Source organism: Cuculus canorus, chromosome 16 (genome assembly GCF_017976375.1).
Source record: "Cuculus canorus isolate bCucCan1 chromosome 16, bCucCan1.pri, whole genome shotgun sequence".
Lineage (NCBI taxonomy): Eukaryota > Metazoa > Chordata > Aves > Cuculiformes > Cuculidae > Cuculus > Cuculus canorus.
Window position 1 is genome coordinate 13334532 of NC_071416.1, and position 121327 is coordinate 13455858.

Sequence of the window (121327 nt, forward strand, 5' to 3'; positions counted from 1 at the left end):
TACCAGCAGAAGGCTCAGGGCTTCCCTCCTGGACATGTGCATAGTTTCCTGCTTACTCTTTGAAACTAAGTTGGTTGTGTCTGTGCAAGGCCAGCGCCGGTCACCCACAGCAAGTCCAGTTTCCTGGCAAGGCATCTAGGAGGCATACCAATCGGTGTGGTCCATTGTGGTCCAAAATAGGATTTGGAACCCTTGGCAATAGTGATGTATGTGGATTTGTTTTGGATGAGTAAATACAGTTTTCACTGGACAAGAATTTGTAGTTATGTTTGCAATTCCCAGCTGCTCAGAGGGATGGGAGTGGTGCACTCTCTACTTACTTTGTGCCTTTTCTGACTGCAACTCCCTCCCAAATCTGTTACCGTTGTTGTACGACTACACAAAGGCAAAATCCTGGATGGAGAATAGTTAGGAAATGGGGGGGAATCTTTGTCCACAATAATCACTGCAGAAAATACCATTAAGTTTCCTTGAAGGGTAGATAGCTTTTTGCTTGTCTTTATCATTGGTGGATTTTGAATGACCTGAGAATATACAAAACTACCCTAAAGGTCATCCAGATTACTACTGCTGTTCGCATTGCAAAGCCAGAAGCCCACGGTGTTATAAACGCTACATAATGAAAAGCAGGTAAAGCAAATGGGGAAATGCATGTGCATCTGTGCAGGCAACAGTGGGAACTTCCATGCAGGCAGTAGACACAGCAACTGGAAAATGCTTTGAAAACCTTTCCAAGTTGTTAGTGCAACAGTGACCGTGGGAAGCATCTGGGAGCAGGCTTTTGTTCTCAAGACTATAACCATGTTGCTGACTCCACAAGCCCTTGACCTCAATTAGTTGTGTTTATTACTTGGAATCCAGTGGGGATGAAGTCAATTGCCTCTTTCTTTCTCTTCTTCCTTCCCATGTTTCTTGCCTGCTGTATGACAGAGCCGAAACTTGCCTAAGGCACCAATTCCGTCCAGTCCTTGATGGGTTTTGCCCAGACAGCATCCTTGGGGGAGCTGCAGAAAAGGCAGAGGAACCCTTTGGGCTCTGTAGAGCCACAGCCAAGAGAGGGGCCTCCTACATTGGAAATGTCCCGCTGGACAGGCTGCACGTTGGCTTTGCTAGTGGCCTGCTAGAAGCCTCCAGTAAGAAGCTTCATGGGTCTCCTTCTCATTAATTTTGAAAGTGATGGAAGACATTTGTGCACTATGTCCTAGTCACATAAGCTCAGCAGGGATAATAACTCAGTCACCGTCTATAAAATATGTTGTCAACCCCAAGTGGTTTCAAGCCATTAGAACACTAGTACACCATGGTCTGCATCCGCTGGAACAGGGTCTATGCTGTATTGTCAAGCTCTGGAAGTCAATAACCTTTGTGTTATTGCTCAGGCAAAGTAATTGCCTGTGTTTCTACATCAGAACAGACCTCAGTGCTTCAGGGACTGCTTGTTGGAAAGACAATGCAGAAGGATGTCAATCCGTGTTATATAAACTGTAGAGAAAGAGCCTCAGACTTTGATCAAGCACAAAGCAGCTGGTTGATGAGCGTGCAGCAGGTATTGTTCTGAGATCTATTTTTTTTGTTACATCAGGTGTTAGGTAACACTAATTTTCAATGAGCCAACAAAAAGTTCCCTCCCAGTTCTCTTTCAGTTAAAGACCACTGGCTTCGCTTAAATTTTCTGACCCTTTTCTTGGGTTTACTGATGCAAATGGTTATCACTGGATTTATCTTTAACCTTTATGGTCAGGAGTGGGGAGACTTGGTCTGAGTGGTCTGTGCTGTGACAGGGAAGAGGGCAGCAGGTGAAAGGAGATGGGAAAACGACTGAACTACGCCTCCTTTCCATCGTTTGTAAATCAGGACTACGTCTGGCTCTCTGTAGCAATGAGAGATTGTGAAAATACTGATTTATGTCAGAAAAAAAAGAACATAAAATCAACTAGAACTTCCTTCTGTCACAAATAAGTTGCATTCTTTCATTTCCTTCCTGCAGGTGGCTTGGGCAAATGGCAGTCTGAGATGTTGGATCCACACTAGTTACCAAAAAGCAATTAATAAGAGCAGTGAGGAGCACTGATTTCTGTTATATAAAATAGCGCAGTACCACCTCCCATCTTTCTACTGGGAAGCTGAATTTCCATTTCAGTTTTTGCTTATAAATTCTGTGTCTAGGGTGTTTTGTCAATAGATACCTTCCCCTCAACTCCCTCCTTGCTGTCATTGTTAGTAACAAATTTATGTTGTGTTCTGTTTCAGGTTGTTCAACCAATTTTGAAACAAAACTGAGCACCGTTAACTGTTGTTCTCAGAATAAACCAACAACTGTTTATCAATGTGGGAATAATAATAATGTTTGTGGTTCCCAGTCTTTAAATACTTGGATTGGAAATGACAATGTTTTAATTGAAAATAATGGTAATTATCTCTCTGCAAAGGTGTTCTGTTGCTGCACTCGGTATCTTCTTTAAAACTAGCTATGAACAGAAGTCAACATAAGCAACAATAAACTAAAAATTCATTTTCCTAGAGATTGTTGCACTGCATCTGTTGTGTGGGAAATGACAACTCTGATTTATTTTCTTTTTGTTTGGGATTTCAAAATGGTTTGGGGATGGAAAACTTCAAACCAATACCATCAGGAAAAATCAACTGCTTCTATTTAGCTAAATTTGAAATGTTATATGATAATTTGAGTGGTTTAAAAGCAATGTGTGTGTATATATACGTATGCACACCTTGAGACCAATATTAATATGCAAACAAGGCACTTGCTGTATCGAAATGAGAAGGGAACATCAACATAAATCTTCACACTTTCCTACTGAAAAATGCCAAATGTCGCATGTTGTCAAACTGTGGGCAACATACTAAGTTGGGAATGGTTGAGTTGAGCACAGCCTGAGCCCAAGGGAACAGTGTTTCCTCCTGGAACCAGGACTCAGCACCGCTCACACCTGCCTTATGCAGGGACCATGGGCAGGGGTTTGGTGAGATCTCTTGTGCGTTTTGGTTTGTTGGCCCAGAGTAGGTTTAAACTTCAATTATTAAAATGTATTCTCAGTCCTTCCCTGGGAAGTAAAGTACCATTACAGGGCTGGGAAAGGATATTTTTAGATTGTATTTTGTACTTATTTCTCCCTTTTTTATTGCTTATGATAAGTAATGCCACCCTCCTGCATTGCTGCAGAGTCGAAGGGGAGACACCTGCCCCAGCTCTTCCCATCCAGCGGGGACAGGCACAGCACCTCCTGGGGAGGAGCCACCGAGCAGGAGCTCTACAGAGCACACCACTGGGAGCAAGAACCAAATGCTCATTTTAGACACTTCCGACCTGGATTTGTGGCCAGAGGAAGCAGGCGGGAGCTTGGAAGGTGAGGTGGCACCCCACATCTGGACTCAGGGAGGGACACCTGCTCTCAGGGTGGGGTCCAACTCCATGAAGACATATAATGCCTTCTCAAATCTTTGTCACCTTAATCTATTGAAATTATTCCCTTATGAGCTAGTTCCTGATGTCCTTATTAACCAAGGATTAATTAATTAATAATTAAGCAGCCCAGGCTACTTATTCATTCAACTTGTTAATTAAGTACAGGAAGCTAATGAGGCAGCTTGTTAATTGAGTTGTTGGGGGAAGGTGAGGACAGGGATGAGCATCTCTGCCTAGTTTCTGCAGCAGAGCTGGGAATGTGGCTCCTCGTGGGGCCATTGGTCATAGGGGCTTTCTGAGTTGGGTCGTGCAGTTGCTGCTAGTGAGAAGACTTATTCTTGTTTATTCCTCTTGTCATCCCAAAGCGACCTGCCAGGAGGAGCCTCCAGGACGTGCAGGTCAGTATTTCAGTGCTTGACACAGGGCTAAGCTGTGTAAGCACTGGGACAGGACCAGTGTGACCATTCAATGAAGATGAGGAGGATGACTTAGAGGTGTGTGACGTGACAGGCAGCAGCGGCCTCCTGCTTTATTACAGCATTAATGAGATTCTCAGATAGGAATTTTCCTCCTTGAAATGACTTTTGCCTGAGACCAGAAAGATCTACAGCTTACAGACAACCAGAACAAGAGACAAACAGCAGTCTTCTGCTTTGCCGGAGCATTTGCAACAAGCAAGAGCCATATATCTCTTTCTGGTAAGTTAGAGCTACCCGTGGTCTGCCCCACCTCTGCTCCTTCTTCTGTTTGGAGGATCAGGCCAGGTCTCATTAGAGGCTGGAGCCACTGAGCTGTGCTCCTGCGTCCCCTGGGAGCTGCGAGGACAAGATCTTTCAATGTTAAGGCTTTCTGAGATAACCCCGTGCAAACATCTTGCTGCTCATCAGCATCAGGTAGTCGGGAGTGAAACAGTAATTTCAGGATGCTTTCTCTGAGAAGTTTGCTGATGGGCCATTTTCTGCTGCCAGCAAGACGCTAACGTCATTGGGTTTGTTCCACTGCTAATGCCATTCCCCAGGTGAGCTGAAAATAAAACCATTTCTAATCACTTCTGAAAGTTTCTGAAAAGAACTCAGGGAGGGAGAGAGCTAATGAGGAAAACACACAGCTTTAGAAGGAGAAGCACATTCCCTGAAGTCAACAGCCTAAAAAAAATTTGTTTTGAATATTCATTTCTACTGAGATTTTTCTATCGCTATAATTAATTTGTCACAAATACACTGACAAAGCATTTCTTGTGGAGGGATGAGGGCTACAGGCAGAGGCTTACTTTAGTCTTTTTGAAGGAAAATAACTAGCTGTCCAATAACTTTAAACTCTTAAAGCTTTACTGGTCTGATCCTTCTTTCATTAAAGAATGCTACTTGGCTTTGAAGACAGCAAAAGCTATTGAAATAATGTCATATGGATTTATTTTTGGTTAATTCAATCCCTTTCTGGTATATTGGAATATTAGCTATGGACACTTTGACAGGAACTGGATTTTTGTTTTCTTTTGATGGAGTGGGAAGAGAACAAAACCTTTAAAACATCCACAGAGTCACTCAGGGCTCAGTTGTGCTGGTTTTCCCTTTCCTTTCGTAGTAACATCAGGGTCCTTGGGATGCTTACCCGAGGTAAAAGATTCCTGACAGCAGCCAAATAGCAAATCGATGCCCAATGTCTCAAATGACTGACACATAATGACATCTGCCTCGTTCGATCAGATCACTGCTCCCTGCCAGGCAGGTTTGCACCGCCAGCCATGGTCACTTTGGGGAATAAGTCTTCAAGGTTTCCTCCCTTGTCTTTCCACCTCCAAAGTAATTGCTGCATGACTCATGGACAGGGCATCCTTACAGGAGACTGACTCAAATCAGCAGGAATATTTTTTTTTCATGGGAGAAGGATCAGACCTGATTCTGTAACCATTACTCACCTCAAGTAGTTCTCTTTCAGTAAGCAAGCCCTCACTGACGTGAATAATGGTGGCAGATTCTGGCCCTGAGTTATTACATGAAACCATCTCAGGCTCAGGAGAAAGCTACGTGACTCAGATCTAGTTTTAAAAATAAAAGTTTTAAATCCCAAGTTCTAATGTGCCATTTGGCTCCTGCTGAAGTTGGTCTAAAAACACTGTGCTGAATAATAAAAAAGATCAAGCTTTTGATGTGAAGTTGCATGTTCAAGCATAAAATCCAGCCTTCACGATGAAGCTTAGCCTGGCTTATTTCACTCAGGCAAAGACTCTAAACAAGAACCTTACACTGTTTCTCACTTAGAGGAAATGTCTGTGCATTAAAAAAAAAGAAGTTTTGACAGATAAGTAATTAGGAAACATCTGGCCAAACCAACAGCCACAGAAGCGATTCCAATCAAAGGTGGTTCATTGGAAGCTTTTCATCTCGACTCCAACAGAAATGGCAAACTTAGCCCTGAAAAAAAAAAATAAAATTCCAGCTTTCTGATGAAGTGTTAAAAAGTCAGACAGCAAAAAGTGCGTATGCATCCACCCAGCACAAGAGGCTAAATGGAGGAGGAGAGAAACTACTGGGCTGTGCACACAGAGGTGTGTGCCAAGGGCCCAGAGGCAGGGCCAGCATTTCGACACTGTCACAGTGTTTTTGATCGAATTCCCAGCAGCTGCAGGGCTCCAAGAATGACACGTTACTGCAAAGGCAGTGTTGGATGGTGCTGTGAGTGCTTGCAAGCCCTCGGGGTCTGCTGCTCCGCGTACCCCTACCTATGGGCACCCCTGGGCAGGGGAAGCTGTGCAGTGCTTCGTGGCTGGTTTCCACGAGCCAGCTGTGAGGTTACAGCCTTGACAGCCCTTGCCTCATTCCACCTTTGGGAAGGCTTTCATGCGCTCCTTAAGTGGTGATTTTTTTCTCATGGAGTTTCGGTTGTTTCGGCTCCAGCTTAAAATGATCCTCCAGGCTTCTTAAAATTTCAAGCAAGTTTTGGTTTAGTTTTTGAGCAAAGTTTTTAATGTATTTTTTATTCAGCCTGGCAGGTTTACATGTGCTCAGCCTCCACGGCCCTTCCTTCGCGGCGTTCATACAAGGTATCTCAGCAGTGGTGGACAGAACAGCCACCTCTGTGCTTTACAAGAACTGGGAATTGAAGCCTGGTGTTGGTGGGCGCTGTTGCTTCTTTAAACCACCCATTTTCATATTTTTACTACACCAGATTAAAAGAGCAGAGCAAAACTTGCTGCATCTCAGTGCTCGGCATCCAGCTGCAGACCCGAGCTCTGCCAAGCAGAGCAGGAGGGGCCGCAGGGCCCCAGAGGTGGGATGGGAGTGGGTGAGCACTGGCTGTGTGTCCCCCCTTGCTTCCCTGCCCAGGAAAGGAGGAGGAGGAAGGACAGGATTGGTCCTCCAGCGCAGCAGCCATTTTAAGCTTTTTCTTGCACAGCTGGAAATCATTGCGATAGCATCAGCTGCCAAGGAGAGTTATGAGATTTGGCAGGATTCAGAGGGAAAGAGGTAGCGGCTAAATCATTTGTGAACAGTAAGTGCTTCAAAGACACAGCACGGGGCCCTTGCTGACCAGCGGGTGCCAACATGAGTCCCACCGCCGTGTGCTTTGCACAGCTGGGGCCATCCAGCCCCACGGTGGGATGGAGCAGGAGCCAGCGCTGGCCCCACGACAGCGCTTGGGAGGGTACCCACAGCTCTTGAGTTGCTCCTGTAGCTCGTTGCCCCACCAGCATGTCCCCAGGCACAGACATTCCTTACAACTGGAAGGGATTTATTATTGAGTAAGGAAATACGTGCTCTGCAACCCCACTGCAAAAAAAACCCAAACTTCATAAAGCAAGAACAGGAAGTGTACAATATATTCCTTTCCAAATTAATTGCTATGATTTTGATTAAAAAACATTATCATATAAATATTTGATTAAGAATGCGATTAAATCTTTCTTGCTCATGAACTGTGACAACTTTAAAGTCTAACCTTTTATAGCTTGGCACCACATCATTATTTTGCTCATTAGCTATGTTTAATAATTCGATCTCATAATATGCTTTGCCATTTGGAACCTGCCTCTGTATGCCAAGTTCAAATCGATGCTGTTAGTTATTTGTGCCACTGCAGATAATTAAACAAAAATTAGAAGCAATTTAACCTTGCAGTCTGGCTTCAGGAAGACGAGCATCAGAGAAAGGGAGCGGATCACAGAGCACAAGTCAACAGAGGTTCTTCTGCCATTGGCCTTTTGGTGCAAAGCCGGTTGGGAGCAGCGTCGGGCAGTGGAGATGTCTACTGGGGAGGAGGGGAGGCTCCAGTCGTTCAGAAAGTCTCTTCCCACCCTGTAAAGCTGCTGGGCATTGAAAGCAGAGTGGGCAAACTTGCTGTGGACTATTATAAATGGCCCAACAGAGTAAAATGGTGAGCAGCTGGGTCTTTGGTGTGCAGGGAAGGGAAGCAGAGCAGCTCCAGCTGAGGCTAACAAGGAGTAACCACTGATATACATCTCCTGGGACGTATATCCTGGGGAGAAAGGGTGCTGCTTTCTTGCCCTGGCTCCTTCTGCTTTTGGATGGCATGGTGCACGGTGGGCTCCTCCTGCCCCTCAGCAGGATCAGGCCCTTGCATGCTATCTAGAGGTAGAAGGATGCTGCTGTCTCACCCAGCTCGCTCCAAACAGCCAGAGCCGACTTTCCTAATTTAAACCGCACACAAAAGCTTGCCTTACATGGTCACTGATGCTATTTTTAGGTTTGCCAATTAATCCAACTCCGTTTGAGCTGGATTAGAAATCACATACCCCCTTAATTATATGTGTATAAACTCCAGACTGGCAGCTGTTTTGACATTCTCAGCTGGGAAATTTGCCCTAAACAGCCACTCCCCTCCCTGGGCTGCGGCAGGATCGCGGGCTTGGGACTGCCTGCCTTCATGCCCATCTGCTGTGATGGCACCGCGCCTGCTCCCGGCACGCTTGGATGCCTGCCCCGGGACACAGGTGCCAGGCAGCGATGAGCTGAGATGGGCAGCCTTCCTCTTTCTTCTTTCTCCTTTTTTTGCTTTCATTCTTTTTTATTGTTTTCCTTCTCCCTGCAGGAAAAATCTCTCCTGTCTCCTCCAGACCTTTTCTTTCCACTGAAGACACCCGTCAGGAAGAAGGGGCCTCCATCAACGCTTTTGTGCCGTGGTCTCTGTCGGGGGCTGTGGGAAGCGCTGGTCCCGCAGGATTGGCGATGGAGTGGCTCCTGGCACTGCAGGGCACCGAGCCCCCGTGCAGGGCTGCCTGCCTGGCACAGCTCACGCCACAGCCTGCAGCGGCAGCTCATGCGGGGCTGCTACAGCTAACGCGGGTGGCTGTGCCGAGGGGCTGCTATGCACTCCCCAACCATGCAGAGGCACGCGGGAAGCGCTGAGGCCACAGGTGACCCCCACAGCCACTGCTCTGGGTACCTGAAGGGTGGGAAGATGCCTCTCTCCCAGTGAGGGTTCCTCTCTGGGGAAAAGGAAACCCACATGAGGAGCTGCTTTTTTGTTTTTGTGTGGGTGGGAGAGATTTTAAAGACGAAGATCCGTAGCATCACCCATTTCTAACACTGCCAGTGCCACTGAATGTTGGGTTTCTGGTGAGAGCCTGCTGTGACCTAAAGCAAAGAGAAAGAGCCAATTTCAGAGAAAGCTCAGTGGGAACTCTCCCTGGGATGAGGTCGTATCCAGCCCAGACAGAAGCAGGAGCTGTGCTCAGTCACTGAGGACCACCCCACAGCACCTCCAAAGGCCCCGTGTGTGTCAGGCAGAGGCAGGACAGGGTGGTCAGACCCTGTGTTGCAAAGTCCCAGGTCCCACCCTGAGGAGACGTGCCCCATGCAGCTGCTAGAGCACCGCTGCTAAATGTGGCTCCCAGCCCCTGGCAGCTGGAGAAGGTTTGCGGCTGAGCCATACCTGAGCAGTGAGCTAATTCCTCAGCAGCACTGGGTCAGCATCAGTCACCGCACGTCTCTGGCATCCCCCACAGGAGGGTCCCTGCCTCTCCTGTTCCAACTCCCCATGGGTTTAATGCCTGGTGGTCACCACATTTCTTCTTTTCTGGTAGCAGTTTGATTTCAATAAACACTTCTAGTTTTAGTTACAGTGCAATATTACATGCTTTCTTTTTTAGTGAGCTGCGAAGTTGAGCTCCAGGATGCTTCCTTCCTCTCACTTTATGGCAGTAGCAGTAGCACGTGACGGTCCTGTGTCCTTTGCCTGATGGCTTCACTGCACCTCTTGGAACTCTATTAATTTTGTACTCCTTGAATCAGCTCTCCAGGCTACCTCTGAGTACCCCTCCCAATGCACCCCAGCATTGTTTCCATCAGGAGCCTGGCATCCTGTCCCTGGCAGAGATGGTGATTCCCCTGCCGTGGGCAGTGGCTGTGCAGTGCGGGTGCTCATAGCCCCCAGGCTCACCTCCCTGCCCTACCCAACTGCCCACACCCCTGCAGCCACGCACTCTGGCTGGCAGGCAGCTAACGCATTGCTTTGCAGCAGAAAAAAACACCCCTTTTTACAACCTGAGTCACTCCGCATCCTCCATTGAAGTCTGGCACGCTCCGTCTCATGGGACAGCTCACTGACCACGTGCGGGCATCCAAATTTTCCATTGAAGCTGCAGCCATATACATTTACTCATCGTATTTTCCACTGTCCACTGGAGAAAAAATGTTAGGGTTACAACTGCCTGTGCCACTTTTGGAGAGGGAGAGGTTTCGTGCTGCATCAGTGCATCCAGCCGTTGCCTTCAAGCAAAGACTTTCCTGCTGCACGAAGATCCTCCTGCTCCAGAGCTGCCTCAAGGGATGGTTTATGAAGCCCTGGGCTGTGGAGAGTGATGAGGGAGGGAATGAGCTCATTTGTCTTCAGCTGCTTAAGACAGAGAAGCCCAGTCAGCAGTGACATCCCAGAGGTTCCAGAGGAGCCCCGGGCCACCCTGGGGCCCTGGCATGAGGCAAAGTGTGAAGTGCATGCTGCTGCCACAGCTCTTATTTCTTGGTGTAGGACTGAGAGAGGAAAAGAAATGTGAGAATTTCCCAGGCTTTACTGCTGCTGGTCAGACCAGCAGTACCCTGGCAGACCGTCAATCCCACCCGTGACTTTACAGAGCTGTTTGGAAAGAAACATGTGTGTCTGGCAGGGGTTGGGAAGGGAAAAGTGGAGGTACCTGCTTTTATGGGCTTTGGAAGCTTGTAAAAACTTTGGTGGAGTTCTGGGGGAACACTTTGAGTCCATCCTGGTCTGACCCACTTGGCTCCAGGGTGTAGAGGCTGCCTCCTCCCTCTGAAGCTCTGCTTTTTTGGTGGTCACGACGCTTTATTGCCCTCGAAGTCTATCAGAGCAAATGGGAGATGGTTACCAGAGCCCATGATAGTGGTGCAATAAGCCGAAACTCCTTGCTGTGAGTCACGCTGCCAGCGCAAGCCACTGGGTGGTGGAGCAAGTGAGAGCAGGGGCGTTTTGTATGTGACAGCAGATATCGCAGAGTGACTCACACGGTAGCAATTCTGCCCATCGTCACCTGGTTGCTGTTGAGTGAGGACATATCCACAGTGCATTCCTGAGGCTTTGCATGCCACCCTCCCCATGTACCCCCTCCAGCATCACACTGAAACCATCACCCAGAGACGGTTGTCAGATATCACTGTGGATCAGCCCAGGGCATGAGCTGGGTCCTCCTGTAGTAAAGTAGCTCTGTCAGCATCCAGAGAGCCAAGCCAGGGGGTGACAAACCAGAGTCTGAAATCTTCCTGTCCCTGTGGTCCCTGGGCCTCCTGGTAGCTGCCCTCCAACGTGCCACCAGTGCCACCTGCGGTGTGCTTTCTGCACTGAAATCCTGACTGGTTTGAGCAATCACTGGGGTGCCTGTAGACCAGGCTCAGGACAAAGTAGGTCTCCTGGCTCCTGACGAGCACTGACAGGTGACACCAGTCATGGAAAAGGCATTTATGCAGGTAAAAAGGCAATTGCTCATTCCTGGTCCGTGTTGAAGCTTCTGCTGTCATGAGCATTTCTGGGCATTTTTTTTCCAACAACTTATAGCAATGTCTGCAAACATGTAGCTTTGCACGCAACTGGCATTCCCTGGGCTGCAGAAGGCACAGAGGTGATCCTTGATATTTAGGACCCAAAAGGACTATCATTTGAATGTTTCTGAATTCAGAACTAATTAACAAAAGGAAGATGTTTTGTCCTGCCAGTTGACCCTGGATACCTGTGCACCTTTGCAGCCACATTTTTGAGCAAGAGACCCACCTCCTCACCATGGTGGCTGTTGCCACCAGGAGACAACTGCGGCAGCAGGAGCAGGAGGTCTGCAGCCCCAGGGAGCCCCTTCCAGGAGCCTTGCTAGCCCTGGGGCTGGCACAGCTCGTGCAACCACAGCTGTGGCTCAGGGCCTTGACATCCCTAAATGCACAACAGGGGCACAGAGAATAGACTTCTAAAAGTCCTTTTTGCCTTCTCTCCAGCCTCTGCATTGATTAGCTGCTGTGAGGCGGTATCCAGACACAAACCGTGAGCCTCAGACTTGCCCCTCCGTGGTGCTTCTGCGCTGTGTGTTCCCCAGCCAGGATGCAAAGGTGGAGACAGGGGAGGGTGCATGGGGACCTCCTTCTTGCACGCTGTCCCTGGCCACTCTCTGCTAAGACTAATGAGAAAAACCAAGCAGGGAAAGCAAACTTGTAGATGTCTGCAGTGGGAACTGAAGAGAGACCTGCTGACTACGTCTCTGCATGCTGACCAGCACCAACCAGTCCCAATCACGGCTGCCCACTGGGAGAGAGGGGCTGGAATGCTGCTCACAGCATCCAGCCCCCTCTCATCTGCTGCCAGCATAGTGAAGAACTTTCCCCCCACCAGAGAGACGAGACAGGCCCTGTCAGCCCACCCTGATGCCTTGAGTTCCTGCAATAGCCAGAGGGAACTGCAATTAACGTCTGCTGCAATTTCTTCATTATCATAATGACAGTGCTCAGCAAAATATACGGGAGACATTGACGGTGACGCCCAGATGCTGGAACCATACGATGCCACATGGAAAATCATGGCATAGTATAAAAACTGGGCTTTTATATGGTACAGCTGCCTTTGCATAATGCCCTTGTAATTTATCAGTGTACAGCATCTGGTTCTTTGCTGTCATTCTCTGACTTTCAGACAACCATAATCTCAAGTGTCTTAATAATAACACAGACCTGCCAGACAGGGTAGGAGGAAGGATGGAAAGGGGGTGGGGAGAAAAATTGCTCCTTTTGTGCTGTTCAGCCCAAATTAGAGGGGAATACCAGAAAAAGACTAAGTCTGGTGGTGACTGGGAGTGCTTGAGGGATGGGAAGGGACATTGGAGGAGGGGCTGGGGCTGCACAGCAGGTCCTGGAGGACCCTGCCTGAGGGGGCACATTGCAGAAGCTGTGGCTTAGGTATCCAGACTTGGAAGAACTTTCAGGCATCTGCTCTTTCTGGTGTGGATTTCTCTTTGTTGGTTTAATGAAAACCATTTTGACCAAGCCAGGAATTTGAGTGTGTGCACAGCAGCGGTGCAGGGCCTGGTCCCAGACTCCAGCATGGCATGGGGTGGCACCACGGCAGAGCTCTGTGGGGCTCAGCTCCAGGTCTTGCATTGTCTGTTCTGGAAAAAAAAATGCTAAAGCGGTTCGAGGCAGGAGCTTTGCCTTCGGAGTTCTGCAACCACACTGCTGGGTGGCTGCAAAGCTGTGCCAGCACAAAGCCACCCACCCGCTGCTCCAGAAGGCCCTCCAACACAGAAGCATTCTTGTGGCACATCCCTTCCCATCGCAGGCGCTCGTGAGGGTGCCCGACCCGTGACTCCTACAGCAGTTTTGGGCTTTCCAAGGGTGGGTACCCCAGATTTGGTGTGCTGGGGGCATGAAGTGCCAAACACTTAAAGTCTATTCCAAGACTGGGAGCGTGAAGTCTTTGCCTGGCTGACACCATCGCCCCATCATAGAATCATAGAATAGTAAGGGTTGGAAGGGACCTTAAAGACCATCAAGTTCCAACCTCCCTGCCATGTCCCAGGGCATCTCCTGTCAAAACCGGGGGAAATTGCTGGGGTGTTGACTGAGCCCTGAGCGTGATCTGAACCTGCAGAGAGGACCTGCAGGCGTGGGGACAAATCTATGCCCTGGTGACATAGGTGTAAGCCCACGGGCTGGGTCACACTTGCTGTGGGATGAACGAGGGGCACCTGACTGGTGTCCGGTGCAGGTGGGTGCTGTAGGTCCCCAGCATCCCCTGGCACAGCGATGCCCCAGAGCCACCCCCGGGATATGGGGACCTGGGGTGCTGGATGTGGGGACCCGGGGGGTGGCAGGCTGCCTGCTGCCACCACGAGATGGCGAGCGAAGGAGCCTCTTTGCAGGCTGTCCGGAAAAGTGCTTCGCTCTCAGCTACACGGGATGTCTCAGCGTGATTGTCTGTAGCGAGGGATGAGAGGAGTATGAGGAGTAGTATGGGGACATCCCTGGCCAGGCTGGATAAGAATAAGGATGTTTGAAATGATCTGAGCAGAATTTGGGAGGACATGGCAGATATCAGGAAAAAAAAAATAAATATCACAAAATGTGTCATCGGGCACTGTCAGAGGCTGCCCAGGGAGGGGGTGCAGTCCCCATCCCAGGAAGGATTTAAAGGATGGGTAGACGAGGTGCTCAGGGACATGGTTTAGTGGCAGATGGGAATGGTTGGACTCAATGATCCAAAAGGTCTTTTCCAACCTGGTGATTCTACGATCCTATGATCTCATGGCCATTCATATGCACTGACTGTCCTCTTCTCTGCAACATCCAGATCTCCAAGGGAAAGGCTGCCTCCCTGGTTCCCCTCTCCATCCCCATTACTGCAGGGATAACCCATTGCTTCTGCACTTCCCCAGCAGCCGGGAGGAGCAGAGCCAGGGCAGCAGAGGGTTAACGGCAGTGCTCTTAGTGCTGATGGGGGCACCTGGAGGGTGGGAAGGCCCTACAAGAAGAGGCAGAGGGGCAGGAGTCCTGCTTGGAGGTGCTGGCTGGGGAGCAGCAGAAAAGCCCTTTTCTGGGTGTGATGGAAGAAGGCAACATGTGGCTGCATGAAGGCAAATGGTGAGCGTTGGGGACTGGCTCTGCTGTGGGGTGGGGAGGCTCTGGGTGAGCCCTGCTGCATGCCAATGATGAGCTGTAGAGCTGAAGATTTGCTCAGCTGATGCTTTCCTCTGAATTTACTAGATTTTTGTGGCTATCTCCTGTCCCACACTCTGGGTGCTCTGCTCCAGTGTGTGCACCTGAGTACCACCCTTCGCTGGGCTTCTCCTGGTGCTTGCTTGGGGGCTTTGACCTGGAGAAGGGCTTTGCCCTTCCCTAAGCCAGTCTGTCCTCTGGGATGTGGGGTGGGAGTGGTTCTTCCCTGCCCCAGTTTGCAGAAGGGACAGTCAAGCTATTTCCCCTGGATATTTCTGCAGGAGTATCTTCCTATGGAAATTAGCTCACGCCTTCACTGGGAAAGACGTCTGCAGGAACAGAAAGGGCCTTTTATTAAATACGTGCATGCACAGAATTTGTATGTGAGCTGTCTAAACGCTTCCCTAGTGCTGCTGCTGAGGATGGGTGTTTACACGAGTGCCATTTAGAAGTGAGACTTGGTCTGGCTGCTGTGAAAGGGCAAGGAGCGTGCTCAGCACTGTGACCTCCAGAACTGAATCCTGGCAATGCAGTGCACAATGGGCATAAGAGTCCTCTTATCTTTCTATATCACAGCAATTACTTTACTACTCTATTGAGACAAATGAGGGTGGTCATGACAGCTGTTTTGTAATGGGAATTGGTAATCTAATCCGCATACAGCTAGCACTCCTCCAGTAGTGCTTTGAACTGCAGACCTGTTTGAGCAGTTACGATTTGTGGCAGACCAGAGTATCCTGATTATTTGGGTTTTCTTTAATTTTTGGTGCACAGAAACTTCTGGCTACTTTGTCCTTTTAAGATAGGAGGTGAGAAGACAGATGGGTTACTTTGTCCTGTTCTCCCTGTTTGTATATTAAGAGATAAGTACCGTATTACGTTAACAATCAGACAATACGTGATAAACTTGGATCTATTGATTCTAGCTTGCACGGAAGCTTTGACTTGGGAGAATGCCTGGTTGTGGGGAGCTCTCTGGCTGGAATGAGTGCAGATGCTGCCAGCCTTATCATACTATCAAAGGTGAAGTTTGTCCAGGCTTGCTCTAAACTCTTTGGCAGGTATCCAGACATGAGGTGCCTTTCTACTGGGTCATTTTAGGTTACTGGGGTTAAACATTGATTGTAGTGAGGGGCTCCATGCATGGGCAAGGCACAGTAGCTTAGTGGTAATGGTAGCTGAGACACACACACTGGCCCGCTGGTCCTCAGCATGTGTGCTAGGGTGGTTTAGCCTCCTATGAAAGAGGTTTAGAGTAATGCAATGTGTGGCCTGGGACTGCAGCTCAGCTGAGGGAGGGCAACCCAAGTCCTGGAAGCATGCTCCCTCCTAAACCAGTTCATGCTTATATAGTCATCTGGGGACTTTTTGCACCATTAACGTTGAACTTCCTCCAGTGGTTACCTGAAACACTCTCTGAAACAAGATGTACTTTTAAAACAAACAAAACATCCTGTTATGGAACCCTGAAATCTTGCTTTCTTTCATGCAGCACTGAGATTAAGTGACCCGAGACAGCCTGCCTTGCTGGGTGGACAGCCAGCCTTGTGTGAAGGGACTTAGTGCTGTTGATGCTTGATGAGGTCTGTGTCAAACCCACCCAATGGCTGATGTTAGCGGGGATCCTGTGTAGGAGGGAGAAGCCTGGCTCTCAAGGATGCCCTTAGGACAAGGGAGCTGGTCTGGGCAGAGAGGGAGGCATCCTATGGGCAACGAAGCATGGAGTAACTGGGAGATATGGACCAGCCAGTGAGGCAGCTGATGTGCTTAATCTCACTGTCCTGATCTGAGCCCTGAACCACTGGCCAGCATCATCGAGTGATTTTGGTCTCTGCTGGAAGCTTGCATCTGCCTTTAGCCTTCCTGAAATCCTGCATGCTCTCGTGCATCACCAAGCATACCTGTGGCAGTGGTGTCCAAGTATTTGTGTCAGGTCCTGTCTGGGGCTGCCCTCCACACACTTTGTACTATCCCTGCGCCCATTGGTGACAACCCTGGGAAGGATGCAGTGGGGTAGGAATTATTTCCCGATGCATTTAAAGTGTAGAGACCAATACAAACTTGTGGGCTCTGATTAGATTTCATTTCTTCCCAAGAACCAAACCGTGCTTACAGCTCCCTGCCCTCTGCTAACGACAGCCCGAGCCACCCAGTGGCCCTGCCTGGTCCCTTCTCCTCTGCTCCCTCCAAGCCCAGACCACCGCAAAAATCAACTGGGTTTGCTTCTGTATGAGTGGCAACCCATGAGCATGAGCCTGGTGGCCTGGGATGCTGCAAGGCTTTGGTTTTCCAGCTTCCCTGTAGCTGGTCTGGCAGCACTCTCTTTGAAAAGTGAAGACCCCCAGGCCAGCACGATCCCTGTGACTTCTGCCAAACTGGCACAGTTTGCCCTGATAGCTTGCTGAGAAGCCTGAGTACACATGAAGTCGATATGTCCATTGGTTTACTTAAAGTGGTGTGTGTACTGCCCTCTGAAAACACTGTGTTTACCCTGGTGGCTGTAGTGCTAGGTTCGTACGTTCAGGTGAAATGTTCCTGGACCAAAGTACAGCCAATACAGCCGGCTGCAAGCAGAAATTCAACACGGTGGAGAACAAACACGTTACGCCAGCGGGTGAGCTGGAGCTGCATTCCTGAGTGTTTTTGCCTGGTGTGGGTGTCCCTGGGAGAGATAAGTTGATGGGGGAGCTGCCAATTCTCTTAATTAAAACAAATGTGTAGTTAAGCTTTGAGTTTCAGTGTTAATCAATAGACAGGTATAAATGCACTTCTTTTAGAGCTGCCCCTTTCCTGTACCTGTTAGTTGTAATTTTGTGGTAAATCACTCTTAACATTCCTCTCCTTTTACACTGATTCACTTCATCTTTATGGAAGTGTTGGGTGAGAGGGACCTTGGGAGGGCTCTAGCTTGGTTTCTGAGCTGTTACCAGGGCTGGTTTGGGTCAGCTGTGTCTTGGCCTGAAAACCCTGAAGGACAGAGAATCTTTGGCCTCTAAGCCACACTGCATTGCACCAATCCCCCAGGAGCAACTTTCACGATGTTCAACCTGAACTTCCTCAGCTGCAGTGGCCCCTTGGCATGTCCCCAGCATTGCAGAATGTGAGGTTCTGCTCTTCCATTCTTGCCAGCTCCCCCTGACTGTTTTTTAGCTTTGGAGTTGTTGGAGTGAGGCAGCCTGGTAGGTCTGGGGATTGCCAGCAAAGATCGTCCAACACTGAGTGCCCTTGTTCTCTCTGCTGGCCTGGGTCAGGCTTGAGGTCTGCTCAGTCCCTCCTTCATGGGTAGGAGACTGCAGATGTCCTACGGCTCGGAAATGAAACCTGCCCAGAGAGGAAATGCCTTCCTGGTGACCAGCTGGGAAACCTGAATTTTTCTGTCCCTTTTTAAAACATTTATCTTTTAAATGCAGCTTACCCTCTTGTTTTCAGCTGAGGCCAGAATGGTGAACTCAGCTGGGAAATGGGGTTTGGATCTGAACTCTGTGAGCTCTGGAGGGGTGGTGGAGTCTTATCTCTCTTCATTCTCTCTTGGCAACATCTATTTATGTGGCTGCACAAGCTGCTGAAACAGTTACTTCACCCTCGCCTTTTGTTTTGTTTCATTGGAAACCAATATTTTGGCCCTGTCAAAGCTTGAATTCTTTTGTGGCATCTTTAATCCAGGTCCGATGGCTTGGTTAGGTCCCAGAGGTAGAAACCTAAGTAGAAATAATAAAAGAAACTGGGGGGAGGGGGAAACCATGAAGTCTCAGCAATTTGGCAGAAATCCTCTAGAATTTATTTGTAACATGGCTCATGAGACTTCATGAATCTCTGTTTAAAAAGGAGAGAGATAGTTCCAAAGCCTCTTGTGGCGTGGTAGATCATTAAGATTTTGGGTTTCAGTGCACATCTGATGAGGGTTAGCCCATCCTGCGGGTTGGGAATGTTCTTTTCTTCTATAGTTTACCTCCTAGCTGGTGGCAGCAGCATGGGACAGTTTTGATGGGTTGTTGTTTCCATCCACCTGTAAGGCTGGGGACGTCACTGGTGGTGCCCGTGAGCTGGCTTCTGGTGCCCCCGTGGCTCTTGCCTCTGTATTTAAGGTATCAGCATCTTCACGCTTGCACAGAATCAGTCTGAAGGGAGGCTGCTTCCCCAGGGGCGATGGCCTCAGTTTATGTCTGAAGATCCACCTCCTGCTGGGTCTCCCACCCACCCCTTTGCCTCAGAGGAGGTCTCTGGGTGCCACGTTCCTCCCAGCAGCACTGTCTCACCCGTTTTGACTGTAAGTTCTTTACACCAGGAGGTTTTGTTGGAGACAGGAGGTTATTGTCCTCTTTGTGCCTGAGCGTGCGGTTATTTCACCCAACCACAGCAATATTTCTGCTGTAGCTGAGCAGCCTTTGCCCAAGTCTGTGTTTGCATGGGAGCCTGGAGGAGAATTTCACTTACTGCCTTATCAGCCTTATCTGCTTCTCCCCTGAAGCCAGAGCAGTGACAAGTGTTTTCTTCTCATTTATCTGTGTACTGCCTTAGCAATTGGCCAGAAGAGATGGAGAATACTGTGGATATCTAAACAAATCACTTTCTTCCGTTGCACATTAGTTGGTCCAGGAATAAATTTTACCACATTGCTTATTAGCCTGGGTAAGGCACTGCTGCTCCATTTGCAAATCTCAGACCTGAATCTAAGCAGAACCTCTTGGAAAGCTTTTATCTAGGTTTTGATTTCTAGCAAAGATAGGCATTATCGGCACAAAATAAACTTCTTTTGCCATGTAACCTCTATGATGTTACACATGGGAGACCGTGACAGGACTGCCAAAACAGAGCCAGGCAAAGGCCCAGTCTGCGTGTGCTTCTCAGGGTTGGGCTCTGCCAACAGCAGTGTCTGGCTCCACTGAACCAAACTGCTGCGTGGTCCTGCTGAGCTGCTCAAAACTGCCTTTGAAGGTGCCTCGTTCCTCATCACTGCTCTGCTGTCTCCCCGAAGCGCCCTGCATGCTCCCAGCCCTCATCCCACCCAACAAGTGTTCATCTTTTCCTTCCTTCTCCCAACCATGCATAGACGGAGCCCCAGGAGACACCATGCCCTACCATCGCACAACAGTTTCTCTTCCTTTTCTTCCTCATATTCCTCTTTCTTCTCCCTTCCCACTGGTGCTAAGGGGCTGGGGGAGTGTAACCCTCACCCCAAGGGGACCCACATCACATCTTCGCCACTGCTGTTTTGTGTTTAGCAGTAGTGACACAGGAAAACTAAATAATACATTACAAGAGCCGACCTCACTGTGCAGATCATTTTGCTGGCTGTGTAAAGTTATTCAGTTTGCATGTTGCCATTAGGTCAGGAAAGTTCCATTTACCTTAAATAATTAATCAAGATCAATTAAACACTGGGCAATTGTGAAGAACAGCAACAGGTAGAATGACCCTGTTTTCTTCTCCTTCTTCACCCTGCTTAGACAATCCATAGCAATAGCACAGCTCACAGACCTTGGGCAGCGGGAGAGTAACTTACATTTATGTTGTGTGATGACAGCTCTATCCCGAAGGTTTGACCTAATTGCTATATCTCGTCTTGACTTCTGTCTGGGAGTTATTGTTGCTGTCATAGTGGCAAACACAGCTGATGAAAACATCCTGTGGTTCCATTAAAATATTAGCATGGTGAGTGGGCTCTGTTATGCAAGTGCAAATAAATATTTCTGTATTTCCAATTTTTTTTTTTGCTGGCGACCATATTATCAGATGCATCATCAAAACAAATACTTGTCAGAACTCCTAGAGGATATTTCCCAAAGAAGAAATTTCTTGGAAATATTTTGTATAATCAATTTCATTAATTTCTGTCAGCATTTTAATTATTGAGGAGTGAGTTTCTGGCAAAGTTGGATGAGGCGGCAACACAGCAGACTAGAAAGCAGGATATAAAGCATCTGCCATAATAGGGAATTGAAGTGTCTCTTATGTAGAAGGACTCTACAGAGGCTGAGAAATCTTCGGCCACTTCAGCTGATCTTGGAGCTTGCTTGATGGAAACTTGCAGTAGCTCACATAGTTTCTTGGGATCTTTATTGCATAAATAAGATCATTCAACTTAGTATCAGCCAACAGAGAAACTAGCAGAAGGGAGCACTGTATCTCCCAGTAGCCTAGCATTAGACAAACAGTTTGGAGGTGGGGGCAGCAGAGACGATGCAGGATATTCCTGGAAGGAGCTAATTTTCTTTGCTCCTGCTGAGTTACAAAACTTGTTTTCCAGTTCTGAGAATCATCAGCACAAAAGGACCATAAAGAGTTTTAAGAGGACTTTCTTTGGCTCACTTTTTAGGAAGGACTTTGGGGTGAACTGGCAAGTGCCTGCTGCTTCCTGGCTGGTCTCCTCCCAGAGCAGGGGAAGGATTAGGTGAGGTGGCTGTGCTTGCAGTCCTCTTAGCTGGTATAAGAATTACTTCAGTAGGATAATCTCTCTCTGACCTTAACTTCCAGAAGGAAGAACAGCAAGTCCTTGAGCCATGCAGACTCCAAGAGTAACACAAATTTCCAGGATACTTCAGTATGGGCTCTTCTCTTTGTTCCTTTGGAATAAGAGTCTCCCAAAATGAAAAGACAAATAGTTTCTTGCTCAAAAGAGTGTTCTCAGAGATGAACAGACTGAAAATGAATTACTGCTCTCAAATGATCTCTTCTCCAAGTATTCACTCTCAAGGAGCCTATCTGCTTATGGTCTGTTGTGATAGCTTTGCTTATTCTTTGTCCTCAGACATAGTATTTTTATATGGATACCTCTCTAGATAATACCTTAGAAAAAAACATTCTGCACAGTGGTAACTCACTGATTTTTTTTTTTTTTTTTTTTGTTTCTGATGGAGAAACTGAAGAGATTGTTTGTCTGCAATTCCTAGAGATCAGCATGCTAATGAAGTAGTCAATGAACTTTGGGTTCGGTGTTGCAATGTCCTGTGAGCTGTAGTACTTATCTGGACTACCTCTCAGAGGACCCATGTCTTGTCTGTTCCACCGGGAGGTTTGTAGAGTAGTCCATAAATCCTCAGTAATACACACAATAGACTGTTTTAATTTATAATCTGCTCCAAGACATGATACACTACTAGCTAGCTGTGGATCTGGCTGGGGTCCCTGCTGAACCGACAACCTGTGCGCAATGTACCCTGAATATCTCTACAGATAAATGTGGTTCCCCTTTGGTCTAAATCTCCCTACCTGGCAGCAAAGCACAATGGTCTAATATGCCCAAGGCCTGGAAATATTTATGCTGCAAGGACTTCTGGGTTAATGTGTGCCTGCTGCTTTAAGTTCCTGTGTTGTGTACACTGTGCAACAGCAACTGTCAGGCGCCTGATTTTGATAGTGTTAATTTTGAGAGGTATCCAGTTCTGCACACGGGCAGGCTGCAAACCTGTTAACAACATCATTTCCAGCCACTAAAATCATTACTCACTTTGTTTGGAGGGGTTGCATTCCTTCTTTTAGATGATTTTGAATTTTAGCAATATAGGGAGTACTTAGCACTATAATCAGATTTTTGGTGGTGAACACTGGCAGCTGCAGGAGCCTTGGGTGCCTGCAAAGAGTTAACTTGTACCACTGGTTGCACGACAGCCCCCAGCTGTCTGTGCCTTCCTCTCCAGCCCCTCTGTCTGTTATTTCATCAAAGCAACATGCATGGTTTTAATTTTCCATGACTTGCTTATGAAATATGATCTCTGCTGTAATAAAGAAATGATTTGGTTTGTAATGGATACATAAGAAATCAATTTCCTATTTTTAAATTAGGTGGGATTAACAATGAAGCAAACAATAAGCAGAGCAATGGGGAGAGAAGGATGGGAGGAAGACACAGCAGCCCTCACACAGGGCTGACTGTACTTGGATGTGTTGCACTGCGTTTGTTAATGCTTCACTCAGGCAGTCGCAGCTGTAGTGTTTCTTCAAATGTATATTCATTTTCTCCTTGAAAATCATGATGATGGGGCAGTTGCTAAAGATTCATGACTTTCCTTCTGCCTAGCAGTGACATTTAAGTTGCAGCATGGTTTCTGTTCAAATTCATGGTTCAAAAACACCCAACACCATCATAAATATCCAGGGAACAGGTGACCTCCTTGGCCTTCCTGCTGCCTGCAACAGGGACAGCATCCTGCAAACATGCTCACCTGGACCAGCAAGCTGGGAGCTGCGCTCCAGCAACTGGAGCAGAAATGGCTTCTTGCTTCTGCTTTCTAAGGGTATAGCTCTATGGGAAAGAGTTCCTTGTTTGGAAGGATATCGCTGCAGTGTGACAGCCTGCAGGGAGTTTTCTAGCTGTCAGGGCAGTTACCTTCCTCCTGCGGCACTGAACAGTGCTGCCTGGGGACCCCAGGCCAGACAGTTGTCAGCAGTCCCACAGTCCTGCACTAGATGAATCGGTACAGTTGCCTTCCTGGCGGCTTTATGTGCTGTATGCCTGCAAAAACAAAGAAGGCATTTTTCCAGTCCCTACCATAGTAAATATTCCCAGCACCTGGTAATCTTCTGCTGGTGTCCCATGTGCTCTGCTTGCATTGGCAGAGCTATTCTTCCAGTGAGGTCTGCTGGAGAGGTCCAAGAGACAGCGGGATTAGCCTTTACCCTCTCGAGATGCCCTGTGTGTTTTGTCCCCGAGCTCTCCTGGGGAATTCACCTCCTGTGTCGCACAAAGCGGGTGCAGTGCTCGCTTGGCGTGTGTTGGGTGTCTGGTGCAGGCCGTGTGCTGCACAGGCACTGGTTTCATTCCAGGACACAGTTCCTTGAAGTTACAGGCGTCTCTGAAGGCAGATTGCCCTTTAGACCTTGGACTGCAGACAGTTGATATAGGTTCCCCTGCCAAGCCGCACCGAGCATTGCCAGCGTGTTTTTGTGTCATTAACAGATGTGCTGTTACTGTGTTTTGCTATGCACACACACGGCGCGCGCTCTGCTGTACAGGGATCGCTGGGATCGCAGTGTCCCTGGAGCCATCTGACTTGGAGGGCTTTGGAGGTGGGGAGCTGTGCGTTGGTGGTGCTGGGGATAACAAGCCTGTCTGAGTCTGTCCCCCTCAGCAAGTCACTGAACTGCAGTCTGGACTTGCTAGAGCTGCTCTTCTGATGCCAACATCTCCTCCTGGCCCAGCTCCACGCTTGTGCTAAGTGGCTTTGGAGCTGCCCCAGGGGTCTGTCACGGGTTGGAATTAGAGTTGCATTTGGCTGGCTGGTCTGTCTTTCCTTCCTGGATGCTCTTGCTTTTTTTAGCTTATCTCAGTTCTGCATGGCTTTGTGAGTTCCTGCTGAAGTCTCTAACAAGATTTGTATGGTGGCTTCTTTTTCCTCCAAGCAATCATAATTTGGCCAGAAATAAGTGTCTGCAAAAATCTTTTTAAAGTCTCTCCTTCATGTAGGTTTCAGCAGCCTTTTTGAGAGACAAGCCATAAAAAATGATGGGACTTCTGGAAATGGTTGGTGGGACTTCTAGGACTGGGCAGAAGTCCAGACAATTTCTTGTAATCTTCTCCAGATAGATCTGTTATTGCTGGAGCAGGTACCAGATGCATTATCGCTACTAATCTCCTTCAAGGGTGGAGGGGTGTCTGAGTACAGATAACTATGATGAAATACGGCCAGATTTCTGTCTTTACAGAACAAAGACCAGGAAAACTCCCCAGAATCCGAGGCCTGCTTCTATTTACTTGTGTCAGAAGGATATTGTTTTTCTATTCTAAGACCACCAGTCAACCTACAGTTCTTAAACAGCTTCCCCCTCCCTTTCCCAACTGCTGTCCTGATTAAATTTATAGCAGCGATTTTTCTACTGGCTACCTCTGGAGTTTCAAGAAACTGCTGGTAGTATCTCAAACTGAAAGGCAAAACCAGACCAAGTGTACAAAAACAAACTTCAGCAAAAAACAGAGATTCTTCTTGTCACTGCTGAAGCCAGCAGGACCTCTGCCATCCAGCTCCTCTGTCACTGCCATGTGGCTCTTTGTGACCTTGCTGTTGAGCAGTGAGGTGGAAGGAAAATTCAGGCACACTTACCTCAGCCTGGTCATACTCGAACAAGCTATAGGAAAAGGAACACAGGAATCAAATTTGTCAATGAGAGTAAATGCATGCACTGCCACCTCCAGAAGGTTTGCTTGGGTTTCGCCACCCTTCTCGCTTCTGCCGACAGGAATAACTCCTGGTAGAGTTGTACCACTCTAGGCTTAGCAGTGCACAAGTCACGCAAAGTCCTAATGCTGTTGCAGCATTGCTCTATACTGATAGCAATGTTGTTTGCCCTATGGGATGGAATTTATCTCCATGCCCCTTGCAAGTAAGGTTCTGTTGGCTTCTGAGCCAGCTGAAGTGTCATCTTGTAGCATTTAGTTTTCACTCTTTCCAACCTTGGTTAAATTTACAGCTGCTATTCATAGCTGCTTTCAGGATCTGGAGCTCCAAAACACCATGGGAAGTTTCTCATCTGTTCAGGAAGACACAGATAAATATAGTGATGGCTTCCGGTGGGTAAAATGAGGTTTTGTTGTGCTCTTCACATTCATAGCTGAGATGGCATCCGTATGTACATGCTGTTGCTGTGCCAGCCACCACCATGGTGACGGGGCCTTCCTCGGATTTCACTGATGAGGTAGGGAAGCAGGGACGAGACAGAAGAGTTCAGACTATTCATTTAACTCGTTTAAAGCCTCCAAGACTATACAAACAAGAGTAAGATCTGTTAACTGTGTGCCTAGAAGCTTTTATCTATGGCGGATGAGCTTAGTTTGTTCTGGAGAACAGCTGTTTATCAGGATAAAATTTCTGGGAAGGGCCATTCCTTGGCCATCTCAACCTGGGAAAGAGCATTTTGATATCTTGCAAGAAAGAGAACAAAAACTAGTAACTTGCTTTACGAACCAAAAACCAACACTATCCAGCAGCTTTACAAAGGGTTTGTTTTTTTTAGCTGAATAAAGGGCCTTGAAGCTGCATAAAAACAGCACAAAAAACTGAGATATGTTCCTCTGGGAGGTTTGGAACAGATGTTTTCTCTTTTCCAATGGCCAGTATCTGACATTTCCGAAGAAGATACAAAGACTATTTCTGGGATGTGTGTTAGAAAAAAAATTCTGCTAGCAGCTTATCAGCTTGAACTAAAGCTGAAGTCAAATAATCTCAGAATAAACATCTGGTCACACTTACCCTGGAGAAGAGCCATGGCAAGGCCAATGGAGCCAGTGTAAGGAGGAGCAGAATGAATACTGAGGTCACTAATATCCCTGGTGGTAATGAAGGCAGCATTAAGCCCTTCATGCTGGGTAGGAACATCTCAGGGGTCTTCTACATAGCCTCTTACAACAAAGACAGCATAACAATGTTTGTGCTTGCAACAATTAGATATAGACTGAATTTTGCATATTAATAGATGTGGATTTCTGTGATTTGCTCACAAAATCCTCCTCTGTTAAAGTTTTCAGCCAAAAGTTATATCTGTGATGGCTGCAGAATGCCATAAAGGCATGCAATAGCAATTTGGTTTTTCCTTCATTCTCTCCGTTTTCCACCTCGCCGTTTTGTGTAAAGATTCACAGATGTCACAGGATGTGTTTTGGAATCTCAGTGACTGGTGTTTGCCAGCACCCGTTTGACAAATGTGCCCTTTTGTATCACTGAGGTTAAACCGCTGCCAGAAATGTCCTCCACAATCAACAATAATGATTACTAATTTGGAATTTAGAGCACTCTGCTTTGCCATTCATAAGCAGTGTTTCAGTAGTCTTCCAGCCAGGTACATCTCTAGTTACGGTAATTGTCTTTCAGTTAGGGAGCTAATTGACTATACTGCAGCAAGTATGGAATAAATCATGTTACTATGGTAGCCAAGGTTTTTGGAAAACAGTATTTCCCAGAGCACAAATGCCATTTCCCTGAATTTTACTTCTTTTCCTGAAAATAGCCATATTATCATAGAATTATGAGAGGTTTGAAGCTGTGTTTCACTTTTTTTCCCCCAACAAGATATCTGCAGCAAGCTGGTTGTTGCTTTTCAGTTTTATTTATTTGGTTTAACCTTCACCATGTTGACAGAATATAGGTGTGGATGCCTTATGCACTCAACCTAATTACTAACGAGATTGACATCTGAGAAAGGGATTTGAAGGAACAAGACGAAACACAGTCAAAATTTGACCTTGAAATGTTAGAAATTAATCCAAAGGATGGCATCAGGATTGGGGACTTTTCAACCTGGGCAAAGACTGGACCAAGGTCTGGGTCTGAGCTCTATGGATTTATCTGTGCAAATAGGAGTACTTGGCCATGAAGCCAGGCTTTTTGCCACGGTAGATAAAGGTAATTTAGAAGGATTGGAATAACTTTAAGAGAGTTGAGCACAGTCTCCTTGGATGTGATGCATCCATCATTGTGTTGTCTTATTTGGTGAATCATGGTATAAACAAGATACCAGAGACCACATCCTCAATAGCATTAACGGTTAAACTGTGATTTGATTTTGTCTTCTTTTCAGCTGACGGTACATCCATGAGTGTTTTAACAAAGTATTTTTTTTACTTGCTTCCCAGAATACTGAGTGCATTTCATAACACAGCTGTTGCAAATGTTACGGCTCCATACACTTCATGTGTTAGTCTTTCTTGCACTTCCCTTCTCTGAATCACATTTAATAAGCCAAGTTTTATATTTCTCTACTAATTTGTTGAAATTTATTGCATTTGTTGCTTTCCCCTTTCTTTCTTTTGAAAATCAGGGGAACTTCCAAATTTCAATTTAAAAGCACTTTGTTCTAATTCATCTTGTTTTTATGGAGCATAGTATTTGTTGGAGGGGGAGAAGTTGAGATCATAATCTGGCACGGTTGACTAAGTTTCTAAATTTTAAACTGCAGCCTTCTCTCTTTTTAAACATTTTCTCTGCCAATACTAAACATTTTGATCATTCAAAATGTAAATTGTGCTCCCCATAGATGCTGATGGGTTGAGGATATATTTACATACAAAGGAGTTGCTGAATGACTCACACAAAAAGTTATTTTCTTGTTCTCAACCTTAACAGCACAGCAGGTTTTTTCCCCCTTGTTTTCTGTAGTTTCCAGAATGATTTGCATGCCCATCAGTCTCCGAGCAGTGTTTGAAAAGGTGCATGTGGTTAAAGTGTGCGGAGCGCGAGATCTCCAAATATTTTGCCAGAAGTGCTTGTGATAGCCTCTTTCCATGAGTTATGTCATGTCACATGGAAAGAATACCTAGAGGAAAGAATACCTGAGGGCAGCAGCTGCCAAGAGAAGGAAAGTCTGTCAACCTCTTGGCTTGAGGAGGAGAATGCAAGGGCTCAATCAGAATATGAAACCCAGTGGTCTGGGCAGGGTTATGAAGTTCTCAAGGCAGTTAGCACCTTACAATACCAACCTGGCTAACCGGGTGTGTGCTACAAGATCATGGTTGTTTTGGCCCGCAGTGATGGTCCCTATCTGCTCATTAAGCAGCATTTTATGGTGCTAGTATCAGTTGGTGCTTCCATGTCCATATGTTTGCAGGGCTTGGGCCTTTGGCACAGATTTCCTTTGCATGAAGGACAAGTTGTTTCTTCCATAGTATACAGGATATTGAGCCTGGTTGTGTTTGAGAAGGCAGAACAGCACACTGGAGCTGCTCAGAACATTTCAGAAAGCCTCAAGCTTCTATACATCTCCTTGGCAACGTTTCAAAACATACTTGGAACATATTTGCACTGCTCAGGACTAGGATCCTCTCATGAGGCCCATAAGAAACGCAGACTGTAACTGGCCATAACTCTCTGATATTAGTATGACAGATTTTCTTAGATATCTTCGTTCTTCCTTAGACTTATCCAAGTACTAGGTCCAATACTGTCATATCAGTTTGGCAATGGCCCAAGCCTTTCACCAACTATTTATGGGATTACTTTATAAATAACTTTATTTTATACACGTGATATTAGTCCTTTAATCTGAGGAGTGCATATGCTAGTCTCTCTTGGCTCACTTCCTCTGACTTATTTGCTATCTTCCATCTTGATTTTTCTTTTAATTTGGAACCTGCTCAAGAGTACACAGGCTAAAGATAACCCTATAGGAAACCTGCATCTGTGCAGATGTGGGCTTTGACCAGCAAGCAGGTCAGCTGATGATCATCTCCATGGAGGCTGCACTGCTCTCCTGCTTTCATCACAGCTTTCTATTGTCTATTTTTTGCGTGATCTACCTATTGACTTATGCTGTATTATTCACTGCAGAATTGGTAATGTTTGTGTTATGTCCCAAACATGGAGTCAGAAGGTGTTTGGAAGCGTTTCAGACTGTGAGCTCTCCTAGCAAACTTCAAAGGGCATCTGTTGACCAGCCCTGGTACTGTTTGTTTTGCAAGGAAGTGGGGTCTATAAAAAGGCTTATTACACAATGTAAGTGATTTTCTCTTTGCTAAGCAAATATTTGCAATATATTTTGGGAGATCAAGCATTCAAAGTGAAAAAGCCAGGGAAGTGGGAAGCATGTAAAGGACACCCTTAATAAGGAGATCATGGGATGGTTTTATTATCTTGGATCTAGAAGGAAGCCCACACAGCCTCCTACTCCTATTTTTGTTGAGCTCTAAGGCTTTAGGCATTTCAACAAGTCCTGAAAACTCTTCTCAAACTGTCTTTACTTCAACAGTTTCTGTAGTTATTCTTGCAAAAGCAAAGATACTGTGGAATAGAGACAAATTCTATGGCTTCAGCAAATGAGTGAGGTCCTAATATGAAGCTTTCCTAGAAGGCAGTTTATTTTATAAAGGCCTGAAGTAACTAACAGTGTCCAATTATGGAGAAAACATCACTAGCTGAATGACTGCTTGCATCTGATAACTTGAGTAAAAGTTGCAAAGATCGTAAGTGGCTTAAACTAGTTGACTTGGGAGCAGCAGATCCATGCTAGTCAACATTTAACTTCCATAGGTGAATATTTCTGTGTTGTGGTATTGACAGAGAGCCCAATTTGTATGCATGTAGTCTATAAACAGTGAGAATACTGGAGATGAGGTTATATTTTATATAAACATTTATTTCAATAGCTTAAAGAACAAGTCATTCAAAACATCTGGAAATCACAGGAACGTGAGGCACATATAATAGGAATATCTTAAATATGCACTAGTAATACAAACTCATCTTTCACTCTGATAAAAGTTATAACTTCATTTTTCTAAAAAATATTTAAGCCATTAAATATATCTAGGTAATACATATATACAGCATCTAAATTTCTTCTTTCCTCTAGAGTCTGTCACTCTAGAGGTTTGTGTGATAGAAACAATGTTCTGTGCCTTGAAGGCTGATTTGGATTGCATATGCAGAACTAAGCAAGTAACTTAGATCATAGCTACATGTGCACATAAGTGACAGATGAGGGTTTTGAAGACCACGTGCACCCATATTCCCACAGCTGTTCGCCTATTCACAACAACTGATGTAGTTATAAATCACTAGGTCTATCTATATTCTAACTAGACTTAAGACCTACTTTCATTATAACCTCCTGCCCATCAGAGTGCTGTTATGCTTCCAGTGATTACTTGGTAAAATGTTTGTCCCGTCTTAGTATGTGTGGACTGATAAATAATCAGCTACAACTGTTTTATCCTCATCTCTAAAGCAAGTGTTTCCCTTTCTATTTCATAGGGAAGGTCAGCATTAACTTGCATTTCAAAGTATTGTTTAATGTCTTCTACCTCTTTTTCCCAGAACTCTTTGGAGATATCAAACAGTTCAGTCAAGTTGACATCTTCTAAACCCTTCAAGTTCAAAGCAGTGTCAGTGGGGATGTAGCCTATGGCAGTTGGTTTGGCAGAGGCTTTCCCTTCAATTCTGTTAAACATCCACTCCAGCACACGGGAGTTCTCTCCATAGCCAGGCCACAGGAATTTCCCTTGGCTGTCCTTCCGGAACCAGTTAACATGAAAGATCTTTGGTAGATTTGCAGCTGGACGATGTGCCATGCTGAGCCAGTGGGCCAAGTATTTGCCAAAGTTGTAACCAAAGAAAGGTCTCATGGCAAATGGATCATGCATAATGATTTTCCCTGTTCAAAATACAAATGGAGACTGTAAGATAATTGCACATTTATTCTAAAGCACAGAGATTCAGATCCTCCTAGGATTTAGTACTTGTGGTCCCTTAACTGCTCTTCTGCATCTGAACAAAATAGCTTTAAGAAATAAGACAAGCATTTTCCCTGATGTTCAAAAAATGTACACATTAACTTTTTTAATCGGTGGAAATTAAATTTCTTAACTCTCGGGTCAGGCAGCCTAAAGGAAGATTCTCAAAAGCTGGTTTTCATCATTCGTGTACATTGAGCTCTGTCTGGAGAGGAAATTTAAGTTTATTTGTCCTAGGCTGTAACAAAGACTCGAAATTGAGGCTTCTGGCAACCCCATGCCTGCACCATCTACAGGATTATTTTGCTTAATTTGACTTTTACAGAGAATTTGGCTTTTACTTCCAATACAAATATTTTCAGTTGTGCAAATGCACAGGTTGCAAAATGAGCTGCCAAGACTGAAATGTGAAAGAGCAGGGGGGAGGACAGAGCAGGCAGTCCAGAGAGGATTGCTTTTAATACAGGTAGGCAGATTAGATTTTGATTTACCTTTGTGCTCAGCAGCTGCTGTTGCTTCGGATCTCATAGCTGCTCCTATAAATACTCCATGCTGCCAGTTAAAGGCCTCATATACAAGAGGCACACCTGTAAAGAACAAAATTGCTTCAAAGGTCCAGAAACATTCTTATAACAGGTTTTGCTACCTGAGATACTGCCCTATGGATGTTGCTGTTCAGTGTATTCTATTTTCTTTCCCGTTTTTTTCAGTCAGTTCATTTCCTGCCTTCTCACAGCAAAGTTTATATGAATGTTTTCCAAACTGGCTACTGATTACTGAACACATCCATGTTTCGTTGCTTGGTGAGAAATATCTGCAACCTCAGAATCCCCTGCAGGTTTTACTGGAAATAGAATCTGGTCTTGTGGTCACATTGGCCTCAGAACCAGCACTACTTCTGTTTGTGCTCCAGCTTTAGGTGACCTTTAATTGATCAATAAATTTTACTCCCTTTGCTGTAAACTGCCTATAGCTGGTTCATTTCTCTAACCATTTCCTACCTGAACTAGTTAGGCAGCAAGCAAATTGAGATAAGTACAGCAATTTGCAATGTGTCTACATATTACCCAGGTTGGTGGGTCCTGGTCTTTCTCCAGCCCTTTATTATGACTGTCTGTTTCGTGTTAGCCTCTAACAATTCAGGCACTTCAATCTCAGTGGCTGGAAGCCTCTGTGTGTCCAAGGCTAACACGGAGCAGCTAGGCGAACATGGTTGTTACCTGCTTTTGCAGCTGTGAAAGCAAACCCTGTGTCTATACCCAGTTATCTTTCAACTGTTCTATGGTCAGCACTTCAGCTGCTGCATCTCTTACCAGCAGGTCTGCGGCCTCCAAAGATTATCCCTTCAATAGGCACACCTTCGGGTGATTCCCATGCAGGGTCCATGATGGGGCACTGGCTGGCTGGGGTGCAGAATCGTGAGTTGGGATGAGCACAGGGTTCCCCTGTTCAGAATACAAGAAAAAGGTTATAGTAGCGGGATTAACTTGAATTCAGCAGAGGAGGCCAAGACAGACTGTGGAGTGAGTTAGGTTACCGTCATCTGGGGTCCAATCCTTGTTCTTCCATGAAGTCACTGTTACTCCTGATGCTAATGGCTCATCAATGCCTTCCCAATAGACACCACCATCACTGGTTTCTGCTACGTTGGTAAAGATGGTGTTCTTGAATATGGTTTTAATAGCATTGGGGTTTGTTTTGACTGAGGTTCCAGGGGCGACACCAAAAAAGCCATTTTCTGGATTGATTGCCCTTAAGTTGCCTGGAAGTTAAATGACAAAATATAAGTAAATCAAACAGTTTTAATTCTATCCAGAATTTTGTAGTGTGTCCTGCTCCAAAAAGCATCTTGTACTAGATAGTGAAAGAACACAATCTCAGTTCCGTACCTTGTTCATCAAATTTCATCCAGGCAATATCATCACCCACACACTCGATTTTCCACCCTGGCAGGCTTGGGTTCATCATGGCCAAGTTAGTTTTTCCACATGCACTAGGGAATGCTGCAGCAAAATACTTCTTTTCACCTTCTGGATTGGTAATGCCCAGTATCTATTGAAAAATTAATGCAACTGTTAAACACAGCCTTTTTTCTTTCACATTTCATTTTGAAGATTGTCTCTCAGCAAGTGGTAATGATAAAATATTTAATTATGCAAATTTCTTCCTACAGAAGAAGCACTACATAATATATTTGACAAATAACTCCGACTGTATTTTATTCATCAAAAAGTCTACTCTTGCCCTTAAATATCTGTAAGGAGTTTGTATCTTTTTAAAATGTCAGTTATGTGTGTAACTCAAATACCTATTTTTATTTTGCTGATTAGTGATCCACACGCTTGTTTAAAGATGTGTTTCTCAGCTGAGATGGAAGAAAACCAGGCAATATTTTTGGTTGCATGACTGGAACAGAGTGAAAGCACTTAATGTATGCACTTAATGCGGCTCTCACAGTAGATATTTTCTCTGGTCTCTTATGCAGTTTGAAATTCTTTTTTCAGTGGTATTTAATGGCAGTAGAACATTTTAAATGACAGCAGAAAGTAAAAGCAGGAAGGTTACAGAGCAGAACTCATTTAGAAAATGTAATATTTACAGACTTGAATGCATAGATGTCTTTATAAATATGAAAGACTGTTTTCTAAACTTGTATTAATCCTTTCCTTTTAGACTCGTAGGGGCAGTGTGGATGTTCAGTGATGTCAGGCTCTGCTCAAAGTACTTGGGTCTGCCTAAAAGTAGCCACTGTCAAAAGTTCCAAATCTTTCTTGGTTTTTGATTTTACAGGTACTATTTTAAAAAGCTTGGTACTATTTTAAAACGTTTGGTAGTTAACCTTGCAACCGGTTTCCTATATCTCTTAAGACTGCTGCGTGATAAATTCATACCTACTGTTACGGACTACCCATATGAGACTAATTTCATTGATACCAAGGTGTGATGTATTTATGTTGAGCTAATTTAGGGTTTAATGTCTGTTCAAACACACATGATTTAATAGCTCTTACCAGCATGTGCTCAGCCAGCCAGCCTTCCTCTTTGGCGATTCTACTGGCAATTCTGAGAGCAAAGCATTTTTTCCCCAGTAAAGAGTTTCCTCCATAACCACTGCCAAACGAAATTATCTCTCTGCGATCCGGGAGATGAGCAATCAGCGTTAACTCTGGGTTGCATGGCCAGTTGTTGATTAATGGTTCTGCGGAACAGAATGTTGTACTCATGAATGCAGCAATATCCATGCTGGATCACACTGTTTCATCATCATCGAGCCTCTGATGGCAACCCATACCAGATGCTTCAAAGGAAAAACCCCTGATAAGTACTAGGGATAATAATCTCCTTTCCATGGAACTCTCATTGAACTTGATTCCTTTAATTGTGCTCTGAACCTACTGCTGTTACACAAACCACCCTGGTCTTCTATGGTGAAAATGCCTCCAGTGTGCTGGAATATATGGTCAGTTCTAAAACAAGCCCCACGGAATTTCTAGGGGTGACAGTTTTAAATGTCTTACCTTTCAGAGGTAGAGGACATCCAACTGAGTGAAGGCATTTTACAAATTCCCCGTTGTTCAGGGCGTTCAAAGCAGCTGCTCCCATTCGTGTCATGATCCTCATGCTGGCCACTACGTATGGAGAATCTGTCAGCTCAATCCCAGTCTTGGCCAAAGGAGACCCGATAGGCCCCATGCTGAAGGGGATGACATACATTGTACGTCCTGTAAAAACAGGGAGTAGCAAGATGTGGCAAAGAGCAAAACAAGGAACTTTTGGGACATACTTTATTAACATGGAGGTTGTTTCACGTTCTTTTAAAAGCCATTTGTCTTGCAAGTGTTTCTGATGAAGTTTAAAGATCTGTAGTTTTCTGTTTGTCTCATTAAATAGCAAAAAGTTTTATCTTAAGTGCTGAGAGCAGCTGTTCAAGCGGTCTAACCAGGGCTAAAGGTGGGCAGAGGCCAAGTTCTCTGTTGGTGTAAATTGCTGAAATTATTGCTGGGGATGGGATTCCTCCATTCTCACCTCACTTCTTATTTGCTGTTTAGTTGTTCTGTGTCTTCCTGAAAAAAATCACCCACATTTTCCTACCTTACTTTGCCTCTCTTTATGAAGAGAAGAATAATGGAAAGAAACTGAGGACTAGCCTTGTGCAGGCATTTGGGTTTATGGTAAAAATCCAGATGAAACCAACCAAGTAAGGGTATAACCAGGGATATAAACCTAAACCTTCAGCTAAAATCTTTCTTCAAAGTTTACAGTAACTAGTTGCAGTGTATCTGTAATTCTAGAAGTTCAATGTCAACTGTCCTTTCCTTGCCCACCTTGCATGCAGCCTGGGAACCTGGTATTGAAGGCTTTCTCAAAATCTTCTTCCGACATCCAGCGACCCAGGTGGCTTGTTCCAGTTTTAGGGATTGGAGTGGTATCTCTCTGTTCTTGAGTGATGATGACAGTTTTGCTCTCAATTCTTGCCACATCTCTTGGATCAGTAAGAGCCAGCCAGCTGCATTTCACCAAAAATCAGGAAATTAGACTTTAATTATCAATATAGTACTTTTTACTCTTCTTTGGGACTGGTTTAGCACAAAGTGGTACAATGCTTCAGGAGACCAAAGCTAGAGTGACAGAGTCATTATACGAGACTATCTCAAAAATCAGTCAAATACATTCTCTCGTACAAATTGTTCCAAGACTTTCCAGTACAAATAGTAAATTGTAAGGCCTAGGAAATTCTGGTTACGTGTCAATACTCTTTTGCCCCTTATCTCTATTTTCTCTGTTCCTAACTTTCAGGGACAAGTTAATCTCTTTTAATTGTCATTCTCATCAGCGTGAAGCTGTTTTGCATGGGGACCACATAATGATGCCTCAAGCGAAGTGAATGCCAAGCAAGTACTTTAAGTGTTGGTGTAAGTGCCTGTGGGATCAGAATCCAGCTTAGTGGATTGGCATAGTTCTTTCACTGAGAGGCATCACAAAAGAAATACTAAGTATAAGCATGATCATAAAAAGTGGAGTTTATTACAGGGGATTCTTTTTTCCCCTCTGAAGAATGTTTACCACCTATTTACAATAGAGAGGATTGTTTTACATTTTCACCTCCATGCATAGAAATTTTCCACGAGTATAAAAATGTTCTAGTTGGGCTGTCATAACCATCATCACTACACTAAGCATATAATTAACAATGAATAATTTATCTGGTGAATCTTGCCCTTTTCTCTCCCAAATAGTCTGCAAACAGATTGCCAAATTCCTGCACTCAGTTACTCAAAAGTCTTTGCAGATTTATTCCATGAAGATCTCTTGGTTGACATGTAATTCCTGAGTATGTACTTGTTGTTAATATTCTCCTTTCATGTTGGGTTAGTTGGGAGAGATGATGAAATATTTGAAAAAAACTATTTGCTGAATACATTACAGTCAAAGCTCATCGGCACGATATGAATAATGCCTGTACTGAATAATATTTGAACACCCACAGAGCTATTTGAATGCCACAAAAAAAAAAGTATTTGATGAATAAACTGTCTAAAATAGAAAAATACTTCAAAGGACATATTTGCTAAGTAGTATTTAGCCATTGCTAATGATTAGTTACATAAGTCTCATGACACTATTTCAGTTCCCTGGTGTATCTAACTGATAGAGACAATGTACAGTTGATAGTCCAGTTGAATAATATGCTTTATGTTAATTTTTAGAGGAAAAAAAGTTTTCTTTTCCCGAGTGTTTCACCTATATAAGCTACAGCACCAAAATGTTCATGAAAAGCAAATATTGAAAGCTTGTAAGCAGTTTTAAAAGTAAACAGGATAGAAAATGCACATTGCAATTCTGAGATGATACTTTACTTCCTTTGGACTACTCACCAGTTCTCATACTTGCTCAGCTTCTTGATCATGCCTTGTTCTACCATGATGTCCAGAATTTTTTTGTTTTCTTCTTCTGAGCCATCGCAGATATGAATGCTGTCAGGCTGGCACAGCTTGGCATTACTTTCAATGAAATCCCTCACTTCTGGAGGCAGGCTCTGCAAATCCCCCTGGACAACCTTGGGCATGACATTTACCTCTGCTTTCAACTGTGGAGGCATTATTGAACCTGTAGTGGATCTTGCTGGTGGTTTTGAAACACTGATCACAATCTAAAATCAAATATATATTGAGTGTTAGCATACTGTGACATTTTAACCACCGTTGATAAGCCTTCCTAACAACGCAAAATGCAAAGGTAGGATTTGTAATGGACTTAATCCTGTACTTCTGCTTTAAAATAAATATAGAGAATTTGGATCATTGATAATTTCAAACTAGAAAAAATAAGAGGCTGTTCTACTTACCGTCCTTATAAGACTGAGTTGAATGTCAGAGAGGATTTCGCTGTCCCTTTTAGATGATCCGGCTTCACTTGCTTTGGAGGACTCTTGCGATCACTGATTTCCAAGGAGGCATTCTCCTTCCTTAAATATTCTTCATAGTAGCGTCCAACCCACTAGGTGATGTGAGAGAGGCTTGCCCTTTACGTCACCACTGGATGCGTCTTGGGACGATTCCACTGACACTGTCATCATGCAGAGTTGTCAACAAAGCAGCCCTGACCAGGTAATCATTTAACAGGTTTGATTAATGAATGCTGAAAGTGGCGATTCTTAGCTTCTGGGTTTGCTGTTTTGAAGCGGTAACAAAGTTTAGCAGTTTAACCAAACTTTGATCCAATTTGGCTTTGAAACCAAAAGCGTCATTACTTCTCGGTGTGTGGGAAAGGTTGAGTACAAAGAGTATCTGGATCTGGGAACACAGGGGTCCTCCAGGCAAAGCGCAGTTGGCACATTTGGTAGGCAGATGCTTGCTAGTTGGCTGTGAAGTGAAGGCTCATCCAAGGTATATTTACCCACCTTGGGAACATTGCCTGATCGGGGGATAAAGTTCAACAGTGAGCACTGACAGGGCTGAATAACCACCATATGCGCCTGCCTGGAGGCCTTATTTTTGTCCATGCAGTTCTAAAAAAAACAAGTGGTGTAAATCTAGATGTTGGGTTTCCGTCAGAGCTGGAGAGAAATTTTTTGCTTATGGCTTGCTTTAGGCTCTTGCAAAGTGAACAATTATTTTCTATCACAACAAGCTCAGAAGAGGCAGATCAGTAACTGCCCCAGTAATTAATCCCTTCCTTCAAATGTTATGTTTTATTTTGAGACCCCTATGGGAGACATAAAATATTAACCCATCTTTAAATTAGTACTCAAAGAAAAGGCCCCAAACTGCGCAGGAATGTAGCTGCGTGCTTTTTTTTATGTCCAAAGTACACTACAGGCACATGTACATAGATGTGCTCATATCTATTTGTGGTGGCAGTTTATGATATGAACAGTCACTACTGTTCTTATAATTCTGAGGGTGAGAGTGTGACTTCAGACTTCTTGAGATCTTGCCTCTAACTGTTCTTGCCCGTCTTTCAGCCTTTTATCTTCCCCTACTCCATTTTACACCACGAGGCCCATAAAGAAAGGCTGATCTTCATGTCCATTTGTCCATTCAGACTGGGTGTGTGAAGACTGAAGTGTCTCAGTCAAAACTGTAGAAATAACCCTACCACCATTTCATCTCACTTCACGTACACCTAGTGGCAGCAAAGCACCTGCAGCCTTGATGAGGAGATGCTTTCATGTCAAACTGTCATTTCTTATATTGATGAGGCTTTCGCTATGCATGAAAAATATTGTCAACGGTGTTTGCAAAACAGGAAATCTGGAAATCCCAGCTAAGTTTCAGGGAGTCCTTTAACAAAATTGATGCAAGTATCCTACATAAAGGATGCTCACAGCTTGCCACATGCTCAAGTTCACGGAGTCAATGAAATACATCCAGCAGGGCTTTCGCCAAGGCAGACAGCAAAGACTTGCAAGCCCTCAACAGCCAGGTCTGGCAGAGCAGCATGGATCAGGATTGCCTTCCTGCCCTGCATGTCTAAAATACCTCCGAGCTGAATCTCACACTGCAGGAACGCTTCCCCTGAGACTGTCCCCTCTATCTCTCCTGCAAAGCTTTTTATTATGCTTTGTAAACGCAAAGGGAAGAAAATAGTGAAGTAAGAAGGGCTGTCCTTGATACACTGCAAGGCCAAACATTCTCGAAAAGGAAAACAAAAATCTGGTAGGATAAGAGGTGCTAAAGATTGCTCCAGACAGGGCTCTGCTGTAAGCCAAGGTAAAATCGAAGACAACTTAATAATGATAGGAGTATTGTTTTCCTTTGGAGTCTGTGTACTGTGTAGCTGATGGAGCTGATCATAAATATTTTGGCCAACTGTTTACCTTTTGAAACATACCATTAAGTATGTAATTAAAAATAAAGTGGCACAATCTTCAGTAATACTAAGCAGACCCCTATTTTTCAGAGAAGTACAAAAATATTGAGTCCTTCCTGCTGGCCAGATAAGTCATCATACACAGAAATAACTGAGATTAAACCAGCAATGCTTCAGTTGTCAGGAAAACAATAGAGTGGACTAGAAAATCATCGTATTGTAGCACAAGTAAAATCACAATAAAAGCTTAAAATTGACAGTGTAAGACAGCAGAATTAGTACTAGTGTTGCTTCGGGTTTGAGTGGAGGAAAAAAATCCCCAAACCCGGAGCATTAGTTTCTGCCAATTAAATTATAGTCAGGCAGGTGTTGTGCAAGTTTTCTCACACTGCAATCCTAACCTCCCACAATCTTGCTATACAAACTGTGGGCTTCTCTTGAGAAGACACTAAATATGCCAAATTGGTGGCACTGTGTTATGAACATATGTCCATTAAAAATCACATTAAGGATTCCAAATGTTTTTCATTTGTGATGGCAGCAGGGCTTGAGTGCAGATGTCCACTGGGAATTCTAGGCACTTAAGCATCAAATTACTTGTATTTAGGTAACACCTCCCGTCAGAGGATCTCAAAGCATATCACAAACACACAATAAGCCTTAAGCCACTGTATAAAACACATATTATTTGGTGCAATGAAATAACTGGAGCATATGCAAGTTGGGGCCAAGATGCTTTTTTTTTTTAAGCATCTTCTCATTTAGAGATTCAACTTTTACATACCTGACAACACATTGAAAGTTTAATCTGAAGGTACTGAATTCTCGTAATTCCCGGTGACATCCACAAGCACTCCATCCTCCTTCCCCTGCCCATCAAAGGGCTCAGTTCAATGCTACTGAGGTGTTTGCTCCAAACCAGTGTGCGCTGCTGTCTGCCGTGTGTCCATCTGCCCCTGGATTCAGTGTGCTGGAAGATGTCACTGGTGTGAAACCCAGGAGGTGGTATGGGGGCAATATAAAGTAGTCTTTTTAAATAAGTCTTGAATGTAAAGTTTATTTTTCATTTAAATGAGAAGTCTTTTTTAGTAGTAACTGTTATAATACTCGTCTAATAGCTGATATGGTTTCTTTGGATTGAACTTTTTTTGGCATTTTTCTCTGTGCTTCTTGACACTTGAATGTGATGCTCATCAGGTGTCTTCTTGGAAGCTGTCAAATTATTTAAATCAGTGTGAATCTGACATTTTGAGATGATAATGTTCAACAAGTGCTTTGAAAGGAGTGCTTTCAGGATGTTTGCTTTGATGGACACTATTCAGGCTGTACAAATTAGAGGGTTTGGGCACTTTGACTTTTACTGACTTACTGGAACTATACGCAATAAATGTAGAGGTGCTTAGATGCTCAGAAAGAAGTATCATAAGAAAGCTTAACTCATTACTACAATGCGAGGTGCAGCAAAGCACTCTCAATGAGATCTGAAAGTTGTTAATATCACATAATACTACTCAGAAATTCTACTCCCCTCCCATTCCTAATTATCCTACATATTGTCATCTCCGAAGCATTTGTCACTTAGGGGTTTTTGTTACAAAATTGTAGCTCTTTTTTTAAAGATTCTCTGATCTATTCTAGTAACAGAAGAAGATTGCTTCTTGATTGTTATTTTTGCTGCGAGATTCTGCTCAGCTGCTATGGAACGTCCTGTAGTTGCTGCTGGTCTGGATGCTGCACAAGCCCAGACCCAATGCAGCCCTTGCAAGCGTAAAGCTCACAGACACCAGGGCAGGGGCTGCTCCTTCAGTTTCTAGAAGAAAATGTGAACCGTGCAAATTGCCCGCAGTTGCAAAAGAGTCTGTGACTGAGCCAAGTGTTTATTCCAAACCCTGCACAGCCCTGTGGGATATTTCCGCCTCAGAGCCCTTTTTCTTACAGGCAGTTCTTTGGCACTGACCCAGCTGCAGGAGGTCTGGGGGCTCTGACTGCACGTGCTGCACACTCCTCTCCTCGTGCGCCACACCAACCATGAGACTGAGGCTCTGGGGCCAGGCAGAGCAGGTAGCAGCAAACTGGGAGCACAGTTCTTCCCTTCTTACCTCCCTCTCTCCAACCCTAAATGATGCAGTGTTTGTCTTGGGCGGAGTGTAAGGTAGAACATCTGTGGATCAGCCAGGGTGGTGTGACTTTTTTGCCTGTCTGCAAAGTTAAGTGGCTTGTTCTAATGGCAAAGGAGTGAGAAAGGGGGGAAATACTTATCATAATTAGGCTGCACTTTCATTAGACGGTCCAGCATGTTCATCTTGGCAACAGACATGCTAAAATTTCTTAAAAGAAATGGAAGTAAACCTTAGCGGTCAGGAACAGACGCTAGTGCGTGTTTATGGTCCCTGATGAAAGTCACCAACCTTCGTGCTTAGTTCAGAATCAGCTCGAGTGATGAATCCTAGGCTGTATTTTAAGGAAAGTCCTGGCTGTGCCAGAGCCCACGCCAAGGCTGACATTATACCACCGGCAGACTGGTTTCTTGCTTGTTATTCTTCTGCTTTGGCACAGAAACTATTTGCTGCCTTTTTCTTTTATTTTCATAAGCTTGCTTTTACAGGCTCTGGGGAGGTGAGAGTCTCCCTTCTGTTTTCTCTTGTAAGGAATAAAATCTTGTCTAGGTAGTGGTACTGTGGTACTGTGGCACATCCGCACAGTGCCTGAGTAGGGTGCTGAGGCTTTAATTCCCTCCTGTCGCACTGCTGACCCTTCTCAGCAACACAAGACGCTTAATCTGGGCTCGGATTTCACGCCTGAATCTCAGGTGGGAGACAGCACCCCAGATGCAGAGCAACAAGTGGCTCCCATTAACAGAGTGTGCTCGCTTAGTGGTTCTGAGCATCATGTTGTTCACTCTTCACCCTTCTCTCTCAGCAGCTCATTAGTTCTGGAGATGTGATCGATTCATGTAATCTTAACCTTGACACGCAGTGGCTCTCTCAGAGCCATTTCTTGAGCTGTGTTCTAATCTGGGGACTCTTACCAATAGGAAAACTGTCCTCTCTTTCATAAAACCTCTGTCGGGGATCAGTGTGAATGTGAGTAACAGTCTCTGTAGCCACTGGTATCCGACCAGTGGTCAGGTATGAGGAGCCCTGTCAAGTGACCTCTTTTCATCTACTGCAGTGACATTTAATAGGCACATGTAGAGTTTGTGCCCACCAAGACTTTGACTGTATCTTAGCCAACACAAGGCTGAGAAGAACATGACTATGATTTCTGTGTTGTTACTGCATTTTTTTGGCTGGATGCACAGCAGAGCCACAGCCAGGAGAGAAGGGAACAAGCTGTACAAAACAGTGGAAAACAGTCAGCATAAGGTTGTGTGTTTCCCTTCACCTATGCAGCATCTGCTCTGCTCAGTCATACAAAGCCCAGATGGCACTGAGATTCAACTCTGCAAATAAAACTGGTAACCCTTGCTGGAGCGAAATCTGTTTACAGCTGTCAAGGGCTCCCTGCTTCCTACCTTTGGAGGTGAGTAAATGATAAATCCTTGAACATGGATTCAAGCAGCAGGAGGTGTTTCAAACTCCTGTTCAAGAGCAGTCTTCTGGTGTCCTGCTAATACCCGAGTCCTGCTAACTGTGCCCTTTTACAGAGACTGACCTCCTCAGGCTTTAGGAAATGGCATGGTACCACCTAGAAAAAAAACAAACAAGTTTAAATTTTAAAAAGATGAGAAAACCCTGTCTCCCCTTGCTTTTTCCTTTTGCATGCCATCCATTGTTTCTCTGTGTTTCTTTGCTTGCTAGTAGCTCTCTCTTGTCAGTTGTCATTTTAGGGCTGCACAGCTCTGTCCACCTGATTTGCAATGTGCTTTTTTCTCACTTCCATATAACTTCTCTCTCTTATCATTTTCATTCCCTCATTACATGCAGACTGACCCACTGGACACAGTTCTATGTCCTTCATGAACTGACTTCTTTAAAGAAGAATGGCTCTAAGCAGTGAGCGTGAGTGCAGCTATAGAAGGTTTAGGTTCTGTTCTTCCTCTGTTATGGATTTCCCATTTCACACTGGACAGGACTTTACAGCCCTAAGCCCTTATGGTCTCCATGGGAAGCGGGGCTGGGAGATGACAAGGCCAGTTTCTCTCTGTTGATCTCCATTCTTCCTAGTTTGGTTGAAATTTCCTGGCTGGAGGAGTTTAAAACCTAATTAGACAAGATCATTAATTCTTCTCATCTTTATATCTGTGCTACAGATAGTCCCTGCTGGATCCTCTCTAGGTAACTGTAGTACAAATAGTATCTTATTTGAAATGAAAAACATTTACTATAACCTGTTTTCTCCTTTGATAGAACACAAAAGCACTAACTTGGGCTGAACTGTGTTTTCTCTTTCAAGTGAAATTTGTACTATGGTTTTTTTCCCAGGAAAATAGCTTTGATGAATACTTCAAGCACTTTGTAACACTGGAAGGAACAAAAACAGGATAGAGAAGCTGATTGTGCAGAAATAAAAGCCAGGCTACCTCTGAAGGTCAGAAGGCAAATATATCTATGTCAACCACTATATACCTATAGGTTCTTGAACCTGATCACTGTAGAAAAATCAACATTACAAAAAACCAAATTACCTTTGTAACAGATCCTGTGTTTACTGGAAAACTCTGATGTAAGTGTTAATGGGTCAGGTGAAATCCTACATATGGTACACTTATGCCTAGCACATTTCTATTAGGAAGAAGGTAACGTGGGTGGACCGGCAATGGGATTTTTTTCATTATAAAAGCATTTTTGTTTTCCCAGTGTAAATGCTTCTTAACAGACGAGTGCCACAAGTATGACTATTGCTATAAACAACACTCAGTAAAGAGGTCAAGGGTTCAACTGCACCCTGGAGGTCATACTCTCTTCCTATGCTTTTTGGGGCAACAGAATTATTCTGTACTTGACCACCTATACCTGTCTCCGAATTTACTGATTTAGAATGACACATATGCATATGAATACTGTTTATTTAAAGAGGGACCTCTCATACATGAATTTAAACTACTATGTACAAATGAATAGCAACCAACTTCCATTCTGCAAGTAAATTGAAACAAGTAACCCACTTGTTAACCTTGTACAGTTTGGGTATTTATATTGCAATAGCACCAAGGCAGACCCTTGTTATTTTATGTGAAGCATAAATGTGCTCTGTCCAGGAGATCCTAATTGTTTTAAGACAGAACAAAAGAAGGGGATGAATAACAGGTCAAGAAACTGTAAGTATGTAGAGGCATCTCAGAAGAGAGTAATAACCGTTATACACAAAACATGTCACTTAACCATTCTTATTTGCTTTCTAGGCAATTCCTCATCTTGCTGTTTAAAAAGATTATGAGGACCATAAGGCTGACTTTGTTTATTCCTACAGGAGCACAGAAGATGTACAACTACTCCTGCTATATTGTATATCTGTTACCAGTTCCTGATGGAAAGGCACGGTGCTATCTGGTTTTGGTCATGATTCATCGCTGTAGCAGGTAAGAAGACTGAGATTTCAGGTATCTGTGCTGAAAACCATCAAGGACTAAATCAGCTGCTGTCAGTGAAGCTGCACTAATGTATATGTCTTTAAATATGCCCCTAAATTTTGTAGCCCATTCTTTATTTCTTTGGATTTTGGAATTGAGAAGCCTGATTCGGGCTCTTCAGAGACTTTAGTGTCCATGCCAATTTATGATCTGGGCTGGAAAAACATTGCATGGGAAGCTACTGCTCTTCTGAACCCACCAACCAACTCCTTACTGCTGATTTTGCAAGGTTTAATGTGCACTTGTTGCATATCCACGTGGAAGCAGAATTTGAACTCCTTTGGGTTGTACATCTCACTCATTGATTTATTAGGACAATGATTTAATAGTCTCGCTCTCTGGTGATCCTATTAACTGCAAAGCAATGGTGCCTGTTTAGCTGTGCACAAAGAGCTGTTCTTAGAACTGTTTTCCTGATTAAAGATTAACAGTGCGATAAAAGCAAGGAAACACGGGCATCCTTGGAGTTTGTTTCTTACCTCAGTTGGGTTAAACCTTTACTACCTTTTCTTACTGTGTATCTTCACATTGTGTTTGGCAATGAAATTCTGCACAGCTCTAGCACATTTCCTCCAGTTTAGTCATAACAAGAGGAAAACTTTCTGCCTTTTAAATTTTTAACTCTTGGACCCTTGCACAAACTGCAGCAGAAACCTTTACTAACTAACTAAGGGCAGTTGTCTTTAAAACTTTCTTTGTTATCTCTTGGATTAAAGAGTATTCTGTAAAAACAGTGGAAGTCACTGAGGTGTAGTTAACTCCATAACCATGCTAATGTCTTTTGAAATGGAAGAAGTAATATGCTTCTCAAGTAAATATCCTTCCAAACAGACTCAGGCACGCAGAACTGCTGTTTGCCACAAGCAGCGAACAGTGCATTACTGGGTGGCAGAATTGTTTCTAAATATATCATGATGTTAGATGAAACAGTTAATAGATAAATTGCAATTATGGTTAATATTTTTTAAACCACCTCCCTGACTTGTGTCTGAGCAATCAACCACCCTTGGTACTTTCAGCTCCAATAGTTTATGTTAAATACTTCCCCTTTTATATAATATTCCACATGTGTACGGTATTATGACCTGTATTTTTGTCATGCTATACAATTATAATAATTAACAGTACGGAGCAGGATTTTAAAAACATAAGCAATACTTAAAATCATTGAGTATTTTAACTTCATAGAAGGATGACTTCCATCTGTCTTTACTTTGCTGCGCTCCTCTCTTCCCTTTGCTTTGGGCAATAAGTAAGGAAACAAGTAGGACAGCATATTCTGAAGCTCCTGGGTCTGAGGTCTGACTGGGTTTTACATGGCTGTAGAGATCAGAACCAGAGAATAGAGGGGGGTTATGTAGACAAGAAATCCAAGTCACATCTGAATCCCAAATGATGTCTGCTAGAGTAAACTGCAGCTCCCATCTCAGAATCAGAGGTGTTGGGGAGGGGGAGGGAAGGCGGAACGGACAACAAAAAAAGGAAAAAAAAACAAAGATAAAATGTTTTAATAATATTCTTCTCTCCAAGTGATTAGTATCTTCTCTAAAATTCAGAATGTATAGTTTCTCCTGAGAATGTTCCAGGCCAACACAGATACACTAAGTTAATTCTGAATCTGAAACTTTCGGTTTCTTAGAACAGTATCTAAATATGATCCTTTTTTTTTTTAATCTCATTAGGTGTAATTTTTTTTTAATGAAGGTCTTTGTTGGTCTCTGAAGGAAGTGGGACACTAAAATCAAGGTGACTATAGCGTCAGAAAGTACAACAAAAATTTCAACCATTTAGTCACTACAACTTCATAAACTTAGTATTTAAAGGAGCTGCATGAATTAGAACATTACACAAATATACTCACTTTCTCTGAAACAGGTGATGGTGTGACGGAGGTTACCTACTGCTGTCATTATTAAGAGGGGCAATATCTCACTGCAAAATAGGTGATGAAGGTAGAAACTGTCCATGGTGTAAGAGCAAAAGTAAAGGCATGTATGTTTTCAGCCCGGTATTAAGGCATAGATACCGCTATGACAGGTGCAGTGTGAATGTGACATATACTTGGAAACAAAAGTGAGACATTGGAGGAAAGTGAAAATAGAAAACTTTCCAGATGCCAGGTGGAAAATGATATTAAAGCTGTCAAAATAAGTCACAACAAAGACTGGGTTTTCTCATAGACTAACAGGAGTCATGTTCTGGAGAAGAATGGAGTTTTCAGCTACAAGGTGCCTTATCATAAATGAAACAATTATGAGCTTTGGAGGTTAAATTGGGGCTTATTTGTTTGTCTTCTCTTCTTTGCTCTCTCTCTTTTTTTTTTTTATTTTTATCATTTTCCCACCTCTTCTCCCCTCCCCCCACTTTAAAGTATACTGCGACACGTCCTGATTGACTCTGAGTTTTGTGGACAGGTCAACAATGTGTAAATAAATCCCACTGCTATTGCTTCACATAGTTATCAGTCCTGGGCCTAATTCCAAACTCATTCAAATTGATGGCAATCCTTCTGTTGGCATCACTATATTGTAGTTTAGGACCTATGACAAGAAGATGGAGGTGCAAAGCATACACAGTAGAGGTTGGTCATACAGCCTCTGCAGTCATCCAAAAGTATTTTCTAAAGAACAGGAAGGCAATGAAACCGAAGAGTTTGAACTGCCTTCAAGGTCAAATACACTTTATGTACACCGTAGTGGAGCTTTAAAAGTGTCAGCTCCATCTAACAAGCACTAAGCATCTTAAACATTATAAAAGACATTATTCAGAACAAAGACTGATAATACAAACAGATAATTCAGTATTTTCTCATCCAAAAAAAAATCAGCTCTGCTGTTTATACTTGGGTGGAAAAACACAGAACAAAATTTGCTGTGTTTCCTTAGTGCAGTCAAGGGGAGAATTTACTCTGCTGATTTAGGATTTTAGTTGTCCGTGTATTCACTTCCATGCACTGACAGATTCTTATGAGCAATTTATCTCCAATTTTGTGGCTGAATTTTGTTTCTTTATGTAATGTTACTTTAGTGCAAGAGAACGTGCCTCTGTTAAATTCCTTATATTCCTTAAAATGCTCCTAACAAACAGTAATTCATATTGAGTGTGTTTACTCCCAAAATATAATTATGACTTAGAAAATAAAAGGTCCTCTATTCTTTTCATGATAGATTTTCCATGCAGACTGTTGATCTGTTAGAAAGATATAAACCTTTTAGAGGAGTGGGTAGAAGCTTGATTGCAGTTAGTGACAGATGATGCAGTAGGCAGTGGTGGTGACGGGAGATTGTATACACAATAGACCATAATGGCCATTATGGAGCTGTTAACCTCTATTGTGTCAAAATGTAATTAGAAAGTGGTTGAATTTGTAGATTGCTGATCCAAGTGGTTCCTTTAAATTCAACAAAAATGAACTGAAGGGCTATTCTGCATTTGAGTTATCCTTGAAAATATGGGTTTATAATGGAAATAATGACAGACCTTTAAATGTAGCTGTGTGGATGGTGCTGGTATTAATAATGCAGGAGTACAAGGCAGGACTGCTCTTGGATGCTGATGACTGTTCAAGTGCAGAAAAACTCATTTAAAATGACCTAAAGGAGGGTGTATTAATATAACAACTTTTTTCCTCAGTGCCCTTCAACTATCATAATTGCACAGTATATGTAGCAACTTGAAAAGATTCAGAAATGTGCGAGTCTGATCTCTGACTGCAGTCACCAACAGCGCAATTATATGAATATATTTTGTATTCTGCATCTTGTTCGTTAGTTTTAGGAGTCCACAGATTCCGTAGATGATGAATAACGTGATATCAACCCTAAATTAGTGGAATATATATTCAACTTCAAACAATTGCTTTGGATTTGTGTTGATTCCAACTAATATAAGTTATGACTGAACTGCAGCATTAAATGTGAAGAAATTATATTCATTTTACATTTAGTATTCCACAGATTTGCGGATAGGAGTAGCTGTTTTCAAGGGTATTTATGGGAGTTACAAGAACTTGCTATCTCTGAGGATAAGACCCAGTAAGGTCAATGACCTACGATCAGGCTTGTCACAAGATTCGTTTTCCAAGATGTGAAGGTTTTAATTTTTCATTCTTATAACTTGTTACAGTGGTCCCACCAATGTGCTTTTCACAGCTACATCCTTTGCAGTAATCAGAATCTCTGGCTCTTCCAGCCGTGCTATATAGCCCTGCTATCTCAGGCACCCACGATACAGAAATGGTAATAAAGTCTCTGCCAAATTTGGCAGAAAAGGGGCTGCGTGGTTCCTGGGTACCCAACAGCGTTATGTGCACTAAGAAACACACCATGTAATATTGGCTTTGTGCAAAACACCACCATGTCTGACGGCATAGTAGAGCTAAACAGGCGAGAGACACTTGCTGCTGTTTTGTGCTTAAGTTATTACACAAATGCCAGTTTTAATGGGTTGCTTAGGCAAGGAAAGCCGTGAATTGGCTAGGGAGGGTTGTTTTGTTTAAAGTTCAGTATGCGGTTTTAGCAGGATCCGGACCACGCTGGGCTACAGTCACTTTGCAGTGTATTGTACTTTGCGACGCATTGACCTAATATTTAGAGATAAAGCTCTAAATCTGTCCTTTGCACTAGTGTATTATAGAGTATTAATAGTAATCAGGCCTTATAACATGTTTGACTGTTGGAAATTGCTAGTCTAGAAGGGTACACAAGATTAAATGTTAAGTCTCTCAAATCGCCCAAGTTTACCTCAAAGACATTTTTACAATGCCTTTGGAGAACTCTTCACTGTAAAACTTTTTGTTCTCGCTGAATAACCAGTCCTGGCTTAAAGCATAGTGTAATGATGCTTGTGTATCACTCTGCTGCCTCTGCCAATGTACTTCAGCCTGTTTTGAAAAATCCTCCAGCTCCCAGGGTGAGAGATGCTGTGGCGTAAGCAGTCAGCCGTCTCTTCAGCTGCACACCAGCAACACGGCCCCCAGGCTCAAAGGCTTCCATCGGAGAAACACAGGAAGCCCTTCATATATTCTGCAAGTGGGGAAACTGATTGAGCTCAGCCTCTTGGTCTCCAGCCAAGCCAGAGCAGAAGGTTAAGGGCCTACAGTTAAGAGTGGGAGATCTTAAATGGAAAAGAGATTGGTTGGATGGTTTTGCCCAGAGGGTAGTTGTTAATGTCTCGACCGAGGGCCAGATGGAGACCAGCAACAAGTGGTGTCCCTCAGGGGTCTGTTCTTGGACCAGTCTTGTTTAACATCTTCATCAATGACGTGGATGATGAGATTGAGTGCACTCTCATCAAGTTTGCAGATGCCATCACCACAGTGCAGGACTCAACGTGTAGACAGCCATAGGTGTCCTCCTAGAGTAGTCCCTGTCCCCTGGAGAGGATGGAAAACGCTCGCTGACACTACAGACAGCATGTCCCAAGGTGGAAGAGAGATTCTGCCCCATAACTGCCCACCTGCCAAAGGGGGTGGTGATGGCAGCGCCGGCCGGAGCAGGGTGTGCTGCACGACGTGCTGGCAGGCATGGCCAGAAGCGTGCAGGAAGGTATCTGTGGTTTTTATGACTTAGGGCTGACGCAGATTAACGTTTTGCAAGAAAAAGAGCAAGCGAAGAGTTCAGAAAGCAAGCTAACAGAGAAACCCCCCAACGTGCTACTGATGGAGGTACAAGTTCTGGGTGTGGTGAAGATGGCATCACATTAGCTGTCAGCTTGTGCTACCACACCGATTCCCGTCTGACTTCAAGATTATTTTCAATAAGTGTTCAGATATGTTGGACTTATCTCATCCTTTGTGTGGTTTTTTTTAATATCATCTCATGTTTAAAAAGGCAAAGTGAAAATTTAGCCTTTCTAAATGACTAATCTGTTGAAATTCAGTCAGGTTTTTAATTGAGTTCACCAATTTGGTGCTATTTGGTTTGACAGCCTAGAGCCCTTAAACAGCATTAGACAATTTCCCTTCTTCTCCTGCATTCGTAAAACACTGCAGTCATTGTTAAAGCTGTGTAATGTGGTCTTATTTGAAATGCATTTTATTATAAGGACGTACAAACATTGGTATTTATCTTGTGGTAGCTGTTGGTTTTATTATGAAATGCCTTTTTTCTTCTTAAACTCAAGTGCCACTCTAGGTGTGGTTATATTTAAGTTTATCTACTGCAAAAAGTATCACAACCTTGTTAAGTGCTGTGTGACAAAGGAAGCATTACAATTAGGCTGCAAAGGCCTATATTACTCTGGTAAAAAAATTGAGAGCGTATTTTTCTTGTCTTTTTTAAAAAAAGGGAGATATACTAAAATTAAATTTATTTTTAAAATACAAGGATATGAGTTTCTGTGTTCTCAGTGCTGCAATCTTAAAATGATATTCTGAGATTTTGTATAAAAATTTGAAGAGCTAGGGCTCAAATGTATTAATTGTTTGCTTCCCACTTAGGCTCCTGAATATTACATGCAAATTTTTGTTGCAGTTTGTCCAGCACATTTAAGGCTGAAAATCAAAATGAATTAGTAGCTTGCATTTTGTTGATAGCTCTGTTGGTTTGCCATTAGCAACTACCTTTGATTAGTGAAGTTGTTGAAGGTTTTATCTTTTAAATAGATTGACAGATAATGATGTCATTGTGTTTGAAAATAAGGTCCGCAGCTGAAGAGGGGGAGGAAAGGAACTTTTTTTCACTCAGGGGAACAAAGAGCCGGAGCTGGAAAGCCAGTGATGATTTGTCAGACTCGCAGGATGAAAGTAACGAACAGGGATATGCAGCTCCATCAGAACAAACAGTTGTAAGAAATCCCAAGAATCTAAAACTCCAGATTTGTGCTCTGCATCACATAAAAGGTAAAAAAGTTAATAATCTTTGTAGTTCCTTTTTAGATAACGTTGTTATGTTAGATTTTGAAGTGAGGTTGAAATTTTATATTAAATATTCACAGTGTTAATTGTTCAGTTTGGATTAGGTTAAATCTAACATTCTGTGGAAATTTGGAAGAAGTAATAATACCCTTCAGCCTTTAGTGATAAAAGATACTTGTTCTGGCTGGTGTCATCTGTATTGTGTTCAAGAGAGACATTCTGGATGGCATTTAGAAATTAATGGTCTTCTGAACGGTATGTGGTATTTGAAACCTCCAGGGAGATTTCAAAGTTAATATTGTATAAAAGCCTCTGAATAAACGTAGTGATTTACTGAGTCTTTCTTAGTTCCCTTAGCTTCAAAATGTGCTTGTTTGAGGGTTCATGGATGAACTTAGAGTGGCACCAAGTTACTGGCTGAGGGTGATGGGCAAGAATCAATGACTGTCAGCAAGATATCTGCCAAAACCTGGGTAAAAGTGACAGAAAATGGCCAATTTAAGATTTTAGGAATTTAAAAGTATGTTACAGAAGTTAAGGACTGACTTGGAAGGAAATGGCTAAGCAACTGTTTCCCTAGAAACTGTATGTGTGTACTGTAAAAGTTGGGTGACATCAGTAAAGTTGAGAATCTATGGATGTGTGGGTCACAGTATCTGGATATTAAGGTGTCTTGGCTGAGGTGTACAAATTATTAATGTCCCTTGTTTTAGTTACTGCATTTATAGGAAGCACATTTGAGCAGCTTTAACAAAGCTAACAATGTTCTTTTGTGTGGGCATGAATCAACAGTGAATAAGTGAAAATAAAGTGGTTTTGTTTGCTGTTATTGAAGTGAAGTGTTAGCTGCACATCTCTGTGTGGTATAAAGCATTGTATAAAATACATTTTGGTCTCAGCATGAAAATCATTACAGAGAGTGCACTTGGGAGCTGAGACAACTGTTCTGGAAAGGCTCTTCAAATATGACGTATTTGCCATTTTGCAGTTTCAAATCTTCAAAAGTGAAAGTGTTGCACATTTACTCTGAACTTCTTAAGCTTAAAAGAAATTTGCTACTGCTGTGCCATGGACTTGGAAATGTTACCTAATGCAGAAAGTATAACTTTATTCTAGGACTTCTTCAAGGAATTGATCTTTTTCCCCTTAAATTAAAATAATAATTTTAATGATGCTTCAACATCATGGTGTTTTTCACATATGTTTTATGGATTCGGGACCACCAGAAAACTGAGCATAGCTTAACCTGTGATTTCCAAATCTTTGAACAAGCTTAGTACTGATTACACAGTTGTCATCAACAAGTGTGTTGTATGGGTTATAAGTGCCTTGATGAACCATGTCCTAATGATGCTACCAAGAGAGGAAGTTTCATCTTGTCTTGGAGGTGTGAGCTAGGCTAGGAGCTAGGTTTCCTGGGGTTCTAAATTGTATCACTAGCGAATGGCACCATTTTTGGGGGGCACATCAGACAAATCTTAAATAGATACAATAATTTCTGACAGCTTGATTTTTTTTTAACATATTTTGAAGTCCTTTTTGTAGAATTATGAAGTAATTTTCCCAAAGTACAGGAATTACACAGAAATTGGTACTATTTTTTGATTAAATAAAGTCATTATTTTGTGGCTTATATGATCTAAATATGTCTTTGTTCCAACAACAGAAAAAATAATTTATGCACGTTCACTTCACTCAGAATATCAAGCCTTAACCATCATGTGAGACCCCATTCTGATGAGAAACATCGTGTGTTACCTCTGCTTTAAGACTTTTCATACAGCTACATACCTGTGCAACCATGTGAATGTACATACAGGTATTGAAGATGTGAAAATACTTCATTTTACATATTGCCTGCGAAATTTAATTCACAGGGAAATGTCTGTCTTAGAGCTGTATTATGTGATCGCTTTGTGCTCTGAAGTTTCTCTGATTTCGTTTGGAGTTCCACACTGAAAAGACATCGTCTGCAGTTTGTAACTCTCGTGTATTCATTTATTTTGTTAAATACCATTCTAAAAATTTTTGTCAATGGAATATTGATGTCAGTTGTTCCTGATTCCTATGTGTATAATAGAATGTTTCGTGATGTTTTCATTTTGCTGTATAACCATATGAAGCAAATTGAAAAATGGTGTTTGTAGTAAACTTACAATCTACATTTATTGTATATAAAAATACAGAATCTCAGAACAGGCCTATTAAAAAACTGTGCATGTTGATTTAGGGCACAGCAATCGTACCATTGAGTTATTAAACAAAATTCTAAGAAACAGTGTATTCTTACAGGCACCAGACCCTATAAATGCAGCGACTGTGAAATGGCATTTGTGTCCAGTGGTGAGCTTTCGCAACACAAGCCTTACAAGCATGTTTTAGAAAAACCTTCCAAGTGTTTAGCGTGTGGATGTTCTAGTGTAGAGGTAAGTGTAACTTTACTGAACCCTTTGGGAGAGTTTGACAGCTTTTCCATACTAAGATTTTAATGTCCTGTCGAATTATAATTTTTTTTTTTTGCACAAATCTTTAACCTTGAGAAGTTTTTGCTAAATTGAGACTTATCAGTGCATTTATCGTGCTGTCTGTATCACCCTTGGTTATTGTCAGATTTCTGTATGGGATCAACTCAATGTAGCTCCAGATGTTGAGCTACGGTACTGATACTTGGCTTGTAATGCAAATGTATTTTATATATATGTGTTTTGAATTGGGAGGAATGGCCAAACTTGCGGTTGATGTACTACTTCTATGCTGTGAAAGAGGACTGTAGAGACCGTAAAGGCAGGGAGATCTGCTGGATCCTAGCAATCAGTGGCCTGTGTGTATAATAGCTTTGAAGCAAAGACCACCAGGCTCTGGTTTGACCTTGGATCTCCCCTACCAGGCCTTGGACCACACAGATGGGTTGAATTTGTCTTCTATGTTACTGCAGTATTATTGCAAGATAGCTGATTACTAAAACTTTGTGGTGACATGCATTTCATTTGTATGCACACTTTTTCATTGCCATTGCCCCTCAAAAAAGTAAGAAGTAATCTGAATTCCTCAAACACTTACTTATGCATGTAGTAATATTTATAAATCAGTTGCTTCAAATTAGTATTTGTGCAATTACTCAGCTTTTTAAAGCTAATTACATTTTAAAGGCATTTGGTTTTTACTGTACTAAAATTACTGCTAGAATATGTGTTTGTGTGAATTTGATCCTACAAATGTGTCACAGTTTAGCTGCCCAAACCACAACAAAAACCATACTTGATTCTCCTTTATACTTCATTCCTTATGCTGTAAGACAAGGCTGGCTAATGTCTAAAATGAAACTCAAGTCTTCTGTTTATAAGCTCGGTGATGTTTAGGATTTTTTACAAGATTTAAATTTTCTTAATCTAGAAACAAAAAAGAGACCACCTAAGGGTTCACTTGGGAAAAATAGACTTTCAATCATGCACCTATGATTGAATCACAGTCACAGTCACCTATGATCGAATCACTGTCGCAGTTTATTGGATATTCAGTATCTACATTTTGTAGGTGCTCTGTCCAAATGTAAAGCTCAAGCAAGCCTGAAATTTATTCCATGCACATTATCTTATTAATTAGATTTTTGGATAGCTTGCATCTTCAAAACCTTGGCAGTTTCAATTAAAGTATCCTATTCTTTGCCTTGTTTCACTAAGGAAGGATTCAGTACTCATTGCTGTTGCAGAAATCTCTAATGTTGCTGCAAGCTTAACCTGAATGAATAGAGCTGGAGGAGCCCTCTACTAATACCTTGCACGTGATCTGTCTTTTGTGTAGCAAAGATTGGCAATCATGTTTAATTTTATTTAAGTGAATAGTGTAGATTTGAATGGGTCTAGCAGAGAATTCATTAAGTGTGTTTATAAATGGAGGAACTGAACATCAGGTAACTCCTAATTTTAGCTTGCATACACCTACAATATTTATGCAGAATGTACCACAAGAACAATATAAAAAAGTAGAATTAATTACATTTTTGCAGTGAAAGTGCTTCATTGTGACTTGAAGGTGGATAAAGACTTTGTTTGATGAGTTTGGTTTTTTGTTTATCTTCCTGAATATTTAAAAAAAATTGTTTTGCATATGCAAAGGTAGTAGTACCTGAAGGTAGTAGTACCCCTTCAGCTGATTTAAAAATTCTAGCTTTTATGTTCTGATTTTAAAATTTCTCCTTGATGATGATGATCTGGAGAAAGGGTACAGAAATTTTACCTAATATCACAACAGGCTGGTTGTACAGAAAAAAGGGAGGGGCAGGAGATCACTAATTCTGGGATTGATGCCGTTCTTAAATTGCAGTAGACGTGTTTTGTAAAATTTCTTATATTTTAATTACATCTCTAATGTACGTGTTACTGCAGAAAATGTCTTAGTTTTACTAGGCGAGTAAAATGAAACGACATGTTCGCTCACATACAGGAGAGTGCCCTTATTCTGACCTTTGCAGCTATGCTGGCGAAGGTCCATGTAAACTGAAAAGGCACATGATAACTCATACAGGTAGGACTCTGATGTAAGGATCAAGTCTATGTCCCTAGGCCTTTACATCCATATGATTAAAGCGATATAATTTCAGATGCTAAATTAGCACTTCTTTTTCATTTGTGATATTATAGAATCATAGAATAGTTTGGGCTGGAAGGGACCTTAAATATCATCCAGTTCCAACCTCCCTGCCATGGGCAGGGACATCCCTCTAGACCAGGCTGCCCAATGCCCATCCAACCTGGCCTTGAGTAAAAACTGCCTGAAAAATATGTTCTTCTTAAATTTTCTGGATTTGGCTCTTGCTGTAACTTTTAAAGGTGCACCCGTCGGAGGAAGAAAGGCATGCAAAGGATTTACTTGCTTTTTCTTCCACCATTGTCAATGGCTGGTGTCGAATCACTTTTATCATCATGTTGTTGCAACTGTTAACTTTCTTTCCTTGTGCATTTGAGGATAATTCTGCATTTTTGTACATTAAATATTCAAGACAGACCCGCTAAGTTCCTCCTGCAAGGAGTTGTGGTGACATCTTGTGGTGGATGTTTTAATTTGTTTAAAATACTAAGTAACAAACATTGAAATTTATTAAGTATTTGAAGGTAAAAGTGGAATTATTATTTTTATATCTACAATTTCCTTGTTGACTTGTTTTTGTACTTCTCATTTTAATAAGCTACTTTGGGTAGCATTTTCAAATTAATTTTTGTTTTCAGACAAAAGCAGGTGGTTACTGGAATCTTTTTGAGGACTGGTTTTGTTAAATTATTTCCATTGAAATCAGTAACATTTAGGCTTATAATTGCTTAATTTCTCTGGCAAGTTACAATACCTTGCTGCAACTTTAAACATCTTAAACTAATTTGAAGACGTGCCCATTTGGCAATTTCACCGCTACAGTAGACAGCGCAGAAGCTTCCTTTTGTGTTTTACTCTACAGTGTGTACATTATTCAGGGTTATGCACAGTCCAACTCTTCTTCGAAACTGTGGAAACCAAAAATTTACTATTAAAGTTAACTGCTTTTAATAACTGTTCAGATGTCCACTTGCAAAATCTGCGTTCCCACGTGGCGGTGGCAATTAAATGCACTTACTGTGAAGCCATTTTTCATGACCGTTATGTTCTTACTCAGCACAAGAACACTCATAGAAATCAAAAAAGATTCAAGTGTGATCAGTGCAGCTACACATGTAAAGCAGGTATTTAAATTAAATGAAGAATTACTGTTTATTCAAGTGATGGTTTGGCAAGGTTGGGTTGGGATTGGGGTTATAAGAAGAAGATAAAAACTATATATAAGAAGATAAAAACTAACTAAAAAATCTAACTAAAACAGTGTGGTTATATTTATTTGTGAGATAAATAGTTCAGAAATAAACAGTAAAATCAAAATGGTAGAAAGTGTGAGGATATCTTTTTGATAAATCTTTTGTACATGAACTGCTTGGAGGTATAAAGTGAGAACAATCACTCTCAGTGACATTGTGATGAGAACATAATATTGTGTGCCTTAAATGTGACTTTCAGAAGTGCCATAGAATAAATTCAGTCTGAACTGAAAATTTTAGTTTAAAGAATACATTTAGGATAGAACTGCTTTGGACCTGGTAGTGATGGGACGTAACAGTGCCTCATTCTCATTATTTTGTCTGCTGATCTTAATAAGGTTAGAAGGAAAAACTCTGACCTTGTCCAAGTCAGTGAGCGGGATCCTACTGTGTTCTTCAGCATCTGCTTACACTGTAGGGTAATTAAGGAGTCTGTGTAACATCCTTGCACTTTTCTCTGTGCCTGTGTGTTGTTTTGAAGGTGCCAGAGAGCCGGATAGTTACATTACAGGTATCATCTGTTTCAGTAACAGACTTAATTGTACATAAACAAACCCACATTGGTGAGGAGCCCTTCACTTGGTTGTGCTGCAGCAAAAGAGCAGTTTCTCACTCTTCACATCAGGAAGCACCATGATTCTATTATTAAGCCTACAGTTGTGGTAAGGGCTATTTGCTCCGGGTAAGATACTGCCTGTTAAGGAATCCCAGTGGCGTTATCTTTAGCTTAGTATTGCAGATCATATTGCCACAAAGCACTGAGAGTAAAAAGCAGCGTAGTGCTGGAATGCCCAACTCCTCAATGGTAAGCCAGCACAACTTGTTTGTTTTCTTTCCCAAACTTTACACTGGGAAATTAATAAAGAACTTTACAGAGTTCCCCTTTAGATAGAAAATAACTGACGCATGGTATTTTCAGGATTGGGAGTGGTTTGTACAGTTCAATATTGACGTTACTAACGTCTAATACAGTCATCATCTTAAATTAAATAAAAAGGTAGTGTGGAGGTATGAATTTTAAGGAAAATCAAAGCACTTAGAAAGATAATTGAACTGAAAGAGTGCTAGGACCAGTTCAGCAAGGCAAGTAAGAAATTATTATTCATATCTTCAAAACCATATGCAGTGAGAACATGTCTCAGTTGCACGTTTCTAAAGGAAATGTAACCTTCTTTCCATGTGCAGATTTTATATATAAAAAAATATTGGTTATCCAGGAACTAGAGAATTATAAACTTAATTTTATACCCACTAAATGGCAATGTTCCTTTAAAGCATTATTTTAATGTGTCCTGGAAAATCTTCAAGAGTTTTATGGAGGTTGTTAACTAAGTCAGCTTCTCACTTAGTGTTCCAAAATTTGTCTGTCGGAACCATATTTGTTTTTTGTGTGTGTGTTAAAGTGCTTACGTACATTAATATTTGATTCATATATTTTATGCTTCATTATGCTAACAGAATAATATGCATAAGCATGCTGAAAATTGTGGATTGGTGAGGGCAAAAACTGCTACACCCAGGAAAAGAAGCAAGGGCAAACATAAAACCCATGAGAACCCAAAGCATGTTAACCGAGAAGGTAATCAGCGAATAAGTTAGGATTTAATCATGTAAATTAGAATCAAGAATAAAAGGCTAAGGCAGTGAGTGTCTCCTGCTGTTTAATTATCGTTTCACAATGAAGCTAATTTAAGTGCTAATAATGGAAGAATACTTCAAAATAGTCTTTGTTGTGTGTCAGAAATTCTTGTCATCTCAGTTGGGTCATTGCTCAGGTACCCATTCTGGGAATTCTGTTCTCCTGCTTCTGCAAACATCTTCCTAAATTCTCTGCTTAGCAATGCTTACAAATGTGTTTTGCTTTTCCCTTTTACACATTCCCTTTGCCTTTATAAATGAGGATGAAATACATCATTACTGAGTTGACCCCTACTGAGTTTTCTTAAAAGCTCATATAATATACTGCTTTAATACACCCCAGATTGGAAACTTTTCCAACAATTCCATAACTCAGATTGCATGTTAATTACAGAAGTTCTAATACTTTCTAATAAAGAAATTGTTCATTTTCTTCCTCTCATAGTTAGAACAGATATCGATCAAATAGTAATGAAAACGCTGCTGATTCAAATAGGCAGAGTCGTTCTTGTGTCGTACTGCAGAGGTGATCGGGCCAGTTTGTAGAGCTCTTGGTTCAGCGTCTCTGTGCAACTTGAAGCTCACTTGTAATTCCTTAGTGTTTCTCATTGTGGATAGCTCTTGAGCACTGAACGTTTGGTCTGTAAAGTTCAATATAAATCAAACGATGGTCCATAATTAATTACTTTCCTTCTCTTTCTTCTGCTTCCTCGCCTTTTCTCATTAGGTTGAGACTCCCAGAAAGGAACCAAGTTCAGGTTTTGGCAGACCAAAATGATAGACTACTAGGCCAGCTGATGTCAGTAAGGACTCCCAGTACCTTTTCTGCCTGGGTTATCCCAGTACATTCCTGTTAAAATCATTTATGTTTTATCTTATTTGCAGCTCTAGAAATATACAAAGTATCTTTTTTATTCTCTCAAGTAAATCTTAGCCTCTCCCTACAGATGTAGTAGTATTCCAGCAATTTCACCTTACCATCTAAATTTAACTAAATTTATGTAAAGGTCATGATTTTACTTGTGTGCATTTCCGTTGAAAAGCACAATGTACAATATTCAGCTTGGGCGGACCACGGGCAGGAACCCTGTATCCTCACACATCCTGCCTTCCTCTTGTCTGTTCGATCTCGCGCTGAATCTCCGCACCGCTGTGGGGCAAGAGCTGGCCATGTGCTTCGGAGGTCACTTTCAGGGCCAAAAAAATAGCTTTGCCTGACCAAAATATCTTGCCATTTTTTGCACCAGTACTTCGCAGGTGCTGTTTGAAAGCCAGAGCAGTCTCTTTGATAGGAGTCTTCATGGGATTTTTATGGAGTGAGATACAAGAATGGAGATATATCTAAGGCCTAAGTGTCCTAAAACCTTACATTTATTCTATCAGATTGGCCACAAATCAGTGTAGAAACGACACGGAGATAAAATTTGACACAGTGAGAAGAAGAAATGTTGGAGCTGTTCTGAATCTAATGAATATATATCAGCAGCTGAGTTTACACTAGCATTGACACTTCTGTTTTCACTGCTAAGGCTGTAATGCTATGGTTAGAGAGAAACGTTACAGCTGCAGTGTTTATGTTTTTGCAATAATTAGATTTTGCTGTTTATTAATGTTTTGCTACATGCGAACAATTTCTTTTTGATAACTTGCAGATCCCTTCATCTGGAAACTTGATTTTCTAGAGCTAAGACAGCATGTCTTTAGAAATTTTTCATGCAAATACTCAGTGCATTAATTGGCTCACACAAATATTAGAAATTTCTGTGCTGGTTCCAGCAGGCTTTTTCCCAAAATTGACATTTGCAATTATGTATCACTGTCCACTTTTTGCACAGCTTGCAGTGGCCCCTGGGATCCTGTATGTGGCTTTACAAAGGATTTCTTGTGTGACTGGTGCTCTCAATGATTCACTGTCACTAACAATTAAAAAAGAAAATGCTTGTATATGAGAATTAAATTTCCATTTAAATAATGATTAGTTTCCACTGATAAGAATAGCGTGGGTACTACTCACTGACATGGCTTGTAATGTAATATTCAACATAAAATATATTAATTCTCTAAATAAAACATAAAATGAAAGATAATGCTGTTCTTATATATTGGCAGTATTTTCTCCACTAAATTAAATTGCCAATTTGTTAAATTTATTGAAATATTTTCTTGTCTTTCTAGTTAATCACTACAATATTTAATTTTTTTTTTTAAAGTTGACCTGGAATCATTCCAAGGTGTCTGCACTGTTAAAAATGAACGCTATGCCAGTGAGATTGTTCCTGTTACAGATGGACTAGAAACAGAAACTCTGACTGAACAGAAAAAAAGAAATTACTTATGAAAAGATTCTCAACATGATAGGCAAATAACACACAAACAGGCTTTGATCTTCCTTCTTCTGACCAGTTCCAAGTCCATAGATAGGTCCAGCTAGAATGCTAGAAAAGATGCTAGTTGAAAGCTGCTGAACCCCTTCATGCTTGTTTCTCTTTTTGTTTCAATTTCTACTCCATAACCTAAATAACTTTCACATTTTGGCAATGTTATAGGGAAGCTTCACATATTTTATTACATAAACCTAATTACAGGATGGGAAAATAGCTAATTTCAGAGTAATTTATGAAAAGGTAGATAGATTTATTTCGCCTTGCATTTCAGTTTTCTTCTAGATTTACTCGCAGCATCGCATACTGATCTGAAGCAAATTTATTCTTCAGCAGCTCTATAGAATTGAGAGCTGCATGAACTTCAGTCTATTTATACTTTCATGAGATGAGCACATGAAAGGCAATGATTTTTTAATGCAAGGAACATTTACTAAATCTCCTTTCTGCAAACACTTTTGCTTCTAATGGAATTCATTATTCTCGAATGGTGATTTTGCTAAAAAAATGTGGGGTTTTATGCCCCAAACTTCTAGTAACTGTTAAACATTAATAGATCTATTCTTTCCCAGTAGTTTTCAGTGTAATTCTTTTCAGAAGAGTTCCTGTATTTTTAGATGAGCACGGAAAACAGTGGAAGGAACAGATTCCTTACTTTTGAGCTTGATTGACTGGAATATAAAGTTCCTGCAAGCTTTGGGGTATAGTTTTACAGCTGGATCACGCTGCCTGTCCTGTCTTTTTCCCTATGTCCTGGGCATAATTTTCTCTCTTATTTCAGCTCTCGTAACCATATGGCTGTAGGACCAGTTGGATCATCATGGAGGTCTCATGAGAAACCAATCTTTTTTCTTGTCTGAGTTTTGGTTCGATCGTTTAGCTGGGCAGACATAGAGCTGCATGACAAAAATGAAGCAGCAACAGTGTATGCTGGTGTCAAACTTTCTGTCAACCCACACTGACTGTTTTCCAAGCGCAGGTGGTAGCTGTTTTCTTCCCCCCTTTTTCCCCTGTAAATAACCGCCTTGCCAGTGTTCCCATGTAAGATTGTGATCATACATTAGGCACTGGATCCAAAACACACCCATGACTTTGATTTTAATTATTTCTTCAATAGAGCACACTTCTATTATTTAGGAAATCTCACGTATGTTCAAGAATAAGAGAAATTTTAACCATCAAATACAATTCTCTAACTTTTTTAAGTTATAAGATCTACTGGTTTTACTGCTTAATTAATTATTACTATAGTTAGAGTAATTACAGTGCTATTGGGTTTTATGATTAGTTACAATGATCACAATTGCCATTTATGCACTCTTTGCTCATTTTTTTGTCATTTATAATTAATATTGGAAGTCTGTTCATAAAATCTTAAATACTTCTAAAATATTCATCTTTTATGCCTCTATTCTTATGTCACGTTTCATTATAAATAAGCGCTAGCATTACTAACCAATTTTAATAACGTCATGTCATGTAACAAGTAAATAATTTTGACTAAAATGCCAAACTTTGTCCTAATTTCAAGATTAAAATTTGTGTTTAACTTAATTATAAATATGATACAGCATTCAACCGGTATAAATTTGTTTGGCTCTGTGTGTTGAGCAAGCTATTTTTCCCTGTTGTGCTGATGCAGTGAGGTGCAGTAAATTCTGCTGTGCACTCTGCATTCCAGATGAACTGCAGTTTGAGATCCAAATATTGGAACTCTTAACCTTTGTTGCTTTGAGAAGTCTATGAAAAACGGAAGCTTCATTTATGCCAGTTAGTGTATTCAGTTAACAGCTTTATTCTGTATTTGATAACATGTCTACATCCCTGTTCTATGAGGATAACATTTTGAATTCAGCAGCTGTTCTGCTGTTAATATGACCCAACCCAATAGTGTGCTTAGAAGTTTTAACCTCTACATAATGTCTTAAGTATCTCCATGCACACTGTGAGAAGGTAAGGAAGTCAGTATCAGCAAGAGATTCTTGCTGTAATTTTAGAAGATATAAATCACACTACACTAAAAGGCCTCATCAAGACCTTAAACAGTCAGCTCAAATAAATATGTGAACAGGAATCACCACTTTGATAATAGAAACCTCATTCAGTTTAGTAACATTTGCTTTTGCAGTGACTGGGAAGTCAGTGTATTTGAATTTATCAAAATGACTCATTGGTTTTGTCCTCCTTCTATTATAATGGTGCTATGTCAGTGTTTAATGAAGGTTCATAATTATTGTTTTGTGTCTATTTTCTTAATGGTAATATATATACGGTTTTAGCAGGTTAATAATTTGTTCTGGCTGCGTTTATCCATCACAGGACTTACTTAAGAATACATTTGTCCATGATAATTTCTTAAATAGTACTGTTGACTTCATTCTTGTTGTGTTGTTTCCATTTGTGTCGCAAATCCTAAGCAGCAGATTTCTTTGTTAAAATTAATTTTAGAAATTGTATAAATTGCTTGATAAATTTTCCAAATATATATTGTTTTATTTGTATTGTTAATAACAAAAATTACTCATTTTGTGAGGACATCTAAAAATGAGAGTACAGAAAGTGGAGTATGAATGTAATAAAAGATTTTGTTATCTCTGAACCTGATAAATGATTATCCAAGTAGTTAGAAGCTAGAAAAGTGTCCTTGCAGCAATCGAGAAAGAATGGTTTTGCCTCTTCAGGATTTATTCCTAGTGGTCTTGTGCTTTTTAAGCACAAACAGTGATTGTTCTTTACGATTAAGAATTTGCATCACTATGCCTTTCAAATGTTTGTTTTATTAATAGAGTTTAAGTCATATATTTTTCTACCAGTACACAAGTATTAATATCTTGTAGAACAGTATGTATGCTGAACAGATGCCAAATCAAAAATATTTTTATTTACTAATGAGGGAGGAGGTTTTAAATATACAGGAATGAGTCATGTCATGAAATAAATAATACTGAAGTAGTCTCTAACTGTTCTCAGATAATTCAGTTGGTTGGAAAAGATTTCTGCATAAGAGGAAGCACACATTCAGTGCTTCCCCTGCAAGCAGAAATTGTCTATGCGTTCAACAGCTCATGTGTGAGGAAAAGTACAGTTTCCGCATGGCACAGGTCATAGAATCATCGAATAGTTGGGGTTGGAAGGGACCTTAAAGCTCATCCACTTCTGACCTCCCTGCAGCGGGCAGGGACACCTCTGCTTGATCAGTTAAAAAGTGTCACTCCCAACGGACAAAAGCAAAGAGTGAAAACAGTATTTTGAATACATTTTTACTAATTAGGCTCTGTAATATAACTGAGACCTTGAAGCACAGTGGCTTCATCGATGCCAGCGCGCGGCCTGTGGCGCTGCAAAAGCAAACGCGTCCCCATGGATGGACCGGAACGAATTGTCTTCTGAAACTTTGGGTGGTTGTTGCCCAGAAAATCCCACAGCCCAGAGCAGGTGAAGAGAAGGAGTTTCCTCAGCCAGAGCGAGGCTGTGAGTTGGGCCGCGCGCTTGTGCCGTAGCGTTTAATGAAGCGTTGTGCTGGGAGGTGGTGACCGTGGCGGTAATTGGCGCGGCGCCCTGCAGGTGGCGCTGTGCGCTCAGGGCCGGCGGATTGCAGAGGGTGACGGACACCTGCTCAGGGTTTGTGTCTTACTTTTGATTTGCTGATGATTTTATGTATCTTGATGATGATTTTATGTATCTTGATGATGATTTTATGCACGTCAAGGCTATATAAAGAGTTCTTTGGACTTTTTTTTCCTTAGTAGGCTGATAAACCCTTGTAGCCAAAGGGTAGTCACCGCTGCCAGGAGAGAGGACAAGGTGTGCCCACCTGCTGAGGCACAGCTGAGCTGGTGGGGCTGCCTTCTTGCTGCCGAAAAGGGCTGTTGTACTCGGTGTAGCTGGTACAGCCGCAGCTGCATGGCCGGTCTCTCCATGTTCATCGATTGCGGTGCCTCTTCCACTCAGCACAAGCCTTTGCTGCATTTGTCCTCCGTCCTGGCTTAGTTGGTTCAGTGAGAGGTGGGGCAAGTGCCTCCAGTGGAAAGGAGGTAGGGACTCCAGGAGCATGGAATCATAGAATAGTTTGGGTTGGAAGGGACCCTAAAGATCATCCAGTTTCACCCTCTGCCATGGGCAGGGACATCCCACTGGATCAGGCTGCCCGAGGCCCATCCAACCTGGCCTGGAACCCCTCTATGGATGGGGCAGCCACAGCTTCTCTGGGCAACCTGTGCCAGTGTCTCACCACTCTCATGGTGAAGAAATTCTTCCTAACGTCCAGTCCAAATCTGCCCCTCTCCAGTTTATAGCCATTCCCCCTTGTCCTATCACCACCAGCCTTTATGAACAGCCCCTCTCCAGCTTTCTTGTAGCCCCTTCAGGTACTGGAAGGTCGCTATAAGACCTCTGAGCCTTCTTCTCTGTGGGCCGAACAAGCATGGTTATGTATTTTCTGTTGCTAATGAATCATTTTAGCACATCATGTAAAATCATTGTTTAATGATAACTTAAGCTGTTTATCTAAGAAATCTTTAGTTAAAGAGATTTTAAGGCTTTTTAAAAGCAACAGATTAGTTGGGCTAATTTATATAGTCCTTTCAGCTGAGAAGCATGCACACAGACAGTGAGAGGTGATAAGACCCTTCACGATAAGGTGCTCAGCTCCTATAGGCTTTTTTCTTTTTTCTCCAAGTTAAGCTTTGACACAACAGCATGGAAATGGTGCACAGCCAATGTCACCACAAAGACTTGGTCCTTCCATACATGCTGTGATGCAAGATTTTACCCTGATGAGGAAAATAGTGGATTTCCAGCTGATTTGCGTTTTTGTGAATAGTCCAAGAAATGTTCTTAAACTGTCAAAACTTAAATTCCTGCCATCCTCTTCTTCATATCCAAACTAATCTTTTTACTGTCTTTCAGATCTTCTTGCTAATTACTGAGTCTGGATTAGGTAAGCATGTCTGCTGCCTGTCGGTATATCTGCTGAAGAACTATGCCGTGATTACTTTTTCCCTGGTTAAAATTAATTTGGTTATTCAACAATCTCACAACTATACTTCAAATATAACTGACAAAAATTTAACAGATGGGAATTTAATTTTTGTTGTTGTTTTGAGAAGGCTTAAGCTGTCTCTCTCTCAATGATAGCTATGTTGTCTCCATTTGTTATCTCTGAACTTGCTAAATGATTATTCAAGTAGATAGAAGTAGAAACATGTCCTTGCGGCAATCGAGAAAGAATGGAAGATGAGGAAGATGATTTGCAGCTCAAGATTAATCTCTGATTTAATCCTTTTGCCTTCAGGAGCAATGAAGCCCACTGATGATAAAGTGTGCTGCTGCTTGTTACTAGTTTAATCTCAGTGAACTAGAAATAGAAACTCAGGGTGTTGCAGCATGTTATGATTAAGTTACATTAGCAGACAGTGGTGACCAAATGGGCAAGGACCAATGACATTAAGCCAGTGCTCTTAATCACTTCCAAAGACACTAAACTCAGAATGCAGAAGCTGAAATAACATTTAGACTGTGTTAAAGGTCAGCGCTTAAGATGATATAAAGATGTTATGGCAGCATGACTTACAGCCATAGGCGTGAGGGGTGGTATGGCATCTCACAAGGAGGAAATATTGAGAGAGTTTCCTCCGGTGATAATTGTGAAACTTCATAAAGGAGGTGCAGACTCGGTAGTCTTCAGATCTCCCTGAAGTAGAAAGAGTAATATGTGTAAGACTTTCCTTCAATACAGGTAGAGGCCCTTTTAGCTCTTCTTCCCACTGAATGTAAGCTAACTCCGTGCAGTCGCTAATGGATGACTGAATTATGGCTGCCGATATTGTATATGGCTCTGACAGTAACCTCAACTCACATAGTTTAATATCTATTTTTTGTTGTGTTTAAAAAGATGAATGTGCGTTTGAGAGCCATTTGCATTAATATACAGCATGGCTTCAGGCAAACATCATTCCCTGTTGTTGTGCTTTTAAACAGCCCAGCTATTGTTTGAAGTTAGTCACTGAAACAGTTGGGCTCAGTCTGGCGTTATGGGTGTGTGATCTTTACAAAACAGTAAAGAATTTTCTGACAGTTTTGCTTCTATCTGTTTTCACTTTGAATTGGCACTTTACAATGAAGAAATTCATTTCTTTCTTCTTTCCTAGCTCACTGTTTGAGTTACCTCTGTAAACGATTTTGTTTATTTTTAGCTTTGGTTTTTTTTTTCCAGATTCAGTTTGTTACTGGTTTTATCCCTGCCCCATCCACATAACAACATTTCCAGCTAATGGGAGGAATGCAGCGGAGGAGTGACATTGCTGTTTGCCTTGATAAGAAAAGAGCTTTGCTTTTTATTCCCAGCCAATCAAATGACAGGTAGCAGCTTGTGGTGATTATAATTCAGCTTTAGAACTGCCATCCTTTTCCTGGAAACTGTATGCTGAGAACTAAGCCCATCCTCCCTGTAAGGCAAAAGTTATTTTTCATTGTTCAGTTATAGTAACGCATCAGCTGCTTCACTGTGAAGTTAAAGTTATAAAACTGTTCATAGTAGTTCTTTTCCTATACTGTTTTAAATGTTCTGCTCTTTGATCCAAGTTATTTATCCCTTCATCATTTAGCATTACTGACTATGAATTGATATCACTTTATTTTAAATGGGCTGTATTCTCCAGGCCATGCCTTCCAACAAAACTTTTGCAGAAGATTTACTTCAATAACAATTGCGTGTTAATAAATGTCATAATAGTGTTAATGTAAGACTGTGCTCCATCTTTGTGTAAGTGTGTAGTAAATCCCTTTAGTGCAGTGAATTTGTTCTCGTTAAGTGGGACCTGAGACAGTAGTCTCTTCAGTTTGGGGCTAATTTCCAAAAATCGGTGCATAACCAACAAATCTCATTGAAGACGGAGGTCTTTGGCACCTTTGCAGTGCATCTATAATTCACACACAGAAAGATTTATTTTTTTCTGCTTCTCTTGAAATTCCTCAGAGAAATGCAGAAGTGTGCAAAGGTGCCTGCTGGCTTCATCTTGACAGAAGAACAGTGTAGGAGTGAACTGCTGTTCACGCTGGGGCTTGTCGCTCCGTCTGGCAGATGCAGGCTAGCTACAGGAGGTCATATGTATGGGCAGCCAGGCTGTCCTAATAGTGGGGTTTTCTCTTTCTCAGAAGCAGATGATTGAATATAAACAATACATTGCTTTCCGCATTTGATGATGAAGACTGGCAGTTTGTAGGAGATGAGTCAAAGGTTACTGATGAGACGATCCATCCAGATAATTGCTGTAATTGCACCCTGAGGATGCAGCTCCTATCACAAAGCATTTGGCAGTGATTCTGTTTGTAAATATATACTTGACAGTGAACTTGGTCCTGTGCCTTAAAGCAAGAAAGTTCCTTCCTGAGATATAAGTGGAGAAAGTTCTCTTTTGAATTTTATAAAAATAGTCCTATTCTGAAACATATAAAATAGTCCTATTCTGAAACAAACTAGCTGTTATTTAAACATAAAAGCATCATTTAGTGTTAAATCCTTTGATGAATACATTAGCTGCTGTTATTTCACAACAAGTATCATTAAGCAATGTGAATGAGTGAATATACATAATTAATAATATACAATATGAGAATGCATCTTTTTCTTATGGTTATTGTTTCATTTTCTTAAGTTTGCCCAGTGACTTCTTTACAATTAGATGCAAAATATTCTTCTGTTGGAGAGTGAACAGTTATAGACTGGACACAAGCAACATCCCTGTCACAATATTAAATCTTTATTCCACCCATCACAAGGCACAGAAATCAGCAGTGCTAAAGCATTAGGATGAGAATTCATACGGGGGAGTGAGAGGCAATGAAAGCTCATCAAATTTCTCAGCATATCAATAGTTGCTGTTATTGTGAGCTGAAACTCAAGAATAAATCTCCTAACAGCTATGCAGCAGTTTTAGATCTTGTGGCCTCGGCTTCTTAAACTCGTAAATGACAGAGAAGAGGGTAAAACCTTTTAGATCTCTTAGAAAACACACAAGCAGTAGTGAAGGTATTTATGTGTCTCAAAAGGCATTAAAATGTAGATATAACTTTTGGAAGCACCAGTGGCTCAGCCTGTGGCAAGGGTGGGTGGTGATCTGGTACCCAGCGTGTTTCCAGATGAACCAAATCTTGTGTGCCCCAGCCTGTGTGTGACTGCGCCTGGAGCGAAAGCAAGCCTGGATTTGAGCACTGCCAGTATTTTGTGAGTGCACACAAAGCTGCTTGATGTAACATCCACTGACATCATTGATCAGAGAGGAATATTTTTTTCAGAATTCAGGTTGTTCTATCATTGTTTATGAAAGCAATAAAAGTCTCTCCAAGGCTTGGAAAGGATGAGATTTGTGATTGAAATCTTATTGAATCTTATTTTTGGAAATTGAAAATTTTGGGGGTTTTTAAGTGCTCTGAGTTGAGAAAATATATCTTGCCTGAATAAATGCTTACTCTTGCTTAATAAAGAAGTAATGCACATAAGTCCTTGTGCTGCATCATACAAAGACCTTTAGCAAGGGAGTGAGGAAGTGATGCAATTGGTTCTATTCTAGCCCATGCTCCCCGAGACATGCATCTGGCCAGGGAATCAGCACAAACTGGGCACATAAGTGTATTTATTTACGTTTACCATAATGTTCAACTGTTAAGAATGTCTTTTCCTTTAAAATAGAACTGAATATTTCACGACTATTCATTTAGAAAGAAATTATGAATAGTGTTGGTCACTGACAGCAGTCTGTTCTTTGCAACTTTTTAGGTTAACTGTCTGTTCCAAGCTTATATTCATGCCTTACAAAAAGATACAAAAATAATTGCATTGGTTTATGCTACTTTGCACTGTTACAAAACAAAGCCAATCTCATGTTTCTTGCTGGGTAGGACTAAAATCCAAAAGCTTCATGGTTGCATCGAGTGAAACTGAGGAAATAAGTAACACCTTTATCTGTCAGTCTGGACTTTAGCACTTACTAATTACGTGAAGAATAAGAAAATTTAAACAGAAGTAGGTTGTGCTTACTGAGGAGAACTTAAGATGGCAGGAACTAATTCATAATATAAAAATTACATTGTGTTTTTTTGTTTGAATGTGGTGTATACCACCAAATGCTTCCTATTTCACTAAACTTTTTCTTTGCCTGTAAGGAAAATACTCTTTTTTTCCGAGCAGTCCAAGGGATTTGAAGCTGAATGTTTGTTTTTGAAAGAAGTCACAGTGTCTGTTTTCTAACAAAACTCCATAAAGAATCATTACCTATGACCTTGTTCTTTAATAGACATTTATATTTGCTGTTCAGGCTGTGTGTTCCGTGTATCAGTTTTCTATGGTTACCAGAAGGTGACAGAATAAAGAAGTTATTCTGCTTTAAACTGCTTTAAACAAAGGCTTGTTCCTCTTTGATGCACTCTGGCTGGTTTGCATGTTGAGGCATGTTCCTTTCCTGCTGACACTTATACAAAGGCAGGAGGAGAAGACCATTTTCTGGAAACTGCTTTAGTTTTTTTGATCTGCTGTGATTTCCTCCGTCATAGATTTTTCTGCTCAAACTCCATGAAAGTGTGATTGGACAGACAAGTATCTGTCTATAAAGTATGTGCCACTGCAGGTATTACAATAATATAGCTTTGTTCTCAGATGCAATTTATTCAGTTGTGTTTCTTTTTTGTTTATTTAAATTGCTATGGGACTTTTCCCAGTGATAAAGGCTGCAATATCAGAGAGTAGTGGTTTACATCATATAACTCATGCAATAATTAATTTAAACTTGTCTTTACTGTTATTAAATAAGTAGGTAGTGACATAGTCATAAGAAAAATTATGCCAACGTAGATTAGGACATTTAGAATTTGATTTGTATAAATTGTTTATAGGTTTCAGACTCCACTCAGTACAGTAGAGTATTCATGCAATCTATGAAATTCAATTATCCATGCTTCCTTTGGCAAAAGTTCCCTTGAAATAACAAATGTGTAGTTCAGACTAGAATTTAACATTTTTTATCAGACTGTTCTTCTGTTATTGAGCTTATGTGTTATGGTTGTTTAGTTTATCCCTTTTGCCACTGGTTCAGCAAAATGGGTAACAGTACTTTGTGCCCACCATAGATCTTGATATTTAATTCTAATACATTCAGTGTCTATAATTCAAATACGCTATTGAAAGTCTCCCCAAAACTCTTGTTATGGAAACTAACAGACTTACACCAACCATATCTGCCACTACTAAAAGCTATTTGATAAGAGACTTTGAAAAAAAAGTCTGGAGACTGTCTTTTTGAGACAACTGCTGCACAGGAGCTCTGGCAGCTATTTTTGATGGGAGTGCTTTGGGTAGAAGACAAACATGGTCAAATTAGCTAGAATGCTGGAGGTTCAGTCAAGGATACAGCCTTAAATAGTTCACCCAGAAAAGGACAGAGCTTTCTTACAGCAGCCCCTTCAATATTCCAATTGCAGTAACAATTTTTCATAAGTAAATATCAAAGACAGTAAGTTTTCTGTGGTTTTGTTTTACAACAGATTATTGGAATGCTCTGAGGTCAAAGTCAGCCCTCCTAACTATGAAAAACTCACTAATGCAAAAATATACAGCTACGAGTAGACCTGGATTAATATGAAGAAAATGTCTTCGTTCTTGTGCTTCTTTTACTCTGTAATGGGTTTTACTTCTTGCCATCGCTGCTATATGACCTCTTCTTGACTATGTCAATATTGACCTAAAGAGCACAAAAGATTATCTTCTAGTGTAGGACTAAAATTCAATATTTACTCATAAATATTTTTGTATTCATTCTTGTTCAGTTGTGAGAAAAATGTGGAGGAGTAAGGTTGCAGTGCAAGTCGCAGAACAAGAAAGTGTGGAAGCTGCTGTAGATGTAGGCCATTTATCAAGTCAGTTTAAGCTTGCTCAGGAGGCCACAGAGGCTGGCTTGAACGTTCACCTGTGCTAGGGACAAAGGAGCATTTCTAAAGGATAGCAGTGACCTAGAAGTTTTCAAGATGCAATTGGACATAGTGCTAGATAATCTCATCTAAGCTCCTTTTCCCAAGAAAGGTTGGACCAGCTGATGTTTCAAGGTCTCTTCCAGCCCAGACTGCTCTGTCTATGGTTCATTTTTGCTTTTCAAGGACAGTCTACTGCTTTTTGATGTCCTGCTTGGTGCTACAAGTATAAAACCTTCTCAGGGCTCAGTTTTAGGAGCTTCTGTCAGCTGGCTAGAGGTGGCTGATGTAAGCAAGGCTACTCAAACCCTTCTGTTGCCAGGGAATTGAGGCAGGTTGGAGTTGAGATAGGTATGTGCTGGCAGGCTGCATAGGGCTGACTTCATTTTGGCCCACTGCTTGTCAATAGGCTTTGGTGCTTTGGGTCAAATTCAGAGGGGAAAACCAGTGTGCCTGATCCTGGGCATCCTTATTCTTTTCTTCTGGTGCTCTCAGGCCAAATGATTGCCTCCCACCCCATCCTCTGGCTCAAATACTTCATCCTATCTTGGCCCTGGCTCCCATATACAGTTTTCCTACTGTGCCACTATTACAGCCGACATAACTGACGCTGCAAAAATTCAGCCTTTCTTTTGATCATTCCTGTTTGCTCATCTCAAAACCCTTCAGCTGCCACAAAATCTTTACAGAAGTTCCAGTCTCTCCCAAAATGCCTTATGTGTGGGTGCAACCCCCCATCTGTTAATTAACATTAATAGTTGGGGGGGGGGAATTGCACCCACACATAAGGCATTTTGGGAGAGAACTTCTGTAAAGAAGAGAACTTCTGTAAAGTTTAACATTTGCAGGCACAGACCAGTTTCTAGTCATGTGGGTAGATAGTGGCTATATTTAAGCCACTTGTATAAAAGAGTAATATTCAAATGCGAAAAGTAGAAACAATTCTGTGGATCATTAGTTGCAACCCCTTTGCAAGTGCAGCCCTCGCTGTGGTTTTACATTGGTCTCTGCAAAGGGTTAACAGAGGCTGTGCACAGCCAGTCCCCTCACTGCCTCTGCAAAAGAAACATTAATTATAGAGAGCTCTGAGGATTCAGAGCAGCTAAAAAGGCTGAGTAGTATTTAAAACCAAGACAGTCAAATAACCGCTTGGATCTATTCTCTAATAAATTACTATGTTCTGATGATAAAATTCAGCAAGAGTGTGACAGTCAGATGGGGAGGCTGGCAGCAAAAGTTTTAAAAATAAATAGTCTTAAATTGCAGGAAATTACAGCAAGCAGCTCCTTGGAGTTCTTTTTCTCTGTGCATTGTGTGCCTGAGAAGGCAGGCAGCCTGCTGGCAAGCTTTTGACCTTTTGTGTGAAAAATGAAATATGCAGGTGCAATAGTGGGAGCGCACAACGGGTGACAGTGACTTTCAGCTGCGGTTTTGTGCACTGTGGGCCCCCCAGGGCTGTGAGGGATGCTCCAGATTAGTCCCAGTAAACTAGAGAGGAACACAGGGAGAGGCTACGGCTGTAACGGTTTGCAGAATAGGTGTGTTTCCTACATATATTCCTGCATTAAAAACCTGTAAACCAGCTGATGGAAGTCTTGTTTTAGATTATCTTGGTGATAACTGATCTGATTCCCATATTGTCCTATTCATATTTCTTTCTGGAGTAACTTCTCGGTTGAGTTTAACTCAATTGCGTTGCTGCAACAATGATCCAACTCCCAGTTCCTTGTGTGAAAGGAAATATGCTCCTGAATGGAATGGACATCTTCTTCTTCTCAGTGTACTTATACTTGAAGAAAACAGGCAAAATTCATACTGAGGTATTTAAATCTCCTTTTACTGCAGTATCTGACCAGCTCGTAAGCTTTTACGTACTTTTAATCATAAAAAAGTCTGTGATGTTGTCTATAAATCACAGAGGAATACATAAGGAACTTACACAGAGAATTATGAATTTAAAGTTTTATTGACTGATAGACCACATTTAGAACTAAGTTTTACCTTCCATATTCTTATTAAAAAAAAAATTTTTTTAAATCAAAGGATATATTTTTGGAAGCTTTAATACCTTACATAGAGAAATCTGTATCGTTGTCTAGGTTTTTCAGCAAAAACCAGTTCTAACTATTATCTGCTGGTGGCACCATTACACTGATAGAACTTAGTAGCCAGATCTTAATCAGGAGAAATACCACAGATTACACCTTTCAATCTCATTTAATGGAAAAAAAAATGTAGTTTTTAGATTTCTTTATAGCTGGATGTGAGTAATCCGAGTAATTTTCTTTTACCCACGATTAGAAGATATAAACTCCTCCCATGTTGCTCCCTCCTCCTCATGGTTGATGTTGCTTCTGGGAAGAAGTAATTTATGCAAGCCATATTGCTTATGGGACAGTGCCTAAAAATATTGCAAAAGGTCATTGCACACCAGTCAGAAGGCAACGCTTGTTCCAGCCACTTGCTCTGAGAATGACAGGTTTTTGTTAATATTAATTGTGTATATTTTAAACAGTGCGTGTTTTAAAAATACACCGCGCAAACAGGCAGCGATAAACACTTGTAAAGCCCTACGACTGGATAATGGAGATCAGCCCTTCGCTGATGATTTTAGGCATAAATATTTGCTGTTCTTATTAACTTCGAGGTTTATAAATTAGAGCCGTATTGCGCATATGCTTCCAGGAGAGTGGGCTATAATTCCACACTCACCGTATCCAAAAATACAAGGGAAATAAATATAGTAACAAAGATGTACGAAGTACCAAGAAGTTTAAGAGCTAATAATTTGCACAAACATTCACCATGATTGTGCTTATAATAGTAACTATGTACACAGAACATGGGAAAAAATCTGCTGGGAGATCAAAGCCAGATTCCCTCTGTGCTTAGAAGAAGTTGAGCTGCTGTGAGGAGGTAGAGGAGCACAGACAGACAGCCTCCTGCTCCGCTCTGCCTGCCCTGAGAGCTACTGGCACAAGGATGGATCTCTTACAGGGGTGATACTACTGGGAAAGGGTGAAGTGGCATTGAAAACTAGCTTCCAAAATGTAATGTGCGCATACAGTCGTAATTCTGACATCCCTTCTTGTGAGCCCAGAAAAAATCAAGTCACAATTCTCTCTTCAGGTGGACATTGCCTAAGAATTATGTTTCTACTAAAAAACCCCACTGATTCTCAACCTTTTATATGTCTCCAGAGAAAAGGCTGCAATATTTGAAAGACTATATCAATATTAAACAGGGAAACCCTAACACCTGGACACTGTTCCTGTCAGGCCACCTCACTCCAGCATGCTTGGGCTGTTTGTAATTTATCCTTAATAAGAAAATGTTGCAAGTGTCTGATCCTGGCTTTGCAATAAACGCAGTGAAGCTGCTCATGTACATTGATATTTATAATGTGACAGAGTGCTGCATGGCATTGTACAAACCACAGTTATGTTGCTATAGAGTATGGCTTTTGTTGTTTTTTTTTTGAAAACTGGTGCATAAATGTGTTTAAAAAGATAATTATTCACATGGATTTTTGGAAAAGAAAAAGAAGAGAATGAAGTACAGTGAAAGCAACAGTGTCGGAAATCTGGAGGTTTGTGCTATGTAGGTAATTTCATAAATTCTTTAAGTGTTAAGCTTATTACAATAAATATTAATTATTTTTTGGAAGAAAGATTGCAGTAAGACAGCTAGGGTGGTTGCCAAGAAAATGGTTTGAAAGGAAGTGATGTGTACATGTTGACATTTCCTGCTTTTACATCAACTTTTGTTAAAATATCTTATGAAATAGCCTTGAATAGAAGGATTGTGGAATGAATAGAATAATGTGGTATGAAGACAAGCATTTCCAGCATCTCCAAAGGGCTGTACGCACTGTAACTCTCTTCTGTTCTATTTGACTGCCCTATTTCATCTCTACCCAAAACATACCTTTTGTTTTGTTTTGTTTTTGAGAAAGCAAGATGCCATGACTTGAACAAAAATTGAGCAACATCTTTTACTTGCTGTTTGCACAACCTTTTCCACCAAGAGAGGTTAAATCTGAGTAGGACTTCAACCAGCTCCCCATGGCTGCCCACTTGAGATGGGGACTCATTGACCCTGCCTGCCTAGGGCGTAGGATTCATCTCTCTCTTGCTCTGAGCACAATTACAATTCCTCAACCCATTCCCTACCTGAGAATCTGATCCATGTCACAGGTTTGGGAGGGGAGGATGTTGGTAGGTTGAAGGCCAAGGGATATCTTCCTCCCTGGTCCCTCCCAATATCCATCCATGCAGTCCGTGCCCTGTGTGCTGGATGTCTTCCACCTCTCTGCTCCCAAGAGACCCCTGGATTTTCCCTGTGAGAGTCCCAGTTTCCTCCCTGAGCATCACCCCACAAGCATCCTGTAATAATGTTCTGCTGTCTTTTTCCAGGTCACATTTGAACATATGTTTTATGTGGAGATGCTGAAGGACAGCAACATCTGCTGCTCCCAGCCAGCTCACACGCTCTTGTTTGGATTGTAATTATTTCATCGGCTGCGATCCGTGTCCTGTGTTTGCCCACTATCTGTTTCTGTCAGGTCTTCATCTTCTACAAACTACCCATTATGTAGTGATAATAATTAAATCTCCCCTCCACCAGGCAGGACTGAACAGTGCAAGAAGGGCCCTTCTTGTCCATGCAGCTGCCAAAGAAGATGGAGATTGTAATGATGCCTTAATCACCTGCCTGCTACACAATGCCCGGGACCACCTATTTGTTTCAAACAAGCTATTTTAGCAGCTGTCGGATGCTAATGGCTTTCAGCTGCTGACAACCTGTGCCCTATGCAAACCAAGGGACATAGCATGGAAACGTGCGTAAATATTCATGTGGGGCTAACAAAACCAAAAGTGTAAGTATGGTTATCAGATCTCTTGCGTGAATATATTGTAGCTGGCACCGTTGTGTTTGTTTTAGTGTGATGAATGCAGGGCAAATGGTTTGAAGTCATGTTGTCCTTTTTATCTTTGTGAGAGAAAAATCCACCGAAGGTAGTGAGTTTGCAAGGGGGGGGGGGTGAGCAGGATTTGTGCCCCTGTGTAATGTGAGCAGTCCTAGATCAGCATTGCTGTCTATCGTGAGTGACACAATGAAATTTGTTATTGAGAGAAAGCAATTGCTGTGTTTAATCATTCTGCCTGCATTTCTCTTCTGAAGAATTGAAAGTTTCTCAGCAGACATGCTAGACGCTTAAAGAACACTGTGATTAAAGAACTCAGTGATTGACTTCAGTATTTTAGTTTGTAAATAAATTAACTAATTTCAAGAACAGGAAAGTCTGATTTGGTCAAGACTTGATGATCTCCGAGCATTCTAGCGCCCTGAAGCCTCAAATCTTTGACATCAAAATAGAAACCTTCCCTTTAGACAAACTGTTTTACAAATTAATTCTGTCAGTGTGTCCGTATGGGATTATTTTAAAAATATTTTGTTTGTAACGTGCTTTCACTTTTCTCAGCAGATTCAAGAGAGCTGTGCTAGGAGGGGATGTTCAGATTAAAGTACACGATGGGCATGACAAAGATTCTGTGGCAGCAGAGTCAATGGAACAAGATGATGGTCCTCTTGGAACAAGGTATGTTAGAGGCCAGAAGCCAATGATAGGCATTTGCTCTGTTTCTCTACTATAGCAACAGATTTGCAGTAACATTCAAAATCTGAGAAGTGTTTTTAATCTGTCCTCTGTAAAATTAATCAGTTTTGGGGGGACTGGTGAAACTGTCTTTGTACATCCCTCATATCTTTCACCTCTACTGCCTAGAGTGAAATTTACCTTTAAAATTCACTAAAAAGTTGCTCTTTAAGATTGCATGAAAAGGTGCGGGGCTTGACAGGGATTAAAGGATCAATCCTGCAAACTGTTGGAGGAATGCAACTGATTTTACTTGTGAAAGCTTTGGTGGGAAAAGTTCACACTGTGGTCTGATTCTCATTTGTAGTGGCCCTACTGTACATTGCTAGAAATAGGTGGAATTCAGTCTTGAGCGGGACTGACCGCATGAGAAATGTTTCTTGGATATATATGAACAAGACTCTATGAAGCCACCCATTTGATTAGCTTCATATAAATCTGAAAATAATTAGAAATTATTGCTGGTACCTTAATTCCCTTGCATAATTATCCATATAGCTTGTGTATGTATATTTTCATGGTGAAGAGGTCTTGTGAAAAGGAAGATAATTCAGTGTTTCAGATAAAGAAGGATATTTTAGTTAGAAATTGTTGCCATAACAGTTAAACAGAAGGATTCAAATATTCTGTAACTTGATGTGAATAAAATATTAAAAGATACAGGTGTTGTTCATGAACCATCAAAGAGTTGTCCACAGTGTTTTATTAAAATTAAAAGAAAAGAAAAAAAGAACAGAGCCGTGTGCTAATCCTTCCCTTTGTCACTTAAAGGAAATTTCAGTATAAAGTAGCAATTTCCATATCATTTGAATAGCAGTTGCAGCCCATTGATGTTTAAAGTAAAATGTGCAACTACTATAATCAGCAAAACAAATGCAAATGTCTGTCTTTAAATGTAGCTCCCTACTTACTTTGTCTATTAGATTTAGAGTGGAAAACCCGATCAGATAATTAAAAACATAGAAGCTATTCTTTTATTTCTTTTGGGGTAATAGTTTGCTCAAAAGCAAGCTGGAGTGAGCTTGGCGAGGTTCAGTGGCAGCGTGAGTGGGGGTTCCCTGCAGTGTCAGAACCAGCGCTTCCTCTGCTGCTTTGGAGGTGGGAAAGGGACGTCTGTCCCTGGGGACAAGAATGGCCTTTTCGTCCTGTGACATCCCGGTGCAAGTCTCTGCACATTTCTGTAAATAAGCAATAACAAAAATAAATGACATTTAGCATTTAGATCCCAGACTAGTGGTTTTGTTTGTGCAGGGTACAGTGTTGCAAGTTAGATAGCATCCCAGTGAACTCCAAGCTCTGCCATCCCAGCCTTTGGGTGGCTGGAACTGTGCCTCAGAGGACTTTTTAGCTCTGAAAAAAACCAAACCCTGTAATGGTATGAAGAAAGGGTTTACTTTACTTTCACATTTCAAGATTAAACAATGAACACACGCCAATGGTGCTTTTTTGGCTTGGTGTATCTGAGCTTCTTCGCAACAGTCAGAGCCAGCCGGGGATTTCCATCGAATGATTTGTGAAGGAAACTGCCCTTATTGGAAAAGGGAAAACTCAGGAAAAGACGTGGGTTTGACCAAAATAAAATTAAACTTTAGTGAGATAAATGAAATTGATGACAGCTTGGCTATCCACCTGGGTAAAAGGATTTATCCATTTCTGTAAGATGTCTGCTGGTAAAACCCTTCTTGTGTCTGTGTCTGGGAAGCTGTGCTTGCGACATAGCCCCCACCTTCCCTTCAGCTGCTGCCAGGCAGGACAGGATGCAAAGGGAAGGTCCACGAACTTCCCCATCTTTTTTGAAGTCCCTTCTAATTCTTTTCCTGGATGGAGAAAGAACATGAACTGGATGAGTCCTCCCAAACAGGTTGCTGAGGGGATGAGAAGCCCTGATTCGCTTCTTCTAAAACACTTTCCTGGGAAAAGATGGTATTTTTTTTTATTAGTGTTTTTCCTAATCAGGAGACATCTTACAGAAAGGGATTTCCGTCTTGTGGTCAGCTGTGGCAATAAAGCACTCCTGCCAGGTTTTTTTTAATAGCAAACTGAAATGCTTTTAATAAGAAATAATGCAAATCTGTGGTAGTTCTTTGTGAAGGTTAACGCTAAAGGCCTCACGATTTTGCATTTGTAGTTGGGCATGTGTATCTATTAGGAGGTAAAAATGTTCTGGGATTAGCCCCTTTCAGAAAGTCACCTTTGGAACAGAACAGAACTGGAGAGAGTATGATATAAACAGATTATACTGTGTGTCGACCCCAGGAGCCACGCACAGAAGCCCAAACTCAGGATTATTTGTAGCGTTAGCAGAAGAGAGGCAATTATTCCTGAACTTCTGGGAAAATTTCTATCCAGAGCCAAATATTATTGCTTGGATTGTTTTCTATTCCAGGATGACTCTTAGGCTGGGTACAACATCATCATAACTTCATGCAGATATTTGTTCTTTGGGACAAATTTTGAAACTCCTGCTCTAATCTCGAAATAGCAAAATGCTGCAGGGTTAAGTGCTGGAGTTCACTGGAAAATCTACTCGCTTCAGTGGAAAGATTTTTTTTAACATATTAAAAGCAAAACAGATTTGCAAAGGTCATTTTAAATATTAAAAATGGTGACTGAAGGGCAGAACTGTGTGCACTGGAGAAATTCAGAGCATTCAGGATCTAGTTTGGACTGTATCTCCAGTGCCCTTTGCATTACCTCTATTGCACAAGCCAACAAATACAGATGAGGCAGTTAAATAGGAATAATTTCATTCTTATGTTTAATTATGGTCTTATTTGTCCAGTTGTACACTTTGATGCCACCACTGATTGCACTGGATATATTCTGACTTCAGTAAGAGTAGGATTAGCCCTGAGTATTTATAAGGAGAGTTAAATAAAATCTCAGATTGAATTCTTATAGATGTATGTAGGAACTTTACAAGTTCTTTTTATTTTAAGGGCTTGTGACTAAAGGAGGTGTTCAACGTGTTCCTTAATGGGTGCCAAAATGCTTATTTTCAGAAATGTCTGATTCTCAGGGAAAGGCAATGACTGCTATACTGAATCTGAATTCTACTGCTGCTGAGATCCAGCTGTGTTGTTTTTGTAGCAGTAACAAGAATCAGGAATCACACATATGACTTACATGATGCAGTAACATGGATTATTCGACAAACCCGTCTGAGCTTATGCTTTAAATGTTACTGTAAGGAAAGTAGAAATTAAGGGGGAAAAAAAGTGAAAGTAGAAATTAAGAAAAAAAGTGAATTCTTCAATGTTTGGTAAATAGTTGCCAGAAAAACTTACTTCCCAAGTTTGCACATGGGTCTTGTTCGATTGGTAACTGCACTCAGTGGGTGTTTTTGCCATTGTTTCTGCTGAAATAGCATCCAATTTAATTTTTTTTTCTTCTTATGTGGAAATATAGCTCTTGGACCTTAATCATGAGAACAGTTCAGGAGGAAAATATTTTGTCTTTTTATTTAAAAAAAGTCATTGGAACTACTGGTTGTTTAAAAGCATTAAAAAATACTCGAGGAAAGGCTTCCTTAAATAAAAAAAAAAAAAAAATCTCATTTTGCTTTTAGACCTTCCTGGAGAGTGTGGTGTTTATACCATTTATTTTAAGTGTGAGAACTCTATGTCGGATCAAACCATTAGCAACACTCCGGGGAGCAAACAGCAAAGCGCCCGGCGTGACTTAGGGCTGCTGTGACAAAACACAGTTTCTACACTTTTGCCACAGGAAGTGAGCGATGAGAAGAAATCAGCCAGAGAGAGAAGCAAGGCAGATAATTTGGCAATGAAGGGAGCAGCTGAGCCCTCCTGGGGTGGCTGTGGAGGGGAAGGCACGCTGGGCTCTCCGGGAGATGATATGCGATGTGAATCATGCCCCCGCCGAGCCACGCTGGCTGCAGTCCCTGGGGCCCCTCTCTAGTTTTGTAGTATTCTGTGGATTGTAATATGTGCATGGATGGGCTTTTCTTCTTTCAAAGTTTAAGGATTTTATGGTGGTCCTATGCCTGTGGTGAAGCCAATTTGAGGGGCTTTGCTGGTCCTGCTCGTGAAGACACTGAGGCCGAGGGATGAACAACTTTTTTCTTCAATTTCCTGGATGGCTTAGCTTCTCTGTTTTGAACTACTAAGTAATTATGTCCTTTGAAAAACTTTACTTCCTTTATCTGTTACTTTGGACCAATCATGCTACCCAGCGTGCTGTGTTCACGCTGGCGAAGAAGTGTTGTCCAAAATTACATTGGCAAATGACCTCTTGCTTTTATCGAGAGGAGGTTTGTGCATATGCTTGTGCTTTATTTTCAGAAAGTTTGCCCTGCACAAGTATCTGTAATGCCTGTGTCAGCTCTCATGTATCCTGCAGTCCTGACAGCAGTGGGTGCGCACCATCCTCGCAGCTTCTGCTGTTTTCAGCCCTGGAGAGGACTGTTTTGTGTAAGTTTTGGTTCCCACATCCTCAGCTCTTCAAACTGTGATGACGAAAATAAATATGAGTGCTTTAGGGAGAGTTGGCTGACCAAATGGCCTATAGGGTTGGGTTTTTTTTCCTTTTATTACCAGTTGCTAAGAAATGTCTGAAGGAAGCTGTCAAGCACACTTTTGTGGTGTTAAGTTTCCATATAAATGGCTGGTAGGCTCACGAAAACCAGAAGGAGGTAGCTGCTCCCAAGGTCAAGAACAGCAGGGAGGTGTCCTAAGTGGGTACCAGCAGTGGCTTTCTCGCGACAGGGGCTCTCCTGGGCATGGTCCGTGTCAGGACACATCATGGAGAATTTCTTTTGCCTTGGAAGGGGCTCTCCTGGCTACTCTGTTTGGACTTGGGAAGGCCCATGTTTTTGCAATCCCGGCACACGGAGTGGAAATCAGGTGTTTTGATAAGTGATGGAATATGTATTGCCTCAGAGCAGGGATTTTACCCGCCTGAAACTTTAGGTTTTTTTATGGCCCCAATAGGGTGAGGTTTTGTCATTGATTTTATTTTTCCTGCAGTTCCTAAGCTGTGGGCGAGCGCTGTGACACCAGGCTGCCAGCTTTCAACAGAAATACTGGTTAATCACTAGTTTATTAGCTCATGGCCTTGGGCAAGCCTGAAATCATTAACAGCCCATTTGTAGGGCTAATGACTCTTTTTTACTAGATGTATAATCTAATATATGGTAACTTTCATGCTTAATTATGCTCTTCAAAGCTTCTTTTGAAGGAATTTATTTTTCTGCCTGCATGTATATAAAAAGGTTGGGAGCTGGCTGGCTTTGCTTGCCTGCTACTCTTTTAAAGCCAAGATAGTTTATTTAAGAGGATTTTAATTTAAATATGGGTATTTCCTCGTTTGCTTTTTCTTTCAATATTTTTATCTTTGAGTGCTTGAAAAATAAATAATGATAAATGACCAACATGTTTAAAATGGCATCATTTTATGCCCCATTGTAGCTTGGTACATTGTTTTGGACAAGACATAAACCCAAAATCCTGATCAACAGGGCTATTGTGCCAGCAATTTCCAAATGAATGTGAGTCTTGATCTCAGTGTCCTGGCTGTGTTCCAGCCTGGTTCACATTTTACTCAACGTCAAGTCCCACTTCTGTTCTTGCTAACCTCAGTGGGAACAGAGGCACACCACTGTAGTGTGTTGCTAATCCCACGTGCCATTTGCATGCAGCACTTGTAAAGCATTCTGGGATCAGTTTGGATGAAAGAGGCTATGCATTTAAGATCTTTTTCACCGGCATCCCAATTCTGGTACTATATCAATGAAAGAAGGTTCTGACTTTACCAATTGGGATAATTTTTTTCAGCTACGCAGCTGATTGAGAAGGATGATAATAGTGATTTTAATTTTCTTTCTGTGAGCTCCAGTGTTCCCTTCATGGAGATTAAAATTTTCCTGGTACTGTTTTCAGCTCCACAGAGCAAGCAAAAGATAATCTCCTGCTTGGATATACTCACACTGTTGCAATCCACTAATAGGATCGCCATACAGTTTTGACTTAACAAGCACTGGAAGAGGATAATCCTGTTTATTCGGTCGTCCAAAACACTGATGATCTGAGATAATCAGTGGGCTGAGAGTAGGAGGGATGCGTGAGGTTCTCTTTGCCTGGGTGGTTCATCTGGTCGGATGCTTAGCACTGGGGAATGGCTTGATCTCATTACCTCAGCCCCAACAGAGCATGCAAGAGAACTGACAGCCTACTCACAGCAGAAGCCATGGGGAAGCCAACCTGATAAAATAATGGTATTTGGCAGAGTCTGATCCAGATGTTGTGCTCAACAATTTTAGTTTTATTTTTTTGTGATTAATTTAACATAGAAATACTTAGATAAGTGAGTGGTCTCAGATAAGACCACATCAGGTACTTCATACAAAATGCTTTGGCTACCAGGTGGCAGTGATTGAATGATAAATACATCTCCCCATACTCACATTTGGAAAGCTAAATAAAGCTAGTGTCTTCTACTTGGATCCAAATTTGCTAAAATTACAACTAGTGCTATTTTTGCTAGACGTGAGATGCTACTTTTTCATGGGACATTGAATATTTGTAAGTGTCACTAGACCTCTGTGAATGTAGGAGCACATTCTGTATATCTCTTTCAAAAAAAATATAACCTGTAAGACACTGTCCCTGAAGTGTCTTACACTGGAGACACCTTGAAACTGGGGTCTACAGAACCTCTTCAGAGAGCATGTTAATTAACTTTCAAATTATTTTCTTTTTCTGTTTTTATGATCATTAGAGCTTTCACACTTCGTATTTTATCCTAATCGCTTGCCCGTTAATTTACTGGCTTGAGTTTCTGTGAAAGGCCCTATTTTCACTTCTATTTTCTCTCAGCCAATGTGTGTATTTAGCAGCTAATACTTTCCTATTGTAGATATTTTTGTATTTGCAACATTAACTTTTACAGCTGATGTGAGCCAAATTCACATAGCCATATCGACTTGTAAGCTTTATTTCATGATCTCTGAGCTGTCATAGACCAGAAGACAAGTTTATAGTTCGGGAAGGCAACAGCAATGGCTGAGTGATTGCTCATGAGTCTTTATAACTAATGCACTGTAGCTAGGTGCAACTCCTCACCATGGTGACACTTGCAAATATTGAACACACATCATGATTCATGGGACCCAATATAATGCTTACTTTAATTAATATTTTAAAAGATACTAGCTTTATTTAACTTTCCAAATGTGAGTGGAGGTGGGGATCCAAAGAACAGAATGTTGCTATGTAAAATTTATAGGCAGTCATGTTTGTGTGGTTGTTTCTAAAAGAAAATTTTTAAACAAAATTGTTTTTCTCCTTCCCTCTCTGCTGTTAGGTGTTCAGTGCCCAGTAAGGGGCTCCTGTGGGGTTTGTGTGTGTATGTGTTGGATGATGAGCTCTGAAGAGTGACATTCTGGCCATCCTGCCTTCTTCCCTTCCTTTGCATTTGGGTGTAGTCAATATTGCAGGGCAGTGTTCTTCCTGAAAGTGCTTTAGGATACCTTGGGCAGAGAGCACCTGTGCTGTGACACAGCATCAGCCTTTATCTGCCGTAGGCAAGCACTGACATATACCAACTACCAGCCCTTCAGACTCAAGATTTAGCCATTATACCCTGAAGAAATTACATGTTTTGGGCAAGTAACACCAGATTCTTTACCAGAGTTGGCAGGAAATAAATGAGTATGAAGGCTGCAGACCTATGGGTCTGAACGCATCTCTTCTAAAGAAAGAGCAAGCATCAATCAAGATTAACAAGCCGCCTGGCACGGGCTATAAGTGGTTTTGTAAAAACACGAAGAATCCGGTAGGGTTTGCAAACTGGAAGTAACTGATGTTATTCAATGTGTTGAAGTGGTTTTGCTAGGTGCTAGAATTTCTTAAATCAGCCCCCAGGGAGCAGTAAAGCAGTACAGGCTTAATTTGGTTTCATGAGTCACTGCAGGGACAAAGCAGGTTTCCCCTGTGCTCAGCCCCTGCAGGTTGTGTGCCTTGCCCAGCTGCAGTTCAGCCCCATCCTTGGGAGACTCCGGGCAGCTCATCTTGCCCAAAGGACACTGTGAATGTAGCTGTCCCTGATCTTCCTTGCACACAGGAGGGCCACGTGGGCAGTATGCCCAGTGATGCCCGCTCACCAGCTGAGCATCGCTAAGTTTCCCTGCACCATGCCTACCCACAAGTCTTATGAGGAGCGGCTGAGAGAGCTGGGGTTGTTTAGCCTGGAGAAGAGGAGGCTGAGGGGAGACCTTATTGCTCTCTACAACTACCTGACAGGAGGTTGTGGAGAGGAGGGAGCTGGGCTCTTCTCCCAAGTGACTGAGGACAGGACAAGGGGGAATGGCCTCACGCTCCGCCAGGGGAGGTTCAGGCTGGATGTCAGAAAAAAATTCTTCACAGAAAGAATCATAGGGCACTGGAACAGCTGCCCAGGGAGGGGTCGAGTCACCTTCCCTGGAGGTGTTTAAGGAACGGGTTGATGAAGTGCTTAGGGACATGGTTTAAGGGAGTATTAGGAATGGTTGGACTCGATGATCCAGAGGGTCCTTTCCAACCTGGTGATTCTATGATTCTATGATACCCAAAGCTGCTGTTGACACAGAAAGCTGCTTTTGTAGCACCAGAATCGGCCTCTGGAAGGAGGTAAGCAAGCTGAAGCTCACGCTGGGTACTTAATGCTGGAGATGTTGATCTGTGAATGCTATACTTCTAGGATTTCCTCCTTCCTAATGTTCCAGTGGTTGCTTCTTCAATCCAAACAGCCATAGCAGTAAAATGTTCCTCTAGGAATTAGCCAAAAGATTGTACTTTGGAAATAGACTGCTGTGATGAATTTATTCCAGGCTCCCATGGACTTTAACTAGAATTCACTGCACCTACATCTGTAGAATCAATCTACAGACTAGGAAAAGTTTCACCTGACAAAGGAAGCAACAACTGATCTACCTAGATGACGCCACACCATCTTTGGATGTGACCATAGCCAGGTGTTTTCCCCTTTGGTCATGTCTTAACAATCTGAGTTATCATTTCACATTCATAGCCATGACCTCTACAGCAATGAGACGATGACCAACAAGGAGGAGGCTTACGAGTGCATAACTTCACAATGTGGAAATCCCTGAAGAAAAACTTTCTCAATGCTTAGGTTTATGTATAAAATTCCCTTCTAGAACTAAGACTTCCTTTTGTAATTTTTTCCAACCATAACTGTGAACAAGCAAACTTTATCAGATCTTTTAAGCTCATGAACATTCTTCAAGCAAGGAAAAAAGTGGCCTATTGTTACTTCTGTTCAGCACATGACTTAAAGAAATGCCCATTAGTTCCCAACTGTTTTATATGGAGTTGAGAGCAATGAAGACACTGAGAGCGCTTTTATTTGGCTATATTGAATCCTGCAGAGGTGGCAAAGAAAAAGTCTTGCATTAATAAAATAATAAATTCCTCTTCATGTTAACGTTAAATACCTTTCCAATGATGAAAAGTTTTGGGTTCTATCCAGTGTGGTTTTCCCTGCATGGTTGGTTTTTGCATTTCTTTCAGCCTGTTCTTTGTAATCCATTTCCAGTTGGGATTTTTCTTTCAGAGTTTGACGTATAGCACAAAGCTACAAATTCTGGCCTGTGACAGCTTGATGACTACGTTTATTTGTTTAGACAAAATCACTTTCCTTCCAAGTCTGTTTTAAATGCCACAGAAACATTTTAGTCCTGAGGTTTTGTTTGTCTTTATTAGTTATTAAAAAAACATAAGTCAAAGTCAGCAGTAACCCAAACATCCTTTGCAGGAGGCATCTTCCACAGCACAGAGATGGCCTTGGGAAGTTGTGAGGAGATGATGGAAAGGAGAGGAAGATCAAGGGATGATAACTTTTTCTATATTTCTCTCTCTTTGAAATATGTACAACCAGAAGGAACCAAGAGGCAGGAGATGAAACTGTGTAACACCGAAGGCAGATCCAGCCCAATGGCAGGGAAAAATCTCTGGTGAGTTTTGATTCTTCCCTTGTCCTCACGGTTGAGAATATATCATGATTTAAAACCACTGTAGCATTAACTGCCCCATTACACAAAACAGAAAGCTGAGTGACTGACCTCATCTGCTAGAACAAGTGTTTTAATGCTGGCCAAAGTTCAAATCAATCTAAAGGTCGAACTTGTTTAAGGCAGGGGGTGATAAGAGAGGGGATGGCTCGGGAAGCTCATTTCCAGCTGTTGGAATAGAGCCAGCCTGGCTGCAGGAAAAACTCCAGATAGCACAAACCCTGGAAAAGTGACAGCTCAGAAACTGAGAGCTGGGCCTTCCCTTGCTGGAGTCAGTGGCCAGAGGGAATTCCCACGAAACAGAGGAAAACTGGATCCTGGTGAATAGGACTCCATGTAATTCTCCTGGCAGGGCCTGGTCTGGGGTCAAGTCATGGTTTCTTCAATTCAGTGAGGTTTTCAGTCAGGTGGTTTAACAGGCTGTTAGACGAAAATGTGGTTTAGAATATCTAGAAGCTGCTTTTCCAAGGATCTAATGGCTTTATTTAAAAAAACCCAAACAAAACCAAAAAAAAAAAAAAGGGAGAGAGAGGAGGGAGTGAGGACTTCTTAGAGTATATTCCTGCCATTTGAATTATGATGGGGAACAGTACTGGGGAGCTAGAAAGCCCATTAGCCTCCATGGCACACCGCCAGGTTTTCATAAGCTTGCAAGCAATGATTTTTTATATATATACTTTTTTTTGTTGTTGTTGTTGAAGAAAGCATTCTCCAAAGACCAACTACAGAAAAAATCCCTGGCCTTTTTGGCAGATTTCCCTCTTACTTACACAGCCATGATATTCTGTGCTCCAGCTCTTCTGTGTCACCCGTGTTTTCAACACATCCAGGGGTAAATAAGGATCTTTTAACTCTGACCCTGTTTCCTGTATGGATAAGATGTAAATAATTCTATGCATGGATGAAGAACAGTGTTACAAGTACACACACTGCTGGCCTGGCGTTAAAAGGAAGGATGGGTTGAGGACCTGCTGTATTATGGCACTCCTATTGCTTGTTAGATCCAATGGGAACTGGGGAAGTACCCCCAGATGTGGAGAGGGGCTCCAGCAGCTCGGGGCTGTGCTGGTGGATGAACAGCAACTCATTTTTGTTATCTCTCATTACTCATAACTAACCGAAAGTAAACAGTGACTGAAAGCAATGTAGCTCTCTCCACGCTCAGTTCTGCAGAAGTGCTACCGCAGTGCAGGTAACAGGCATTTTGTGATATTCTGGACGTGTTTCTGTCGATGATGATGTTCTCAGCAGTGAGCAATACAGCTGCCCCAGGTTTGTCAAGCTGGTGGCAACTGCACAGTGGCTGCACACCAAAAATGTGTCAGTTAGAAATGCAAGATCTTGGGGAAAACAGGAGGCATCACAGACCTGGGACTTGGGTGAAGACCAGGCAAAAGTGTTCTGCAGCCCAGCTCCAGATTGCTCAGCCCAGGAGGGTGTCTGCACATCCCATTTCTCCAACCTCTGAGGTTAGATCTGCTCTGCTTTTTGCTCACCTTCAACCTCACCATTGGCAAAACCAGTACCAGCAGCAATGCTGCAACAGACAATGTCATGGGGTTTATTTCTGAGCTCTTATTCATGTAACCAGATGTGTCTGTGCTTTTTTTAAGCTCATTTGAATGTACGCAATGGACTTCTAGCTTTGGAAAATCATCAGTTACCAGATGTCTTTTAAATTGCCTACCTTGCAAAATTATCAGTTACCAGATGTCTTTTAAATTGTAAACCTCTGTAGTCAGAGGTCAAAACTGTGTCAAAACAGTCACTGATAAGAATTCATGTTACACTTAAAGTACACCATGATTTCTTCCAGATCTTTCCCCTGAAAAGTTCTCTCATGGAAATTTTATGGCTTAAAAAAGATTTGCCACCCACTCATTGCTATAATTTCAGTCCCAGATTTACTGATATATTCTTTTAATAATTAACTGTGGCTATACCTGTCTAATAGATATCTCACCTGTCTAGCATCTGAAAAAGCCCTATTGCAACTGGAAGAGTTACGAGGGCTGTATGGTTGTTGAAGGTATCCGCAGGGGTACAGTCTGGCTCCAAATGCACATCTTCCCCAGGGTCTGAAGCTGTTCATAAGCAGAATTTTGTCCTGGGCCCAGTTTTTATCTGCAGGTAGCTGGAGGAGCCAAAATACTTGCAGAGTTCATAAGGTAAAGGTGGTTTTGGGGGGGCTGGGAAGGAGCTGTGCGGGTCAAAAGGATGAGTAGGTTGGGCTGTGACTTTCCTTCTTAGCCTGGCTCTCCAAGATCTCATCTAGCCTCTATGCTGGCTGCCAAAAGCTCATACCGAGTGGCTATTTTGGGATAAAACAACACCAAGTGTTACTTCAGAAATCCTTGGAGAGAGATTAATAAAATCAACTAATAAGTTTTGACGTGCTGAAGATTAGAAAGAGCCATTTCAAACATCTGCCCTGACCTCAGAAGTGGGAGGCTCAATGGAGACATGAGTGTCCCAGGGCTGGGATGCCCTCTCCCGGGCTGGGAGGTGGGACACTGCCCAGCACTGCATGCTGCACAGACAACTCACTTATTTGCAAAGCCATCTCTAATCAGTGAGGGAAAACCATCAGGAAAACCTGGCATTGGCTGTTGTCCTTAAAAGAAAAAAAAAAAATTAAAAACAGAAGAAAAAAAGCCAGCTTTGAGCTGTTTGTTCAAGGGCTGGGAGCAGCCAAGCTCTCTGTGCAGCAGGCAGCTGGGGGTGGTCTCTTCAGCAGTTGTCCCTGTGTAAATCATCCTGTCCCTGGACCAGAAGGCCAACGTGCTTCACGCCAGGGGAGCGAGGGTCCCTGCTGACGGCCAGACGAGCTCCGCTGAAACAGCAGAGCCATGGTGCTGCCCTCGCCGCTTGTTATAGGCACCGCTGGGAATTGCTTTGGGCTTTCAGCTTCTTGTTTTGTTTTCATGGTTTGGGTTTTTTTTTTCCTCCTTTTTTTGTCACAGGACCAGCCCAGAATAGAATCACGAGATCGGTGTTTCTTACTTTCCAAATAATCTATACACTGTTTTTAGTGCTGACGCTGTGTATGAAAGGTTGTGTCACCGCTGTGCTCATGTTTCCATGTGACACCGAAGCTTACTGTTTTTTCCCATTTCACAACTAATAAGTGAAATGAGTTTGACAGCCTTGGTTTCAGCTTTATCCTGTTGGTTCCCATGTCACAGATAGGCTTGTTTAGCAGCAAATTCTTGTCAGGAGAAGAGAATTACAGTTCAAGCTTGAAATGTGCTAGCGTCCAGTGCAAAGTTTTAAATTCTTGACCAAAGTTAGATAAAGCTGGCTGAAAGTGTGACGTTTGAAGCACGCTATCTATTTATCTTTTCTTTCTGACCAAAAATACCTAGAGTAAAAGTATGTGCCTTATTTGCATCCACGCAGAGAACAGTTGATCTCCTCTAAAAAGAAGAGTAAAGCCAGCACTTTAAATATTCTGTTTTTTTTTAATCTGTGCAACTCTGCCTCTCCCTATGTATGCATATGTAATTGATATATAAAAAAAAGATAAAAAGGTATGTATGTATGCATATATGTCTAGAGAAAAAAGAATGATTGGTTTCAAGGTGTAGGAAAGATACTTATGTAGTAATAAGAGAAAAATGCTAGCTCTCCCACAGGAGTCATTTATAGCTCTGAGTACCAGCTTGAGTACAGACGGAGCTTTGATATTATCGCAGTTTTGCAGTCAGTGTGTGCTGTATATCCTGCTGCTAATCCTGTGGTGGAAACGGGCTCCTCTCTGCACATGGTGCCAAGACCCCACCATTTGTATGAACCTGACACAACTGATTTCACCTACAGCATATGCAGCCTCGCGGGCTGGATTTGGGCATATCCTGGCTTGATAAGTCAACACCTGGCACTTTCTCTGTCACGTGCTGTGTGCTGAGGTCCTCCTGCTTCTCCGTGTAAAACAGCTGCTCCAAAGCCGCTGTTCTGCCCTCCTGGGTTGTTTTCAGCCCAACTATTTATTGAAGCTCCATTTTTCTGGGCTTGTTGGGGACTGCTCCTCCCCTCCGGGCACACAGAAAGAGGATTTGTTTTTAGACAATGTTTTTAGTTATAGTTTCCAGCAGGATGAGCTATTTCACATCACAGCTTGGGCAAGGGAGGAACAGCATGTGAAATACAGCAGCTTGTGGAGTCAAACGAGGAGCAAGTGCGTGTGGAGCTGGGAGCCCCAGGCTCTCCGGCTGCTGCCCTGGGCTTTGTCAGGGCGATGGTGTTTACTGAGCCTCCCGACTGCTGTGCCTGGGCAGGGAGCACGAGGACTGTAAAAACTGAAGGTAGATGTAGAGTCCCGGTGCTGTTTGCATCTTCAGTAACTTTTGGCAATCAAACCTTGTTCTGTAAGAGTTTCCTAAAAACTGAATAGAAGATTTTAGGGGGTCCTGGGAAAGCTTTTTTTTTTTTTTTTTAATAACTATTTGCTAAGTTGATGGTTTAGATCTGAAGGGAGTCTTAGCGTGACCTCTGGTATACATGGAGTGTTGAATTTCATGCATTTAACTCCCACAGTCTGTCCAAGAGCTGGCTGACCACAGTGCTTCCCTAAGGAAAAAATACTCTTAAATGCAGTCATTTCAGTATGGTAAAAATGTTTCTTATTTCTAAGAACGTGCTGATAGCTGGAAGACATATGGATATTCAAGAAGGCTCTCAGCCAAGATGACCTGACCAAGGTTCTCCCTGCTTCCCCATTGATCTCCTCATCCTCAAACTGTATTCTGCCTGCCGCTGTCTCCTCTCCTGGTCATGCTGGAGGTTAGAAAGACATTAAATAAGATAAAACGGTAGAGGTATACATTCTGGGAATAAGGAAAGGGCAGGCTGAAAGCAGGGATCATTTGACCCAGCTCAGTAGCAATGGGATTAATCTGACCTTGCCCTACATTTGGGTAGGAAATCATCAACTCAAAGCATATATTTATTGTTCCTCACAGACATCTGCAATGATATATGAGCCATCACTGCTGTTCCTTTGCCTTGCAATAACACTGCAGGAGCTAGGGAGTGAAGTGATAGAATGAGGGGTAATGATTTTAAGCTGAAAGGCTGAATATTTATCTTAGATATTAAGAAGAAATTTTTTACTGTGAGGGTGGTGAGGCACTGGAACATGTTGCCCAAAGAATTCATGGAAGTCCTGTCCCTGGAAGCTTTCAAAACTAGGTTGGACGGGGCTTTGAGCAACCTGATCCAGTGGAAGGTGTCCCTGCTTTTTGCAGTGGGGTTGGAACTTGATGGGCTTTAAGGTCCCTTCCAAGGCAAACCATTCTATGATTCTATGCTGGGCTAGGCACTTCACCAGTGTAGAGACAAAAGATAGCCCTACCCCAAAGAGGTCTCAGACTCACAAGGTAATTACTTATCTTTGTCCATTTATTTCCTTTATTTCTTTTTCCTTTCTCTCCCAGACTGAAAATACTATGACAAATAAATGATTTCATGCAACCTCCTGGTATAGGGAGAACTGAGATAGATGTGTTGCCAGCAGGCACTGATGTACCCAAGGTAATGGGACATTGAGGATTTAGGGGGGAGGAATGCAAATAGCTGGAAAGCTGCAGCATGGCTTTTCTGAAATGACACATCTAAAGATATTCTAGAGATTATCCTCCAAAAACTTAGTGGTAGAGGCCTTAATGACTCTTAAGTAGCACTCAAATGTCTGTTTATTATCAATCGTCTATCGCCAGTGGAACTGCATTAATGAAAGTTTCTTGATAAAAGCTGGCTTATCACCCGGAACTGAGATCCTCAGCCTAATGTGCTCCTGCAAGGCTGGAGCAAATGCTCCTTTCAGCAGCAAAAGAGACAATGCCTCGCTTTCCTGAATTAGGCTGAGTCAAATGGTCAGTCAGACTCTCCAGAAAGAAGCGATTTCTTTCACCTTTTGGTGTTAAAGGACTGCATTATCCATGTGCCAGAAGGGATTGTGGCTGCCTTTGAAGTCCAGAGTCTGAGCAAACACACCTTGCTGGCCATTTGCAGTGGTCTGGGCTGAAGGCCACGGCAGCAGCACGGGGCAGTGTCGCTTGCACCCTGAGGGGACAGCAGAGGTGTTCACCATACATCCATCTGCCATAACCTCTACCTCCCTGGAGAAAATGGGTTGAAAATGTTATTTGATATTGTTGATTACAAATTTTCCAGCTTTATTACCTGCTTGTTTGGGGTGGTTTTTTGTGCACTGTTTGACTGCCTGCTCCCCCTCCATCTGCCAGCCCTGTAATCCAGCTCCTCTTATCTCAGCACCGTTCGCTCCACCTCTTGCTCTTTTTCATTTTATTGCGTAGCTAATCTCATCCTCCTGCTTTTCCTGACACTGCTCCCCTCTCCCCATCTGTGGAGATTAAATCACTGCTCCTTTTGTTTGACACCACTCAAAATTCCCTCATTTCACTCAGGCTTTGGGATGCTTCCAGGCACTTTTGCTGTTGTTGCACACATCCGTTTTCCTGGCACAAAAAGGCCTGTCAGCATCTGATGGAAGCATTAGTTAGTCCTCATTTCATCCAGTTCTCAGAGAAGTCCTGAATCTGAAATGAAGCTGAGCTCAGCCTGAGACATGCGCCATGCAGCCGAGGCAGCTATATGTGTCTGGTCGCTACAGGAACATCAGCAGGATGCGCGGGACCAGTCTGCGGCAGCGGTGTCAGAGCGTGGCACCTGAATATTAGTTGAGAAAAATCTAGACCTAAGGCATGGGCTAGGAAGCCTCCAAGCTACCTAAATTGTTTTGGTAGCAGTTTCTCATACTGCTAGGTGTCATATCAGTGTAGCCAACACATCATCCCTATTTACAGCATCAAGCTTGCTGGTATTCATGGCCTCAGAAGTCCCTCATTCTAATTACCATTGAGAGCTGCTGAGTGTTTTAGGCTTAAAGTTGAAACCAGCCTCTCTGTTCAAGAGTGCTGGGTGCATCCTAGTTTGGGGTCACAATTGCAGGTATGGGTGGGGCCACTGGATTTTCAAGCCACATGCTTTTAGCACGCTCTCACCTTCCTGCAGCTGAGAACAGCCCCTCCTACCCATATTGCCTCCACCTGTGTTCATGCACAAGTGACTGACTTCAGTGCTGCTAATTCAGTGCTGTTCTTCCCTGCTTTGAGCACCCAAGTGTGTTTGCAGCCAGCAGTTGGAGGAAAAAATGCCCTTAAGTCTTGATTCAAATAAACTCCTCTTTGAGCACGTGAGAAACTCCCCTGAGTAAGTACTGCTGCTATTTGGCCCTAATTGTTGAGGTTAGGTATTCAGTTTTTATCTGTTTGGTTTTTATCTCTTGCCTTACTTCTCAACTGGTAATGCCAACTGTGATGCATTTGCTATATCTCCCCTCACTATTTTTATCTGCCAACATGTTTTAAATATATTTAAAGAGTACAAGAGCTAACAGAAAAAATATCAGACAGCTTAAGATAAAAGCCAGTGGCATGCTTTTAAAAATAGACTAGGCAGCCCTGCAAGAGGTGCCGAGTAAGTGGGTCTACGGGAGAAGAACAGAGCAGACTGAAGAGACACTGTTTAAAACGGAAGGTAAATAAGTGGCAGAGGGAGCCGCAGCTCATTTTGTTCCCTTACGTGTTGCTCTGATAATGCAACATATCTTCAGGCAGGCTGGTTCTAAAAATGGATGCAGCTCTTGGGTTTCATTGGGTGACACTCAGGCTGTGGCGCTTGTACAGAGTCTCCTGCGAAGCATCCATGGGAGCAGCGTGAGTGCATGCCAGTGAAATGGCATTTAGTGCTTCGAAACAGCAGCAATACTCGGGTGTCAGCACCGGTACTTTATAAAAAAGACTTTTGCAGTGAAAAATGTGTGTATTTGTATTACACCAAGGTTCCTGATCCAGAGGGGGCTGCCTGTAAACCCCTGCGGTCAGGCGGTGTTAAGTTAATATTCTCTTTCCTGCTGTTATTGACCTCTGAGAACAGCAATCATCTGACAGTGACAGTGGCTCTTAATTAGTAAGTCAGGTTTGAAGTGTCCTGTCCAGTAAGTAATTTCACAGAGGCAGAGTTTAGGATTGCAGCTGGTTTAATATAACAAAACAATTGCCTTGAAAGCCTCCTTGGCATTTAAATAGTGTTTTCCTTTGGTCTAAATATACATGAGAAGTTGAGAGGATGTGGAAACTTGAGCAGAGGATAAAAGGGACCAAGAGAAAGACTCAAAGATCTTGTCCATCGCCATGCTATTGCAAAACCTGTGTGAGCCACTGGCTTCCCTGGATAGGGCATCATCCCAGAAAGCTGCACTAGTCACCATTCGTCTCTTACTGCTCCAGGAAGAGCATTTATTCACACCATTTCTCCTGCCCAGCTGAGCTCAGCTCAGCAATGAGGATGAGTGTTTTTTAACCTTCCGTGGCTGCGGCAATGATCATCCAGCTATTCCCTGCCCCTGAGGAGGCTGTGTTTGAATTGAGCACGTTGCTCACTGGCATGGAGAATTCTCCATTTCTTGGCTACATGAGTCTTCTCAGACTGTCCCTGTTCTGTAAAAAGCAAAGCCAGAGAGAAAGAGCAGCAGTGCTCCTTGGTCAAACCATGGTAAGCAGTCACATTCTCATAGTAAAGAAGGCAGAGAATGCTGCCTTCCTCTTGGGAATAGTGTTGCCCTGTTGGGTGGATTGTTGCCTACAAGTTTAATTAGCTGTACAAAATGAGATAGAATACTTGGGATTAAAGAATCATAATGAATTGTAATATTTGAGGAGTGGAAAGCTAAGTTCATGTTTGTTTTGGTCTTGTTTTAGTCAGAATGGAAAATAGTGCTATGCATTTCTCAATTGTTCTGCTTTCAGTTCTAGATGTTAGGAAGTAAATCAAGATGGCCCAACTTTGTAAGGTCTTGCGATGTTTGATTGCACAATGTTTAATCTCTTTGCTGAATTCTTGAGCTGGCCTAGGAGAAGCGGCTTCTCTGGAATCCATGCATTTGCCTCTACCTTCAACAAATGTGATTTTGACCTGTTACAGAGAAAATACAAAACTCTTCCTAAGCTAAAAGAGAAAAAAAGGTTGCATTGTCCTAAATCTGTGAGTGATAGTGTTATATGAGGTGTAGCACCCTCATCTAGGAAATTACTGAAGTAGATCAAAGGATAGATTCACCTCCCATACCAAGGCGAGTCAAGGGACCTACTGGTAGCAAGACTCATCAGAGCCTTCAAGCTCCAGCTGTCCCCAGAATAATCTCTGGAAGTTTTTCTGTGAAATTAAACCTACCAAAATAGCAAGCTAAGGGGTAGACAGACACTGTAATTCTTGAAATATGTGGGCAGTCAGGAGGAGCACTACTCCTACCTGGAAGACAGCTTCTGGAATCTCAAGGTAACATGAAGAACACTGGGGAAAAAGAGGATCTTGTTGAGAGTTTGTTCTTAGTTCCCTTCAAGAATCATAATGTGCCCCCGGGTGAGCTGAAGCCTGATACAAGCTGTTGTGCTTGATTTTGGGTTTTTTGGTGTGGTAGTAAGGTTCAGCTGGTTCAGGGTTGGAGGAGCTGTGACCTCCCAAAAGTAGGAGGATTTGAATTCACTGCTTTTCTTTTAGATAGATCAGTGGTTCCAGGAGAGTGAGTGGGACTGCTGAAATCCTTAAGTTCTTTGCTGGATTGATGCCTCTGAAAGTGTTTTGAGAGATTTGACAAATCTTTCTGTCTCTTGAAGGTGCACATTGGTGTTAGCCTGGCCATGACTGCAGGAGGCAGACTATTGTTTCTGGCACTGCTGGGAGAAGCCATGTTTCTCAATCACCGACAGAAAGCACATTGAGGATCAAACACAAAAAGGTACCAACTGACATTTAATATTGCTACTCATTATGTGTCAAAAACTAATATAAGTTAGGACTAAATTAGTGTCTTTCTTCGGATGTTTTCACAGTTGCCCTGACTGCAGCACAATGGGTTTTGTTCTGAGCCATGAGGTACTCATTCTGGTCTTTCTCATTTCCACTGATGTGGTTCCTAGCGCGATCAGGTGCAGACTCCCACTAACTAAGAGCTGGAAATGCATCACTGACAGAAAGTGGAAAATTCTCCTTGGGGTGCACAGCTCTTATGGGAGGCAGTCAGTGGGGGTCACTGCTTATAGACCTGACCCCATGCTTTGAGATGTGGATTCACATACAATATCTTCTGTGAAAGCAGCTATTCTTGCTCTTGCCAAACTGCTCCAAAGACCCATACAATGATGTTAATTGTAAGCCACAAGCTGGCTCTTATCTTTGAATTGTTTTTCTCTAACAATTTTAAGAAGAGCTCAGCATGTTCTCAGTAGGAGCTGATAGATGCTGAGCACTTCTGAAATCCTGCCAACTTCATTTAGGTTCCTAAATGGGAACTGAGTGCTTTTGAACATATGATCCTAAGAGTGCATTTTATAACACTGCAGCTCTGTCCATATAATTTCTTTCTTCTCTTCCTGTCCTCAGAATGCTCCCAGCAGTGGCAATATCACTAGGAGCACCAGGCAAGCCAAAGCTTTAGTGATGGCTCAGTTATTATGTCAGCTCAAGCAACACTGAACAGAATTAAATGACAGCAGTTAGAAGACAGGTGCCTGTCTGCCTCCTATCTGCAATAGGGTCCCCATCGTCACTAATAGCAGTACAGATACTATTGAGACGTCTGCAGTGGATTTTATATCTATGTATGTGTGTATATGGAAACAAAAATCTAGTAAAAACTCTGCCTTCTTTTTTCAAAATATTCCATCTTGTGTTTCAGGTTATGTACACTGTATTGGACAATGCTGTGTCTCTCGATTTCAGGATTCAAATTTTCTCCTAAGTAGGTTCTTGGGGCAGTGAATATTTATGTTTGCGAGGCAGAGGAGGAGGAAAGACAGGCCTTTATCTGAAGCTTTGCCAACTGAGTTAGTGCATGGAAGGCATCTGTTTTGGTCCTGTAAGGCTGACATCCTCTTCCAGCAGACTTGGCAGTGGGTGGAAGAACCACGTCAGAAAATGGAGGGGGGGGGTGTCAAGGTCTGTGGACAAAAGTATGGCAAAGAATTTAAACATTAGCAATGGGAACGCTGTTGGAGGGCTGACTAAAAGCAATTAGCATAGCGCTCTGGAATGTGGTTTTTCAATAGCTGCTCCAGAACGATCTGCAGCCCCATTGACTTCTGCAGCGTCAGGAAAGAGCCCTTGCACTCCAGCTTTTGGGTGAACATGCAGGGGAACATGTGCAGTGATCACAGAGCTCCCTGCTCTGACTGCTCACGGGGCACTGTGCACCGTGCTCCACGTCTGCTGACTGGGGTGTTTGCCTTTGCTCCAGGGAAATCTGATGCCCCGATGACTCAGGTGGCCATGAGGTCCTCATGCATTGCCAGAAACCCCCTTGACTATCTGCATCACTGTTAGGCTGTAGCCTAGCTGTTTGTTTACCCTGGGCCAAGGCACTAAAACCACCTTTGGCTGCTATCTGGTTGTTGTTAGCTTTGTGTTTGGGTAGTGTGTCGGTGTGGTGTTCTGTTCCCACTGCTGCCTGGGTTTGGGTTTCTTTGGGAATGCATCCAGCAGGACTGAGCATGTCTCTGTGGTCGCATTCATTTGTTTCGTTTCCTTTTCCTTTCTGATTTCTAGGTAGATAAGTCAAAGTGTGGAATCAATTAAAAATAGAGCTGGGTAGAAAGCTTGGCTGGTGCAAACACTTACAATTTTAGTTGAGGTGGGAAAAGGACACGCTCATTCAAGCCCTCATGTAGGGCAGGGAATTCCCTAGCTTTTGTCTAAATATGGCATACAAGAGCAGAGCACAGGCAACGCAGTACTTCACCAAGTATTGTTTAAAAGGGAGCTTGGCACTGACTAGCAAGTAGGATTCTTGTAAAAACATGGCACAAGGAGTTGTTTGACAGTTTCTGACATAGAAAAGTCTTTTGTACAAGAGAAGAGATTAAAAATAAAAAAAGAGAGAGAGAGGGAAAACAGAGAAACTGCAGAGTATGTGAAGCCAAAAGCATGCTCTCTGCCTAGGAAGAATGTAGAATAAAAGGCTCAGCCCTGTGTCAAACCCTGCATGCTATATGGGTCTCATCCTATTAGTGATCAATGGCACTGAGATAAGAATCCACTTCAAATGATTGCCTGTTGTCAGCCGTTCATGAGAGGTGAAGAAGCAGCAGTGGAAGCTGGGGAAGAGACTGCTATGGCTTGAATACACTGAGCAGAGTGTCTACCACAGACTTTCCTGATTGAATGGACCCATCCTCTGCTATCCTGATGTAACTGTGCAGAGTTTCACCCTTCAGGTAGTGGCATTGCACTAGCAGATCTTTGGATTCAACACTCAGTACCAAGCAATCCCGTGGTTTGGGTAGGTGTCTCCCTTTTCTCGAAGTTTATGCTGAGTTGTGGCTTCGGCACCCATAGCAGCAGTGAGCAACAATTTGTTCTTGGGAGGAAACCCATCTGCCACTGCTTCTGCCACACGTGAAGACATTGCAAGTCCCTCAGAATAGAAGGGCTTTTACACATCTCAGTGGAGATATTTCTCTCCAAAATTCCTAGTGTTCTCTTGAAATATGGCCATTACGTGAGTGTGTTTCGAGGGAGGGAAAACTTATCTGGGATTCAGTCCACTTCTGGAGGTCTCAGATGAGGGCACCTCACTTGGTCACTCTGTTACTGACACCAGCTTCTCAACAGGCTATGAAGCTCATTCAGAGAAGGTCTCAGCTCAGCCTTCCCTGTGTAAAGTGAAGCCCTTCCCTGAATTCACCTTGAATCCAGCACCCATACACAATCACAGCTGGAGCTTCCTCATGCAAAAGGCAAGGCGCTCTTCCCCAGGCTGGTTGATTGGGTGGTGTCTTGCAATGTAAACTGGAATAATAGAGGTGATGAGTAGTCTATAATTACCACATAACCTCAGGCAGTTTTGCTGTTCCTGAAATGCTAGGACTAAATTGTGTTCTGCAATAGCATTGGCTTAAGATGAGTCCATTAGCTGCTCTGTATTTGTTCCGGTGTTACTGAAAGCTGTTCCTAAGAGCTGCAAAGCTGTCTGCTATGGAATAGGAGTCAGGAGGCCTCTGTTCCACTGCTGAGGGCATCTTCCAGTGAGACCAAAGCAAGGCCAGATTGCATGGGGCCCTGGGTACCCTGATTTAGGGGGATGTCCCTGCCCATGGCAGGGGCTTGGAACTAGATGATCTTCCAACCCTCACTAGTCTACGATTCTATGAAGCCCATAATACATTTTAATGCATTGCACGTGAGATGCACGCAATGTCAAAGCAACGAAGTCAAGGGTTTCTGAGTCAACTTAGCAATGCTCAGGAGATAGCAAAAGCACAGGCGCACTCTCCCACCCTTTTTGAACATTTCAGTTGATGTTGTTGATTGTAGTGGAGCTGCTGCAAATATTTCTGAAAGCAAATATTTGATGTCCCCATCCACTAGAAAACAAGTGGAAGAACGAACCACCTGCCTACTCACCTGGTCATCTCAACAAAACGGAGCCAGGGCTGAGGATAAATAGCAACGACTGCTGAGCTTTTGTAGTCAGCTTGTCTATGAACAAGAGCTGTGATGGGAGAGCAAACACCACCTGCTTGGGAGGAACTGGGCATGGGCTGACAAGGGAGTGGAGGCTGGTGGGCAGAGGCTGTTTGTGCAGCCGTTAGTCTCCGGGGTGGGGCTGCTGGCATAGACCAGAGAAAGATGATATCTCCATCAGCCCATGCTAATGCCATGCTAATTCAGGAGGGAGAATTGGTGACTGCCCTGCTTCCCTGTGCCCCAGTTAGTGAGCAATGGGTAGCAGCTCCAGAAGTAAAGCTTCTGGAGTGGAACTGTTTCCTGAGCGGGGTCCTACTCTTGGCTGGTGTGTGGTTTGCACCAGAGGACATATCACAGGGTCATCACAGGGGAGAATCAAAGCGGGCAGTCTCTTATCTGGCAGAGGAGGCAGATTATTCACCACTCAGACATATACGCCAGTATGACATCTCCTAAGGAAAACAGTATCTTGTTGCCCTAACTGGGTGGCAGGGAAGATGGTACGTTCTTCATGTGCTCTGGCTGGGCATGTGCACATCCCAAACAGCCGATGTCTGGATGATCTGCACTTGGGTGCTGGTTTGTTTTTCCTTTCTTTTTTGGTTTTAGCCTTCTAAAAACAAGCTTTGGATTCATCAGATGGAAATGATCTCATCACATTACGGATTCGTTTTCCTGGGAAACTAAAATTCTAGTGTAATCATGGGAAAGTCTCACCTTCCCTTTAACCAAGTTTCTATTGAAATTAGCTTGGCAGGCTAACAACTCAGAAGCTAAGAGACAAAAGACAACCCTTTGTTACTATTCATCTTTTTAATCTCATTTTCTTACCAATCTCATGATTTCAGGGAGGTGGCAAGTGATTTTTGAATATTTAATGACATATACCCAAAGCCATACCGAAGGCTGGTCCCCTCATGATACATTTCACCAACACTCTAGTCTGTTTGTCCCACTGCCAACAACAAAAAAAAGTAAAGCCCAATAATTAATTACTGCTCTATCTTTTGTTGTTTTCGTTGAGCCGCAACACTTTCTGTTCTCTCCTACTCTTTTTATACCTCTTACAAAGTCTTTGCACAACTGGAAACCCAGCTTAGCAAATCCAATCCAATATCCCTGTAGTCAAGTGAGGAAGGACTTGGCTCCTCTTCAAAGGGAGCTTATATCAAGTTTTCAGTGGGATGTGACAGAGCAGGGAAGTGTGCCATGGATGTGATCCTTCCAAATCCTCCCTTCTACCTTGATTAAAACTTGAAAGTGACTACCCTCACCAGGGTGATGAACCCTGCCAATGTGCATCTTGTTTACAGCTGTGCTGAGTTTTTAATGTGTTTTCCTTTGTCTGGCTAGGAGAAGACGCTTCTACTTTATGCTCTGTATAAAATCCCATTTGTATTATCAAGATTTTAATGTTTTGCTGGAGCAGCATCTCTCATGTGTGCTAAGTTACGCCTTAACAGACCTGCAAGGTCTTGCTGTCAGTGCGGGAAAGCTTTGAGTGAGGGCAGTAGAAGCTAAAAAGGTTGAGCCTGGGACTATTTTATTGTGGTGGGGACAAGACTACGCTGTCTGATATGAGTGGGCTCTAGACATTGATATAAATTCCAGATGAAAATTTCACAGCATTTGCCATTTCATTTTGCCCTATTTTATTTTGTGTGTTTCCCTCTCATTCCTAGATTCTGCTTTATTCCTAGTTTTGATAAAGTTAGATCATTTGATCAAGGCCTTATTTTTACCAAATAAAACCTAACGCCACATTCTGGAAAAAAATACTTGAGAAAACATTTTTCTTTTATTAATTTCCCAGTTGTTTACAGGAGTCACTTTATAAATTGCTGCATCTAACTAGTTTTACTTAAAAAATATCCTCTTTCTTTTTTCTCTCTTCTTTTTCTTTTCTTCACAAGAACCAGGCCAGTTTTCAGAGAAACTTTAACAGGAAAAATGCACATCGGCGCCCTGTGAAATTTCCATGTTAGGTTTTGAATCTGTCAGGTTTTGTGGAGAAAAAGATGTGTTGTGAATTTTCCAGTTCAGTGACTTTGTAGTCTAGTTTCCTTGCCTTGCAATTTGGGCAGAAAACACTGGAGAATTAGAGCTTTTCTCCCTGGTCGTTCCTGCCTCTGCCCTGTGTTTCGCCCAGCTGGCCCCAGCCCACTGCTCTGTGCCCACACAGTCAACTGGTTTCCTTCCCTTTTGCTGGATAATTGTCTTCCCACTTTTGTTGACTATAATGACTTGAAACACTATTTCATTTGCAGGAAAATCAAGATTATGATATGGCACTGAACCTTTGTTCACCAAAGACTCTGCTGGTTACCTCTGATGCCATTTGTGGAGGGTGGTGGGACACTAGACCCGACCTATGGTAGGTCTTCACTCTGTGCTGTGACGCTAGAGGAGGCACGGTGCTGCGGCCAAGTTTGCACCTGGGACTGGCATAGAGTCACGTACAGCATGGTCCTGGGGGCAAAGGCACCCTCTGCGTGGTGAGAAGGGCTTTCTGGTGGCCCATGCTGAGTCAGAACCAGTTCAGCTCTTTGCTGCTTTGACTTCCTCGCATGCAGAGAAAAACCTTTGGCTCAGCCTGGGTGAGATCTACCTTTGAGCATTTGGAAGAGGGAAGTGCCTAATTGCAGGTTGGTACACGCTGCTGGGAAATAGCGTTGGCTCTTGGCCAGCCCAAGGCAGGGAGGTGGAAAAGCTGTCTTTGATGCCTCAGCTTCTATTGAGTAGTAGCTCGTGGAGGAGTGGCCCTGTAGGCAGAGCTACGACAACACTCTCTGACAAGCTGTTCCCATTCCTGCTCACCACGGATGTGACAGCCCACCTGCTCTCCTCTGTGCTGGAATATCAGCCGGCACTGGCGCCACAGCTCTGTTTTTTTAGACCGCAATGGGTAATTTTTAATCCCTCTATTCAGAGTGTTTCAAAGAACAGGAGGGGAAGCATACGGCATATGCTCACCTCAGCTCCCAGGGGCCATGGGGGAGTGTGTCCCAGCAGCTGCTGGGGTAATCCTTGTCCTTCTGCCCATGTCCACATCTGAAAGGAGTGCTCAGAGTGTCTGGGCATCACCCCCTAAGCAAGTGAGCTCCACCAGCTAGGCAGGGCTATGGGGGAAAAGTCCCTTCCTCCACTCTGCGGAGGAATGGACAACAGGGTCATGGACAACATCATGGACAGTGCAGAGAGAGTGGAAGAGTGACTCCATCCTCTGGAGTGGCATTCGGGGCACCTGAATATATTTATCCCACAACAGTCACACTGGAGAAGAGGTTTTTGGGGTAAGGGTGCTTTAGGCATTTGGAAGTTGGTTGGATTAAGGACTCACATTTGCCCAAAGAAGGTCTGTGGTGAGATCTGGGCTGGATGCAGCTGTGACCTCAAAGCATATGAGACAGCCACAGCAGCAGTGGGTGGTGGCAGGCTGCAGTGCTCAGCCACCGGATATCTGCATCCTGGGATCCCGTACCACCTGATGTCTTCCCTTGTCATCAAATCTCTAGCACATCCTGTCTTGTACTGCCATTGCTCATTGTCCTGGCCCCCATCCTGACCCTACTGCAGTCAACAGGAATGGTGTCCGTGGCATCGGTGGAACCAGCTTTCCTCTTCTCTTTTATTTTTTCTATCCTGCCTGCTCTGATCTCGTTCTCACTGCATCGCCTGCTCTGGGCACCATCTGGTGAATTTTAGGCTGTCTTATCTCACCAACTGTCGTTTGTCCTGGCTGTGGTGTAAACGCACTTGCATTTTGCATCAAAGGACCCCTAAACCACTCACTTTGTAGACCAGCCGGCCTGTCGGAGAGGAGCCAAGCAGTTGGCACTCAATAAGCAAGAAGCATTAATAAAAGCATTACAGTGAGGTTAGTGCCTCATTAAAGTAATGCTAACGAACCGGCTGCTTTCCAGAAGTATGAAATTTTAACTAACACTTCCTCCTTCTAATTTTATGTATAATTAAATCTTTCTAGGGAGGCAATATTCAGTTCTCCAGGCTGCTGCAGTATAAGCAAAGCCAAATTCAGAGGAGTTGCTCTGGAAATGCACCAGCACTCTTGGGAGCAGACTCCAGCCCCTTCCTCATCGTACGTGGTGTAAAAATACAGCACAGCCAGGCTGTGTGGTTATGGCAGTGTCCTGGAGCTCACCGTACTGTAAGAACCAGCACTTGGGGGTGCACATCAGTACCAGGGGATGTGGCTGTGCCTGCAGCCCTCCCTCCTGCCTGTGCTGGATCAGGAGTGTGCCCGGACCCATCCGCTGCAGGTTTGGTTAGTGTGGCGTGAAGGCAGGCTCAGGACCCTGTGTGCTGAGCTCCAGCTCTGAGCCCTGCTCCTGACCTTGGCTGCAGCCTGCACACCCAGGGTAGAGCAGCCAAAAGGAACCAGGCTGGCATGGATCTGGCCCACGGAGCAAGCGGTGCCATTCATCACGGTTCTTTTCTTGCCAGAAGTGGGAAGGCTGTGCCTTTAGCCTGTAGAGCTGCTGAAGTGAAAGGCTCCGCAGTTTGTGTTTGCTGTTAGCACCCTTTGCCAGGAGTGTCTGGGAGGGAGAGTCCCATGGCTTGGGGGGGTCCACAGGCATTTGCTGCTCCCCAAGCAGCATCTGAACTTTGCTGGGTGGAGATCACTGGGTTTGGGGGACTGGGGACTGATGCGTCTTGGCTGGGTCTCTCAGACGGAAAGCAACAGGGATTTGTACTGGCGGGGTTTTGCTCTGGGCCCTCTGCCAGCCCCCTCGAGCACCCTTAGGGCTGGCTCCAGGTGGTCCTCCTGGCTCCCCGTGCAGCCTCCTGGGCTGTGGTAGCTCTGCACCCGCTGTGGCAGACACCCAACTGCCCACCGAGCCCTGCAGATCCATTGTAAAGCATATTAATTCTTCCCCATGCTGAGGAATAGCCATGCGCTGGGGAAGATTTGGCAGCAGGAGCGAGGAAAGCAGCTGCTCTCAGGCTCGCAGTGTCTTTTTATTTAATTTGCCTGGTTTTGGCACTGTGGGATGGGCACATGAGCAACGGCGCTGCTGGACATGCAGCCACTGGGGCATCTCGCTGGCCGGACAGCTGAAGCTGCTGTCTTCCCTGCTCGTGTGTGAGAACATGTCTTCTCTCTGCTGGTCCAGCTTCTCTCACCCTCATCAGGTTTTTATTCTAAGCCTTTTTTGAAGCAAAGTCAGGGGGTTCGTTGTCAAATAATGATATTTGATGGATGAATCCCTCTCTTTTACCTTGTCTGATGGAGAGGCTGCAGGTGTTTTTGAAGTTACGTACCACTTTCTTAGATGGAAACAACCAATCCCAATGGTCTCTGCTATGCTTAGCAGCCTATTTGGATGGTCTTTCAAGGGGAGAGGCTGTTGTCAGAATTAACTTGGTATTATGCTGCTGCTTACTTTCAATTTCTTGCAGAGACTGACTGAAGCTAGAGGCTTGTACTAAGGCCGTTTCCCTCCTGCTTCCTAACGCTATGGGTAAGAGAGCTACACAAGTAATCTCTTGGCTTTTGGGTGTGTGGCCGGGGGCTGGCAGCATCTCAGGGTGCGGGATGACCACAGCCTGAGGGAATTCACATCTCACTGCAAAATTTCCTCTTCATTTCAGGCATTATGGTACAGATTTTATTCTTGGAAAGGTCCAGATCTGGGACAATCACTATCCTTGCTGCAGTGAAATTAATAGGGTGTCCAGGGGCAAAGGTAAATCCAAAGTACATAAGCAAATGTTTGCAGGATCGGGAACTTACTCAGGCATAAATCAGGTAACTCCAGCCAACAATAGAATTACCTAAGTATAAAATCCCATGTAAGCCAGTAAGATCAGCTCCAAACCTGCCTTGAATTTGCTTTTTGTTTCCATGCCAAGAATATATCACTTCTAACTACTGCAGTTGGGTCTGGTCCCTTTTATTATTTTTTAAAGTGCTTTTGGGCACATTTATTTCCTGTCACCAGCCAGATACACACGGAGCCTGACCCTCCTTTTCTTGGGCATGCCCCAGCCTGCTTTGCTCACAATAACTTGTCACTATCAGGGGCTGTTTTTTTTTCCTTGTCTTGCCTTTTCTGTTACTGCATTCAGTAAACAAAGGGACAGCAGTGGCAATCCAAAACCGTTTTTGTATTTGCCTGGGAACAGAGTCAACTATTTGTTGGGGGTTTTGTTGTAGTATTTTTTTAGATTGTGTGTTCCTGGTTTTTTAACCAGTGACCGTTTAAATGGCTACTGGTACCTGTGGTGCAGCGTATACTGGTGTTCCAGGATTTGTTACCAAGTGGCACTGGGCAGTCATGGAGTAGGCAGTAACAAGAACAGGGAACTGCATGTAGGAAGTATCAGATCAAACCAAAGGTCCAGGGCACAGCGGTCCCTACTGCTCCTCCTGGAGAATGTGAAAATAGCCTGCAGAGTTTTTGTGGTCATTGTATGTGCCTCATTTTCACCACTTCTCAGTGCACTGCTTCGAGATGGTGGCCCAAGACAAGAAGTCTGATGATGTTTGCACCCACTTGGGCCAGGAAGAGACCAGGTATTGTAAATGAGTTTGGGCAAAATATCTGAGAGAAGGAAGGCAAGGAGAGATGGTAGAGAAGGAGGTAGCTTGAGGGCAAATTTTATTGTCCTCTCCATCCAAATCCAAGTGCAGCAGCAGCAGTGCAGGCAGCGAAGGTGGCTCCTGGAGTGGTCTCTTCCTGGCAGACACCAGAAGTGTCCCAGCTCCCATTCCCATCCCTGCCTGTCATTCCAGTTGCAGCCCATGAAAGGGTGCTCCAAAAGGCTGGGCAGAGCCTCCCATTATACCGGGACACACCAGTCCCCAGGGCAGCAGCTGAGAGGAACAGGTATGCATTTTCCAAGTGATATTTAGGCTCTTAAACTATATTTGAAAATGCCCAGAGGGTCCTAATTTATGTGCTGTAGAAAAATACTGCCTATGACCTGCTTTGCTGTGAACACCTCGTATACTGGGAGTGGGGTTATAGGCTTTGCCTTCTCAGTCTTGTGTCTTGAAGCAAAAGCAATATGCACCAGGCAGCTGTAATTGCTGTTCCCACCATCACGTTTTCCCTGTGGCATACCTCTGCCATAATCACAGCTTGATATCTTGTGTGCATCTGAAACAGGAGACCTTCTCTAACATCACAAAGGGGATGGATGGCTGGCAAGGAAAATAAATCACCCTGAGCTAACGTCCTTTAGGAGCAATTATTTCAATAGCCCACAAAAATGAAGAAGTGCTGGGAGGAAGCCAAGAGCCACGCTGGAGCGCTCACCCAGGTGCCTGCGCTTGGGATGGCAGGGCAGGGGCTGCCTACGTGCTCTGCAGTGATGTGTCCTGGATGGGGGCACCCAGTGCTGGGCTCCGCTGCTGGTGCTCCTGTTCCAGCAGAGTGGCTCCCTGAATGGGTCCACAGCAAAACAACCTCTTCTTTCCTCTCTGGGCTATTTTAGGGAATGTTTTCCAGTCCCACAAGGATTTCCACTTGCACCATGCTGCATGGGAATGGGCTGGGAGGGCAGTTCTGCACTGCTGCCCTCCTCAGTTTTTTCGGTGTTCAGTTTTGTTCAGCTCTGGAGCAAATTGGGGTGTGCAGGTTGTCAGCCTGGGTGTTAATGAAGCACCTCAATGTCACCTGCCCGTGCCCGGTGGAGGTGCTGGCAGAATCAGGAGGGTTTCTGTGTATAGGAGGACAGTTTTGTGGTCAAGCAATACAAGTGGAGGAAACAGCGTCACAGGCTGAGGTTTGAAACAGCTAATAGACAGAAGGTGGGTCAGGGGAGCTTAGGGATACACGGTGTTTGCTGTAAACACATGCCATAAAAGCCATGAGTCAAATGTGTTCTCAAGACCAAAGGTAGCTCTGCCAAGCCGCCATGAATTGCAGGAAAGCCCTGACCTGAGTTCTGCTCTTTCAGGTGGGGATAAACAGCCCTGGAGCACTTTGGAAGGAGAGGTGGTCTTGGGTCTAACTTGCTAGTGTCCACCAAAACAAGTCCCAAATCCACAGAGGTGAAAAAAAATCCCACAAGAGAATTTCTCCTGGATTTAACCTTGCACTTCACTGCAGTACTTTGTGATGCTTCAACTTGCTATGGGAAAATAAGCAGCCCAGGTCTGTTGAATCTCAAACATTGTATGAAGCATTTACTGTTCTGGTCTTCAGGGCAGAGCCATCTTCCTGCTGTCGGCCCAGCTCAGCCCTCAGGTGGTGGGACTGGGTGGTTGTGAGCAGCATCTCCCCCAGCTGGGATGCAGCAGGCTGGAGGAGGGAAGTATGCACTCCTGCCTGGAGTTATGGGAAGGCCAAAGTAAATCACTGACTTCAGGGAACTGGCCAGAGAGGGCAAGGACATGGTGCAGAGGATAGATCCTCAATAGCGCAAAGGTTTCTGGAGGTTTGGTCTATAATTCCCATTATGTAAAAATGCCTGATTTCAGAGTGTCTGAAAGAGTGAGAGATGGAGGGATGATAGTTTCTGGCTGATTGTGGATTGACTTTTTTTAATTGTTTACCCATAATGTGACATTATGCAAAAAAAAATTTAACCCCTACAGAAACTCATTTTGAAATGAGTAACTAACATTTTTTTCAGGTATTGCCTAAGAGGGATGTTTCAGTATTGCTGGGACTGCTCTTCTTCCCTACCTCTCTTCACCAGAATACAGCATTCTGATACAATTGGTGGGGCATTCAGCCTCTGATAGCATTTGCTTCCACCTAGTTTCACATGAAAATCCTCCTGCTGCCTCGCAGAGCTACATGAAGGTATGTAATCTTTACTCCCACACTCTCTTCCTCCCAGAAGGAGGATGGGAACTGGAAAATTCCTCCAGTGCCTCACTAAAGGGCAACAGGAGTCTGCACAAAACATCTCTGGCAATGGGCTGTGGCAGCAGTTTCATCTGCTTGCTGGGCTGAAAATCGTGACCTCAGCCATTGCAGCAGCTCTCTGGAAGCATTCTGCGATGAAATCTGTTTAAACAGCAACAGCAGAACCACTGGAATAATTTATACATCTGAACTAGCAAGAGTGTTAATCCATTTTAGGAGCAAAAGAAAATCTGGTGAAACTTCTAGAGGCTTTGTTTAGTTTTCCTGCACCTAAACAGACTCTTAGGTCTGTGTTTTGTGCTTGTGTATTGCTGTGTGGAGGAGAAACTCTGGCACAGAGTGGCCACTTCTGCTAAGAACAGGAAAGTCAGTGTTTGGTCCTGCTGTCAACAGGCTTTAGCTTGGAGAGAAACCCTCACTAATCAGTGTGTTTGTAGCATTTTCATAGCAAAATAAAAGATGCCTGGAATTATTTGTTGGTCACCAAGCAAATGTTTCACTGCTGACATGTTCCAGGAACCGTTTACAAAGTCTTGATTGACAAAAATGCCAAAAACTTGTAATCCTCCACATGCTGCCCAGGACCAGGAGATAGATGGATGTGGAGATGGAGGTGGAGCCTCCTCCTGCAGAAGCCACAGGGGTCACACGGGGCTGAAGAGAAGGAGAAGCTTATTTGTTATGCAAATGTCTTCTTGAGCCTGGCCTAGACAGTGGAAAGCTCTTGAATTATTTTAAGTAGAGGACAAAAGTTCTTTCCCTCCCCCTATCATCTTGGATCCTTGTAAAAACAAAACAAATGAGAAACCTCTATGTGAACCATCTGACAATGATCAGCACTTCGCTTTCCTGGCAAGAGCAGGGTGGCCAGGCGTGCACAGGCACACGGAAATAGAACAATTAAGAAATAAAATACTGTATTGGAAGCAGCCGGGCTTTATTTTGTCTTGATGATAACACGAACTAACCATCCTCCAGCCTTATCTCCATGAGCATGCAGCTGAAGGCCATGTGCAGACCAGCAGAGATGCTTCCCCTCTGCCTACCTGGGGTGAAAGCAGGCTGTGGTTCAGCCCAGGCTCTCTGGGCAAGGAAAGGAATAGGAGTACTTATTTTGGATACAGAACACACTTGCAGGCCAGAAGTTCAAGCTGGCAGCCTGGCTCATGCAGAAAAGCCACCCGTGCATGGCAGCGAGCTTCCTGCGCTGGCCGGCAGCTGGGCTTCCCTGGCCTCTCGCTCCTTCCGGGGGCACCGGCCGCAGGTTTGCATCAGCAGATGTGCATTTCACAACTGCCGAGAAAATCCTGTCAGTATTTACACAGTGTCAAGTGGCGCCAAGGGGACAAAGTGGAGCCTTTCCCGTGTGGGCTGCAGGATGCTGCTCCCGTGGGGCGAGCAGCTGAACCTGTGCCATGTGCTCCTGGAGCAGTGGCTGCATGGGGCAGTGATGCTGCTTGTACTCCGCCCACTGGGAGCTACAGCAAAAAACCTGTTTTCCAGACAGATTGCACCTTACCACAGTGGTTTTCCCCCGAGCCAAGTTCTCCTCCAGTTTCAGCAACCCTGTGAAGGCCAGGTGGGCAGTTGAGCTCTGGCATGCAGAGAGACAGTTAAGCTGCAGATAAATCAGCTCTTAAGAACAGGCTTCAGACAGACCATTTCACTTCGATATCTACAAATGCAGGGGGATGCGCAGGGTTGGGCCTGCAGACAGATCTGTATTTTGGGGGTAGCAGTACAGCAGAACGTGCTGGGAGGATGCAAGGCTTAGTTAACGTGAGCCTTCTAGGGCCCATGATGGGTTATGTCCATCACCACCTGGGAAGCTGGGTGAATCCCTTCAGCAGCAGTGATGCCCGCCTGCCTCTTCCCCTGCCTGGGGGCTGAGTGGGGGTTTGAGTGTCCCCACAGATCCACTCACATTCCCAAAGAGTCCCGCTGGTTCTGCAGACCCACAGCCAAATGTGAGTGTAGCAAAAGAGCCCCTTCCCACAGGGCTGCCTGCACCACACCAGCACAACCCGGCCGCTGATGGGGGAACCTTGATTTTTTGAGGCAGAACATATCACACAGGGTCACTTCTGATGATAACTGTGCAGGGCTCTCCCTACGGCTTCATCCCCCATCCCAAATGGTCATGGGACGTGAGCTGCACTGTGCCACTCCTGCCTCTGGCTTTGCAGCTGCCCAGAGGCACTCAGGTCCCCAGAGTTTTGCTGCTGTCACTGGGGGAGGTGAGCAAGGCCAGTGAAATTGGAGAAAACCCTCAACAAAACTAAACCCCCAGCCAGCCTGGCAGAGTTAAGTTGAAGCTGATGTGGACTCCGCCAGCTCCTCAGCCCAGCAGGAGCTCGCACCTCATGGGCGCACGTGGCATCCCCGCAAGCCCAGGGCTCACCTTGACCCTGGCTAAGCTTTCTCCTCCAGCACACGGGGGACACTGAGGCACTCAACCATCACATGCGGCAGCAGCAGGGGCTGACCTACCATACTAGCAGTTCCCAGTCTCTACCACCCTATCTCAGGAAAAAGGGGGAGCACATATCTCGCTGTGGGGAGATGCGAGCAAAGTCCTTCACTATCACCTGCTTCACAAGGCAAGACTGAAAAAAAGACTCATTCCAGGGCCACAAGCTAAGTGGACTGAGCTCAGATGATTTTACTGGTCATATCATGATAAAAGAATTAGTATCGTCGATAAAAGAACAAGCATGGTGTGTCACAAGAGCCTGTCCTCAGAGCTGAACCGTGACTGGCCGAGACTGGAGGTGACATTGGGACACACTCCTTTCCTTAGTGCCATGTCTGCGCTGCAAATTCTCCACTGCAATTCCTCACTGCTTAAGAGCAGTTTCTCTCATGGGCATTTTTGAAATTGTTAGGAAAAAAAAAAAAAATCTGCGTGGGCATCGCAAGGTTTGTTTTCTCTGATGACTATTTTTAATCTTGTTTTCCATTTAAAAAAATAAAAAAAGAAAAGATAGATATGAATTGAAGCGGTGCCTTTAAGTACAGCATGGTAATAGCTGCACAAAACTAAACACAAAATTAGGGAGAGTGTGTGCCTAAAATCTGTGAAAGGCTGAAGCCTTTTATGATACTCACTTGGCAGCACCGCCAAGAGTGCAGGGACCAAGGCCAGGGCGCTGCGCGGGCAGCTGGCACCAGAGAGGTTAAAGAAGTGGGATCACCCTGCGAGAAGGGAGCTGGAGTCAAGCAGGCCTTTCTAGGAGAGGATGTTGGCATCAGCTCTCTCAGTCTTCCCCATGGCACTGAGCCTCAGCACAGAGCGGTCCAGCCCACAGCGGCCCTGGGAGTGGGGAGCGTCAAAGGCAGCAAGGGAGGCGTTTAGCTTCTCTGCCCCGTTGGTTTCCAGCGCTGGTGAGGAGCCATGCAGGGAGCTGCACCCTCCCCCAGCTCGTCACTGGGGCTCTCCGCTTTTGTTCCCTGGCCGGGGACTTGGCCAAACAGCACTTGGCCAAGCCAAAAGAGAAATGGCCAAGAGCATGCAGTGCTCACCGCAGCAAGCCAGGAACTGGGGGCCCTGCAGCACGAGGCAGGGGGCCCCCAAAGCAGAGGCAGCACTGGTGGTACTATGTCATGATGCTGGGTGCCATCTGCCCAGAGAGCACCAAGATCAGAGACAGGAGCAGCCCCACACACATCCTGCTTTGGTTTTTTTTAGGAACTGAGCCTTCCCCTGAGGATGCTCACGCCTGAAGCCGAGGGGGGATGCTGGCGTGTGGGAAAAGCAGTGGCATAGACCCTGGCAAATGTCACACTGAGCTTTTTTAAGATTTTTTTAATCTTGCTGCCCTCTGACAAAAATGTGCTTTGGAGCAGAGTTTATCATGTGCAGTTTAGTACATGGGGGGGGCTGGTGAGGGGGTGACCAAGATTATCCCTGTGAGCTGGGGACAGGCAAGGCACAGCAGGTGAGCCGGTGGCGCAGCAGTGGTGGGTACTGCCAGCACAGCCACCAGCACATGCCCCAGGAGATGAGCATAAATGGGCAGGGGCCTGACCCAGCCAGCCTGTCTGGCAGTTCTCCAAGAGGACAGATGAAAACAGGGATCTATCAAAGCCAAATTCCACCCTAGGTCTGAAACAGGGGAGTGCCAGGCTTTGCAGTGCTCCTGGTTTCTTGACATCACCCAGTCCATGGGGTTGCCAAGGACAGACATTGGCTTGGACCTTCCCTACCTCCAGTTTCTAAGCCTTGGATCATCCTAAACAGGGTGATTTATCAGATGAAAGGCGTTGCCTCTTCTAATCACCCTTCCCCATGGTTATACCTCAGCGAGCACAGGGCATCAAGCGCAGAGGCAAGACGAGCTGGCCAAGGTGCATGCCCTGTGGTTGCCACCACCAGCAGCTCCCTCTGGTTCCTGGGGGAAGGCAAGGGGGTGCTGGGTTTGGGGGACGCTGCAGATGAGCACTCCCCATTCCCAAGAGCAACTCTGCAAACACTCAAACCGGCAACACCAACCCCCCACGGCTGCTAGCCTGGAGTTCTGGTGAGTTATCACCCTCGCCCTCTTGGCTGCTGGGGCTGGAGATTACGGAGCTGCTCCTTATCAGTTGCCAGCCCCGCACCCAGCCCCGCACGCTTGGGGCTCCTCTTTCGGTCTTACTCACTGGAGAAATGAGTAAGCCTGTTGTAACTGTCACGCTGTGATGCTCTTGGGCAGTGAGCTTGGGCTGCTCCTGGTTGGGCTGCTTTTTTTAAAGCACAGAAACCCGTAGCAACGAGGACATGTTGCAGACACCCACAGGAGCCAGGACAGTGCAAATGATGTGTTGTGGAGCTCAGTGCCTTGCAAGTACAGAGCCCACTGTGTCTAATGGGGATGGGAAGAGGAAATGCTGCGTGTGTCTGTGCTCACGTGTGCAAGAAAGAGAGGGAAATCCAGGGTCGTCCCTGTGCTGACATTATAGCAATGCCTTACTTGCACAAGGATCTCCATAACTGCCCCCAAACCCATTGCCTGTGCACAAAGCTCTCGGTTCAGTCTCTGAACTCAGACCCAACTCCTGTGTGCACCCAACCATCCATTCATCCATCTATCTGAGCAGGTTTCAGCCCCTCCAGCCTTCCCCCCAGGATGCTCTGCACAGTGACCATTTCTGGCAGTTTAGATGGCAGCTACAAGAAAACATTCATGCACTCTTCAGCTTTACCAGGCGCATGACCCAGACAGTGCCAATGGTATAAATAGTTGTATTCAATTTATTACTTTTCCTGCAGTCCCTGTCTCAGCCGGCGGCTGCACTGGGGGCTCAGGCTGATCCCCCACCCGTGGGGACAGGGCAGCTGGCTGGCACTACCTGGCCAGGGCAGAATTTACCCAACTCGATAGGATATTTTTATTTTTTTTTCCATCCAAGCCTGTGCAGAGCTGCTGCCAGGACCGGAGCTTTCATCCAGACTGCAGATGCCCTAAATATTTGTGTTCTGGACTAAGGCTGAAGAAGTGCTTTTAGTCAGCTGACTTCTGGACTGAGCAGACCGAGACTGAAGAAGTTCTCGTGGTCAGCTAATTGAAGAGAGCTTACAGGACTGTAGAAAGAAAGACACCCACAGGCAAAGCACCTGAGCAGGTGTGGCAGCAGTAGGGAGGAGGAGAAGGGGGAACATGGTTGGATGCTGCCCAGCCCAGGCCAAGAATGACCCCAGACCATGCGTGCCCATCTCCCATGTGGGAGGGGGAAGGGGAGAGCTGTGCCCAGCGCAGCTCAGGGACCTCCTGGCCTGAAATACCTGAGCACCTGTAAACCAGTCCTATCTCCATTAAATCATTTATGTTATATTTCTACTACGTTAAGCTCTTATTTTAAATTAACCTCTAACCTAAACTTCATCCAGCACCTTCAGCAGTCAAAGTTTATGAAATAAATATCAGTAAAAATAAGGCATTCATATGTATTCTTTCACACGCAGAGATAGGAAATGTGTTTGTTCATGCATACATATTTCTAATCAGACTTATATATTCTATAAATGTATAAATATTTCTATATATATAAATATTCCTATATTATATAAAAGTAATTGAAAACAAGAAATCAAATTAGCTTACCTTACTAAAATGGCATGAAATAAAAACCAGCATACACTGTTGAAACAGGACTGGATGTGGGTTTTGGAGAGTTTTGCTTCTCCTGATAGCTGCTTCTGCCATATTTAGGTCTAAGACCTGCTAATTTTAAAGCCAGCTCACAGAAAACTAATACTATGATTGGTTGATTGGTTGATTGATTAACTGACTGACTGATTGATTGATTGATTGATTGATTGATTGACTGATTGGTTTCACCTTCATTTTGCAAAGCCCAGGCTTTGCTTAATGTGCTAGCATGTAAGCAGCTCGTTTAAACACAACCAGCTGATGCTACCGGAGAAAGCAAATGGCTCTCAGTATCTGCATGCACACACTGACCCCCCAGTGTTTATGTAGAGGTCGAGATTAAATGGGAACCGCTCAGGCATGCTTCGTCTGATTTTAAAAGATCTTTTGAGTGTTGAACATGTAATAAGATGCTTTTCAAACCAAGACATGTTCCTGGCTGATGTACAGAAGGCCACGCTTACCAGCTTTATGCTTCTAAGTGTCTGCTCCTGGGACTTTGGGGCTCATCAATTCAATAAGACTTAATGATCAGGCTCCCTGCAATACTTCTGAAGGCTGAGCTCCTCTCCCATGGCAATCCTCTAGATTATTTCACTTTACGCTTCTTTATCTCATTTCTATTTAAAGCTGAGTGTGGTGGCTCTTGAAAGAAGACGCACAACATCCTTTAATAAAGGGCCATTAAGACTAATGGTGTCCTAGTACAATTTTTAATGCCGTTTGTCTCTCCTCTCTGCTGTACCGCACTAGTTTGGTGGACTGGGTGGATAACACGGCCCTAATCTGGCTAACAGGGCACCATCATTCCTCCAGTAAATGTGCAGCTCGTCGCATGTGAAGCTCGTCGCAGCTTCTTCAGAGGCTGCAGCTCAAGGATGCCCACAGGGAGACTGTATAAATACTTACTTTGTGCACATGCATGTGTATTTTTATAAACTATATATGTGTGTTTAAACATACCGGTGTATAATTATATATTCAAATTATATATAAGTTTAAATACAAATAAATATACTGATGTGTATATGTTTAGGGCTCTTTAGAGAAAAACGTGTAAGCCCTGTGGTCATGAGCAGTGCTGCCTTGAGTGCCTCAGCAGGCAAACATCCGTGCCACAAGGGCACTGCCAGCATCCCATCTCGGCTGAGGCTCAGCACAGCCTGGATCCACTGCAGTCTGGTCCATCAGTGATGTGCAGTGCTTTTAGTGCTCAGGTTCACCCTAAAACATTGTAGCGCTTTCAGAACAACAATCTCTGACTTTTTCCATCTGTGAGGGCTCCATCTCCAACCCCTGCATCAACACCACCAGCCCCCCCCCCCCCCCCCCCCCCCCAGCACACAGCTAATAAATCTGAGCCTTTAATTGCCCTCCCACACAGCATGGCTTTATCTGATCCACTGCCCCTCTCGCTGTGCCTCGCCACACCTCTGTGTTTCCAGGTTTGTGCTGCCGGTTTCATGTAAAAGGATAAAACTGACATATTTGGCTTTGGTTTTAGGTACAAATCTCCCCAATCGAACGTCGCATGATCCCGCACAGTGTACATGACACGGTGAGGCAGCTCTGGCTGGGGCGGGGGGCAGCGGGGGAGCAGATTTACAAACCCTCTGCTATTATCTCATGTAAGCTTCCACTTTTATGATTACTTACGTAGCTAAAACTACACAAAAATTAGAGCAGGGGGAGCCCAAACATAAATCCCATTGCTAAAGACATCAATAAAGGTGGAGAGGGCTGCTGGCCATGGGTGCCTGTGCTGGGACCACTGGAGATGGAGCAGCCCCCATCACCATTTACAGCTGGTTTCTGTTCAGGTCAGACATGGAATGAGTGTCTCCGGTACCCAGGGGAGATTTATTTATAACCCTCCCCCCTTCTATGAGTTTGGGAAGTTTTCCACAGCTCTCTGGGAGAGCGGCCCGTGGCGCGGGCGCAGCGGTATCAGCAGCCACAGGTCTATCGGGCTAAGCAGAAGCTTTTCCAGGAACTATCTAGTGAAACACATGACTGTGCCCCATCCGAAGGGCGATACGTGATGGGTCTGGCTCCCGGCGAGTCAGTTGACTTTGTTATTCAAACTATTTTAGTGATGGTTTTTAATCCCAGGCTTAAGTTTTTCTTTTTTTCTTTTTTTTTCCCCTCCTTTCTTTTTTTTCTCTCTGAACAAGAGAATCTCTACACTGGCAGGATTCAGAGAGGCACAAAGGAGGGAAAAACAGTTTCAGCCAGAAGAGAGGGGGGGAGAGGAAAAAAAAAGGGATGCTGTTAGCATTCTCTGTATGCGAGGGGGTAAAAACATTTTGCTGTGAACTTTATTTTAAAGGGTAAGTGCCAACTGCAGCGTAGTTACTATGCAAATAAATCTCTCAACCACAAAGTTTTGGTGCTGGGGCTCGTTAGCTGCAAGAGCAGGGCTGCAGGGGCTGCCAGGACCCTGGTGCCCTCCCTGTAATCCCCAGTGTCCCCCATGATCTCTGCCCTCCCTCCCAGGGACGGCCACCAGCCAGGGATGCCACTGCAAAGCCCCAGACCTCGATGGGAACCTGTGGAACTCCCCAAGTGTCCCGGCCAGATAACGCGAGCACTGCAGAGAGGGAGGCTCAGTGCCCCCCTGCCCCTTATCACGAGCGGGTTTGGGCACCCACTGGCAGCAGAGCCCTTGGCTGTATCTCCATGCCAAGGGACACCCCAGGGTGAGGTGGTGCCTGGAAAGGGCAGAAATCTCACCCGAGCAATCCCTTTCCTGCAGCAGGCAGGTCAGGAGAGTCTGGCACCAGACAAGATGCTCTGCAGGCAACCTGGGATGCAGGACTTTCTCTCAGCTTGCTGCTGTGGGGTAAGAAGGGAGGTGATACCAGGCTGCAGGTGGGCGAGAAGGGAGGCAATACCAGGCTGCAGCTGGGTGAGAAGGGAGGCAATACCAGGCTGCGGGTGGGTGAGAAGGGAGGCAATACCAGGCTGCGGGTGGGTGAGAAGGGAGGCAATACCAGGCTGCAGCTGGGCTCCTCCAGGCAATGCCCACAACCCCGGCACTGGTGTTTATGGTGATGCTTCCCCACAGCAGCCGAGGGGCTGCACGTGCTCCAGTCCACACAAGCCAAAGCTCACCCCGACAGCCGTAGTGTGACAGTTTCCTATGAAAAACATCTGAATTTGTGAAGCAAATGACTGGGCATGTGGGCACAGCTGCTGGGAGGTCACCTACACCCAGTCAGCTGCCAGTATAGCCTCAGAGAGGTGCCCAGGACAAGATCCAGACCCCACGGCCACTCCCACCCTCAGAACCTGTACCACACAGATGGTTCTGACCCTGCAAAACCACCCAGCCCTCGCTGCTCCTCCTCGCATCCCTGCGGCTGCACCGAAGCTCTCACAATGGCACCACAACTCTCCAACCCGTGCCCACCCCAGGCTTCCACCTGCCCAGAGCAGAGCTGAGCTGCCCGGGCCAAGCCTGCCTCATCCCAGTGCAGCTTAAGGCACACAGTGCAGGTGGAAGAGCATCAAGCAATGCGAGGCGAATAAATAAATAAATCAATCTGCTTTTAAGCAATTGCAAGGTGATTCAAGCACTTGCTTTCTGCCACCCTGAGCAGTCAGGAGCCATGCAGTCCCATTCATCCCCCCACCTACGTGCCATCACTCATATTGCATTTAACTCTTGCCTCTCTAACCCAGCGACCCGTTGGACTCTTCCCACCTAGCACCAGGCCAAGAAAGCACTTGGGCTCCTTTTTCGGGTGGCTGCAGGCCTCACCACCTGCCGTCACAGCCCCACTTCCCCTCAGGAAGCTGGATTGTGGATTTCAATATTATCCTTCCTGAACATAATCTCACAGTTGGGTTTTCGCAAGCAGGAATGAGACAGGTTGGGCTGTTGTTTTGATGTGGTTGTTTCTTCAAAATGAGCCTAGAGCAAAAGTGAGTGCCGTCCAGGAACGGCCTCCGACAGCGGTGGGCTGTGCGCTGGGCGAAGGAGTGCTGCCGGCAGTTCTGGCCACCTTTCAGGAAATTGCAGTCAGAAAAAAGGAAAATCATCACTCTTTTCACTTTCAAAGGCACAGCGCACACCTATTTTTTTTTTTTTAAATGACAAATGCAGCTTTGGAGGCTTTGCTCTTCCTATTGACCTAAGGGGACACAGGTCCTCAGTGAAGACAAAAGCAGATGCAGCAGCACTGCCTGAGGATGGGCATCACAACACAGCTCCTGGCACCATCATCCGCCTCCAAAATCCTCCCCTCCCTCCTCCTCCTCAGACAGACTCATGACAGAGAGAAAGAATTGCTGAATAATCTCCAGCCCTGATAGTACTTCAAAGGCAGGTTTCTCAAGCCAGGCTGTGCTCCTCACCAGTGCCGTGCTGGATGCGGCACTCGGCTCTTACTCCTTTGGCAGCCCCACAGCCGTATTCAGAAACCAATTACTTAAAAAGGAAATAAATGTCATCCGCATGGTTGCAAGCAAAACCCTGGGCAGGATGAAGAGCCCCACCAGGATCTGCATTCTCATGCAATAGGAGCAAGGGAGGAATGAGCTGTTTCCATTCATTGAGATGGGCTGTTTACTCTGAGGCCTACTGATGACATTACACATGCCCACTGTATGCCTCCACCAGGGCAGGTGATCAGACGCAGAACTGTCTCTGCTTCCATCCCACAGCATCCTCTTCCCCCGGGGTGGCTTTAGGCATCATCACCTTCTGAACAGCAACAGACACTGGTGCCGAAGATGCCGGGAACTCCTGGCACCATTTCTGCTGTAACCCTCACAGAAACTAGATAACTAGCACATTCAAATACAATAATTTCATTTCCTTTT

At 43.4% G+C, this 121327-nt stretch overlaps 2 protein-coding genes and 1 long non-coding RNA gene across 12 annotated transcripts; 2 read left to right on the plus strand and 1 right to left on the minus strand.

Moving 5' to 3' along the window:
* Positions 1 to 29619: 29619 nt before the first annotated feature.
* On the minus strand, positions 29620 to 37242 carry PCK1 (phosphoenolpyruvate carboxykinase 1). Its single transcript, XM_009570189.2, has 10 exons — positions 37083 to 37242; positions 36613 to 36887; positions 35062 to 35243; positions 34255 to 34458; positions 33748 to 33935; positions 32626 to 32788; positions 32274 to 32498; positions 32050 to 32181; positions 31228 to 31323; positions 29620 to 30657 (listed from the first exon to the last, which is right to left on the minus strand). Exons 2-10 carry the CDS (start codon positions 36834 to 36836, stop codon positions 30203 to 30205), a joined length of 1869 nt encoding a protein of 622 aa, XP_009568484.1. The 5' UTR covers positions 36837 to 36887; positions 37083 to 37242; the 3' UTR covers positions 29620 to 30202.
* A 5161-nt stretch (positions 37243 to 42403) lies between these two features.
* CTCFL (CCCTC-binding factor like) lies at positions 42404 to 68485 on the plus strand. 4 transcript variants are annotated; one of them, XR_008452601.1, is made up of 8 exons: positions 42404 to 42571; positions 43474 to 43579; positions 44462 to 44570; positions 51263 to 51462; positions 53770 to 53903; positions 55921 to 56001; positions 66245 to 66275; positions 67551 to 68485. XR_008452601.1 is itself a non-coding variant. In XM_054081555.1 (7 exons), exons 3-7 carry the CDS (start codon positions 44473 to 44475, stop codon positions 67631 to 67633), a joined length of 546 nt encoding a protein of 181 aa, XP_053937530.1. In that variant the 5' UTR covers positions 42404 to 42571; positions 43474 to 43579; positions 44462 to 44472; the 3' UTR covers positions 67634 to 68485. The 4 variants fall into 4 exon arrangements, 1 of the variants encoding a protein (XP_053937530.1); XR_008452603.1 differs by lacking the exon at positions 51263 to 51462; XR_008452602.1 differs by lacking the exon at positions 43474 to 43579.
* Positions 68486 to 87745: 19260 nt separating this feature from the next.
* Positions 87746 to 114146, plus strand: LOC128853828 (uncharacterized). 7 transcript variants are annotated; one of them, XR_008452620.1, is made up of 6 exons: positions 87746 to 87924; positions 97680 to 97801; positions 103794 to 103900; positions 106948 to 107234; positions 108660 to 109649; positions 110131 to 114146. It is a non-coding gene; the product is annotated as an uncharacterized LOC128853828 (long non-coding RNA). The 7 variants fall into 7 exon arrangements; XR_008452616.1 differs by having other exon boundaries at positions 87750 to 87924; positions 106948 to 108813; positions 109453 to 109649; XR_008452617.1 differs by having other exon boundaries at positions 87751 to 87924; positions 106948 to 109649; positions 110131 to 110303; positions 110886 to 114146.
* The last annotated feature ends 7181 nt before the right edge of the window (positions 114147 to 121327 follow it).

Excerpts from the sequence above, each read along its gene's own strand:
- PCK1 (XM_009570189.2), bottom strand. The coding sequence starts at position 36,836 with ATGCCTCCACAGTTGAAAGCAGAGGTAAATGTCATGCCCAAGGTTGTC. Across the intron at positions 35,244-36,612 it reads CTGAGCAAGTATGAGAACTG|CTGGCTGGCTCTTACTGATC; the intron begins GTGAGTAGTCCA and ends GGTGAAATGCAG. Across the intron at positions 32,789-33,747 it reads GGCTGGCTGAGCACATGCTG|ATACTGGGCATTACCAATCC; the intron begins GTAAGAGCTATT and ends ATTTTTCAATAG.
- CTCFL (XM_054081555.1), top strand. The coding sequence starts at position 44,473 with ATGTACAACTACTCCTGCTATATTGTATATCTGTTACCAGTTCCTGAT. Across the intron at positions 53,904-66,244 it reads GTGGATGTTCTAGTGTAGAG|ATCTTCTTGCTAATTACTGA; the intron begins GTAAGTGTAACT and ends ACTGTCTTTCAG. Across the intron at positions 66,276-67,550 it reads AATTACTGAGTCTGGATTAG|ATTCAGTTTGTTACTGGTTT; the intron begins GTAAGCATGTCT and ends TTTTTTTTCCAG.